At 37.5% G+C, this 103213-nt stretch overlaps 1 protein-coding gene across 1 annotated transcript; it reads right to left on the reverse strand.

The window, feature by feature from the left end:
• Positions 1-8722: 8722 nt before the first annotated feature.
• Positions 8723-83390, reverse strand: FAM117B (family with sequence similarity 117 member B). The gene is made up of 8 exons (XM_040641890.1): positions 82584-83390; positions 44415-44566; positions 36823-36915; positions 35710-35823; positions 24252-24395; positions 22536-22761; positions 20295-20415; positions 8723-12662 (listed from the first exon to the last, which is right to left on the reverse strand). The coding sequence occupies exons 1-8, from the start codon at positions 83191-83193 to the stop codon at positions 12344-12346; spliced, it is 1779 nt and encodes a 592-aa protein (XP_040497824.1). The 5' UTR covers positions 83194-83390; the 3' UTR covers positions 8723-12343.
• Positions 83391-103213: the final 19823 nt, after the last annotated feature.

Consider the following 103213-nt stretch of genomic DNA (forward strand, 5'->3'; position numbering starts at 1 on the left):
AACTAAGGATGCACTATATGTTGGCTAATTGAATTTAAATTAAAAAAAAAATTCTAGAAACAGATACTTACCCAAACTAAAGCAGGAAGAAATAGAAAATTTGAACAGACCAATTACCAGCAATGAAATTGAATCAGTAATCTGAAGTCTCCCAAAAAACAAAGGTCCAGGACCAGACACCTTCACTGGCAAATTCTATCAAACATTTAAAGAAGAGTTAATACTTATTCTTCTCAAACTATCCCAAAACTACAAGAGGAAGGAAAACTTTCAAATTCATTCTATGAGGACACAATCACCCTAATACCAAAACTAGATAAAGACACTACAAAAAAGAGAACTATGGGCTAACATCTCTCATGAACTATAGATGCAAAAATCTTCAACAAAATAGCAGCAAATCAAATCCAACAATACATTAAAAAATCATTCACCACAATCAAGTGGGATTTTATTCCTGGGTTGTAAGGGTGGTTCAATATTTGCAAATCACTCAACGTGTTACATCACATAAACGACAAAGGATAAACATGATATAATCATTTCAACAGATGCAGGAAAAGCATTCGACAAAGTACAACATCCATTCATGACAAAACCCTGAACAAAGTAAGTGTAGAGGGAACATACTTCAATATAACAAAGACCATATATGAAAAACCCAGTTAAAATCATACTCACTGGTGAAAAACTGAGAGCTTTTCCCCTAAGGTCAGGAACAAGACAAAGATGTCCATTGTCACCACCTTTACTCAACATAGTACTGGAAGTCCTAGCCACAGCAATCAGACAACAAAAAGAAAAGGCATCCAAATTGGTAAGAAAGAAGTAAAACTTTCACTATTTGCAGATAACATGACTCCACCGAAGACGCCACCAAAAAACTACTAAAACTGATAAATGAATTTGGTAAAGTCACAGGATACAAAATAAATGAAAAAATCGGTTGCATTTCTACATACTAATAATGAAGCAGCAAAAAGTGAAATTAAGAAAACAATCCCATTTACTGAAAACAATAAAATATCTAGGAATAAACTTAACCAAAGAGGTGAACAGCCTGTACTCTGAAAATTATGAAATAGTGTTGAAAGAAATTCCATGTTCATGGGTTGGAAGAACAAATATTGTTAAAATGTCTATACTACCCAAAGCATTCTACAGATTTAATGTAATCCCTATCAGAATACCAACAGCATTTTTCAAAGAACTAAAAATTCTATAATTTGTATGGAACCACAAAAGACCTTGAATAGCCAAAGCAATCCCAAAAAAGAAAAAACTGGAAGTATCACAATTCCAAATTTCAAGTTACATTACAAAGTGGTAGTAATTAAAACAGTATGGTATTGGCATTTAAAAAAAATAGATCAATGGAATAGAACAAAAAAGCCAGAAATAAACCCACAATAATCTGGTCAGTTAATCTTAGACAAAGGAGGAATGAATTACAATGGGAAAAAGTCTCTTCAACAAGTGGTTTTGGGAAAACTTGCAACAACATGCAAAAAAAAGGGGGGGGGGAGACTGCTTTCTTACACCATACACAAAAATAAACTCAAAATGGATTTAAGACCTAAATGTGAAACCTGAAACTGTAAAAATACCTGAAAAGAATACAGGCAGTAATCTCAATGACATTAGTCACTGCAACATTTTTCTAGATAGGTCTCCTGAGGCAACAGAAATAGGAGCAAAAATAAACTACTGGGACTATATCAAAATAGAAAGTTTCTACACAGCATAAGATACAGTCAACAAAATTAAAAGGCAGCCTACTGAATGGGAAGAGGTATTTGCAAATGTCATATCTGATAAAGGGTTAGTATCCAAAGTATATAAAGAACTTATATCACTCAATACCCACAAATCAATAATCCAATTTAAAAATGGGCAGAAGACATAACAGACATTTCTTTTTTCCTTTTCTTAGAGATTTTATTTATTTATTAGAGAGAGAATAGGAGCAGGGAAAGGGGGAGAGGGGGAGAGGGAGAAGCAGACTCCCCACTGGGCAGACCCTGGGATCATGACCTGAGTGGAAGACAGATGCTTAACTGACTGAGCCACCCAGGAGCCCCATAACAGACATTTCTCCAAAAAAGACATCCAGACAGCCAAAAGAAATATGAAAAAAAAAAAGCTCAACATCACTCATTAGGGAAATGCAAATCCAAACCACAATCAGATATCACCTCACACCTGTTAGAATGGCTAAAATAAAAAACACAAGAAACAACAAGTGTTGGTAAGGATGTATACTTACCCTAAAAATACAAAAACACTAATTGAAAGGGATATATACACCCCCATGTTTATAGCAGCATTACTAACAATAGCCAAACTATGGAAGCAGCCCAAGTATCCATCAATAGATGAGTGGATAAAGAAGATGTGGTATGTATGTGTGTACACAATGGTACATTATACAGCCATAAAAAAGAATGACCTCGCCATTTGCAACAACATGGGTGTAGCTACAGAGTATAATTCTAAGTGAAATAAGAGAAAGACAAATACCGTATGATCTTCCCTTATGTGTGGAATTAAAGAAACAAAAGAAATGATCAAAAGGGAAAAAAGACAAACCCAGAAACAGTCTTTTAACTATAGAGATGGTTACCAGAAGGAGGGGGGTAGGGAAAATGGGGGAAATAGAGCATGGGGATTAAGGAGTGCACATATCATGATTACGTAAATAAAATAAATAAATCTCTTCCTCAAAAGCTCAGGTTTAAAAAAAATCTACCAAAAATGTGATTGAAGTCAGCTTCTGCCTCTCTAAAAGTTGTGCTCCCCAAGTTAAAATATTTTTCTGGAATTTCTACAGTAGTGAAATATAAAACTAAGAGCTTGAGGATTTGTGTCAGTAACTTCTTTGGTAAGGAATTGGTGTCTAACCAGCATAGTTTCTCTTCGCTCTCTGCCAAGCTGCCAACAGCTGAAGTAACGAAGAGGATGACAAAGGAAAACAAGGCAATGGCTCAATGGCACATAATCTGCAATGATACTGAACACTTAATTTAATGTCACTTTATGGAGGAAGTAGCAGTAAGGCTTTGTGTTTGAGTCCTACAGTCAGACTTGGTTCAAAGCCAGACTCTGATATTTCCCGGATGACCACGTAAGAGTTCATCTAATTCCAATTTGGTCATCTATAAGATACTAAAAATAGCACTGTTTGACTTTATAGGGTTATTATAAAGATTAGGGTAAACAGTTATCATAAGGTGCCTGGGACTTGGTAAACTATCAATAGTGTTACCTATTTTTATTATGATTTCAGCTCAATATCCTTGACTATACAGTTGTCCCTCAAACAGTGCAGGATAGTTAGCCATCCCCCCCCCACCCCCGCCCAGTGCACAGTTGAAAGTCCGTGTGTAACTTCTGACTCTCCCAAAACTGAATTACTAATAGCCTACTATTGACCAGAAGGTGTAAGAATAACACATTTTGTATATTATATACTGCATTCTTACAATGAAGCTAGAGAAATGAAAATATTAAGAGATATGAGACATTTGTAGTACTATAATTTATTGATATGTCATGTGTTTACAAGTTTAATCAACTGTCAAGTACCTACATCAAGTCTTACACAAGACACTGTAGATGCTATGGATTACTAACACCAGACATCAAAAATGAAGATAATGTGAAAATAATTCCTACTTATAGACATAACAACTCCCGCACTGAGAATGAAGCAGCATCAGTAGGACTGCTTTACAGTAGCCTAGTATAATCCATACGACTGCGTCACTAGTAGCCTGGCCTATGCACTAAGAACGGGTCATTCTATTTCTATGGCACACATATTAAGTAGTCACGTCATGCATAATATGGTACTGGAAACAGTACTTTCTAAAAAATGCCACTTACTTGCGACGATGGGCTGATACAGCCGCTCCAATTATGAGAAGCATACTGTAATGTAATTCTTGAAAACAATGTTATAAAACAAAACACATTAATTTCATATTAAATACCACTCACCTTACGCCTACGTAAAGACAGGCTATCCACTTGAAGTCTCGCACGTGATGTTCTACACAATGAATACGTAGGCAATGACGATGACACAAAAATGTCTCATGCAGTCCCTGCCATACAATTATTAGATTTTCACATGAAGATACAACATACACAATAGTTAAGCTTATTAAGAGCATGGCACAATGATTAGTTACTATTCACGAAGTGGAAGCATCATAAAGGTCTTCATCCTCATCGTCACGCTGGCAGGGCAGCAGAGGGGCTGATCTCCTGGCCTCTAGGTGGCGCAACAAGGCAGGAGAGGCAGGCGCACTCGGTGTTAACTGTATGGAAATACCATTGTAATTTCCGACGTCATTGCTTTTTCATTTCTCTAAAAAATATTTCTATTTGGTATCAATCCTCCTTCCACCATTTGCTTTAGTTTCCGTGTATCATAGAAGGGTCCATGGAATGAACAGGTGAAAAGCAGTCTTGAATAAGCGGAACCCTTCTGCCAGACTATCAAATGTCGATCTGTTTCCTGGCACTTTTTCTCCATGTTCTTCCTCGTGGTCTGGCACTGGTTCGGAAGCACTCCTCTCCATCAGATCTTTTGTTAATTCCTCTGGTGTGGTGTCTGCTGGCTCTTGAATTTCTCCAAGATCCGTATATTTAAACTCTTCACACACTCACACATACACCCCCCTTTTTTTTTTTTGTTGGCCACATCCATAATCTCTCATTATTTCCTTGACTGACTGGCATAAGTCCTGTGAAGTCATACAGAACATCTGGACACAATTTTCTCCAGTAGGAATTTATTCTTTTGGGTTTCATGGCTTTCACCGTTTTTTCTGTTACAGTGATGCCATCCATCTTTAGTGGTGCAATCCTTCAAGCTTTTCATGATGTTCTATCAGGGTTCTCTTCCATAGTATTGACAATGTTTTCCATTCAGTACAGTGTGTACTGAGCCTTAAGAGTCCCTTGGCACGCCTGGGTGGCTCAGTTAAGCGTCTGCCTTCAGCTCAGGTCATAATCCCAGGGTCTTGGGATCGAGTTCTGCATCGGGCTCCTTGCTCAGTGGGAGCCTGCTTCTCCCTCTCTCTCCACTGCTCCCCCTGCTTGTGTTCTCTGACAAATAAATAAAATCTTAAAAAAAAAAAAAAGTCCCTATGACCCCTGACTTATAGGCTGAATTAGACTGTGTTTGGGGGCAAGTAGACCACTTTGATGTCTTTGGTGCTGAACTCATGGGGTCTTAGGGTGGTCAGGGTATTGTCCAATATCGAAAGAACTTTAAAAGGCAGTCCCTCATTAGCAAGGTACTTCCTGACTTCAGGGACAAAGCATCAGTGGAACCAATCCAGAAAAAGAGTTCTCATTGTCCAGACCTTCTTGTTGTACAACCGGAAAACTGGTTGCTGACATTTATCTTTTCCCTTGACTTGGGGATTAGCAGCTTTATAGAGCAGGGCAGTCCTGATCATAAACCCAACTACATTTGCACAAAAAAGTGGAATTAGCTTATCTCTTCCTGCCTTCAATCCTGGTGCTCACTTTTCTTCCTATTAAATGTCCTTTAATGGCATTTCCCCCCCAAGAATAGGGCACTTTCATCTGCATTAAAAACCTGTTCAGGCAGATATCCTTTCTCGTCAATTATTTTCTTAATGATGATTTTCTTAACGATGTCTGGGAACTCATCTGCTGCCTCTTGGTCACCAGAAGGTGTTCTGTTATCTTGACTTTTTAAGCCAAACCACCTTTCCTGGCATTAAATTCTCAAACCATCCTTTCCTGGCATTAAATTCTCCAGCTTTGGATCCTTCATTTTCGTTTCACTTTGTCATATAATAACTTCAGGTTTTCTAGTATATTAGTCTATAGATATGCCTTTCTTACAGCAATTCTGCACCCACATAAAAGCTGCATTTTCGATACAAGATAAAAAGGTGTTTTGCAAGGTTTTCATGCCTGCTGATGTAGCTACGGTTTTTGGGGGGGTTTTTTTGCTTTTTTTTTTTTTTTTTACAATGGTCCATATACTGGATTAATTTATCTTGAAATGGTTGCTACTGCAGCTTCAGATCTCAATCTATGGTACATTATCAAGCAATTCTTTTTTTCTCTGCTTCTTGAGAGAATTTCCAGCATATGTAGTGGCACTTTATATGAGTCCCATGGTGTTATCAAGGTTTATGGTATTGCACTTAACAAGAAAAAATACATGAGAACGGCAAGATCACTTTTTACTGCCATAAGCAACTTACGGAAAGATGAACTTCTCATGATGACTAGTGTCACACAGCATTTTAAGAGGATACTTGCAACACTTGAGCTTACTGCAATAGCAACAGGTATAAATGAAATTACTACAGTAACACAGTATGTACTACAGTAAATTTTACGCAGCTGTGACTTTATGCTGCATCTTCACATTTGTTTACATTTCTCTTGACTATAAACGGCACCATGTCCGGTTGTGTGTGCAACTTAATTTTAATAAATTTTAACTTATGATAGATTTGTGTATATTTTATGGTAGTAAATGATAAAACAGACTACTATCTACGTATATTTTATGCATTCATGAGATACCTTTAATTTTTTTTATAATTCTAAGCTGTGCAGTTCATCTGTGAGTTTTTTCAAACTGTCAAAAAATCTTAAAAATTTTTTCCAATATTTATTGAAAAAAACCTGTGCTGTTCAAGGGTTAACTGTATTTTAACTTTATAAGCTAAAACGAATTACATGGGACCATTTCCTAAGACTGAAAACTTCTGGCTTTCTTAAGGAATGAATAAACTGACCTAACAAAATATAAAGGAGATAACAAGTGTTTGCTTCCAGTTTTATCAGTTAAGCTATTTTCACACATTCAATAGCCACTTAACGGACAGCAGTATTCCCTTCATCTCATCAGTAAGAAAACTGAAACTTAAAAAGGTGACTTCTTTGCTCAAGATCCCATGACCATTAAGCTTCTGAGCCAGAACTGGTACCCAAATTGTGGCCCTAAATTCAGGGCTTTTTCTGCACTCCCTCTGAATTATCCCAATGATCTCAAAAATAATTTTGGAGAAAAATAACATGGAGAAGACTCCATGATAGTAGTCTACAAAACATCGTGATTTAGCAAGACTAATCCATATTAGCATACAAAATCAAACAAGGAGTATATGGAGGTGAATTCTCAGTTTGAGGAAGATGCAAACTGCAGAAAAGACTAGTATTTTTACAAAACCAGCAATCTGGAGATACTTACTAAAGGGAATTAGAAACAATGTCTTAGAGACTCTAGTCTCATCTCTGTGTTAAGTACCAGACCAACCCAAAGGCATGCACACAAATTCTGACTCACAGTACGAAACTGATTTTACATTACAACCTAATGTCTAGCAAAAGTTTTATACACAAATAATACTCTCATGTATGAATACTTATTTTTTCTATTCTGCTTCATTAAAAAACAAAACATTGGCTAGATCCATTACATTCAAGACCCAGTTTGAAAAACACTAAGCCAAAGAGATACACAGGCTATTTGTATAATTGCACCATGTTCTAGTAGAATTTTAAAATAAAGGGACTTTAAAAGCACACCTTATCTTAGCAAAGAAAAAAACTGATATTGATGTATATTGACAGGGAACTGCTATGAAGAGGATACTATATCTCACACCCAACCACTTAAAAGCAATTGAAGTTGGGAAGATTATAGACCTAAAAAGTTTTGTTTAAGGGTGTGGTAAAAATTCAATGAATCAAAGAAAAAAAATCAAATAAATGCGAGAAGAGAGGAACACCCAACTTAAGGTCTAAATTTTCTCCTCTCAGAGAGCCTGGGTGGCGCAAGCTGGTTAAGCAACCGACTCTTGGTTTCAGATCATGATCTCAGGGTCATGAGATCTCTCACTCTCCTCTCCCTCTGCTCCCCCCCCCACCCCCGCCAACGCTTGCTTGCTCTCTCGCTCTAAAATAATCTTAAAAAAAAAAAATTCTTCCTCTCAACCTCTTTAAAGATGGAGGGGAAAGACTGAGAGGAAAAAAAACAGAAAATGTGGAACCAATTTGAGATTTTCTTTGCATTTGATGCTACGTTACATTGTAATGTAAATATATATTCATTAGGTATCCCCAAATTCTAGTTAACTTTTCCCCCCACAAATAATTTTTAGAATTTTTTACAATGTAATTTGATGACCACTCTTTATGACTGACTGCTGTGGTGACTTTTTTACTTTCTACGTGTTATATATACACCATATGCAGCCTTCACTGGGGCATACCTAACTAGTTCTGTTCTGTACATACTGACTAAACCCGAGCCTGAACAACTACCTTGCGTATATAAACCACTGTATATATGGAAGAACATAGCTGATTTAGAAAAAGTGAATTACCAAACAAAAGGAAAAAATCCTCTATGTGTACTTAGGATAAAATGAAGTGACTGTACCAGGCTAACAGTCGATGAAGGAATGAATTACTTGCGAACACGTATTCTCTTTCAGCGTGTTTACCACTTACCACAAAGATCAGGTACTTTAAGTCCTACAGCGAGTAAAGAGAGAGCAAGGAAGTAACAACTGACAATTATATATCCTGCTACCTACACACACTCATTTTTCTATACATTTGTGAAAAAGAATATAAGTTATTTCAGGCTAGAACTGTCTCAAAAGAAAATCTGAATTGAGACAACATTCGTAAAAGTACACAGAAAAAAAAACTCTCAAGAAGAACAGACTTTATTTTTAACATAAAAGTTCTATTTTCTTGTGAGGCAGCAGTAAGTGTCAGATACAGGGAATACATAAGTACATAATAACAATATTTATCACCGTTGGAAATGCTGCGGGTTTTTTTGGGAGAGTTTTGTTAGAAAAACAAAATTTTTAAAAATTGCATTTTAAAAAGATTTACACAGCTTAAACAGATGGAAGATACAGACTTCAAAAAAAACATAAATTATATTCTTCAACAGGATTGTATAAACAAAATATTGTTCAGGACTGCTCTGCTTATCATTAATTTAAGCAGAGTAAACTTAAACCTTAAAGTGCGAAGTATTCTTAGCTTTTTTAATGCAAATTCAGCACTTCCATTGGTCTGGTTTTGAGACATCAAAATTCCAAGCGTTAAGGAATGAATCTTTAGAACAGTAAACTGAATTCAATAATGGCAATTTTTCTTTTATTTCCTTTAACAGAAGAAAATCTTGACAACCCAGCCCTAATCTTGGACATAGAGAAGGCTATAAATTCTGCCATTTTAAAAAATATTTCTTTTCCAGTAAAAGCCAACCATTAAAAAGAAAAAAAGGAGGGGAAAAAAAAGCCTTTCTTGTTGCCAGTTACTCCACAGTTAGCAATAGCACCTTCTAAAAGGCTGATTTGGCTTGTCAGAAGTAGTAAGAAATATTTTAAACAAAATGAAAACTCTAGTTCAAAAATAATTTTGGCATCCATGCTCATCATATTAACCAAAGAGGCAGAATAGGTATTTTAAAAATATAACTGCTAACAAAAGCCGTGACAAGTAATAGACTTAGTCATGATCAGAAACAATAAATTTTTATGTTTTCATCACCATGAGGAAGAAATCAAGAGTAAAAAATAACTTAAGAAACTTAAGACAAAGTAAATAAACAGAGAATAGCTCCTTTTGCCAAAATATACATGCCACCTATTTCTTTTACTGCAATGGAAATAAATTTATTTAAAACTTTAAATTATATTCCCATTGAAGCTATTCTAATTTATCTTCTGTACACTTTTCTATGGAATAACAAGATAATTATGGAATGTAATTTTAGAAAATATTCTTTTGAAAGTAGATCCATTTTTTAAAAAATCAGCCATCTGTGAACTAAGGGTTAAGCAAAAGAGCTGAATGGACCTATGGTTAATATTTTTTCAAGACTACAATAAAGCTCATATGCTTAAAAATTAGCCCTTTGGCACTGGCAGTTAGAGTTCTTTGTACCTTGTACCTTTTTGTCTTTCTTTCAAATCTCAGGCTCTATTTCTCCCAAACCCAAGGGATATGTTTGGTTGCCATACAATTAATTTACCTGAAAATTCACATTCTCCTTACAACCAAACATTAAAAGTTCCACTTATAAGACTATGTAAATAATAACTCTTAAACTTATTCTCCCATTCCGGTTTTAAATTACTTTAGATTAAGGATATATGAAACTCTACAGAAAGATGCGATTACACGAATATGCACAACAGAGTAAAGGGGAAAACTGTTTATAAAGTGGCATTTTAGTTATAAAATACCCTTGTGATTTTTACAGGAATGGACAGAAGAAAATAAGTGTAAAGAAAAGAACAGATTTAATGGAATTCAAGTAATCCAAAAACTGAGTGTTTTTGTTAAAACTTGTTTTTAACTTCCTCCTCCTACTATTCATACCAACTCACCTGATGAGTTTTACCTTTTCTTCTGTACTTTTGATAGAGCAGTTCTCAGTGGTGAAATGGTAAAGTCAAGACACATAACAAATAAGGCAAAGAATCAAGGTTCCCAAGAAACCAACCAACCAGAAAATTTAGATACTGAATAACTGAGATTTACTGATTGAGAAGCCACAACGTACTAATTCCAAGTAAATTAGTTTTGGATGGAGAAGGTACCAAAATTCATCAGTGCTACAAACTGAAACCTCACAGACTTATTCAAATGTTTGAATTTATCTAATTTGCCTAAATACATCTCCATTTTAAACTTTACAGGGCATAATTTAAATTACTTAGATGTTTTAAAGGTGCATGAGTATAAGAAGTCCTTTCAAAAGATTTATTGCTACCACTAGGTTTCCTCTGATGGTATATGTCCAAACAAACTGACATATTAAAACCTTCTCAACTACATCCCTTTTACAAGTATTTAAAATTTTTCTCCCTATAATATGTATAGGAACATTAAATTATTGCATCATAGGTAGTATATGAAGATCTTAGAAGGATGCTTTTTATCAATACTGTTTGCTGAAACTCATTTTTAAAAAGAGCTGCTCCTTAATTTCACAACCACGTACACAAACATGAAATACCGTTGTCATGTGATACTGGCAGTGATTGTATTAAGATGAGCCTAAATCCAAAACTGTATGGATTTTTCAAAGATCCCTGTTGTTTATATGCTCCAAAGCTCTCCTGGCCTGTCTTTCCCACTGTGTGGAATGCTGGAGGGAAAACTAACAAAATCTGTAAGCAACATATCTCAGTGCCAACCACCGTAAAGAAAATGTCAGTCGCAAGATTCTGTGACTACAGATTGCTATTCAATGGATTACACTCCTGGCAAACTACTAACCCTGACCAATTCCACAAGACAACAACATCACAAAAGCAAAGGAGGAAATCCATGCACAGTCATTTTAGGACCTCTTGGAACTATGATACAGTGATGATAAAGGGAGATCATGTGGTAAGTATTTTGTAGAGAACCAAAGGGCCTCCTTACTCCTAGCTAGCAATCAACACTGGGTAGTTTCCTTTTGGCTCACTGACTTTTCAACCAAGTTCCAACGATGGGTGAGAACATATTAAAGCACTTGTCTCCAGACTATAATTTTTCTGACCACATGGTGAAATGTGTACAGGTGTAGTGAAGAAAACAGCAGTTTTACAAGTATTTCACCCAAAGCACAAACTTCTGACATCAAAAAACATAAATCACATAATGTACTAAAAATTAATATTGCTTTTTATCTCTTGTTATATATTTGTTCAATGCATTTACCTATCAATTCTTGTTTGGGAGAAGAACATAGTCATGAGATTAAGATTGCTGGGAAAATGTCAACAATCCCTTTGGTCCCAAAGCTGAAAACAGCTGAGAAAAGCACACATCTAGAAAGGGAAACAAAAAACAAGAGGCCACCAAAGAATCTTTGAACATCCTGTTTGCTACGTTTCAGAAAATGTAACATTGGTATTATAAAATAGTCATTTTCATATAAAAGATGGTTCTTGCAGCATCATTCATGTCTCCCTTCAGGAATTATGTTTGCAGGGATCAGTTTTGTGTTTTTTTTTTTAAAGAAGTTTAATTCGAAAACAAAAAATGATGTGATATCAGCCCTCCAAAAGTAAAGAATGAGACCTCTCTTGTTTTAACCAGTGCTTTAAGAAAAAGCAGGCTAAGCAAGGAGGGCTGGCCTTCATGAGTGAGCAAAGCCATCAGAGGGCGCTGCCTTCTTCCAGAAGCCATACTGTGACTCGTCACAACCGAACGCTGGAGTACCTCACAGCCAACCGGGAGCTCGCGATGCTATCACAATGAAATGATCTGAGGAGGTTCTCAGTTGCCCAGAAAAATGGCCACACAGCCCTGTGGCCTATCCTTCAGCTTCTTCAATTGGTTCTGGTGGTGGAAGTAGAGAGGCTGACGGCAGGACTGTACTGGTTCCTCGAGAGACTCGGTCTTGCTCTGTGTTTGTCGACAGGGAGGCCACAGCAATCGGCTGCAGCAGAGTGGTTGTCATGCCAGTGGTAACTGTCAGACTGTGACCAGAGCCCTTGAGGGTAAGATCTGGTGTGGGAAGGAGTGGCTTGAGGATGCTGACCAGGCAGAAGGCAGAGCCGCTTTTAGGAATGAAATTCACCTTGTTTTTGTCAGGACAGTAAAAGGCGGGGATTTCATGGAGTTGTTTTGGCCTAGGCACAGAACAGACAACCCAGTAGTTTTAAGTCACAGATCACTGGAAGTAAGTTCTTTTATTATTTTTTTTCTAAACAGATAACCTACAGATACATGAATACAACACTGAAATTATATCAAAAAGTTCAAATGCTATGGGCCAAAGTGGATTTAGACACATAATTCAAAATATGTATCTCAGAATGCCAAAAGGACATCATTCATCTCTGCTGCTTGCAGTTCCCTGGAGAGCCCAGTGCACCATACAGGTGGCTCAGGCTGACGATCACTTCATTGCAATGATGTCCTAAGACAGCCATTAGGAATAAAGAATTTCCTAAAGCAAAAGAAATTCTAGATGTTTAAAGACAAAAATATGTTCCACTACTACAATTTTTCCAAAGCCTATACTATTTTGAAGGGAGAAGGCAAGTAAATTAATGACATGCAATATCCATCTTTTGCTAAATTCCACCACTGCATGACTAAACTTTGGTAGGCATGAGTTTTCTCTTCGAGTGTGCTTAAAAATCTCTTTGACTGAGACAATTTTTTTTTAACCATGATGGTTTCTGAGAAACATAACAAATGTAAAATCAAAATAAAACTAATCGCTGTCCCCTCCTGTCTCCAGGTGCTCCTGAAAACTAACCCAAGTGGTTGGAAAAGGAGGTACTAGTATTAACAGTATTCTGTGAAAATAAAGATATTAAAAATTCAATTGTTAAAGTAACATGGAAGTGCCACAAAATTAAAAAGAAATTAAGGTGGGAGAACTTAAGTAAATCAAGATTCAGGTGGGAAAAGGTAATATGATCATGTGATAAAAGTATGGTTCTCATCTCTCCTAAGAAATTTAAAAAATTAAAATTAAAGTGTGCCAAGTCTGCACTAGATTCTGGGGACCCAAAAATGAAACAATCTACAAGGAGACAGATTAAGTATGTAGTTCTTGGGGGAAGGGAGGTACTGGGAACAGAACCATATTTCAACATAATTAATCCCGTTTGTAATCTTACATGTTTTCTGCATTTAAACGTTATTCAGAGAAGTTATAAATTACTTCAAGCATCCCTAATCTTTGCCACACTGCCAAAGGTGTCCATAGCACAAAAAAAGGTCAAGAACTCCTGAAAAGGGTCTGATATATGTGATAAAAATGGCTTGTAAAAGGTTTAAAGTAGCACAGGGGAATGGATAACCTGTGACACAGAGGAAGAGGGAGAATTAGGTAGAAAGAAGGCTTACAAGGGAAGTAACATCTGAGCTGAGTTGCAAGAAATTAATAAACAGGGACACCTGGGTGGCTCAATCGGTTAGGCATCTGCCTTCAGCTCATGTCATGATCCCGGGGTCCTGGTCAAGTCCCACATCCAGCTCCTTGCTCAGTGGGGAGCCTTCTTCTTCCTCTGCCTGCCGCTCCCCCTGCCTGTGCTAACAACTGAATAAATAAAAGCTTAAAAAAAATTAATAAACAGACCTGGGGAATGGTGCCCCCTCCCAAAAAGCTCCAAGTAGACAATGCTTTTTGTGGGCAGATTTTATTAATAGCGAATACTACCCAAGGACAGCTTTGACAAATATAATAATTTAAGAACAAAGCAATCATTTAACTGATGTTTTACTGGTGCACTGTTCCAATGTACAATGGAAACGTCAAGTACTTTTAGGGCCACAAGTGTATTTGGACAGATTAGTGATAAGAAGGGCACACACTTCCCAATTTTTACTATATGACAGTTTGATTTTCAATTCCTTAAAGAAGACAGGCGGTTGAGGCTAGGTTTCTATAATTAAAAAATGCTTGAATTTTCTTCTGAAGGTGGAATTATTAGAAATACCTTTCATTCTTAGGGGAAAAAAGCCAATTTTTACACTCTCCTACAAATGAGGCCTAGGTTTTTAGTTAATTTTTTTTGAGGTTATCTTGTTAAAAATCACTTAACTTCCTTACTGCTTTCATTAAAATAGATCTCACACAAAATAATATAAACAGTAATAACTTATCAAACTAACACCAAGATCAAACAAAACATTAACCGTAAAAAGCACCAATCTCCCCTACCAAAAAAAAAAAAAAAACAACCCACAAAAAAACACAAAAAAACCTTCCTTTGTCCCCTTTTCCAGTTGCCACCCCAACCTAACAAGAGGAATCATTCCTGACCTCTAACATTTTTCTAGAAGCATACTACCCAAGAAACAAATTATCCACCACTGGGGTAGAAGACCAGTATATACCTATGCTAATAGAAGCCACAAGTACTAATACTACGTACGCTTCAAAGCTTTCTTCAACTTAATAACCATAAATAGAAAAAAAAATCTCAGAATTTTAAATTTTTATTTTTCCTTAAGAAATTATTCCAAAAGGATTGTGTCTCAAAACAGATATAACTGTTTAAGAACTAACTTTCTGAAAAACCGATGGATGGGCTGCATAGTAATTCTAGGTATTCTTACACTGATGCAAGGATTTCTTTCCTGTTTTTTTTTAAAAGCTTGTGTTATTTTTTTTTAATGCAGCCATAAGTTATCAGCAAAGAAAATGGTGGGTCCATGTTACTTATAATCGAAAGGAGGGAGAGTGGGAGGGTCATGTTATATTTTTAATAATACCTCTATACTGCAAAGAGGCCATAATATCTAGGAATCTAAGGTAACTAAGACCAAAGAATTCATTAGTTTGATGAAAGAAATAGCATATTTGACTTTCTTTAGAAAGGACTAAGTGTAGACGACATGGCTATGGTATGTACGGTATCACAAAGAATATAGAGACTGAGAGTACAAAATGTGGTTTAAATTCTGGGTCTAAATTCAACCACCTATTTTCTTTCAGGTAAATAAACATACATTTCTAGAAACCAGAGATCAGCCCTCACCCCAGTCCAATTCCCAGTTCAGGTTCCCTTTAAATCAGAAGTTAAGACTTAAAGAGAAAAATATTCTTCAAAGAATGTTTAAATCAGGCTAAAATTTCGAATTAGGACCAATTATCTACGTTTGTTTGTTGCTAGTGTGCCCAATGGGGTTTGCTCTCATTTTGACAGAGGTAGGGCAAAAGAGACTAATTTTTTTAGACTTTGAGTGACTTGTTTTATTGATAGAAAGTTAAAATTACCTCTAAGGAGTCCACTCTTAGGTTACTGCTGTTCGTTTGTTTTTGAAACGTAAGGAAAATGCTTAAAAAATAAGTTTTTGTATGCTACACGTCCTTTGTATCAGTATAATGTATAACAAACTATGTACATTTTCAAGAGTAAGTTTACCTTCTAATAACAGATGGATATGCCATAAAACATGTAAGATATTAGAATTTACCTTCTATTTCTTTGATCTAGCTATCCATCCATATACACGCACCCCTATCCATTTTTCCCTCCCTTTAGATACAAATAATGTATCAGTATATACATAGCTCAGATATTAAGTCCTGAGAAATTTTCCAAATCCAAGAGTTTAAGGCAGATACCACAGGACACCAACCTACACAACAAATATTCACTCAAAGTCATTTATAAAAAGAATTCAAACTGCTTTTGAGCCAATCAACGATTTCTCTGCATTTGGGTGTTTTTTTGTTTTTTTTTTTTAAGATTTTACTTATTCAGGGGCGCCTGGGTGGCACAGCGGTTAAGCGTCTGCCTTCGGCTCAGGGCGTGATCCCGGCGTTGTGGGATCAAGCCCCACATCAGGCTCTTCTGCTATGAGCCTGCTTCTTTCTCTCCCACTCCCCCTGCTTGTGTTCCCTCTCTCGCTGGCTGTCTCTATCTCTGTCGAATAAATAAATAAAATCTTAAAAAAAAAAAAAAAAGATTTTACTTATTCAGAGAGAGAGAGAAAGCACATGCGAGCATGTGAGCACAAGCCGGGGGGGGAGGGCAGAGGGAGAGAGAATCCAAGCAGACTCCATGCTGAGTGTGAACCCCACACAGGGCTCGACCCCAAGACCCGGAGTTCATGACTTGAGCTGAAGTCAAGAGTCAGGTGCTTAACTGACTGAGCCACCCAGGCACCCCAGCATTTGGACAATTTGAACTACCAATGAGTAAATCAATGAGCTCAACTCCAAAAAGGTCTACTTGGACCACTTCATTTTTACTTAGAAAATGATTCCATGTCTTAAGAACTCTCATGGAAAAGTCTAAGCCAGCATCTGCAAACTGGACATAAAAAATATGAGGTATTGGCAAAGAAGAAGTCAAAATGTCTCTCTTCGCAGATGATATGATACTCTATATGGAAAACCCAAAAGAATCCACTCCCAAACTATTAGAAGTTATAGAGCAATTCAGTAATGTGGCGGGATACAAAATCAATGCTCAGAAATCAGTTGCATTTCTATACATGAACAATGAGACTGAAGAAAGAGAAATTAGGGAATCCATCCCATTTACAATAGCACCAAAAACCATACGTTACCTTGGAATTAACTTAACCAGAGACGTAAAGGACCTATATTCTAGAAACTATAAATCACTCTTGAAAGACATTGAGGAAGACATAAAAAGATGGAAAAATATTCCATACTCATGGGTCGGAAGAATTAACATAGTTAAAATGTCCATGCTACCCAGAGCAATCTACACTTTCAATGCTATCCCGATCAAAATACCGAGGACATTTTTCAAAGAACTGGAACAAATAGTCCTTAAATTTGTATGGAAACAGAAAAGGCCCCGAATCTCCAAGGAACTGTTGAAAAGGAAAAACAAAGCTGGGGGCATCACAATGCCGGATTTCGAGCTGTACTACAAAGCTGTGATCACAAAGACAGCATGGTACTGGCACAAAAACAGACACAGAGACCTATGGAACAGAATAGAGAGCCCAGAAATGGACCCTCGGCTCTTTGGGCAACTAATATGTGATAAAGCAGGAAAAAAACATCCGGTGGGAAACAGACAGTCTCTTCAATAAATGGTGCTGGGAAAATTGGACAGCTACATGCAAAAGAATGAAACTTGACCACTCTCTCACACCATACACAAAAATAAACTCCAAATGGATGAAAGACCTCGATGTGAGACAGGAATCCATCAAAATTCTAGAGGAGAACATAGGCAGCAACCTCTACGACATCGGCCAAAGCAACCTTTTTCATGATACATCCCCAAAGGCAAGAGAAACAAAAGATAAAATGAATTTATGGGACTTCATCAAGATTAAAAGTTTCTGCACAGCCAAGGAAACAGTCAGAAAAACTAAGAGGCAGCCCACGGAATGGGAGAATATATTTGCAAATGACACTACAGATAAAGGACTGGTATCCAAGATCTACAAAGAACTTCTCAAACTCAATACACGAGAAACAAATAAACAAATCAAAAAATGGGCAGAAGATATGAACAGACACTTTTCCAATGAAGACATACAAATGGCTAACAGACACATGAAAAAATGTTCAAAATCATTAGCCATCAAGGAAATTCAAATCAAAACCACACTGAGATACCACCTTACGCCAGTTAGAATGGCAAAAATAGACAAGGCAAGAAACAACAATTGTTGGAGAGGATGTGGAGAAAGGGGATCCCTCCTACATTGTTGGTGGGAATGCAAGTTGGTACAGCCACTCTGGAAAACAGTGTGGAGGTCCCTTAAAAAGTTAAAAATTGAGCTACCCTATGATCCAGCCATTGCACTACTGGGTATTTACCCCAAAGATACAGACGTAGTGAAGAGAAGGGCCATATGCACCCCAATGTTCATAGCAGCAATGTCCACAATAGCTAAATCGTGGAAGGAGCCGAGATGCCCTTCAACAGATGACTGGATTAAGAAGTTGTGGTCCATATATACAATGGAATATTACTCAGCTATCAAAAAGAACGAGTTCTCAACATTTGCTGCAACATGGACGGCACTGGAGGAGATAATGCTAAGTGAAATAAGTCAAGCAGAGAAAGACAACTATCATATGATTTCTCTCATCTATGGAACATAAGAACTAGGATGATCGGTAGGGGAAGAAAGGGATAAAGAAAGGGGGGTAATCAGAAGGGGGAATGAAACATGAGAGACTATGGACTATGAGAAACAAACTGAGGGCCTCAGAGGGGAGGGGGGTGGGGGAATGGGATAGACCGGTGATGGGTAGTAAGGAGGGCACGTATTGCATGGTGCACTGGGTGTTATACACAACTAATGAATCATCAAACTTTACATTGGAAACCGGGGATGTACTATATATGGTGACTAACATAATATAAAAAATCATTAAAAAAAAATATGAGGTATTTGTTAGGGATGCATAGTCCAGTCCTACCCTCCATATTTATGCATTAGGCCTGGGATGGGGCCTGGGAATCTGTAGTTGCAATTCATACCCCAAATGATTATGACTCAGGGAGTCTGTGAAACAGATCTGGAGAAATTTCGCTTAAATTTTCAGCTTGCACCAGTAAAAAGCTTTTAGACTAACATAGTAGGCAATGGAAAGGGGGGGGGGAGCAGTTGCTAAAACGGAATTTTCAATTACTGTCACAAAAGCAGATAGGAGACTGACAGCTGGGATTTCCTAGTATAGAAATTGAGGGAATTCAAAAACAATGCTCTTTGTGTGGTAAAATTATTCAGAATTTAGGTTAAAGGAAGCACTGACAGGAGGAGCACACAGAGGAACAAAAGGATGCCATATTTCAACATCATTCCAAGATGTTCATAAAGGAGGAAAAAGACCAATGACGTTGAGTCAGAGAAGACTGAACAATTTTCACATTGTGTTTCAGGTTTCACAAGCGAGAAAAAGCCAGAAGGGTGACTCTTAGACGTGCAGCCATACTGAGATTGGAAGGTGAGGGCTTGGTACTACCATCACACCCCCAAATAATGTTCATTACCTCATCTGCTGTCTCACACATACCTACAGTCCTGTAGCCATCACTTACAAAGCAAGGAGCCACCACTACTGAAAATACTAAGGCTAATTCTGAGCAAATTTTGAGTCTAAAATTATGGTACTTCCCTAGAGTACCAGTCAGCAGAGATATGAGCATAGGAGATCACATACCAACACTACTAGACACTATTTAAAGTCCTGCTTCCTACATTATCTTCATCACAGTAACATGATTCTACAAAGTAATAGAATTCTATTTCCTATGCAGACAGACCAAATATTTCTAATACTGTTTAAAGAACTAGAGATCAAAAGTACATAAAATCTGAAGGGAATTCAACCCTTGAAAGAAGGAAACCACAAGAGGTGAGACGATGGTCTACCTTGAATAAAAATATTGCTAAATTCAATGTGTGAGGTTGACTATATACAGATTCAAAAATAATAGCCACAAAGGACACACTGGGGATAAGTGAGGAAATGTGAAAAACAACTGGGTAGTAGTTGATATTAAGCACTGCTGTTAATTTTGTTTGGTGTGATAACGATATTGTGGTTATGTAGGAGTATTACAGTTACTTTGAGGAAACAAATATTAAATTATAGTTATGGTTAAGTGTCATAATGTCTGCAACTTATTTCTATACACTTTAGCAAAAACTACCACCACCATGCACAGACAAAGCACGTATTAACAAAATGATACTACAGAATCCAAGTTGTGGGTATATGGATGATTATCTACTTACTATTCTTCAACTTACTGGAAAATTCTCATAATAAAAGTTATTTGGGGGATACTTACGAACATTCCTCAAAGACTTTGACCCTTTCACAGCCCTCAGGAGGTTCCCTTTTGAACATATAACTGTTGTTAGGTTTTGGTGAGGTTGCATATTTGGGCAAAGGAGAGTTGTTCCCATTCTCTGCAAAAAATGGCATGCTGGATTACTAAGAATTACTACCACGTAAGTACAGTCATACTATAGTTAATTGCACATGGCCTCCCCCCACACCATGAATTATTGAGGGCAAGAACAGCGTTTTATTCATCAACACCACCCCCCAAGACATGACATAATACCTGCTAAAGAGGAGATAATTAATGTTTGCTAAATGCATAAACAAAAAATTTTTTTTTCCACTTATAATTCCTACAGCTCAGGCCTATATCACTTAATCCACAGCACTTAACACTGATATCTTGCTCCATTATTTGTGTTATATACCCAGCAATCAGACTCAAATGCCAGTTCCTTTCTTCCCAGGACATGTAACTGAGATGCCTCGTCACTGCTTGCTTATCAAATTCCCTCCTGGCCTGCCCTTCAGAATTTCTCAATTTGATTTCTCTGCTCCTCCAGTGAAAATCTCTGCCCCAGGCAGTCAGGAGCCATCTTGCATTGTACGCCAAAGGCTTCCTTTTGCCTAAGAACTTCTCCATACTTAAGAGGTCCATCTCTATTCAGTTGCCAAAACTTCCTTCAAAGTCTAAGGAAGTTCTGAAATCTTTCCAAATTAACCTTATCAAAGCAAATACTTCTTTAACTGTGGCATTCCTGTTCAGTGTTGATATCCTCAGCTTCTACATTAACTTAAAATTCCTGATATGTTACCCAAGTGTTCTAAATTTTCAGTCTGACTGGGTCAGCTAAGCTATAAAATTTTTGCAGGCAGTAGCACTGTGGCCCTTTTCTTATAAAAGAAATTCAGAGAAGCTAACTAGTCACCAGTCTCCTAAAGTCAAATAAAGCATTACACAAAAAACAGGGAGTTCCAACCTGTTACTGAAGTTAAAGTAGAAAGTCTGAGAAACAAGGGGCAGATTTTAATAGCCATGTTTTTTAAGGGGGGCGGGCAGTGTTACATTTGACTGAGCACTAAGTACCAGGAGCTGTGCTAAATAGTTTGCATTTACCATTCCTTTTAATCCTAACAATAAGTATAAAAGTAGTTAATTATGCAGATTCCTTGTAAGAAACACACAGCCCAACCAAAGGATTTAATTCTCTAAGTGTCAGACCTTGGTGCACACCGGAATCACCTGGGAGCATTAAGAACTATTGGTACCTTTATCCAACCCCCCAGGGGTTGTGATTTAATTGGTGAAGAGTGTTGGCCTGGAATAGCCATATTTTACTTAAGCTAGAAGCTGGTAAAAAAAGGTCCAAATAATAACATTTACAACTGCCCAAAGCTTTAACTGACTTCTTCAGTAAATCTTATGTTCTTTGCATTTGTTACAGTCTCAATAATTTAGGTGATGGATGGTACTGGCCAATTATAACTTTTTAGGACATTCAACACACTTGTGAGTAGGAGGTTCTAAATAAATTACTAAACTGAGTGGCAGAATTTACAAATATATTATTTCTCTCAAGTACACAGAGTAACTTGGGTTAGGCTAACAAAATATTGCCCTGATATAGACAGATGACAGGTCATGTTTGTTTTAAAAGGCAAGAACATTAGTAATTAATATTCAAACAGCTTAAGTCTCCAAGTTACCTTTTAAGTTGCATAGGTAGTACTGTAAGTAAGCCTTCCAAACTTTTACTACAGAATTGCCTTCAACACTCATTTTGCATTGACATAAATCAGCTTAATTCTTGTTAGAAATTTCACAAAAAGAGATTCTAAAAAACATTAATTTGAAGGTTTCAAGTTCAATTAAAAATACTAAGGTAGTAAAAACAAGACAACTAAGGTGAAAGAGAACAAAGTGCTTTTCAAGACAAATGTTCATTTATACCAAAAAGAATGTTTCTCACTAATAAGGAACTTGCATTAACAAGTGAAGAAAAAGGAAAAAAAAGAAAAAGGTACAAACAAAAGTCCATAAACCCACCCAACTAGACCATCACTTGAGCACCACAGTAAAACTTACGGTTTTATACTTCAATTTTTTTAAATCTATGTTAAGACCATAAGTCAAAGTAATTACCTTCGTAGCCTTAAGTGTGTGTGTGCTACTACAAGTGAAGAGAATGAATGATACAACAGGTGGTGCTCGTTTATCTGGTAACAAATTCCTCCTGCATTGTACCTTTATCCCTGGGATCAACAAGCAGGTCATCAGCCGAACAAGGGCTTTCTTCGCTACCTTCGTTTGAGATGGTGAGGAATGATGTGGGGGACACAGACTGAGAGCGGCTGCTGTTGTTGCTTCCCCTGTCTGCCCCACCGGGGGTCTGCGTGTCAATGCTGCGTGTGCTGCTACTTCTCTGTACGAGGGGGGGAGGTGCACGATGGCCATCTGGAATATCTTGCGGCTGTTATAAAATTTTAAAAACATATGTATATTTGTCATCGATTTCAAAATTCACCACGAATGCACCCAAAATCAACGTTCCCCTATTGTTCCAGATGACTCACAGATCAGAAATGCCTCATTAGGCCTAAAGAGAAAAAAGCCTCTGTGCTGTTCCATAAGTGACATCCCTGTCTAATATGACCATCCTACTAAACACTGAGCAGCATATGCAAAGACTGGGGGTTAGGCACATGACAGGTGGTCAATGCTTGCTGAATGATAAATCACAATGAATTAGTTATCATGTGCTAAATATTTTTAAACTTGTGAAGAACTGCCATGGTAAAGGAGAAAAGAGGAGAAATCTAGGTATAACCCTAGGTTCTGTATCAGAAGAAAAGGTTATCCACTGTGTAAACTAATGATACTTGATGACAGGTCCTGTTACCTTCTCCCTCTGCCCACATACATCCCCCTGAAAGAGTTTTTCCAAAGAAACCTTTGTAAATAAGGGAAAGGTTAATGGTAGCAAAGGTAATTACAGGGGGAAATCGAGAAGAACATTCAAAGGAAATCTTGAGTGGCTCACTTGGCAGGAAAACCAGCTCCCTGTACACCTTTGGTTCATTTACCTTTATTACATCAGGGGGTTACTCCCATCACACGGTATGGACAAGAGGGTGTGGGGAGCTGTGTTTTTCTAAGCTAAACCAATCTTCAATCTTCATGGAGAGGCTATCTTAAGCATCAATAAAATACTACTTCAAACTCCCCAATTCCTCATTTCACTGAAGAATGAAAGCTTAAATATACTCTGTGACATGCTTTTAAATATAAACAGGAATTTTCTCATTGTGTCTTACGTAGGAATCATTCTTATGTCTTATAGATATTTTTTTTAGAAGATTTTATTTATTTGGGGGGGGCAGAGGGAGAGAGAGAAGCAGACTCCCCATTGAGCAGGGAGCCTGATGCGAGGCTCGATCCCAGAACCTTGAGATCATGACCTGAGCCAAAGGCAGACGCTTAACCAACTGAGCCACCCAGGTGCCCCATGTCTTATGTGTATTACAGGCATGCAGAACTACACTTCATGATCATAAAGTCAAACAAATAGTAATTCACAATCAAACAATAAGGAACAGGCAGATTCATGCTTCGAAAGTATTTGAAGTCATATCCCTCCCTCCTCAAAAAATCTGTAATCTAAACTTTTGTTACATGGAGTTATAGCAAATCCAGTCTAGTGATTTTTAAATACGGATAAACAAAAAGCAGTTTCTGTTCAAGGACCTAAATTTAAGTCGCATCAGTTGTTTCTCGGAGATGCAAAGAAATGAAAACTTTTCACTCGCTAAGGTTGAAGTTTTTCAAGAGAGACAAATTTTCATTCTCTCTCAATGAAAAAGAAGAAACATTAAGTAAATACGGAAACTGAAATTGTAACTTTTTAAAGAATTAGAGAATAGTTAATGCGGAAGGACAATTTTAAGATATAAAATTACTTACTATAAGTTGTTCTTCCTTTTCCCCAGTCTCTTTAATTATTATTTCAATCTCCTGATTCAATCCTTCCACACTATTCCGGAACCGAGAGCTTGTTGATTTGGTGATAGGAATTACTGGAATAAGTGCACTCTTTGGAACAGGAGCCTGAAGAAAAAGCAGTGGAGGAGGAAGAAGAGAGCTTTACTATGTTACCTTTAAATTCTCTAGTTTGAAGCATACTTCCCGTTGACATTCATAACTCTAAAATAAATCAAAATTAAGTTTACAGGCCTCACAAAAAGCGTGAGTAACCAAACATGCTCCTTGGTAGACACAAAATATTATTTAAAGCCCAAACTCCAGACAACCAAAGTAGAATTACAAAAGTGTATTCACATCTATGAGGACTGTAAAGAAAGCAGGAATAAAGGAAAATACTGAAAGAATGTCAATCTCAGAAATTCTTTTATGATTGTAACAGAGTTCAGATTTTAGAACTTAAAAGTCCTCTAGTGCCACAATTATCTATACTCCAGGGAAAATTTTTTTTTTTTTTTTAAAGATTTTATTTATTTATGTGACAGAGAGACAGCCAGCGAGAGAGGGAACACAGCAGGGGAGAGGGAGAGGAAGAAGCAGGCTCCCAGCCGAGGAGCCCGATGTGGGACTTGATCCCGGAATGCCAGGATCACGCCCTGAGCCGAAGGCAGACGCTTAACGACTGCGCTACCCAGGCGCCCCAGGGAAAAATTTTTTAAAAGGTGATTTAGCAGAAAAAAATATTTTGGTTGGAAAAAACAAAATCAGTCCCAAAGTCCACATATAGCAGCAAGACTGTAGAAATGAGGATAACTTTCCTGTGAAATTTAATTATTTATACTTCCACTGTGATGATTTTAATATGTTTTGTTAAGGAAAGAAAATTATTTAACTCATTTTCCTCTTCTTCCACTGGCACAGCATTACTTTTGAAAAGAAATAACTGATTACATAATTAAAGGATATTACATGGTTTCCTGACAAGATACTTAAAGTAAAATATGAAATGAGAATTAGAGAGATATCCGCTGAAGTTAATAGCAATAGCGTGCCAGAAGATCATCCTGCCTATTGTCCTGCTATTGAGTAAAGAAATATGATTAACCCATCCTTCCTTTAGGGGGGTTTCTTTGAAAAACCTTTCTTTCAGGAGAAGGTGGGCAAGGGGACAAAGGTGGCCTCTAATCATCACTAGTTTCCATTCAATGGATATAACCCTGTTGTCTGATATAGAACTTCATGTTAAACCTATATTTCTCCACTGCTTGACTTATTTCACTCTTTTGTTCCTGCTCACCTTTAAAAATAAATTTTTTTAAAAATAAGCATAATACAACAACAATCCTTAGAAAAAGCAAATTTCCCTCCTTGGAAAATTTGGGAGAAAAAAGCCAAGAGGAAGTTTCAATCTGGAGTGGACAGAAAGAAGAGATGGAAGTGAAAAGAGAATAGATAATATGAAAAGTTTGAGGGTACGGAGAGAAGACTGGGGAACAGAGGGACTAAAAATGGGGGAAATGAGAAGAGATTAGAAGAAAATGATACTTGAGAAAGACTGTGAAAAGAAAAGAAATTATTATTTTAAGAATAAAATGCATAATAGGGAAAACACAAAATAAAAGTTGTAGCTACTGTGTACAGAGCACCCATCTGCCGTGGGCCAGACGCCACATGTCCTTTCATCTCAATTTCAAGACTGCTCTCTGAGGTGGTTGCAGTGCTTCCCATGTCACATGCAGAGGAAGTGAGACTCGGGGCCCAAGAGTAAGCAATGCTGCCTCTTAGGCATCTGTGTATTGCCACTGCCTAAAAGAGTCTAGATCAGACATGATGCTTACTCAGCAAGGCTGGTGCTATGAGCTGAATGTCTGAGTCCCCTTTAAAATGCGTATATTGAAGCTCTAACCCCAAAGTGGCTATTATTTAAAGATGGAGGCTGTAAGGGAATAATTAAGGTTATGTAAGCATGGGGACCTGATCCAATATAAGAAAGGAAATAGTGAGGTGACAGGAAACGGACTCAGACTAAAGCAGTCAGAGATTAAAAGAAATCTACAGCTCACTAGTCTGAGTGGAGAGCATATTATAACATTTCTGTCAAGCACTCATCCTACCTATGCCTGGACTCTTCCTGTGTCAGGAAACAATAGCAGAGCACGGGTACAGACCAAGAAAGGTTTTAGGAGTTGGTACATATTTAACAGTTTTTTTTTTTTTTAACTGAAAGATACTCAACTCTAAGCTTAATTTTCTTTTCTCAACACCATAAAACAAATAACAGCTTGCACTGGATGCCATTTCCAGATATGCATTTGGTTTATAATTGATAGGTTACAGATATGAAGGGGGAGACTAAAAGGGAAGGATGCTTTGACAAGGTTTTTGCAAAAATGTTGACCTTCTTGGATGTTAGAACCATAAATATCACAAGAACAAAAAGCTTAAGTTTTCTGGCTGTTATGTTGGAAAATGCACATACACAGAAACCTGCCAGTATCATAACCAACTGTATGTCTGATTACTGCTTGTCAAGGTAGCTAAGAAGTCATGCCTACACAGTTGGTAAGAAGTTTTTCTCAAATATAATCTAAATAGCAGCAAGTATTTATCAATAATTTAGTCTATTTCAAGCAAAGGAAAGAAAAGAAGGGAAAGAAAGAAAACTGCCATTTCCCTAAGGTCAACACAGCATTTTAGGTAAATGAGGCAAAGGTTCAATTATAATTGATTTAACTAGTTATATGATTAGAAGAAAAGTAATCCACTCAAACTGCCTGGGCAAGATTTTCTTTGTTAAACATACTATTATTGTTCCAGAAGTGGAAGGTAATAGGCCTCTGATTGCATTCCTCACATAACCAACCATACTCTAAAATATCTAAAAATTTAAAAAAATGATTATACTTAAACTTCCATGCTTCATTCCAAGGATTCTTAGGGAATTTTATGTGTATGTGTGTATAATTTATTTTTCCCGTATCTATAGAAGTTTCTGTAATAAAATTTGTAAGTCTAAATATAAATCAGTATGTGCAAATATAACAGTTATATTAACTGAGAGATCATCTTTAGACAGTGTTGAAAGATTAAAAGTTCTTCACGGTACTAAGGTAAAATCTCTCCTCTCCCTGTCCCTTGGAAACATCAAGAACAAGGATCTGTTTTCTCAACTTTTTGTTTCTTTCTCTTCAAATCAGAGTATTTTTCCAATCAATTAAGGATTTTAATGAGAAGAATCACCATTCTGAAGTTTTATTTTTCCATTTACATTCTCCATGTCTTTACATACATTACAGTTTAAAGATCAAATTCTGCCTGGGGCACCTGGGTGGCTCAGTGGGTTAAGCATCTGCCTTTGGCTCAGGTCATGATCTCAGGGTCCCAGGATTGAGCCCTGAATCGGGCTCCCTGCTCAGCACGGAGTCTGCTTCTCCCTCTCCCTCCCTCCACCCGTTCTCTCTCTCTCTCAAATAAATAAATAAAATCTTAAAAAACAGAACAAGATCAAATTCTGTCTAAAAACTGTGAGTTAGGGGCGCCTGGGTGGTGCAGTCATTAAGCATCTGCCTTCAGCTCAGGGTGTGATCCCGGCGTTCTGGGATCGAGCCCTGCATCAGGCTCTTCTGCTAGGAGCCTGCTTCTTCCTGTCCCACTCCCCCTGCTTGTGTTCCCTCTCTCGCTGGCTGTCTCTGTCAAATAAATAAATAAAATCTTTTTTAAAAATTAAATAAATAAATAAAATAAAAACTGAGAGTTAGCCAACAAAGAAAGAAAAGTCTACCAAAAGGTATGGCCAGTACTGAATCTTCTAAGATCAATCTACGTTACAACTTAAATACCTGTTATCAAACTGTAAGGATAAGACTGTACAACAGGGAGTTAGGAAAGATGGGAAGAATACCCACTGAAGCAGTAGCTGAATAGAGATAAGAAATACAGAGTTAAATGAGGCAAGTAGGATAGAAAAAGATCTGTTCAGCAATTCAGCAGAGATCTAGGAGAGAAATATGTGCCAGAATATAACAAATATGAACCCAACATAACAAAAGGGAGGAGAAAACTGATGTTTGGAATGGTAAAAGAAGAAAAAAAAAATGGAACACATCAGGAAAAAAAAAGCCTTCCTATTCTACGGGCTTTTGAATAGGGGCTTCCGCGTGGCCCTGATCCCTCCTGCCCTGTCACGTAAAATTACTTTCATTTTGGCCTCCAGCAATCACTGTTCTCACCTGGTGTTCATCTCTTAGTTCTAAGCTGCAGCTACACTCTTTAATAAAGGACGTAGCATGGGGCACCTGGGTGGCTCAGTCGTTGAGCCTCTGCCTTTGGCTCAGGGCGTGACCCCAGAGTCCTGGGATCAAGCCCTACACGGGCTCCCTGCTCTGCTGGGAGCCTGCTTCTTCCTCTCCCACTTTCCTTGCTTGTGTTCCCTCTCTCGATGGCTGTCTCTCTCTCTGTCAAATAAATAAAATCTTTAAAAAAAAAAAAAAAGACATAGCAGAAATACCTACTCTTTTGATTTCTAAGTGGTAAAATCTTTAAATATTTAAGAATAGCAATCACATCCCAGACTGGCATATGAAGATTCCAGTGCAGAGCAGCAAATTTCATTTTTAAATTGCAATGCCCCTCATTCCTCAGATGAAAGTTTTTTCCTTTTCTACCTCACTATCCCTTTGCTCTCAAACCCACCTAGGCCACTACAAAACTATAGGGTCCCCAGCCCATATGAAGTAAGAAAATCCTATGGGAGAGCTTTCTTGCCTGAGGCTGTAACAGCCAGCCAGAAAACACCTGCATGATATTTTAATTCTCACCTCTAAATTAATTTATGTGGCTGTGAAGATGCCAGCATCTCCCACTCTTCTGTTACTAACATCTGATTCTAATCCCTAAACAATTCTGAAATGTGTTGGCTATATTTTCTAATGAGAGTATTTCTTGAAATACTCCTTAAAAATATGACATTTTAAGCATCTGAGGGCTTTGTCAATTTTGGAAACCAATGAATGTGAAAGATTCTAAGAAACTTGGCAGCATTTGTTCCTCATCAGAAATAATCCCCTCCTTAATTTCCAGGGAAAGAACCACTCAAAAGAGTATGTGAGAATTATTTTCTAACTGTAATAAATCCATCGTAAGCCCAAGAAAAAGACCTCTTCTTAACTAGTGGTTGTAGACTATACTACTATCAGAAGAGCAATACTGTCGCTTGATTGTTAAGGAATACTAAAGGAATTTCTCCAGTAAAGTAGTCTACATAAAATAAAATACAAACAAAAAATTTTAATAACTTGGAAACCCATCAAGAGAAAAATCAAAGATCCCTCCCCCAAAATACTCAAACTTCTTAACCAAATAATGGAAAATCTGGGGCGCCTGGGTGGCACAGCGGTTAAGCGTCTGCCTTCGGTTCAGGGCGTGATCCTGGCGTTCCGGGATCGAGCCCCACATCAGGCTCCTCCGCTATGAGCCTGCTTCTTCCTCTCCCACTCCCCCTGCCTGTGTTCCCTCTCTCGCTGGCTGTCTCTATCTCTGTCAAATAAATAAATAAAATCTTTAAAAAAAAAAATAATGGAAAATCTATACCTAGAAAAGTAAAAATATAGAAAAAGGTTTAAGCAAGATAGTGGACCCAACTAAATGGCTGAAATTTGGGAAATGCTCTACAGAATGTGAAATGTTAAAAATGTTCCTGAAGCATCTGTAATAACATTTTTCCATGTCAAATACCAAAAAATATATATAAAGAATAAAATATGGTATGATCTCAACAAGAAATGCAAAGAAAAAAAAAAAAACCCAGAAGAAAATGTCTTTAGAGGATGAGACTCTGGATGATTTTTTTCTATTTGATTTAAAAAAAAAAAAACCCTTTATTAAGATATAATTTTTTGGGGCGCCTGGGTGGCACAGCGGTTAAGCGTCTGCCTTCGGCTCAGGGCGTGATCCCAGCGTTATGGGATCGAGCCCCACATCAGGCTCTTCCGCTATGAGCCTGCTTCTTCCTCTCCCACTCCCCCTGCTTGTGTTCCCTCTCTCACTGGCTGTCTCTATCTCTGTCAAATAAATAAATAAAATCTTTAAAAAAAAAAGATATAATTTTTCTATTTGGTATTTTTTGTTTCTAAAATTTCTGTGATAAGCATATAGATATTTTTAATAATAAAAGCTTAGGGCACCCAGCTGGCTCCGTCAGTAAAGCATGCAACACTTGATCTTGCAGTTATGAGTTAGAGCCCCATGCTGGGTGCAGAGATTACTTTAAAAAAAAAAAAAGAATAAAAATAAATAAAAACAAGATAAAATATAGCCCAAAATTTTAAAAAATAAAAGCTTTTAAAAATAAGTTCAATATGAAATTGGCAGAAATGCCTGGCGAAAAACCCAACTGGTTGATTACTTCTTTTATATTAGATCCTACCTCAAACAGCCTAAGACTTACTGAGCAATTATTATGCACCAAGAATTGCATTAAGTGTTTTATAATATTCTATACCATTTAATCCTTAGGACGACACAACAAACAGATATTATAATGCAAAGAAACTGAGGAACTTCAAACAGCAAGTGGCAAGACCCAGATCTAAGCTAAACAGTCTGACCTCAGAGTATCTGTACTCACTCTCTATACTGTTATATGACCCCCCAGTTTACTTTTTGGTTTCTACCATCTATTATTTCCAGACAAATATATTTGTATTTTATGTATTTGTTTTTAATGTTGGTTGGTAGATACTTTTTATAAGAGTTTATTGAAATATAATTCGCAGTATCATACCATTAACCCATTTAAAGTATAAAACTTTTGCTTTTTTAATGATTATTGAACAGAGTTATACAATCATTACAATTAATTTTAGAAGCACACTAAAAAAAAAAAATCCCTCACCCATTAGCAGTCACTCCATTTCCACCCAAGCCTCCCGGCAATAGGTAACTACAAATCTATAATGTGTCTCTTCAGGTTTGCCTATTCTGGACATTTAAGGGGAATCATATGTGTTCGTTTGTGTCTGGCTTCTTTCATTTAGCATAATGTTCTCAAGGTTCCCCCATGCTGCGGCATGCATCAGGACTCCCTTTTCACGACTGGATAATATTCCATTGTATGGATACACTACATTTATCCATTCACCGGTTGATAAACATCTGGGTTGTTTCCAAATTTTATGAACCGTGCTGTTATGAACATTTGTGTATAAGTTTTGGGTTTTTTTAAAGATTTATTTATTTTAAAGATTTTATTTATTTGATAGACAGTGAGACAGAGCACAAGCAGGGGGGAGGGGAAGAGGGAGAAGCAGGCTCCCCACTGAGCAGGGAGCCCCTCGTGGAGCTCAATCCCAGGACCTTGAGACTATGACCTGAGCTGAAGGCAGACGCTTAACTGACTCAGCCAACCAGGCACACCTAAATTTATTTATTTTAGAGAAAGAGAGACAGCATGCATGAACACGGGGTAGGGAAGAGGGAGAGGGAGAGAGAGAGGAATAGGGAGAGAATCTCAAGTGCTGAGCATGGAGCCCAACACTGGGCTCAATCCCATGACCTATGAGATCATGACCTGAGCTGAAACCAAGAGTCAGATGCTCAACCAACTGAGCCACCCAGGCGCTCGTGTGTACAAGGTTTTATGTGAACACGTGTTTTCAATTCTCTTGGGTACATACTTTAGAGAGGAAGTGCTGACTCATATGGTAACCCTATGTTTAGCCTGAGAAACTGCCACACTATTTTCCAAAGTGGCTGCACCACTTTACATTCCTATCAGCAATATATTAAGGGTTCCAATGTCTCCACATCCTAACACTTAGCAGTCTTTTTAATTTTAGCCGTCCTAGTACATATAAAGTAGTATCTCATTGGAATTCTTAACCGCATTTCCCTACTGAACAGGGAATGATGGGGGGCATCTTTTTCACATACTTAGTGGCTAGTTGTACATCTTCTTCAGAGAACTCTCTATTTAGATCCTTTGCTCATTTTTAAATTGGGTTATCTTTTTATTACTGAGCCACAAGAATTCTGTATATATTCTATATACAGGCAAGTGCTTTATCAAATAACATGATTTGTAAATATCTTCTCCTATTTTGTCGGTTATATTTTCACTTTTTTGGTAATGTCCTTTGAAGCATAAAAGTTTTTAATTTGGATAAAATCCAATTTATCTACTTTTCCTTTGTACTTTTGGTGTCATGTCTAACAAACCATTGCCTAATCCAACCCCACATTTATGCCTACGTTTTCATCTAAGAGCATTTAGTATTAGCTCCTACATTTAGATCTTTGATCCATTTTAAGTTACTTTTGTACATGGTGTGAGGCAGGTGGATGTATTTTTTAACTCACGTTTTAAAGGCTAGAATTGGCTACTCTTTCACTCCTATCTCTCCATCATTCCCCTCTCATCAATCATCAGCTAACATAGATTTTAAAAACTCAAACTCTGAAGTCAAAATGCCTGGGTTAATACTAGCTCTGTCTCTTATGACCTAGAACAAGATTCCTAAATTCTCCGGGCCTTAATTTTCTTGTCTGTAAAACAAAGACAGTAACAAGCCCCACCTCAAAAATGAGGATTAAGTGCTAACAATACATCCAAAAGCTGAGTAGAGTGTTTGCCATATTGTAAGCACCTAATAGACTTCAACTATTAATTACTGGTTTTTTTTCCTTTATTTATTTGACAGAGAGAGAGAGCACAAGCAGGGGGAGCAGCAAAGGGAGAGGGAGAAGCAGAGTCCCCGCTGAGCAGGGAGCTCCATGCAGAGCTCAATCCCAGGGCCCTGGGATCATGACCTGAGCTGAAGGCAGATGCTTAACCGACTGAGCCACCCAGGCACCCCTAATTACTGCTTTCTAAATATCATTCAGGTTTGTTCATTCTCTCCAGCACTATAGCTTCTACCTTATTTTAGGCTACGGTCATTTCTTACTTGGATTATAAACCCTATTCTTAAATGGTTTTCCTGCCTCTAATCTTGTCCTCTTCCAAATTCATTTTCTACTCTGAACTCATAATACCACTACTAAAATCAATCCCCTCCATTTAAAAAAATAGTTCTCGGATGCCTCTAGGACAAAGTCCAAACTTCTTAACAAATCAGACATGAAGACTTTTAGGTTTGGCTCTATTTAACTCTCTAGCCTAATCTCTTACTATTATTATCTACCTGGAGCCATGATTTTTTTCGGGGATCCGCTTAGACGCCACTTCTCCGACAAGCCTTTATTGATGGCTCCAGAGCCAGTCCAAGGATAATACCCCTTCTGTATCAGTGTGAACTCTCCCAAACACTACCAACACATTCATTACACTGTGTAATAATATCTTACTTCTATCTGAAACTTGGTGGGGGGCAAGCCCCAATATTTATCACTACATCCCCTAATGAGTACTACAATACGAGCTATATGGTAGATATTTAATAAATGTTGCACGGATGGAGGAATGACCTCAAAAGTATACAATCTCAAAGTGGTACTTTTCTCCACTAGAGAAAGAACAAACTAAAAGAAAACCATACCCGTAACTTCATAATATTTTCATGTTCCACGGTCTGAAAGTTTCAATTAAACATGAATACCAGTGTCACAGCTATCATGATGCACATGTGTTTCATCTCTGGTTGGCTATGAGCACTCAAAAAACTCAAGATGTTTGCCGTATCAAGTGTACAAAACTCAAGTTATATAAATTTATCTTTCAAGTTACTCTATTTTCTAGTCCTTACCTTCTCTGAGAAGAGATGCGTTAGAGTTAAAAATGAACTTTGTGCAAACGCCAATAATGTTATTAAGCAAATTCAACTTATTAGAGGGGGAAAATGGAAATTTTGGTTAATTTTACTACATTCATTGCTAATTTTAATGCAACTTTAAAAAAAATCACTTCAGAAACTTACTAACTCCTAAAACGTATCACTTAATTCAATGAAGTTCAATCTTAACTCCTACTCTACTTGATGATAAAAATATGAGTTTGGAGGGGCGCCTGGGTGGCCAGTTGTTAAGCATCTGCCTTCGGCTCAGGGCGTGATCCTGGCGTTGTGGGATCGAGCCCCGCATCAGGCTCTTCCGCTATGAGCCTGCTTCTTCCTCTCCCACTCCCCCTGCTTGTGTTCCCTCTCTCGCTGGCTGTCTCTCTCTCTGTCAAATAAATAAATAAAATCTTCTAAAAAAAAAATGAGTTTGGAGATAAAAAGTGGCCTTATCTCTTAGAAATACATACAAATTATTAACGGATAAATTAGAGGGAGTAGAAGGTTGGCAAATTCACCTATAAAGCTATCTGAGTGTATAGCTTTTTGAAAGTGAAGGAGTTTGGTTTTTATTTGGTATTCCAATTTTGACAGTTATTAGTCTATTCAAATTGTTTATTTCTTATTTCATCAATTTTACATTTTCTATTTCTCCAAACCTAAATCCAGTTTGTTTAGGTTTTTATTTATTTTTATTTATTTTTTTTTTTTAAAGATTTTATTTATTTATTCGACAGAGACAGAGACAGCCAGTGAGAGAGGGAACACAAGCAGGGGGAGTGGGAGAGGAAGAAACAGGCTCATAGCTGAGGAGCCTGATGTGGGGCTCGATCCCAGAACGCCGGGATCACGCCCTGAGCCGAAGGCAGATGCTCAACCACTGTGCCACCCAGGCGCCCCTTGTTTAGGTTTTTAAATGTATTAGTGTGTACTCACATTTCATAATTAAAATATCTTATAAATGGAAAAAAGCTGTTAAAAACTACAACCAAACTATAAATTTATGAAATCAAATTTGACCCATGTATCAACACTTAAGGGCAAAATTAATTTGAAAAATATATATACCTCTAGTTATACTTTCTCTTGAAAAAAAATCCAAATATACTTGGCTATCAGAAGCTATCAACCTATAAAAGGGATTGGCAAGCTTTTTCTTGCTCTTTTTGCCAAGGATGCCATGCGATTTCAATTCAGTTAAGGAGAAATGCTCCCATGGTGAGCCATCAAGAGCAGTTCATAGGGTTCTATAAAGGAATCAAAGCAGTTAAAAGTTTTCCCCTACTAAAAGATTTTATAAGAGGTATTATGATCCTCAATCTTCAGATGAGGAAATTGAGACTTAGAACAGGTTGTTCATCCAGGATCTGATTCTATAGCCAATGCTTATCTCTCTCTCTATTATTCTGCCTCAATATACTGAATTGATAAAGACAAAAATATGGTAAATCAAAATATGTGATTAGCTATGCCTTCTAAAAGTCAAATCATAGATCATTAAAGGAAAGTATCATTTATCAACTTAGTATTCTGGGACTTTTTTAAATTAAGGTTGATTCAGTATTTAAATATGCTTTTGGACATTTTTATCCTGAAGAGTTACCTATAAAATAACATACCACCAGGAAAACAACAAATCCCTTGTTTGGATTTTGTAGTATTTGTACTCCTACCTGACACTGGTTAATAGCTGCATGGTTGCCATGGAATGGAGACTGCCTTTCTTTATCTCGATGATGTCGACTGCTGTGTTTACTTCTCTGCAATTGCTGGCGTAATTTGGCAATCTGAAAAGGGGAAAAATAAAAAGTGCACCAGTTTTCCAAGCTACATGAAACATAGCCTTGCTTAATAAGAACCAGTAAAATTCACCCTTAATAAATCTTTTGACTTTTAAAACCCTGTCACAAAATCTGATTTACTGTACAAAATTTATATATACACACACACACACACACACACACACACACGTTATATGTGCTCATATGTGTATACTTCTTTTGGAGAGAAACAAAAATTATGTTCCAACACTGTTCAGAGCCTTCAAGCTTCCCAAGTACTTAACCAACGAAGTTTTCAGCACTTAGAATAAAGTACATTATAGCTTTCTCAAAGAATTAAAAAATAATGAAAATTATTCTCATTGTCCTAAAAATGAGTCATTTTATTTGGTTTTTTTAAACACCTAACCTTCAATAGCTCCAAAATTAAACAGTATTTAAAAATCTATTCAAGCCATGAATGCACTCACAGACACAATCTTTACATAACAAATACAATTTCAATCAATATCCTATATTATTTCTTGAATAAATCTTTGTTTTATTTCTGTATTAATGTAAAGTGCAAATATGATAAGCACAGAAAATGGTAATCAGCATAGGACCATAATCAACTTGGTTCTATTGGGTTACTGAATTTCAGAAACACTACCATTATATACAGAAATAATAAATGTGAATTTGTTGTATCATTACACTTTTATACATCTGACACTTAGGTTATGTTAACAGGTATGGACTCTTGTTTAATAAAACAAAAAGACAAAGAAAAACACATAATCTGGTAAGTAATGTGTACATTTCCCCCATTCAAATCTTTATCCAATCAATGTACTATTTTTATGTTATTTTTCTAGTAAACAAAACAACCAAAAAAATAAAAATAAAAACAACACAAAATAAAACAATGGAAACTGACAAATCCTTGTTGCCTATAACTTCAAGGAACTAGCCAAGGAAGGGATCAAACTTCCACACCTAGTTCCTTGGAACCACTTTCCTGACCTCCTTAAGTTGATCTGTACTTCCCCACGACGCTGAACGCTTGTGAGACCCTTTCTTCTTTTCCGAGTATTCTTCGGCCCATGCACTCTCTGTCTATAATGGGAGAAAGAAGGAACGGGTAGGTTTACCATTTAACAATAAATGTATACCACATTTGCAACAAGACGGATGGACGTTTACGGCATTCTGCTCAATCAAGTAAGTCAGGCAGAGAAAGACATGTACCATATGATCTCACACGTGGAATCTAAAAAAACAAACTCAGAGAAACAGAAACCAGATTTGTGGTTATCAGAGGTACTAGAGGGGGAATCGGATGAAGGTGGTCTAAAGGTACAAACCTCCAGTTATAAGATAAATAAGTATCGGGTATGGAATGTATAATACGATGACTATACTTAATAGTGCCGTATGGTACATTTGAAAACTGCTAAGAGAGTAGATCCTAAAAGTTCTCATCACAAGAAAAAAAAATTTTTTTAACAATATGAGGTAAAGGATGTTAACTAAACTCATTGTGGTAAGCATTTCATAATATGTATTCTAAGTCATGCTGTACAAAAGCTTATACAGTGCTGCATATGTCCATTTTATCTCAATAAACCTGAAAAACAGTTCCATTTCTTAAAAAATTATACACTTTTCTATTATACAATACATTCCCATTAAAGAAAATTAAGTACTAGAATATTTAAAATAACACAATGACCCAAAATTCCTCTCACACCAGTTACTTTAATTATAATATTTTAGCCTATTTCCTTCATTTCTATTATTAGTAAATGCTTAGTTATTATTTTTACATAATTGTTAAGTATAGCATTTATTGAGCAAATGCATACAAATAATAGCTAACATTCCTGTGATCTTATTATGTGCCTTATCATGTGCTAGGCACTTTGCTTTATGGAAGTACATTTAAAGATCTTCACTGTATTATCTGATTGAATATATACGAGAAGCTCTACAAGTTCTGCAGATAAGGAAGCTTGATAGTTGCCTAATGTTTCACAGCTAATAAGTGGCAAAGCCAAGATAAAAACCTAAGACTCTGGAGTTCATAATCTTTTTTTTTTTTTTTTAAAGATTTTATTTATTTGACAGAGATAGAGACAGCCAGCGAGAGAGGGAACACAAGCAGGGGGAGTGGGAGAGGAAGAAGCAGGCTCATAGCAGAGGAGCCTGATGTGGGGCTCGGGATCACGCCCTGAACCGAAGGCAGACGCTTAACCGCTGTGCCACCCAGGCGCCCCTGGAGTTCATAATCTTAACGTCTATACTATGTCTAGCCTTGATTTCGATATCTGCAAAATATAGCCTCAAAAATGGTAAATCCTTAGTGGTTCTACAAAATCCAGATTTTAAAGACACTATAGTAGGAGAAAAAAAATTCAAATGAGTTCTTAGTACGTGAAAATATGCTCAATCTCACCCATAAAATAAATCTAAGTTAAAACTTCACCAAGACTGGGCAATTTGATATCATACTCTTTCCTGTGTTGCTGGTGAAGTGTAAATTAGTACAGCCTTTCATGGAAGGGGACTAAGCAATCGCTGTCAAAGTTACAAATGCACATACTGTTTCATTCACCTTCTTTTGTAATTTATCATGCAGATGTACAAAATATGTATCTTTATGCACAAAATGATACAGCATATTACTCCCAGTAACACTATTTTTACAAGTTAAATAAATAATGGTGTGTCTTTACAACAGAATACTTATTAGGCTATAAAAAATAAGGAAATTCACAATAATCTGTGAGATATTAAGTGAAAAAATCAAGGCTCACTATAGTATGTATAGCAACTTCCTATGTAAAGTATCTCTGGAAGAATATACATGGCAAGGAAAGAAACAACAGTGGCTGCCTCATGGGAGGAAGATCCTTCCTTCACTGCATATATTTCTGTACCTCTTAAATTCTGTAGTGTAAGAATGAATGTATAGCCTGTTCAAAACAATACCTCTTTATATACAGATGGGGGGTCGGGGGGAGGACTTTTAAGGGAGAATCTTTCTATATGAATAGGGTAATGTCCTTAAGTAAAAAACAAGGTCTCAGAAGAACATATACACATCACATATAAAATATTCCTTCCAAAAATATAATAACTTGAATTTAATTGTGAAAAAACAGACTCAAGTTGACAATATTCAATAAAAATACTGGTTTATACTCTTAAAAAGTATCAGGGTCAGGAAAGACAAAGAAAAGCTAAGGAACTGTTTCAGATTAAAGGATACTAAAAAAACATAGCATCTAAATGCCATGTCTGCTTCTTGACAGGATCCTGGCTTATAGGAGAAATTACTACAGAGAACATTATTGAAGAAACTTAAAAGCACCGTATCCATGTTAAATCTCCTGGATTTGGTAATTACTTTGGTAATTTTTATTTAAGTCCTTGTTCATATACATGTTTAAATATTTGAAAAGAGTCAGAATGTCTGCAACTTACTAATGATTGGCAAATAGTAACAACAGCAAATATAGTTACACCAAAAAATAAAGAAAAATATAAAAATGTCTACTGGTGAATATAGGTGAAGAGTCTACTGGTGTTTAATCTACTATTCTTGCAATTTTTCTATAAATGAGACTTTTTCAAAATAAAGATTTTTAAAGTTAGGGAAATCTAAATATATTAAGTATAAAATTTAACTCAAGGAAAAGCAAAGAAATATAAAAGTTTCCTGCAGATTTGTTAAGAATGAATTAAAGATAATGAAAACAAGAGTATTAATTAAGCAAGAAAAATAAAATTAAGCATGAAGGGCAATAGACAGCTTTGCTATTTTCGGTTATAAGATGTTCAAACAGGAAAAGATGCTTACCAAAAGTCACTAATTTTACTTAAACTCCTAAATCAAAAGACATTGCTTTCCCCCGAAGAGGGGAAAATAGTCTCTGAAACAGAGGAGTTCCAAGAGAAAATAACAACATAAGATTTTTAAAAGCAAAAGATGACTGGTTTTTGTAATAAAGAAAACAAAAGAAATTATAAGAAAACCAGACACCAATCACATGAGTCACAAATTCACATATTCATACATGCCATGTGTAAAGAGGCCTAGGTGGTTAGGAAAGTTGGGAGGAGAATACCTTTTGAGCCAAAAGAATGTCAAATAATCCAGCCACACATACACATTCCATTTTATTCCTACAAACTGGTGTAGTCAGAAAATGCAAAAGGCATCCCTCAGAAATTAGGTGAATTAAATTAAAGTAATGGAACTGCAACACAGATACCACTGGGAATATAAATTAGTCTAAATCTGGAGGGCAAGCTGATGAATGGTCAGTTTTTAAAGGAATCTTTAAAAGAACACGGGAGGGGGGCAGCTGGGTGGCTCTGACGGTTGAGCATCTGCCTTCAGCTCAGGTCATGATCCCAGGGTCCTGGGATCAGGCCCTGCATCGGGCTCCCTGCTCAGCAGGGAGCCTGCTTCTGCCTCTCCCTCTGCTCCCCTGCTCCTGCTCTCTTGCTCACTCTCCCTATCGCAAAAAAAAAAAAAAAAAAAAAAACAACAACAACACTGGAGGTGGGGGGGTGACAGGAGGCAGAGGCTGGGGACAAAGTAGTACTAGGTAGTGTACCACACTCTAAAGCAGAAATGGCAGACCAGCCCCGCTCTGCTGGCACTGGCAAGCTCAAGCATTGCACTAGAAACTCTCAGGCTATTTGAGTTCACAAGGGAATGAGCAATGTCTGCCAAAGATACAGGAAAAAAAAGAAATGATGCCATATTTCTGCTATCTTTGTGTCAAGCAATTAGGATGACAAATAATCATGTACAATAAAATTTTAATCACCCACTCATCCTCATGACCAAAGCAGATAATGGGATAAGGGAAGGGCAGGAGGGGAAAGGAACATCTTTAAAAACTTGCTGTCATATTCCTAACCTTTTTTGATGCTGCCTTTCTCTGTACTTTCCAGAACCTCCTCTTTTCCCACTCATCCCTGAGGTACTTAGACAGACCTTAAGAGTCATACATAATTTTTTTTAAATGAAGAACCAGGGCTCAGAGTGGTGACATGATATGTTTTGTCAAAAGTCTAGGGGGAAGTTCCCGGAAGCACCCATCTATAATATAAAATAAATTCCTTCCATCATACTTACTGCTCTAGCACCATATGGACCAGGGCTCATAAAAGAGCCCAGGGCCTCTCAACAAGGGTAAAAATTGCCAATCAGGTGCAATAATTGTTAGCCCAACTCTTTTTCAACATAATGCTCTAGGGAAGCTAATAGCAATTGACAAACTGCTTAAGACAGGAAACCAACATGCCATCCTTGTCCTGATAATAATCAAAGGTAGTCATTTTAATGGGAAGCATTTATTAAATGGTTACTATGTGCCAGACACTGTTCTAAGTGTTTTACATGTATTTCCTTGTTTAATCCTCATAATATCTTAAAAGATAGGTACTATTTTCTTCTCATTTTACAGAGGAAACAAAGGCACAGAAGCGCCTGAACTCCAAAGAAGATACACAAAAAGCACATGAAAAGATGCTCAACATCATTAGTCATTAGGAAAATATAAATAAAACTCGTAAGATACAATTTCATACCTATTAGGATAGCTATACTGAAGAAAAAACAGGAAAATAATAAGTTTTGGCGAGGATATGGAGAAACTGGAGCCCTTATACATTGCTAGAGGGAATATAAACTGGTACAGCTGCTGTGGAAAACAGTTTGGCAGTTCCTCTAAAAGCTAAATATATGACTCAGCAATTTCACTCCTACATATGTATCAAAAGGAATTGAAAGCAGAGATTCAAACAGATACCTATAAAGCAATGTTCATTTCAGCATTGTTCACAATAGCCAAAACTTGTAAAAAACCCAAATGTCTACAAATAGATAAATGGATAAATATGTTTACCTGTACAATGAAATATTACTCAGCCATGAAAAAGAAATGGTTCAACACGGATGAACCATGAAAACATAATGCTAAGCAAAATGAGCCAGATATAGAATTCTAAATATTGTATGCTTCCACTTATATGAAATACCTAAAACAGGCAAATTCACAGAAACAGAAAGTTGAATAATGGTTTCAGGGGCTGGAGAAAGAAAGAGGAGTTATAAAGTTCTTGTTTGTGGTGATGAAAAGTTTTGGAAACAGATAATGGCAACGGTTGCACAACACTGTGAATATAATTAATGCTACTTAACTGTATACTGAAAAACTGCAAATTTTATGTTACATATATTTTACCAAATTTTAAAAAGCTGATTTAAGGGGCACCTGGGTGGCTCAACAGGTTAAGTGTCCAGCTCTTGGTTTCAGCTCAGATCATGATCTCCAGGTCATGAAATTGAGCCCTGAATCGGGCTCCATGCTCAGCACAGAATCTGCTTGGGATTCTCTCTCTCTCTCTCTCTCCTTCTGCCCCTTCCCCTGTCATGCTCTTGCTCTCTCTTAAAAAAAAAAAAAAAAGAAAAAGAAAAAAAAAAAAAACTTTAAAAAGCGGACTTAATTAACTAGCATACATACATTAGGGAATCCAACATCTACCAATAGGGAATTTGAGAATTCGTGATTAAACATGTTAGTGCTACATTCACTTGCCAAAGATGGGGACCCACAATGTAAATGAAAGATTAAGAGTGCCCAGCTATTGCTACATTATACCTTAGGAGATTCTAATGTGAGCTTTACAAGCAAGATTAACAATCTGATAATTATAAGTTTTCTTTATATTTGTACCCTTAACATTCCCAATCTGGGGGACATTTAGAAGAAGGTGAAGAGAGTATGGGGTTTATACTGTAATTCAATGTAGTCAGAGCTAGGTGGGCTCCCAGTGGCTTATAATATCGTTTATTCTTACTGATAAGACAAAATACCTGAACCCACTGAACCTGAAACTGCAGAGAAGATAACAAGGGTTGCAGAAATGTTCAAGGAAATACACCCAGAGTAATTTAACATGGCATGTGGATTAAGCAGAAAGCAAGTAGGGACTACTCATTTTCCATACTATATGCCCTAATCTCAGCAATCTTACAGGGTTTGAATAAATGGAAAATTTTCTATAACTTTTTGGTTAAAGTCACTTTCTCAAAATATTCATTAATTTTGAGGAGTACAGACTCTGTTTTCATTTCTGTATTTGCCACTGGAATATAAACCTCAAGGTAATCTCAAATCCCAAGCATATACCCTAACAGTGAAGAATAACAGAGCGGAAAACAAACTAAGCCCAACAAGAACACGTGGAATTTTGGAAACCAAAATGCAAATCCAAAAACCACTGCAAAGTGCATTTACTTGGTTCTATAAAAGGACATTCTCTTCATAAAGTGCTGGGATCAAGCTACCATCAGTGATGTAAATCTGAAGTCTAAATCAAGATATACCTTAGCTGATTTTCAACAGTCAGTATAAAGAATCTTTTAACTCTTTAACTGATTTTCATTCTTCACCAGCAATAAAGCTTTAACTGTTCTGCTCATTCATTTCTTTGCAAATAATCCTTGAGTGTTTATTCTCTCAGGTACAGTACTAAATCCTGGAGATGAAAATACAGAAATGGATGAGCTAGACAATGGGCTCAACATCTAGTGAGCATGAGAAACACTAAATAAATGATTAGACAAATATTTAATTAACTTTAATTATAGTAAGTGCTATGAAAGAAACTACATCAAACTAAGATGCAGTTATCACTTGGCTTTATGATCTTGGACCTCAGCTTCCTCATTTGTAAAATCAGGAAGTAGATCTACGTGATCTCCTAAGAACCCTTTCTTCATTTATTTTTAGTAATCTCTATACCCACAGCCCCAAAGATCAAGAGTTGCATGCTCTTTCAACTAAGCCAGCCAGCTGCCCCTCTTGAGATACTTTTAATTGAAACATTTCATAAATCTAAAAGTATAAAACTTTGCTTCCAGGGTCTCTTTGTCAGGATATTTACATTTACAGAATCTATCTGCAGCATAATATAATTCCCATCTCCCAACATGTGACGTTTTTGGCACAAAAATATAAGGTTAGATGGAAAGTAAAGTAATCCTTACTGTTACAAATTCAATATATTAAATATATTCTGATGTTCTAAACTAACAATAAAGAGGAAATGGAGAGGGAAGTGTGTCCATAAATTATCCTTATGTATTGGAATTACTTTGGGAACTGTTTAAAACGCACATTCCCAAGCCTCAACCAAAGCCTACTACAGAGTATCTGGAGGTCAGGCCTTGGAATCTGCACTTTTGATAAGCTTCTCAGGTAATTCTTTTTTTTTTTTTTTTTTTAAAGAAGATTTCATTTATTTATTTGACAGAGAGAGATAGCCAGCGAGAGAGGGAACACAAGCAGGGGGAGTGGGAGAGGAAGAAGCAGGCTCCTAGCAGAGAAGCCTGATGTGGGGGCTCAATCCCAGAACGCTGAGATCACGCCTTGAGCCGAAGGCAGATGCTTAACGACTGCACCACCCAGGCGCCCCTTCTCAGGTAATTCTAATACATACTAATGTCTTAAGAATTTGAGCACAGCGTAAAACAAATATTGTTATGAGAAATGGTTTCAGAGTAAAACACTTGAGGATAAGAATAAACCTACCTGAGTAGACTTGTCCCTCATGCAAGGAGCAGCTTGCCCATGACTATCACGAGGCCAGTGTCCTGCAAGGTATGGAGCAGCAAGTGTATCCAGAGAGGAAGTCCGGCGGATAATACTAGAGGGGCTCGAGGATGGTGGTCGTGTTTTGTCACCTAGATTTAAAACAAATATTTGTATCTTTAAAACAGATTAGGAAGGAAACAAAGTAAAAACTAAGTTTTAAACGATGTGGAAATTTTCCAACTTAAATATTAGAAAACAAGTGAATAAACTACTGATTCACACAAACCTGGATGAATCTCCAAGGAATTATACTGAGTGAAAATGGTTAATCTCAAATGGTTACATACTGTATGATTTCATTTATAGAACATTACTGAAATGAAAAAATTTTAGAAATGGAGGAAAGATTAGCAGCCGCCAGAAGTCAGAGATAGGAGAGGGTAAATGAAGTGGCAGAAGAGAAGCAGGCAACAAGAGAGACCCTTGTGATAAGGAGCTATTCAGCTTGACTGCCGTGATAGATACACAAACATACAAAGGAGATTAAACAGTAGAGAATTATATACATGCACAAATGAGTTCAAGTAAAACTGGAAAAATCTGAATTAAGAGCAACAGATCGTACAACATCCATATCCTGGTTGTAATACTGTACTACAATACTACAAAATGTTATCATTGAGGGAGATGGGGCAAAGTATACAAAACTTGTATTATTTGTTACAACTGTAATCATCTCTAACAGAAAAATAGAAAATAAGACAAATGTATATCTACCCATTTTTTAAATGTTCATCTTTGTTCTAAGATTAAATAGGTATAATACACAAAATACTTATCATTGCACCACCTATACTCAAAATGATATAAGGCAGTTAAGATAAAGTTACAGGAAAATTCCATTTTAATCAGCTCTAAATGACAACACATATCTCAGGGAGATTTTGTTACAATAAAACTATATTAACCAGGCTACAGAAGCTATCATTGAAGCCACATATACAAAAGTCTTTTCCATTTCCAGCTACAGGGTATGTATTTAGAAGTAAAAAACTGTAAATATAAAGATGTAAAATAAAAAGTAAAAAATTAGAGGTAATGGGAAATGAGAGGTGATATAGAAAAAACACCTTTATATCTCCTTTTTTTTTTTAATGGGGGAAGGCAATAGGCTTAGCTAATTTCTGCTGTAAAAGGAAAGAGAGAGAGAAAGGAAGGAAGGAAGAAAGAAGAAAGAGAAAGCAAGCAGGCAAGGAAGGAAAAGAAAAGCTTTAAAAATATTAAATATATATGTATAAGTAGGACTGTATTATAATGCTATCGTTCTAGTTCCATATAACAAATACCTTGCTCTTCTTAAGCCCATATATGAAAACACTTTTAGACCCTCCCCTCTATTTGTATTACATTATGTCTTAATAAGAGTCTTGCATAGTTACAAGTATAAAAGTTCAGTTGCTGGTTATGTGACCCATATAACAAAAGATTCAATTCCTCTAACATAATAGTTACAGCAGCTGTGTTGCTGATAATCATAAAGCTGCTTCATAGATATGCCTCAGATACATAATTTGCTTTCAAAATGGCACAATTATTTCACTAAAACAATGCCTAATTGTTGTAAATGCTAACCATCTCTGTGTAGTCTTCCTTTTATAATAAACAGAAAATAGAGTACATATCCATAAGTTCAAGAAAGCATGTTCTCACATTATGACAAGTGAAAAACAATAAATGTACATGTTCACAATTTTCCTTTAACTAAAAAATTAATCTCTATTGGGACAGTCACAAGAAGACTATTCTCAGCTAGGAAAAAAAAAGACACATATATGTTGTAAATTGGGGTATATTCATCAAAATGAAATTGTCAGAAGCTGTCTGGTACTTTTTTCCCCACTAGGATACTGCTTCAGTCACCCACCAGTACCCTAATCAAATAGACCTTACTAATGGGTCTGATCCCATTTTGAAGATTTTTAATTATCCAAGAGTTGACTTTTCAACTAGGCCTCCTAAGATTATTAAATTTTCTATACTGAAATGGGAGAATACAAAAATTATACATGGTTACATGTAAAAATACTAAACATTTTCTCTTTAGAACTCCCTTCCTGTAACCCATTCACATTTGAACATTTACTAAAGGTCTGTGAGCCAGTGCAAAGCCCTAGAAATTCAAAAGACAAAGTTACCATCTCCTGTAAAGAGCACAGTCTACATTTAGCTTGTCATTATTCCACTTCAATCCAAGTTCCCAAAATCGACAGGATTTGGTGCCTAATTATGAGGAAGTTTAAGGGATGGGAGGGAGCCTCAAGAGTCAAAGATGACTCAAAGATTCCCATCCTACCTGAACAAAAGCTGTATTTATAAGGAAGTCCAGGAGAAAGAATCTTTTCGACAGCTGACAAGACCCTTCTTGATCGGGCCTCTCCAGACTCACTCCATTGCCTGTACCACTTCAACCCCTACCTGTTGAATGACCTGCAGTTCCCAACAAGTGCCATGCCCTTGCATGCCTCCATGCCTTTGTCTCCACTTAGATTTCCCTAGATATCCCTTTCTTTTGTTTGGCTAATTCACGTTTAACCTTTCAAACTTCAGTTCAGCTGTCTAAACTGAAATTCAAAATTCAGTTCAGATATTTCCTCTGGAAAATCTTCCTTGAACAGCTACCCAAGCTCAAGAAACACATCAACTTCTAAGTCAAAAGTCCTACTGTATGCTGCCATAGCATGGTTCACAGAAATAGTCCCTTGAATGCTCCACTAGAGAATGAGATTTTGGAGGCCAGGAATTCTACTTTCCTTCCATCCCAATGATTAAGACAGTACTTGATACATATGCAAAAAGAGAATGACTTCTAATGTTACTATTCTTCATCACAACAAGGGCAAATGTGCACAATAAATTGCAATACTCTTATTAATCCACAGTAAAGCAACAAAGTCAAATATTGCCTAGTATTAATTACCTGTGGAATTTAAAAAAAAAGTGAAACTCATAAAAAACCGATTGCTGGATCACGGGAAAATAGAGGTTGATGAAAGGGTACAAACGTTGAGCTATACAATAAATAAATAAGGTCTGAAGATCTAACATGTAACATGGTGGCAGGGCTGATTAACACTGCATTGCAAAATTAAAATTTGCTGAGTGCAGAACTTAAATATGTGAAGTGATGGATGTGTGAATTAAACAATTGGAGGAATCCTTTCACAATTTCACAATGTATATGTTTATCAAATCATCATGATGTGCACTTTAAGTATCTTACCTCTTTGTCAGTTATATGTCAATAAAGCTGAAAAAATAAAGTAAATCAAAACAACAAAACAAAGGTTCATATTTGACTGTTTTTTAACAATCATGTCTTTAAAGAAGTTAACCACAGCAAGGGTGTGGCACTAAAAACAGAAGTCAGCGCCTTGGGCTCTGGAGTTCAGAATTCCCCAACTATCTGTGACCAGTTCTAGGTTTCTGGGTAACTTCTATGACAAAGATAGAGCATCCCAAACCACAGCCCGTGGGTACTACATTCTACAGACCTTGTTAGATTTAGGTATTTGTAGAACTTAATCAGGTATTGTCTTAAAAGGCTGTATTCTATTTGCTCAGAAAGGGGGGGGAAATCTCTTCTTTTTCAAGTATAAAAATGATAAATACTCCTCATAAACCTACAGTACAAATAAAAGCAATGTCAAAAGGCCACCACTCAAGAGATAACCATTTTAATGAGTATTTATTTCAGAAATTTGTCTACCACTCACACACACACTTTTATATAAATGAGGTCCCATTAGGCAGCTATTACTTATTGTTGAGAACTAAAATGGGCTTACTGAGAACCTATTTCCATTGCAATAAAAATAAATCTACAATACATTACCATTTTTAACAGCTGTATATGATCCTATTGAATGGATATACCTTGACTTAACCCCATAAACGATGGACATTTCCAGAGGCAGATATATCTTTTTACATTCAATTATCTCTTAGTGAAAAAATTTCCAGACATCAAATTGTATATCCAAGGACATACACAGGATAAAATTTTAAGTACTGCCACATTGCTTTCCACCAGAAAATATTTTGCCCTCACAAGAATACTCATTTGCCCACATTCTGCAATGTACTTTATCAATTTCTGCCAATCTAAAAAAAGATTAAAAATAACATCTTATTTGCATTTCAATTATGAGTTATAAAATATTTATATATTACTGGCAATTTATATTTTTTATATATTACCAGTATTTTGAAAATATTACTCCTGATCTCTCTTTTCTTAATTTTATAGAGAACTTTTCTTCTGCTGAAGAAAAATTTAAATGAAAGGTGTTCCTTCAGTCTCATTTTAGCTTCCTTTTCTCATTAGTTTCAAGTAAAATGTAGTCAATTTTGTATTAAATAGTATGCAGTCTGGTTAAATTCCTATAAAAGTATATGCCTATTCATCCACTGTCTAAACTTCCTCCTGCAACACACACACAAGCGCACCCACACTCCCCCTCCCTCAAAATGTCCATGGAAAGAAATACCGGCATACCTAATTTTATTGTACTTTGCTTTACTGCACTTGACAGATACTGCGTTTTTTACAAATTGAGGGTTTGTGGCAACCCTGAGTTGAATAAGTCTATCTGTGCCATTTTTTGAACAGCATTTGCTCACTTCATGTCTGTGTCACATTTTGATAATTCTTGCAGTATTTCAAATTTTTTCATGATTATATTTGTTATGATATCTGTGATCAGTGATCCTTGGTATTATTATAATCATTTTGGGGTACCACAAACCACACCTATATAAGATGGTGAACTTAGTCAATAAACGTTGTGTGTTCTGATCACTCCACTGACCAGCAAGTCCCCCCTTTTCTCTCCCTGTCCTCAAGCATCCCTATTCCCTGAGACACAACGATACTGAACTTAGACCAGTTAATAACCCTACAATGGCTTCTATGTGACCAAGTGAAAAGAAGAATCACACATCTCTCACTTTCAATCAAAAGCTAGAAATGATTAAGCTTAGTGAGGAAGGTGTGTCCAAAGCCAAGAGAGGCCAAAAGCCAGGCCTCTTGGTACCAAACAGTTAGCCAAGTTGTGAATGCAAAAGAAAAGTTCTTTAAGAAAATTAAAAGTTCACTCTAATTAAAAAGAGCCTGGGTGCCTCAGTCAGTTAAGCGTCTGCCTTCGTCTTGGGTCATGATCCCTGGGTCCTGGGATCAAGCCCCACATCGGGCTCTCTGCTCAGCAGGGAACCTGCTTCTCCCTCTTCCTCTGCCTGCCGCTCCCCCTGCTTGTGCGGAGCATGTGTGCGCACTCTCTCTCTCTCTCTCCTTTCTCTAGGTCAAATAAATAAAATCTTAAAAAAAAAAAAAAGTTCACTCCAGTGAACATACGACTAAGAAAGCCAAACAGCCTTATTGCTGATGGACAAAGTTTTAGTGGTCTGGATAGAAGATAAACCAGTCACAACATTCCCTTAGGTCAAAGCCTAATCCAGGGGCGCCTGGGTGGCACAGCGGGGATCGAGCCCCACGTCAGGCTCCTCTGCTATGAGCCTGCTTCTCCCTCTCCCACTCCCCCTGCTTGTGTTCCCTCTCTCGCTGGCTGTCTCTATCTCTGTCAAATAAATAAATAAAATCTTTAAAAAAAAAAAAAAAGCCTAATCCAGAGCAAAAGTCCTAACTCTTTTCAATTCTATGAAGACTGAGAGAGGTGAGGAAGCTGCAAAAGAAAAGTTGGAAGTTAGCAGAGGTTGGTTCATGAGGTTTATGAAAAGAAGCCACCTTGGTGCCCCTGGTTGGCTCAGTCGATAGAGCATGGGACTCTTGAACTCAAGGTTGTGAGTTCAAGCCCCATGTTAGGCATGGAGCCTACTTAAAAAAATAAATAAAAATAATGTTTAGAAAAAAAAAAGAAAAAACCATCTCTATAACATAAAAGTGCAAGATAAAGCTGCAAGTCCTGATGTAGAAGCTGTACCACGTTATCCAGAAGATCTAGCTAAGATAATTAACAAGGTTGCCATACTAAACAACAGATTTTTAATGTAGATGAAACAGCCTTATATAGAAAAAAGATGCCATCTAGGGCTTTGGCTAGAGAGAAGTCAATGCCTGGCTTCAAAATCTCCAAATGAGAGGCTAACTCTCCTGTTAGGGATTAATATAACTGGTAACTAGGGTGAAGCCAATGCTGATTGACTGTTATGAAAATCCTTGGGCCCTTAAGAACTGTACTAAATCTACTCTGCCTGTGCTTTATAAATGGAACAACAGAGCCTGGATGACAGCATATCTATTTACAACATGGTTTACTGAATATTTTAAGCCCACTGTTGAAACCTACTACTCGAGATTTCTTTCCAAATATTACTGCTCACTGACAATGCACCTTGTCACCCAAGAGTTCTGATGGAGATGTAAAACAAGTTTTCATGTCTGCTAACACAAGATCCATTCCACAGCCCATGGATCAAGGAGTCGTTTTGACTTTTCAAGTCTTATTTAAGAAATATATGTCATAAGGCTGTAACTGCCTAGACGGTGATTCCTTTCATGGATGTGGATGAAGTAAAACTGAAAACCTCTGGTAAGGATTCACCATTCTAGATACCATTAAGAACATTTGTGATTCGGGGAAAGAGGTCAAAATATCAACATGAATGGGAGTTTGGAAGACATGGATTCCAACCCTATGGATGATTTTGAGGGATTCAAGACTTCAGTGGAGGAGGTAACTATAGATAAGGTAGAAACAGCAAAACTAGAGTTAGAAGTGGAGGCTGAAGATGTAACTTGAACAGATGAGGAGTTGATTCTTATAGATGAGCAAAGAAAGTAGTTTCTTGAAATGAAATGAAATCTACTTCTGATGAAGATGCTATGAATGAAGACTGTTGAAATGATGACAAAAGATTTAGAATATTACATTAACTTGGTTGATAAAGCAGCAGCAGTGTTTGACTCAAATTCTGGAAAAAAGTTCTACCATGGGTAAAACTGCTCACAAAAAACATCACATGCTACAGAGAATTCATTCATGAAAGGAAAAATCAATCAATGTGGCAAACTTCACTGTTGTCCTATTTTAAGAAATTTCCATAGCCACCCCAACCTTCAGCAACCACCACCCCGATCAGTCAGCAGCCATTACCATCAGGGCAAGACCATCCACCAGCAAAAGATGACTTCCTGAAAGTTCACGTGATGTTTAGCATTTTTCAATTAAGGTATACACCTTGTTTGTTTGGGTTTTTTTTTTTTAGACATAATGCTATTGCATACTTAATAGACTACAGTGTAAACATAACTTTTATATGCCCCGGAAAATTAAAAAACTAACTTGACTCATTTTATTGTAACATTCACTTTATGGTGGCGGTCTGGAACCAAACCCACAATATCTCCGAGGTATGCCTGTATTCCGGACACAAGTCCTTTGTCAAATACACGTAGGTGAAAATTTTTGCCTAGTCTGAGGTGTGTCTTTTCATTTTCTTAATGATGTTTTGTGAAAAGCAATTTTTAATTTCAATATAATAAATTTATCAACTACTTCTGTTTATTTCCTAAGAACTCTCTGCCTACTCTAACATTAAGATTTGCTCCTAAGTTGTATTCTAGACATTTTTCAATTTTAGCTTTGACATTTAGATCTTTGATCCATTTAGATTTCATTTTTGTGTATAGTCTGAGGAATGGATCAAGGATTATCCCCCCACACATACACACATGTTTCAGAACCATTTTTTGGTTAGGAACATTTATTGAAACATATGGGCTATTTCTGGATATTGTATTCTATTCCACTGATCTATATCTCCATCCACAGGCAGCATAGTGTAAGTTCTTCAACTTTAAATTGTTATTTTTCAACTTTGTTGCCAACTTGCATTTCAATATAAATTTCAGATCTTTATAATTTCATATAATTTTTAAATGTAATAGTAAAAAAATCAAATTTTATGTATTGTTTAACGTAAATTTTAAGATGAGAATAAGAGTCATGGGAGCTAAAATCCTTGATTTATTCCTGATCTTATGAGGAAAGAAAGATGTTAGCTGCAGGCTTTATGTGTGTATGTGTGTGTGTGTGTGTGTGTATAAAATAAAGCAGTCTTTCATTAATAAAGTTCTCCTCTACTCCTAGTTTTCTGAGTTTTTAACATGAAGCAATGTTTAATTTTGTCAAGTACATTTTCTGCATAAGCTGAGATAATCATGATTTTCCTTCTTCGCTCTTAGATAACAGGGTGAAATCCAGTCGATTCTCATTATTTGTAGTATTTACATTCTGTACAGTATCCAATGAACACTGAAATCATGAACACTGAGCCACTGTTCCCAGAGGAATCCAAGGTTAGACCCCTATGAGCCTCTGATCACAACATTTTCATCAACCAATTAATAAACAGCTTTGTTTTATGTGTTTCTCTTTAAAGACACTTTCTTTAATACATAGCATTCATAAACACTGAAATCATGGCCAACATCACTATAAATTCATGCCTTAACAAAGTTTACCTAACGCACATATTTTCTCGATAAAGCGCATAACAACCTTCTTGTGTTCAGAAACACTAGACAGACCATCAGCACTATACTTGGATCAGCACTATACTTGGAGACTATTTTAAAGAAAAAAACTTAAAAATAAAAAGCAAAAATGAGAAAAATGTAAAACTAAATAGACTGAAAAAAATACTTGTCTACAATATGAGAACTGAAAGAAGGCAGAGTGCTTTGTTTGACTTTAGCTGGGAATATGTGCATCAGGTGACTCAAATTTTTCACTTAATGTCCAGAGTGTCACGAGTACTGATTTTGGAATTATAAATAAAATTTAACTAGCAGGCAAATTTTCAAATATGGAATCTTTGAATAGTAAGGATTCACTGTATATTGGGATTTTTTTTAACTACTGAACCAAACTTGCATACTTGGCATAAATTCCACTTAGTCCCAATATATCATCATCATATTTGTATTATTGGATTTGACTTGATAATGATTTGTTAAGGAGTTTTATGTTTGTATTTATTAAGGATACTGTTATGTAGTTTTCTTAAAATAGTTTTGTATGGCTTTGACATTGGAGTTACACTATCTCATAAACTGAGATAGTGAAATACTTTTTATTTTCTGAAAGTACTTAGGGACAATTCATAGCATTTATTTCTTAAAAGTTCTATAGAATTCATCTTTGAAGCTATCTGGACAGTTTTCTTTATGAGGTTTAATTATGAATTCAATTTCTTTAATGATGTAGGGATAAAGGGATATTCAGATTTTCTATTTCTTCTTGTGTCAGTTTTGGTAGTTTGTCTCTTGTAAGGAATTTGTCTAAATTGTTGAATTTACTGTCATAAAGTCCACAAGGATCTTTTGTTATACTTTTATGTAGGATGTGCAGTAATACCCTCTCTTTCTTTCCCGGCATTGGTAATTTTTTATCTTTTTTCCCTTCATCAATCTAACTAAAGGTTTATCATTTTTATTTATCTTTTCAAAGAACCAGCCTTTTATTTCACTGATTTTTCTCTATTTTATCAATGTTCTAAGTCATCAATTTCTATTTTATTTACTTCCTTCTACTTTCTTTGGGTTTAATTTGCTCTTCTTTTTCTAATTTAAGATAGACGCTTAGAAAATTATTGATTTTGGATTTTTCTTCCTAATGTAAGCATCTTTCAAAACTACATATTTCCCTCTAGGCATGTCTTAGCTGTATCCCAAATAATGTATGTTGCTTCATTACCATTCAGTTCAAAATATTTTCTAATTTCCCTTGTGGTTTCTTCTTTGACCCACGGATTATTTAGAAAGTTTTTTAAATTTCCAAATATTTTCCATACAGCTTTCTGTTACTGATTTCTAATTTAACTCTGTTGTGCTCAGAGAACATTTCTATATGATTTCACTCTTTTTAAAGTAAATGAGACTTATTCATTCAGCATATGGTTTATCTTGCTGAAGGTTCCATGTGCAGTTGAAAACAATGTGTTGCTGCTGAATGCTCTATAAATGCAAATTAGATTATGTTTGTTGATAATGTTGCTTAAATCTTCTAACTGCTTACTGATTTTGTCTACTTTTATTATCAATTATTAGGAAAGGAATGTTGATCTCGGCTTCATGAATTTTGAAGCTTTACTAATGGAAACAATTAAAAACACATTCTTAAATTGATCCCCTTGTCATTATGAAATATCTCTCTTTTCCTTATTTCTAAGTCTACTTTAAATAGTAAATTAATATTCTAACTTATGCTCAGTCCTATACAGTGCATATTTTCACACTCTCTTTTAACCTACCCATTTCTTTAAAGTCTTTAGGTTGCATATAATTGAATCTTGCTCTGTTAGTCCAGTCTGATAATCTCTGTGTTTTAATTAAAATGCTTAGACCATTTAATAGTGATATGGTTAGTCAATTTATTTTCTATTTGCCTCATCTGTTCTTTTTCCCTCTTTTCCTAAATAATTTTGGCTTCAGTATTTTTAGTAGTTCATATACTCCACTGATATATTAGTTATACCTCTTTTACTTTTTGCTTGGTTGCTCTAGGGTTTTATAACATGCATCCTAACTTATCACATTCTACCTTCAAATTATATCACTTTACAAATAAAAGACTTTAAGGACTGTATGTTTCCATTGCTGCCTACTGTCCTTGTGCCACTACTGTCCTATATTTTATGTATACATTTTACACCCACATATGACATTACTACTTAGCTTAAACAATTATTCTCTAAAGAAATCAAATGATGGCAAAAAAAAGTCTTTTTCTCACTATTTCCAGTGCTCTTTATTCCTTCAGATAGATCCAATTTTTTTTCTTTTAAAAAATATTTTTATTTATTTATTTGACAGAGAGAGCACAAGCAGGGGGAGTGACAGCAGAGGGAGAGGGAGAAGCATGCTTCCCACTGAGCAGGGAGCCCAATGTAGGGCTCGATCCCAGTACCCTCAGAACATGACCTGAGCCAAGGGCCAACACTTAAGCAACTGAGCCACCCAGGTACCAGATCCAATTTTCTATCTAATATCATTTTCCTTTCACCTGAAGAACTGCCTTTAATCTTTCAGTGCAAATTTGCTGGCAAAGAATTCTGTCAGATTTTGTACATATGAAAAATTATTTAGCCTTCATTCTGAAAGATACTTTAGCTGGTTATAAAAATTCTATCTGGGTTTACAGTTTTATCTTTCACCACTCTAAGGAGGTCATTCCATGGGATTAAGAGGTATAAACTTCCTATTATAAAATAATTAAGTCACAGGGATGAAAAGTACAACACAGGGAATAAAGTCACTAGTATTGTAATAACATTATTTGATGACAGATGGTAAGTATACACTTATTGTGGTGAGCACTTGTAATGTACAGAATTCTTGAATCACTATGTTGTAGACCTGAAACTAACACAACATGGTATGTCAAAGTTCAAGTTAAAAAAAAAATGTCATTACATTATGTTGTTGTGTATTATCTCTAGGAATAAATTTATCATCATTTTTTGTCCCTCTGTACACAAAACGTCATTTTTCTCTAGGTGCTTTAACCTTTTTTTCCCTCTATCACTGGTTTTCAGCCATTTGATTAACATGTGCCTCAGTATGGTCTTTGTGTTTATTATGCTTGGGATGCTGAACCCCCTCTATCAGTAGGTTTACAATGTCTATAAAGTAGGGAAATTTTCAGTCACTATTTCTTTAAACTATTTCCCCCCTCCTTACTTCTGGAGTAAAATTACACCCACATTATATCACAGATCACAAAAACTCTGTTCATTTATGTCTTTTTTTTCTCTGTGTTTAATTTTTGGATAGTTTCTACAGCTGTCTTCAAGTTTACTAATCTTTCCTTCATCAGATAAAAAACTGCTATTGTTCCCAGTGATTTTTTTTCATTTCACTTAGTATTTCTCATCTGTACAAATTCCATTCAGTTCTTTTTTAAATTTACTTTTCCTTCTCATTACACTGTTTTCCTTTAAATCTTTATAAGGCCCGCTTTAAGTTTTTGTCTGCTCACTCTATCATCTTTGTTATCTTAGCCTTCGTTACCTTAGTCTTAGTTTTCTCCTGTAGCTCATATTTTCCTGATTCTAGTAATTTTTTTATTGTATGCTATACACAGTGAAATACTTTTAAATGTCTGAAATTTTGTTATTTTCCCTTAAAGACTGTTAAGTTTTGTTCTGGAAGTCAGTTAAGTAACCTGTGGATCAGATTCATCTTTTAAATTTGTTTTTAAGTTTTAGGACAGACTGGGGGTAGATCTTATTCTCTGCCAGGTTACCCTTACTATTAAGGAATGGCCCTTTTGGGATCTCTACTGAATATCCTGGGTGATTAAAACAAAAAACAAAAAAACAAGTGCCACCATTCTGTCTGCTCAGTGTGTGAGCAATTCCTCAGCTCTGGGAATTATTCAACTTACAGCTCCCCAGTCGATCCTTGTCCAGATTCATGGAGTTTTACTGTACGTACACACATTCTACATACTCCTTTAACAACAGCTAAAGGAAACCCTATGCAGATCTCTAGAACTCTTTTTTTACCTGGCTCCCTCTTCTCTGAAATTGTGTCTAGCAATTTTCAGCCACTTCAAACTCTCTGAAATACAATCTTTATCTCATCAATTCAACCAGACATAATGGACTGACAAGATTCCCCCTGCCTGCACCATACTCTGAAATGTCTTCTAGCAGAAATCCAGGGCAATTATAGCACTCATCTTACTAGTTCCCCTTTTCTCAGGAATCACATTCCCACACTGCTTGTCATCCAATATCTAAAAACAGCTGTATGATGTCTTTTGTCCAATTTTCTCACTGTTTACCATAGGAAGTTAAGTTCAGAGACAATTCTCCTCATGGCCAGAAGCAGAAGTCTCTTCATGCGCAAATAATCATACTTTCAACTCAAGTTATTCCTGAGCTATTATCCAGAACTATAAACAAATCTTTTGCTTAGTGAGTTGTTTTATTCATGGAGTAGTTTCAATGCACATATAACTATATAAGTAATGAGGATAAAGATGAAAATAAAAATGAGAAAAAAATACCTAAATACAACATTGACTGAACAATTAATATATATCAGGTATTATACTAATTGCTTTCCATGCATTACCTCATTTTAACACTTTGAGGCAGAGATTACTCAATTCATTAATTCAATAAATCTTTATTAAACTCCTACTACTAGACACTTCTAGGTACTGGTGACAAAGTGGTGAGTGTGAAAGTCAAAATGCATAATCTTTAGGAGTTGATCATCATTAGTCCCATCCTCATGAGGAAACTGAGGTTCAGAAAAGTTAAATAACTTGTCATTGTTACAAAGTAAGAAGTAGAGCCAAGGTTTGAGTGTAAATCTCTTTAAAACTGGACTCTGAGCAAGATCTAAACTACTATATTAGAAGGCCTGTAATAGAACTCACATAGAACTTACAGCCTACTAAGAAATACAGATAATTAAGTACATACAACATAGTATGACAAATACGAGAAGAGTAATTATATCCACAGAGGAGAACTCACAGGCATTTCACATTTTACTAGAAACAGCAACAAGAAATCTGTTCCACACTTTGCTTAGAAATCCTTCAACACTTTGCTTAGAAATCTCCACAGCTAGATCACCCAGTTCATTAGGCAGGTTTCCTACTTTCCATGCCACTGAAGGCAAAAGTGTTGCTAAGATTTCTGCCTCAGTATAACAAGAAACCCCCTTCCTTCAGTTTTCAGCAATACATTTCTCATTTCCTTTGAGCCCTCACTTGCAGCTTCCTCAAAGCCAATATTTATAGTCTGTTCAAAGAAACTTCTCTAGCATGATCAACAAAATTCTTACAACCTCCACTCACCACCTGGTTCCAAAGTCACTCCCATGTTTATATATATTTGTTATAGCAGTCCCCACTTGTAGCTATGAAAATCTGTATTAGTTAACTATTGCTGCAAAACAAATTACTCTTAAAATTTTGGCTTAACACATCAAACATTATCTCATGGATTCTATGGGTCAGAAATCTAGGTGTGATTTATCTGAGAGTCTCTGACTTGGTCTCTCACACAGATGCAATCAAGGTGTCAGCTCAGGCTGCCATTATCAAGGCTCAAGTGGAGAAGGATCTGCTTCCAAGCTCATTCATAGGGCTAATGGAAGACTTCAGGTCCTTGCTGACTTTTGCTGGCCAGAGACATCAGTTTCTTCCCACTTGGGCCTCTCCCTAGGACTACTTAAATATAACAAGTTGCTACTCCAACAGAATGAGGACTCACAGAGAACAAATGAGTGAGAAAAGGCAAGATGCAAATGACAATCTTTTAGGAACCTAATCTCAGTAATGGCATTCCATCATTTTTGCTGTATTCTTTTGTCAGAATTGAGTCACTAGGTCCAGCTCACAATCAAGGGGAGGGTATTTTACAAGGGCATGAATACCAGAAAGTGGGACCAATTGAGAGCCATCTCAGAGGTATGACCAAGGTAGTAGTAATCACAAATGAGGGACACCCAAGAGAAGAGTAAATGCCTAGAAGAGCAGAGGTTTTGTGACAGAGGTGGCACTTGAATCAACTCTTAAAAATGGGATTTTGATGGTGAGGGAACAGGAATGGACATGCAAAAGAGGGGGAAAATGGTGAAATATAGCTCTAGGAACTACATGTACCTTGTAACGGCTAAAACAAAAGGACAATGGAATATGACCATGAATTGGCTAGAGAAGGATCTTGAATGCTCTGCCAAAGATTTTGGATTTCTTTTCTTTTTTTTTAAGAGAGAGGGCACCTGCACATGGGGGAGTGGGGAGGGTGCAAAGGGAGAGGGAGAGAAAGAATCTTTTTTTTTTTTTTTTTTTTTTTTAAATGATTTTTTATTATATTATGTTAGTCACCATACAGTACATCCCCGGTTTCCGATGTAAGGCTCGATGATTCATTAGTTGTGTATAACACCCAGTGCACCATGCAATACGTGCCCTCCTTACTACCCATCACCGGTCTATCCCATTCCCCCACCCCCCTCCCCTCTGAAGTCCTCAGTTTGTTTCTCATAGTCCATAGTCTGGGAGAGAAAGAATCTTAAACAGACTCCACACCCAGTGCAGAGTCCAATGCAAGGCCTGGGCTCACAACCCTGAGATCACCACCTGAGCCAAAATCAAGAGTCGGAAAATTAACTGACAGAGCCATCCAGGTACCCCAGATTTTGGATTTCTTAAGGGAAATGACATAATCAGATTTGCATTTTAGAAGAAATTTTTAGGCAGCAGTATGGATGGAGAATAAACTAAGTCAGGAAAATATATCGAGTGGCTATTGCAATAAACCAAGTGAGCAAGGCAACTTGAATCAAGACATGAAATATTTCTGAGCAATTCAAGAGATCGACAGTACTGAGTCCTCTTAGGGGTGACTATGTACACTGTGTTCATGATGAAAGGAGTGGGACAGAAGTGCAGCGGATTGGAAAAAATATGGAATTTGAAACTATCGAGACCTTGTTCAAATCCAACTCCATCAGCTATATTGCCACCTAGTTAAGTTACTTAACTGTTCTGAATCTCTCTCAATGCATCTGTAAAATAAATAGGGTTGTTGTAAGGACTAAATGACAATGCTTATGCGCAAAGCCAGCACACAGTGAACAGCATCTAGCATTACTGTGACTTCCAAAAGTTTCAGGCTTGGGAAACTAGAATATAATTAGTTCAGTTTCACAACCATTAAGTTTCATATAGGTATAGAAAGTTTCACACATTAGTTTGTCTACAGAGTGTTTCTGGGGTTCTATGCCAGAAGGACAAATTTGGAAGTAATCTATGTAAAAAACTATCGGTATACAAACAGTTAATGACGCATAAGAAAAGTGAGTACTGACTGAAACCCTAGGAACAAGAATATTCCAAGGACCTGCAAAGAAAGAAGTTTGATAAAGACACTACCTCTGCATCCCTGTGAGGATTAAAAAGAAAAAAAATACATAAAACTCCTAGCATGTAGAGGATACCGTACTCCCTTCAAAAGTCAAAAGCCATTTCAAAAAAGCCAACAGGCAGAAGTCATACTAGATAGTCTGAGGCATGAATAGGAAGCAAAAAGTGAGACATGATCCTTTAATAAAAGTTCCTTATGAAGGGAAAGAAATAAAGTAAAAACTTTACAAAGGAATGATTGGCCTTTAATTCACCACTCTAAAGCCAGCACTAGCAACTTTATTTTATACTAAAATCAAGTCCAAAACAAGCAGTAAGAGGAAATGCTTTGTGATGAAACAAGAACTTAGCCCTCTAGCATATATCACATCAGCCAGCGGTAAATAAAATGTACGCTACTTCAGTTCATAAATATGCCATAGCTCTTTTCTGGGCTCCCACTGTAATCTTTCACTTCTCTTGAAAACAAACAAACAAAAAAAACCCCAACCCAAACTAAAATAAACAGATCCATCTGCAACTAATAAATACTTGCTAATAGCAGTCTTCAAAGAGTGACAATAAAGGAACAAAATACAAAAAGTAAAAAGAACTTAAGTTTCACATTTCAAAAGGTACTTTAGAATTTTAATATCAATCAGTACACACATGTTGTACTTATTAACATCCATACCATTAGCTCTCTCTCTCCTTTGCATGAGACATAAATTTAGAACTGCCTACCATGTATGTTTAGAGAGGTAAACCACCAGCAATTCTGAAGGCAATCATTTCTATTGCCTTCTCTATTCATGCTATGTTGCCTACCTTCAACAGGATTCATTCAATAAACATTTACTAAGTATCTATTATAGGTACAGGAATGAAGAAAAGAGAAAGGTCCCTGCTATTGGAAAACATATTCCAATAGGGAAAGTGGACCGTGAAACCAACAAATACATTAGATACTAACAATTGAGAAAAATAAAATGGGGTGAAAGAGTTAGGCAGCATGCTGTAGGGGGTTGCCTTTTTTTTTTTTTTAAAGACTTATTATTTTAGAGAGAGAAAGAGCACAGTGTGGAGGGGCAGAGGGAGAGGGAGAGTCTTAAGCAGACTCCAGGCGAAGCCTGATGTGGGGCTGGATCTCATGATCCTGAGATCATGACCTTGAAATCAGGGCCCTGAGATCACGACCTGAGCTGAAACCAAGAGTCAGATGTGTAACAGACTGCACCACCCAGGCACCCCCTGAGGGGTTGACATTTTATACAGAAGTAAGGGAAAGCCTTTCTGGTAAGGTGACATATGAATAGAGAGACCTTAGAACAGACACAGGAGAGAGACAAGGGCATCTGAAGAGTGATCCTGCTGGAGAGAACAAGTTGAAAAAGCCCTGAGGTAGAAGCACTCTTGGCCTCCCAAAATCACTTAACCCTCTCCTCTTAACCATCCCAATCAAAACTGTAAGATTCACCAAGACAATACCTTCCTAGTCATTCCTTCCTTTCCATACCCATTACTACGGTCCTAAAGTCAGCTTTCCGTACTTCTTGAACTATTGCACCAAACTAGTCTGGCTTCAGCTTCTCCCTCCCTCCATCCTACACTCTGCTACCATTTGTTTATGTTACTAATTCCCTTAAAAGTTTTCAATGATTCCACAATACACACTGAATAAAATCTATAATCTTAACCCGGCATTTAAACACTCCTCCAAATCTGTCCCAGCCTGTATTTCCTATTTTTCCTATTGCTCCTAGAAAAAGTCAGTAGAATATAGTGGTTAAAACAGAGGCTCTGCCAACCAGACTGTGTGGATTAAAAAACTTGATCTATCATTTACCAGATGTATGATTTTGCATATTATTTACATCTCTGTATTTTCAGATAATTATGATACTCCATGTAAGATTTGTTGTGAAGACTTAAAAAAAAAAAATCTATGCACAGAATTTAGAACCATCCCTGGTACATCATACATATCTTATAAATAAATATTAATCTAGATATACCTCTCCAATGACCTCCTAGTTTATGTATTCAATAAAATTTATTAATCACGATACAGCTGCATATAAAATACAATTTCAATAAAATGAGTGAGGTCTATAAGTCATTTATACCTAAAAAAAAAAAAGTTAAAAATATATACAGTCTTTCCAAAGGAGAAATAGCTCTATGTATAGAAAACACTCCAAGTTTAACAACAAAAATGTGTAAGTTTGTACAGAGTATGATACCATTCTACTAAATTTGCCAAAAATTTATAAAATATATGTATGAAGGAATGCCTGGGTGGCTCAGTCAGTTAAGGTTCTGCCTTTGGCTCAGGTCATAATTCCGGGGTCCTGGGATAGAGTCCTGCATCGGGCTCCTTGCTCCACAGGGAGTCTGCTTCTGCCTCTGCCTGCAGCTCCCCCTGCTTGTGCACGCGCACTCTCTCTCTCCCTCCTCTCTGACAAATGAATAAACAAAATCTTAAAAATAAATGAATAAAAAATAAAATAAAATATATGTATGCATGTGGGGTATGTGTGCAGGAGTGTATCACTATATAAAAATTCTGCAAGAATATCCAAAAAACTGTTATTAAGGGGCCATGGAGAAGAGTATTTACTGTCCATTTTAAATCCTTCCATGAAGCATGAGCTTCTTTTAATCATGTACACATATTATTATTATTTTGAAAAATTAAAAATATTTGAAACCAACATATTACCAGATGCTATGCTCATTTACAGTCCGTTGGGATCAGCAGGTTCTAAAAAGCAATCAGAAACCTAATGAGTCTTAAGAAGGGAGAAGAACAGATTGCTCTGAAAGCTTGTGAAACAGGAAGTGTCATCAAGCTAAGACCTGAAGAATTAGCACGAGTTAGCTAGGTAGGAAGAGTTCTTCAAGCAAAGAAGAAAGGATGTGCAAGGGACATGAAAAGAGTAATGTTTGATCAAGAAGTCAAAACATAGTCAATATGGCAAGGACACAGAGATAGAGTATGGCTAACTTCCTTTCTTCTTATCCTGATGAAAGCCCACCCACTCTTAAGACCCAGTTCAAGCATCATATCCAAGAAACTTTCCCCAACTTTCCGGGCCAAATATATTTCTTCTGTTTCTATTAGCACTCAGTATACGCCTGAGCATTTGTCACACAGTCTACTGAACTCAACTGTCTTTCACACTATCCTATAAGATCCCTGAAGGGATTTCATGTCTCCTTTGTCAATTATAGAATACAGCAGGGGTCAGCAAACTATGACCACGGGCCACCTAGCTAAGAATGAGTACTTCCATTTCTAGAAGGTTGGAAAAAAACACCAAGAGTATTTTGTGACATGTGAAAATTATATGAAATTCAAGTATTAGTGTCTGTAAATAAAATGTTATTATAACATAGCCACATTCATTTATTTACGTGTCACCTATGGCTGCTTTTTTGCTACAATGTCAAGAGATGATCGTGACAGAAACTATATGGCATACAAGTTCAAAATATTTACTGTCTGGCCCTTTCCAGAAAAGGTTTACCCACTCCTGGTAAGCCTAATATCTGACATAATGTCCCTGAGCTTTCTTTACAGTCTTCCTATTTGAAAGCTGAGTAGGCTAGGGAACATCAGAAATTCCAGGGCAGTAATGTACACTTAATATTGTAATTTCTTCTTTGGAATATAAAGTAAACACCTATTGTTTTCTTAACTATAGTCTCCTATAGAAACCAAAGTTCTACTAAAATCTCGACAATTTCTTTTTTTTTTTTTTTTTTTAAGTAGTCTCTATACCCAGCATGGAGCCCAAAGCTGAGCCTACACTCACAACCCTGAGATCAACACCTGACTTGAAATCAAGAGTCGGAGCTTAACCAACTGAGCCACCGAGGCACCCCAACAGTTTATACTTTCTAAACATAATTACAAATATTTTCCATTTTGAAGAGAACATGTTTCACATCAAAATAAGATTTAATGTTAAAGTCATCTAAAAGAAACACAAAAATGTATCCTGAGCTGAGGCCTCATGTTCAACATGCTCTCCTCTACTGGCTGTTTTCCTGTAATCATTTTTCAACTTAAACTGAGGAGGATTTTCCCGTATATTGGGCAAAGGTGAGGTGTTCACTTCCTCATCATTGTGTGTTTGAAATGTTAAGCACAGAGGCCTTTTATCTAAGCCCCCTATAATAAAACTAATACAAACCTTATTTAAAAAATTTTTAGACTGGATTAGAGAACATACTGGAATCCATGAAAATTACTAAAGTTTTATATGAAACTGTACTTTTTAATCATGTAGAATAAATTAGCCACTGGAAAAGCCTTTTTTTTTTTTTTTAAGATTTTACTTATTTATTTAGAGAGAGGGAGAGGGAGAGTGAGCACAAGCAGGAGGAGGGGCCGAGGGAGAGAAGTAGGCTCCCTCGGCTGAGGCAGGGAGCCCTACATGGGGCTGGAGCTCATGACCCTGAGATCATTACCTGCACCAAAATAAAGAGTCGGAGGCTTAACAGACTGAGCCACCCAGGTGCTCCTGGAAAAACCTTTTTGAAAACGTTTACAACACTAGGTAGTGCCAAAACTTTATTTAAAGAGAAAATTAAGAAATTCCACTGCATTTCTTTGCTAGAAGATAAATTAATGACATAGGTAAGAATCTTCAATTTTTAACTGCCCTTATTTTTACTGTCTGTGATGTATCCATCAATAAAGGAAACACTAATTAGTTATACATTCTCAATATACAACTAAGAGGAAAAAATGCAATTTACAGGTCTTAGAGCCCATCATTAAAATTAATGAAATCTTGGGGTACCTGGGAACCCAAACTAGAACACCATGTAACATTAACTTCTAAAACTATGTCTTTATACTCTACAAGACTATAACTTTCCTGTCAATAAGGCAAATAATGTGGGAAACAATACACTGAATCATTAAATTATTTATCTGGCTCTTTGGGCATCAAACTGAAGACAGCAATTACGCTTGATTTAGAAACTAGGAGAAAGACCAACACTTTCAAGCTTTCAAAGCTAAACTGTTGGCATATTTGGTAAGTTTATTTGAAACACTGAATACAAGGACTCAAACTTCAAAATGTAAACATCAGGGAAGAGCTACCATCTGCCTGTATAGTATATACTCTCCCCGCACCTCTCCTTCTTTTGGTAAGACTCTGGTCTCTGAACAGCATGTATAAATGACCCAGACTTGGTTAAAAATAGTACCTCATCCTTTTGGGTGCAGTAACTGGTTCTGGAATGGGCACAAAACCGAAGTCCTTCCCTGGCATAAGTTTAAGCTGGAGTGGGTAGGGAAGAAGCCCATTTGCCTCATGGGTCTTGCAGATGAAAATACAAGTCTGGAATGGTCTGCGGCCTTGTTGCCAGCTATGGAGAGAAAGTTCCTACACTAGAAAGTATGATCCTTGAGGACACAAACTTACTCTGTTTTATTTGCTTCAATTGTTTCTCCAGCAACTAAAATTGTGTCTAGCCCATAGTAGATACTCAATAAATAACTGTTAATTTGAGACAGTAGAACAGAGTGAAGCTAACAGACACAGATGAAAGATTAAGGGATTATTACAAAGTATCCTGAAAACATTTCATCCTTGTGGACAGATCTATCCAAGTTCTTGGTTATTCAGAATTTTATCAATTCTACTGCCATTCTTCTTAGAAGTTGGGCTATTATTTGCAACCAAGAGTCTAAAAAAATACTACCTCAAGCAAACAAAGGAAAAAATTAACAAATGGATAAAGCAAATTGGTGATTTTAACATTTCTTCATCTTTGACCTAATAAAACACTGAAAGATAAGGATTCCAAAGGAAAAAAAGCAACAGTCATCTACTGTCTTTTCTGAAGGATGATTTAAGGAAATACTTTCACAATGACATGCCTGAAAATTCCATCTGAAACAATGTGAGGAACATTTCTCTTAGTTATGTTCCCTTTTGGCCAAAATATCTCCATGAATAGTTTTTATAATTTAAGCTTAATTCAGTTAACAGACTAACTTTCAAAAAGCAATCTGAATAATTTTGGCAGAAAATATCTTCTGGTTCATCTCCCTTCCCTCTGCTTTCCAAAATAAGCAAACTTTATCCTCTCTTGATTACTTATTTTGCAAAGCTGGTATTTTTTATTGCCCTTCTGGCAATAAAAACAAAGATTTCCAAAAGTAAAAAAACTCACTGATTTCCGCACTCACTGACTGACAAACCTGTTGGCAAATAAACACACTGATGTTACATCAGAACTATTAAAACATACTTTTTTTTTTCAATTACAATTTTTCCTCCTTGAATCACCACTGCTTTATTTTTGAAATCATGTCTGTTTTGAAATTTCTAACAGCATTACAATATAATATTTGTGTTTACCATATATTGGTGTGATTTTAAAACACTGAAAAATATTTCTACTTGAAATGCCCTGTTTTCCAACCTGTTCGACTAATTTTTCCAGAGCGCTCTATTCACTGATTTATCAGTGTATTTATTCTCTCTGTTTCCAAGACTACTCCTATACCAGACAATCTTAGAGGCACTCACTACTAGATACTACTCCAACTAGAAGCAAGAAGGAAGGAACTTCTGGTATACCATATGCCTTATTTTTGTGTTCTTTCAAACCATCCAGCTTAGTATGATAGCTATTTGTAATAATTATCCAATGTTGGCTAAATTACATTAAATAATACTGTGATAAAATTTAAAAACACAGGCCTTGGGGCGCCTGAGTGGCTCAATCAGTTAAGTATCTGCCTTCAACTCAGGTCTTGATCCCAGGAACCTGGGATCAAGCCCTACTTCTCCCTTTCCCTCTGTCTTCCGCCCCTTCCCTACTGTCTCTCAAATAAATGAATAAAATCCTTGAAAAAAACAAAAAACAGGTCCCGAAATGAAATAGAAGTCGAAATCCCACATTTAGTAATTCTCTGAAATACTAAATGACTTAACTCTCTGGGCCTAAGAATTCTCATTTATGAAATGTGAATAAATACAGCCTAATCTGGAGGCGTGCATCCAATGCAAGAGGCATAAATTCAAACACACTTTCCTCTTTCTTTGATCATACAGAAAATAAGAAAACTTCACCCCAAATCCAATGCTCTGTATTACACTCCAAATAATGCCTCTTTTAAATAAATCCTCATGTCGGATGAGAATCACTACTAATCTCTCTTAAAAATATAAAACAGAATATTTTAAAAACTGTATTTCCTAAATGTTTAGATATTCTAGATAAACTAAGTTTATGCATGTAGGGTAGTTCTGCCCATTGATGTGACAGGTGCCTCTCAATAAAATCTTTACAACCTAATTATTTTGACAAGCCATACATACGCTGATTTGATGGTCTACCACTAGCGTCTGTATTATTCCATAACCTCATCCACTACTCTTCTGTGGTTCAGCTATGCCAGATGTCCACTTCACTACCTATCCTTACCCACCACTATCCCCAAGGCCTCAAAAGATGGAAACCTAGCAGAAATAAACAGAGCCAGCATACCTCTTCAACTAGAATAATCCAATATAAGTTATTTATTTTAACTTAGACCCTTAAATGTCATAGTGGGGCCCAATGGCTATGGTTCATCTTGAGATTGGTCTAAACATAATACAAAAAGTACCAACCATGGGGCGCCTGGGTGGCTGCATCGTTAAGCGTCTGCCTTCAGCTCAGGGAGTGATCCTGGCGTTATGGGATCGAGCCCCACATCAGGCTCCTCTGCTGGGAGCCTGTTTCTTCCTCTCCCACTCCCCCTGCTTGTGTTCCCTCTCTTGCTGGCTGTCTCTCTGTCAAATAAATAAATAAAATCTTTAAAAAAAAAAAAAAAAAAGAAGTACCAAGGGCACCATGACAATGCTGTTCCTCTAGATGTAATTACTTTCTTCAGTGAACTTAAGAACAGAACATCACTTCTACGAAAATAGAGAACACATACATAGAAGAAGCTTTCTCTTAGCCAGCTCAAAGAGAAAAATTTACCAGAACAGTCCAAATAGAGGACTGGAGCAAGTGGAAATAGCTTTAATGCTGTGTTTTTAATCTTTCTTTTTTTAACATTTAACTCCATTGTAAATCACTGCTATAATACAAATAGATTTTTTTTAAAAGGGAGAGAGCATGTCTGTGTGTGGGGTTTGGGGGCAGAGGGAAAGAGAATCTTAAGCAGAGTGCAGAGCCCCACCCAGGGCTCGATCTCATAACCCTGAGATCATGACCTCAGCCGAAATCAAGAGTCAGACACTTAACCAACTGAGCCACCCATGTACCCCTAAATAGATATTTTATTGGCCCTTTTATTACAGAAATGGAACATTCTATTTCAAAGTATTCAAAAAACAGAACTGTTTAAGAAGAAAGTGAAAGTTACCTGTATTGCATTCCCCCATCCAATCAGCAGAAACCCGGCTAGCAGGTAAGAATGCCTAACACTTTTCAGAATATAAATGTACATATGTACACACTCAGATACAATTAAAACAAAACAGATGCGCCAGTTAGAGCTTCTTTAACTCAAGTCTTTTGTCCCTACATTCTCAGCCAAAGCTATGAGTGTATGTATATATGTGAGCTTGTAACAATAGTTTTTTACAAAGTATTTTCCAGCACAAACTCTGTTGAGTCAACTTAGTTTTTGATTAATTTATTGAAGACCATAAATTATTTTTTCCAATCTTCATATTTATTTTACTAAAATAATTTTCTTCCATTTCAACTGCCTTTAATAGAGAGCTTACAATAAAGACCCAATCTGCCTTTGACTATATCAAATTTTAAGCAATTAGAAGCTTTATCATCAAGAGATTTCTTCTGAAACAATCATTACTATTATGTCAAATTTTATAAGGGCAAATTGTGCAGATACATACTATCATATATAATCTATATAGGGTTTTCAACATATAAAGATGCAATGACAACATAAAAGATAACGTAAGAGTCCAAAAGACACAACTGATTAAAGAATTTCTACCTTTTACTTGAAGAATATAAAAAGTTAGTTATCTATACTGTAATCCCCATAGCTACCAACAAAAAATCTATATAAAGAGATAGTCAAAAAGCCAATATATAACTTAAAATGGATTACTAAAAAATAGTCAAGTAATCCAAAGGAAGATAGATAAGAGGATGACACAAAAAACAGAAGAGAAAACAGAGCAAACAGAACAGCAGGCCTATAGCCAAACATAATAATTGCACTAAATGTAAATGATCCAAACACATTAAAAAACAGAGATCATCAGGCTAAATTTAAAAAAAAAAAACATACTCTGTGGCCCCTGGCTGGCTCAGTCAATAAAGCATGCTACCCTTGATCTCAGGGTCTTGAGTTCAAGTCCCACAACTGGGCATAAAACCTACTTTAAAAAACAAAAAACAAAAAAAAAACCAAGACCCAACTATATGCTGTCTATAAGACAACCCACCAAATACAATGCAGATAAGATGGAAATACAGAATAATATAGAAAGGATGGAAAAAACAGACCACACGCAAACATTAATCAAAGTAGATTTCAGAACAATTAGAATTACCAGAGATAAAGAAAAAGGTCAATCCCAAAAGACATAATGATTCTAAATGTTTCTGCAGATTAAAAAATAAGTGTCAAAATACATGAAGCCAAAGCAAACAGAAATGGAAGAAAAGTCCACTATCATATTTGGAGAATTCAACTTCTCTCTCAGGAATTGATAAAACAAGTAGACTGAAAATCTGCAATACAGAAGAGCTGAAAACTGTCAATCAATTTTACCTAATTTAAATTTATAGAACATTCCACTCAACAACAGCACAATACACATGGGCACATTTGTCAAGGTAGATGAAACACTTATCAAGGCAGATCATATCTAGGTACATAAAACAAACCTTAAAATATTTAGAAGTGAAATTATAGAAAGTATGTTCTCTGATACAGAATCAAACTAAAAATCAATAAAAGAAAGCTATCTAGAAAACCCTCCAACAAAATTTTTTAAATAACTCATGAGCCAAAAAAAAGAAGTCTTGGGGAAACTAGAAAATATTCTGAACTGAATTAAATGAAAATACAAAATATCAAACTTTCATGGTATGTTAAAATTTAATTTAAAAAATTAAATAAAATTAAATAAATAAAAAAAATTTTAAAAGATGCTTTCTACACAGTGTTGGTTCACAGAATTAAGAATTTGGCACTTTTCTCATGCTTCCACACATACATTTGAAAAAACACTTCTATCTCCATGAAAGAAGATGTTAGTTGAAAGATGCTTTCTAACAGTGTTGTTTCACAAAGTACTAAATAAAATAAAATTAAAATTAAAAAAAAAAAATTTTTGTGGGATGCAGCTAAACTGCGCAGAGAAAAATGTACAGCATTAAATGCTTCTATTAGAAAAGAAGGTCTCAAATCAGTAATTTAAATTTCCATCAGAGAAGCAGATAGGAAAAGAGCAAATTCAACCCAAAGCAGGTAGAACAAAGAAAATAATAAAGACAGGAGCAGAAATCAATGGAACAGAAAAATAACAATGTAAATGAAACCAAAAACTGGTTCTTTGACAAGATCTACAAAAATGATATACCTAAGACTGACTATAAAAAAAAAGGCACAAATTTCTAATACCAGGAATGAAAACCCTCAAATATCCTTCAACTGGTCAAAGAATAAACAAATTGGGGTACATCTATATAATGGAATACTACTCAGATATAAAAAGGAATGCACTACTGATACATGCAATAACATTAATGAATCTTTTTTTTAAGATTTATTTGAGAGAGGGATAGAGAGAAAGACAGCACAGGGAGGGACAGAGGGAGAGGGAGATAAGCAGACTCTACTAAGTGCAGAGCTCAACATGGGGGCCAACACAGGCCAGATCTCACAACCCTGAATCACGACCTGAGCCGAAATCAAGAGTCAGATGCTCACCCAACTGAGCCACTCAGGCACCCCACATTAATGAATCTCAAATGTACTGTGCTAAGTAAATGAAGCCAGACTCAAGAAACAAAATACTGTGTAACTCATTCTTATGATGTTCTGAAGAAAGTAACACTACAGCAACCAAAAACAAATCAGTGGTTGCTATGGCTTAGAAGTAAAAGAAGAGGCTTTCGGCTTAAAAAGGCATGAGAAACATTTATAGGTAATAGAAACACTCTATACATTGATCATGGTTGCAGTTATCAAAATTTACACAGCGGTATATTTAAAAGGATGAATTTTAGTTTAAAAGGATGAATTTTAGTTTATGTAAATTTTACCTCAAAAACTGGATACCCCACACACCTGCCAATAGTGGGCACCTGTATGGCTCAGTCGGTTAAGCATCTGTCTTCAGCTCAGGTCATGATCCTGGGATCGAGTCCTCCGTTGGACTCCCTGCTCCACAGGAAATCTGCTTCTCCCTCTCCCCCCCCCAACTCACTCTTTCAATCCTCTCTCTCACTCTCTCTCTCAAATAAATAAAATCTTTTAAAAAATTAAAAAAAAATAAAAACAGGAGTAGCTAAAAATGTTAGTTACACCCTCAATGAATAAAGTGGTCAGTCAATAGATACAGAGTTAAAAGACTCCACATAAACAGTGAATGAGCATTTTAAAAGAATACTCAACCCTGTTATTAGTATTATTTTCTTATTAAATGGCATTAAGTAGCTACTATATGAGGATGATTAAAACATTATCTCAAATACTCACTATGACCATAGGAAATATGTAAGGAAATACAAATGAAAACTATGATGTAGTACGCTGTTGTACACACTGAACTGGTAAAGCTAAAGAAAAGGCATGAAGTCTAATTCTGACAAGGCGTCACAGCAACAGGTAGATACACTCCTTTCTGGTGACAGCGTCAAGTGATTCAGTCCTTTTTTGGAAAGCAATACTACAAAGCATCACATTACTTAAAACTTCACTCGATAATCTCAATCCTGGGACTTTTTTCTAAAGAGGATACACATAAATGTATACTCATACTAGCCCCCAAATACATAAATTTACAAAAATTTTTATTAAAGTAATTTATAAGGAGGAAAATAGAAATAAATGTCCACTAAAAAGGAGAACTGTTAAACCAAAATTTATAAACTTGGTAGAGATTTCAACCTAATATACAAATAGCATATCATATTATACTTTCTTACCTTTTATTTGACAGTTCAGACTCATTAAAAAAATTTATGTCACTTCACATATATTTTTTTTAAATGGTACAGGTCTGACATCTATAGAGGGTTTTTTTTAGCTTTATTTTAAAAGCTTAACATTACATGGGTTGCCTGGATGGCTCAGTTAAGTATACAACTCTTAACTTTAGGTCAGGTCATGAACTTAGGGGTTGTGAGACCAAGCCCTGCATCAGGCTCCACGCTGGACAGAGAGCCTGCTTAGGATTCTCTCTTTCCCTCTCCCTCTGCCCCTCACACACCGCCCACTCTCTCCTAAAATTAAAAATAAAAAAATTTTAAAAATAAAAAAATAAACCTTAACATTACATTTTTAAAAGCTTTACAAAGGGGGAAACTATTCCATAATATCTTACTATACTTAGTTTTAAATCCAGTTAGCAATTAAAAGTATACTATTAATTTAAAAAGTATCAGTCAAGAGGGTGTAGATGGACCAGAATATTCTAATGAACTGTTACTAGAAATATACAACTTTCCAGTATTAAAGGACTTTCCAACAGGAGGACCCCAAGGATTTCTGAAGATACTATACTCAATAGTGAGCTAGCAGTATAGTCTTCATACAAAAAGTTCATTTATAAAACAACAAACAGTACTCAAACCAGACAAAATCCAGTGTACTCAAGGCTTCCAACAAATAGGGAAAAAACAGGCAAAAGACAAACAGAGGATGAGGCACGGGTCTTCACAAATATTGTTTAAAAGACAGGAATCCATCCATTCATTCATCTGAACAAAATTTTTACTGGGTCTTATTTAAATCTTGCAAGTTCTCCCTACCCCAATTCCCCCCAATTCAAGGGAGTACAGAGGCACTGGGTGGGCCACATGGTATTTTAAAAAAATTGGTTGGGAGACTGTCCAAAGATACGGGTTCTAAACCTTTCTTATACAAGAAACAACATTTCTGAAGTAGATCAGGTGCATTCCTATGACACTAAATCAATTCCCAGGAGCAGACATTCCAAGAATTCTTAGGGATATCATTAATGGCAACTGCTTTCTAGAGAAGTGAAGAATGTCTACCTACAAATCACTTAGCAATCCCTGTCTATACATAAAACACTCTAATTCTCCTTAGTCCCATATGGCCATTATCAGGTTTTTGCCATTAAATACTACTCTTCTTAGTAATGTCATATATTTTCTTGTTTTTACTATTAACCCTTGAATATTGCAAAATTCTATATTGCCTCTCTCTCTAATTCTTTAGTAAGTCCAGGGATGTCTTCTTTATACCTTATAAGCTGCGCTGCACAGAGTGAGCTTAAGTTCTAAAATAATATGAAGAGACATCACTCACCCTTATCTTTAGAAGTATCAGTACATGCACAATGGGAAAACATAAATAATGTGAAATGGTTTTCCAGAAACTACTAGAGCTCAGTAAATCCCAGTATAACACTAAGTAAAATAACAACTTTTAAGAATGCTAAATTAGAAGGGTATATGTAAAAAAAATTTATCTTCCAAAATGTCCATGTTATTATTAAAAATGTTAGTGCACCATCTCCAAAAGTATATGGTCTATTCTGTATGCATACAGAATATAGTAGCATTTATGAAACCAGTTGTCATTAACAACATTATTAGCTTAATCACCCAACTAGGTCAAAAATCTCAGCCATCATTATGCTCTCTCATTTCCCTCATCCCTCAAATATAATCAGTTAAGAAGTCCTATCAATTATTTTCTTCTCAAATAAGCCCTTTTTCATTCACACTACAAGCACTCTATTTCACACAATTTAAGAGTGCTAAAGACAGTAAAAACGAGTAAATATAAAATACTTTTTATTTTTAATTGCTTATAAAAGATAATCATCTAAAGTAAAAACAGTAACAATGTATTATAGGGTTTATAACAGAGAAGCAAAATATTTGACAATGAGAGCACAAAGGATGGGAGGCAGGATATGGAAGGATATTAATAGAAGATTATAACCTGAAATATTAGACAACAGAGATACAGAACATAGCCATCACAGCAGGAAAGTTCTCTTGGACAGTGCTGCTTGAATGCAACTACTAACAGCATGGTAAAACGAGATATAATAATAGTGGACATAAAATGGAATCATAAAAAAATAATAATCCGGGGCGCCTGGGTGGCATAGCGGTTAAGGGTCTGCCTTCGGCTCAGGGCGTGATCCCAGCGTCATGGGATCGAGCCCCACATCAGGCTCCTCCGATATGAGCCTGCTTCTTCCTCTCCCACTCCCCGTGCTTGTGTTCCCTCTCTCGCTGGCTGTCTCTATCTCTGTCAAATAAATAAATAAAATCTTTTTTAAAAATTTATTAAAAAAATAATAATAATAAATAAAAAAATAATAATCCAAAGGAAGATAAGGGGAAAAAAAACATAGGCTCCTGGAAGTCAAGTATGAACTGATATCAAGTCCTGAAATGTATTTGACAACAGAAAGAAAAATGTATATCTCTGGCCAAGAAATTTCATTTCTAAGAATTCATCCTACAGATAAACTCTTAAGGACACAAAGAAGTATAAACAAGAATATTCAACATAGTATACCACTGAACAGCAAAAATTGGAAATGATCTAAATGTTCAAAAAAAGCCCAATTAAATAATGAGTGGTAAATAAACCTGTAAGCAGTCATATACATACACATTTGAATATGCCATAGAATGACTCTGAAAAAAACCAACCGAATTTCTCTGAGAATAATGAACTTAAAGACAAGTATGGAGAAGACTTCTTATTGTATTTTCTTTTACCATTTATAATTTTTTTTATCACGTGTATATATTATCCGCAGGGAAAGAAAGGAAAGGGGGGGGAATACATGCTAGCAGGTAGACTAGAACATACAACTACAAAATCAGCTCTTTAAGAGCAAGACTTCCAAAAAATATCTAAGTTTACTTCCAAAAGAATTTTACATTAGCTCATAAAGAAGAATGGTCAACTAAAAATTTCATGTAGTTTTTTTGGAATAAACTATAGTTAATTTCACCTCCACTATGCAAGCCTTTAACAGAAAGCTGTTGTATTATATTCCTATAATACTGACGAAATAGAAAGATATAACCCACAAGGACAACAGACAGGAAAAAAGACAACAGCAGGAAAGATGTTTCAGCCAAATTTTGAAAGCAAATATATTAGGTGATAAATTAGCTCCAATTTGATTATGAACGCAACCCGAGATTTCCTGAACTGTCCAACAGAAGCTCTAGATTTTGGTGCAAAGGAAAGTGTCTTGCCATTCACGGGAAAGCAATGAATAATTTGCTGCATTTTCAACTTCTTTTATGAATAAACAAACTTTTTCTTGTGTAACGAGCATCAAGAGCAAGGAAAAAAATGTTTCATTTCATTTGAAAATGAAATGTGGGTGTGCTCATTTCAAGTTCAACCCAGAATTGAGTATTTGTACAGCAAAACCGTACATGTATTGCCTTAAAGAGATAAATTTTGTTTTTATTTTTCAAACATCACTTTTTATGTATAAGTCTATAAAAGAGATCAAGAAACCAACAGATGTGTAGAATTCTGCATAACTTACATTTGAGACAGATCATATTACTCAGAAAGAATTCTTTCAAACTATTATACAAATTGTGTCTCAGGCTAGATCTTTTTCAGATTATCTTGGCTTATGGTTTTCATAGTTTTATCGCACAACTTTGTCAATAAATTTTCATGTTGTAAAAACTAACTTTACTAACTTTATTTAAATTAAATCTACTGAGTCTACCTTTAGAAAAATTAAATCTCATTTGGCTCAAGCCAATTATTTAAGCAAAATGTATTGTGGTTGTCTTAGAATTTTAAAAATCCATGAAAGGGAAAGAGATTGGGATGCCTGGCTGGCTCAGTCAGTGGAGCATGCAACTCTTGATTTTTGGGTCATGAGTTTGAGCCCCATGTTGGGCACGGAGCTTGAAAGAGGGAGGGGAAAAGGCAGGAAAGAGAGGGAAGAATGGAAGGAATGAAGAAAGAGGGAGAGAAAGAGAAAGGAAGGAAGGAAGACTGATTTCAAGAAAGGTAAGCTAAATTATGTTTTTCTCCAAGAAGAGGTAGGGGGGAAAATGATACAAAATGAATAAACTTATAATACATTGGTCAAATAGATCCACAGAGAAATCAGTCTGTACTCAGAAAAGCATTAATTATCATCATACCATTATATCTCAGCTTAGTGATCATGAAAGCAGGGGTTCCTCAAGAAACAAATTATTTCCAAAGCAAAAAGACTGGGAAAAACTGCTTTAGACAGATTAACTAGGCAGGCCCCAGACTTAAAAGATACCAGACATATCCTCAGGCATGATACTGTAGAACTCTTCCCTGGGAAACCTGGCAGAGAAAAAAAACCTACATTAGAAAGCCCTTTTGTCATCATTCTCTTGTAAGATCCTCTTGTCTACCATCCTGACCTAGCCAGACAGAACACCTAATCAGCATTTTCGGGTCTTATTTAAATATTAATAGAAAACTAATGACACTTTTCACATGACAGACAAAGTTCAAGACAGAAAGAGCTCTGCAGATAATGCAGAGGGCAAAACAAACAAAAAAAAAACTTTGAGGGTATTTACACCTTTTATAAACATTTTTATAAGACCCTGACAATCCGACAGCCAGGTAAGTTCTCTTGAAAAACAAAACTATGATGACCAAGATTTAAAAATCAACTGAATGGACAGAAGATAAAATAAAGCTGCTAGAAAGAACAAAAAGATAAACTAGGACAGAAATAAGAAAAGTATTAGTTCAATTCAAGATGTCCCACATAGCAGGGGTTCCAAAAAGACACAACAGACAACAGAAAGGAGAAATGATAAAAAAAATTTCCCCAGAAACAAAGAGTACTAAGAGTTGAAAGGGACTGCCTCTAGGGGCAGGAAGTAGGAGTAGAGAGAGATGTGTCAGGAAAACATTTTATTTGATTATAACTTCAGTGTTGTTTTTTTTTTTTTTTTTAAGATTTTTTAAGTGATCTCTACACCCAACATGGTGCTTGAACTCACAACCCCAAGATCAAAAGTCGCATGCTCTACCGACTGAGCCAGCCAGGAGTCCCAGTGCTATTTGATATTTTTAATTACATAAATGTACTGCGATAAAAACAAAATTTAAATTTAAAAATACAGTACTAGAATATGCCCTCTTTTTTCTTCAAGAGTGTGGACATGGAAGTAGATGACTTTCTCAACTTCCTTCCCTTCTACTGCTTCCTTCCCTTCTCTTGCTAAGTTATCTGTCATTTTAACCCACCCTTACCACCTTCTCATCCTCAGAGAAAGAAGTGTCCTCAGTCGTTTCTGAGATTTCCAGACTCTCCATGTGCCGGATCCCACTGCCACTCACATTTTCCATGACCTTGCTCCATCTATTTTCATTTTCTCTTACACTTGCAGTCTCATTCTCCTCTGAATCCTTTCCCCACACCCAAAAAACATGCTTAAGTTTTCCCCATCCTATAAACAAATGAACCTTAGCTCAACTTTTCATCCTGTTTTGTCACTTTCCTTCCTTTCGGTGACGTAAGAGTAATTTATACTCAAGAGTAATTTCTAATCATTACCCTTACTTAATAACCCTCACCTATCACTTTAATTCAATTTCTGTCCCCCATAAACTACTCTCTCTCAGCGATCATCAACTGACTGAAATGCCAAATTCAAAAGCCTATTCTCCAGGGTCACCCTACTTGTTCTCTTCACAGAATCTGAAAATCTTTATCAGCCCCTCCTTCAAATCCAAGGAGAGAGGAGCTAATACTGAGAGATTACCCTAAATAATACTGAGAGATTAAAAGGATTTTATCCTTCTAATAATCCTCTACTGTAAACACTACTAGTATCCTCCCCCCCCCCTTTTTTTTAGAGAGGGAGGGAGAGAGGAGCAAAAGGAAAGGAGAGAGAATCTTAAGCAGGCTCCACGCCCAGTGCGGAGACCAACATGGCACTCAATCTCACAACCCTGACCTGAGCTGAAACCAAGACTCGGACATTTAACCGATGAGCTACCCAGACACCCCGCCAGTATCCCCTTTTTAAAGGTGAAGTGACTTTGCTTAAATAAGTGGTAATCCCAAGATCTAAACCCTGGAAGTCTGCCTGCAGAGCTATTAACCATGGAATACATTCTAATTCATACATTTTCTTCAAGGGTTTTCTGAAAACTTCCCTTTCTACTTAAGAAAAAAAAAAAAAGAGAGGGAGGGATAGAGCACAAGCAGGCAGAGGGAGAGGGAGAAGCCGGCTCCCTGCCCAGCAGAGAGCCCAACGTGGGGCTCCATCCCAGGACCCTGGGATCATGACCTGAGCTGAAGGCAGACACTTAACCGACTGAGCCACCCAGGCATCCCTACAGAAATGAATTAATGCAAATTCTGCTAGCCAAGATGTTGAACTAATAGTAAGGTTCCACTTCGCCTCATCTTCAACTGTAAAATACAGACATAACAAACCAAAAGGATTCCCCTTGAAGGTATGAAGTTAACATCAATCCTTCAAATGTTAGGGAAACACTGAATTCTTAAAGCTGTGTACTTCACAAAGTACCAGAAAGCAGAAGTCTAGATATGAAGTCCTGATAACCTACCTCCTGATTATTAGTCCAGAGAAGTCCATCTCTTGTTGCTGCTCTTGCCACTCCCCTCCCCAATAAACAACCAAATTCATACACAACATAATGTATACAAAGGGGAAAATTAGCAAAATACATATTGCTATCTACAGATCAGTCACACTGCAAAAATAATTTTTATACATACTATACTAGTGTTCTGTAATGAGTTTTCAAACTATTTTCCTTTGGTGCTTCTAGTGCCCGCTTTTCAAATTTAGAGCATAGCAAAAATCACAGGAGGGTGTGGTGGGGGACTTTCAAAGTCTGCATTTTTAGCAAGGACCCTAAGTAATTCTGATACAGATGAACCACAGACCACACTTGATACAGTTCTGGATGCTCACAGGCAATATTCTCCCCAATCTGAAATTTCAAAGAACCATGAAAACTAGGCCTACACTGGCAATTTATGTTACATCCACTAAAACTAGAAGCAAAACTAATATGATACACAATAGTTAACTTTTATACTGAGGTACTATGCTCAGTATTCTTCAGTTTCCTTTCATTTAATCCTTACCACCATATGAGGCAGATATCATCATCATCTATTTTACAGATAAGAAAGTTAAGGGTTAGAAAGTTACTTACTTACCCATATCACATGGCTTCTAAGTGGTGGAAAACAGATATTAAACCCAGACGGTCTATCCAAAGCCTATGCTAATATGCCACCTCTCCATTTGTAATATGCCTATCTGACATTTTATTAAGACAAAAGGAGGGAAAGCACAAAAACAAACCTCACCTTCTTCCCCATTTTATCTACAGTTAACACTGTTGCCTAGTTACCTCCTCTAAGTATTTCTCAGTTCCTAATGGCAAACCAGTTTGCCATGGAGATGGCAGGCACTGAAGGTGAGAAGTTTAAAATATGTCAGGGATAGGTGCTTGGATTACTTTATAGTAGTCAAAAGAAGAAAGTTCTGGATTAACAAATGACTATCTTTAACCCTGGGAGAATAAAGCAACTGGATAGAGATGCGGCAGAATAAGGACACCCCCCTAAGGATTCTGAAACCTTCAACTCAGAGGCTTTCAGATACCAGATTCCCTAACAAAGGTTGGGGCATCCAGCTCATTTGATAGACACCTTGAAGTTGGCAGCTTTATCTAGATGGTCCCTGGAATTTGAGTCATATGAGGTTTACAGAACTACAGACCCTTCCCCTCTACTAGTAAAGATTTCTACATTTCACTGAGGCTAGAAACTGGTGATAATTTTCCTTTAATCAAAAAGGGAGTCCGAGTGATTAAAAAGATTCTCCTTTTTCCTTCTTCTCTCCTTCCAGATTTAGTCTGAAGAAAACAGCAAATTATCTAGTTTGTGTTATGAAGACTTGAAATCTGAAATCTGAAAGTCCTACTCTGCATGAAAGCTCACTAGAGTGAAACAAGACATTCCTGGGAAAGAATCTATCAGACACTCACTTCAGTATAACTTAATGACAGACACTATTCCTTTCACATCAAGTTGAGAGTGCTGCACTAGAGGAAAAAGTTTTTATTTTTTGGGTTTTGTTTTTTGTTTTTGGTGGAGAGACGGGGAAGCTTTTGAGAGGGTTAATTTTACAGTATGAATGGAATGATAGACCTGAGACAAGGGAGCTTTGGGAAACATGAAGAGTGGGCACACAAGGAGAACGAGATCCCAGAAAACAGAGTCCTGAAGAGCAGAAGAAAAGAACACCTTCCTCCACTCTTTGCCAACACTTAATTTAACCGTGCTCTCCTCAGGTTGCTGCTCGGCTTTAAGGGTCACACAGCTGAGAGGGTAGCCACATTCTGTTATCAGACTGGGGTCACCACCTTCTTCTTCCCTTCCCCTTTCCACACTATGCTGGCTCCAGAAGGCTGAAGGCAAATTAAAGTAATTATGTTCACCAGGTACATCTAAGAGTTGCTTCAAGACCAAAGCACGTCTAATTTTGCTATGTTATATATATATCCAGGTTCTATCTTATACATCATGAAGCTACCTTCTTGATATAAAAGGCATGGTTTTGGAGTACCACCCAGCAGAATTCAAGCATCAACTTTACCACTTGTTACTTAACTTCTCTAAAATCTACTGTGAGAATTAAAATGAGATCTAGTAGGTAAATCACCAAACATACAGTAGGAGCTCAGTAAAGTGATAACTATTATTTAAGGGGGAAGGGGATTCTAGTACTTTCAACAATAGAAGTTACAAAAAAATACTGCATTTTCAAAAGGTTTAAAACAGTATTCTTTTTCTAATTAGAAAACACTACTGGTCATTTTCCAGAGCAATCTCTCTGAAAAACATATCCATTGTCTAAAATCTTTGATAAAATAAACAGTAAGAAAGATTCATCCTGCTCCCTGCATTTCTGAAGGGACTCTTGAAACCACTAAAAAAAATCTTTTATTTGGTTGAGAGGTACTGTACTAAGTTTCCTGAAATTTCCAGTAATTCTGCCTGAAAGATTCTAAAGAAATTCTCTAGACAAGGGAAAAACAAAGGTATATGTCTCTAATATTACTCCATAAGCTAAAAAACACCCATTTCTTTTTCTTCAGTAGATTCTAAAACGAAGGCAATCAGATGACAAATCTTATCTCTCCACTTTCACAATCTGAATTTCTTTTTGAGTTACTCTTTATGAATGACTCCAGTGGAACCCAACAGCTCCATTCAGAACCTTTTCCAAGAAAGCTCCCAAGTACACAGAAAAATAACAGGGCTTTTTTGGTCCCTAAAATAACAAGCAGACAAAGGGTGGATATGTTTTTTTTTAATAAAACAAATAAATGGTTTTACACTAAACAATATCTGTATTTCAGAGATACACCCAGACTCTAAGACAAAGCCCATAAACTTTCCAAAGGAATCTTCCTTCTTTCTCGCTACCCACTTATCAAGTCTAAGGAAATGCTAACACGCTCCCAGCCTCAGGTCTCTTCAGGGATCCAAATCTGCTATGCTAACGAATTCGATCTTTACAATCTGAAACTGTTTTGCGAAAGAGAAATACTTAGCAGCAGACATGTGCTATATTAACATTAACCATGTCACTTAAAGAAAGTGACAAACCACTCCTAGCCTCACACCCAAGGGAGGGTGAGCAGTAACCAGTCGGCGGCCAGAATCCCAGGTTTATCATTAACACGTCCCAGCCCAATCACAAGGTTAGCGGCTGCACCTGCACTATCCCGCACCAGCGCAAGGTCGGCAGAGCAATGAATGAGACAAACAAGGAGCGGTGGAGAGGGCGCAGGGCTCGCCCCGGGACTGAGGCACCGCACCACCCGGGCCCCGCCCTCAGCCCCGCCCCCGGCCGACCAGCTCCGCGGTAGCGCCGCAGTCCCCGCGCGAAAGCAGTGCGCGCCCAGGACCCCTTCCCGCCGCTTTCCCCTCGACGCGCGGTCCCCAGCACGTACCTGCTTTGCAAACGGGGGCGCTTGGGCTCCTCCTCTCCGGGGAACTACGGTTCTGCTCCGGAGACCTTCTCCGGTGCCGGACGCGGGCTGGGGGTGGGGCAGCGCTCACCTCGCCGGTCCACAGGTGGGTGGGCGACGAGGAAGGCGACGACACTGTGCCCAGCAGCGGCGGCGGCGGCTGTGGCCGTGGGGGGCTCCCGCGAGCCCCGGGTGCGGCGCCGCGCGTGGGGCTGGTGCCTCGCGTGGACGTCGCGGACGCGCCCGTCTGCGTGGCCACTGTGGGGCTGGTGCGCGCGGCCGCACTCCCGCCGCCGCGCGTGGGGCTCGTGCTGCGCGAGGCGGTGCGCGGGCCCCCGCCGCCGCCGCTGCTGCCGCCGCCGCCGCCGCCTGAGGGGCCTGAGGCGCCACCACAGCAGCCGCCGTTGTTGCCGCCGCCGCCGCCGTTGCTCCGCGTGGGGCTGCCATGTTGCTGCTGCTGCTTCAGCTGGAACGGAACCGTCGCCCTCATGGGTTGCAGGCGGCTCCCAGCTCCCCCGGCCGTGGCGACCGCACCGCCCCCGAGGGAGCCAGCCGGCGTGGGGGACCCATTGCGCCTCACCCGCTGGGACATGATCCCCCCCTCCCCGGTGACTGGGCGAGACGGGGGGGGTTTGTTGTTGTTGGGTTGCAGGGGTTGGATTCTCGAGGCCCGAGGGAAGGTCCCCGCAACGGGGTGACGAAGCCGGAATCCGGAGAGCAGGGGGCGCCCGGGCCGCGGCCGGCAGCAACGAGGTGGTGCAGCCGCCGCCGCCGCCGCTCCTCCTCATCAACAATAGTGTCTCCTCCGCTGCCCCCGCCCCCCGCGAACGCCCATTGGTGCAGCGTCAGCCGCGCTCGAGCCGCTCCGCCGCGCCCATTGGCTGGTAGCAGCTCGGGTCCCGGGCCCCCGGGGCCTTAGAGAGCCTGGGTTTGCGCGGAGACCGTCTGCTCTTTAAAGAGAAAGAGACCCCGCCCCCCCGGGAAGGGGGAGCGGAGGAAACAGGCCGTGTGTATGTGTAATGTGTGCGCGCGCGTGTGTATGTGTGTGTACACGTGAATGTACGCGTACGCGCGCCTGGCCACGCGCGTCTTTCCCTTCCCACTTGAGGGCGCCCTGGGGACTCAGACTCTGGAATATTTCCAAAGGGACTGTCCCGAACCACAACGGTCCCCAAGGATGTCTGAAGTCTTTTCCCCATAACTTATTACCTTACCTCAGTTTTAACGCTCAGAGGATGTGTAGTGCATCTCTTTTTGTTCTGTCCTAATTCCGTCAACGTTTGGACAGAGCTCAAAGGAAAAATTTAATTAATCTTATTGGCATATTACACCTCGTCTCATTTTTTGTTTAAATCTCTACAAAGAGCCAAATCTCAGAAAGATTAAAATTGCTGGTTAGAGTATGGTTTTGGATTGTATCTATGAAGTCCAGTTACCAAGTGCTATCGCTACCGTCCTGTATCTCAAGTCATCAAGAATATATTTTAATCAGCTACTGCACAGTTCCTTGATACCTTGGAAAGACGTGCTACCTTACAAGTTTGTAAAGTGCCATAGTTTGCAAGCGGTTTTATTTGATACATTGTTATTTGAGACAGAACTGGACCAGCCATTCATATTTTTGTCTAATGAAGGAAACAGATCTTTGTAGTATGGGCAACAACTCAGGAAGACAGGCAGTAACACTAGTCTAAAATAATCTTAGGAGCTCCTTATCAATAAAGACCAAAAACAAAAAACAAAATACAATAAAAAAAAAAAAAGGAAAGGTAGACCCATACACCACATACTGACTTCTCCTGTCCATAACCTCTTTTTACTGGGTTATTAGATGTACATTCTACACAGACTATGTCTTGTAAAAATGGGAGAGTAAAGGGCACAGTGTGATTTGCTCTGGACCTGAAATTCTACTGGGACCCTGTGCACTGCGGAGAAAAGCCTTTGCAGACCCCGGACCCACCACTTACTCTGTAACCTTAGATAGATCACTAGCCAGTTTTCTTTTCTTTTCTTTTCTTTTTAAAGATTTTATTTATTTGACAGAGATAGAGACAACCGCGAGAGAGGGAACACAAGCAGGGGGAGTGGGAGAGGAAGAAGCAGGCTCATAGCGGAAGAGCCCGATGTGGGGCTCGATCCCACAACACCGGGATCACGCCCTGAGCTGAAGGCAGACGTTCAACCGCTGTGCCACCCAGGCGCCCCCACTAGCCAGTTTTCTTATCTGTAAAATGCAGAACCATCTTCATACAATTATGATTATTAACCAAGTGTTAAATGAGAATATGGTGTGTAGAAGATACTCAGTAATTCCAGAGTCTCCATGTGATTCAAAAGCCCACATCTCTCCTTATCACCCATTCCTCCTCTCTCCCCCACCACAAAAAGGACCCCAAGCCCTTGACCCACGAACCTGCCTTAGGGTGGCTGGTGCTCTGTCTATATCCGACATCACTACTCATCCCAACAACCTGTGGTAAGACAAAAACAGCTGCTCATGAGACAGGACACACAGGAAACTGCCAACAAGATCCACACAGATAGTGAAGTCCCATTTTAAAACAACGAGTAGGAGAGAAGGTAAACCTTTAAATAAAGATGTCATGGATGCTGTATCTGACACTTTTGTCCTACACAAAGCAGGAGCTCAATACATACTTACTGAATTAAACTGAGGGAGTTCAGCAGCCCTCGAGTTTGGGGCTTCCCGATCAATTTTCTTTTCCTGATGAGTTCAAGATTATTGTATTTTTGCCTACCCTTTTAATTCATCCCTCCATCCTCAGTGCATTTTTTTCAAATTAAAAATTATTTGAGTATAGGTGATACACAATGTTATATTATTTCAGGTGTGTCTGATCAATTACTTTTGATGTCACCAAGCCAGAGAGCTAGTTGTAGGGGCAAGAGACTTTAAGCTTTTCTGAGCTAATGTGCTGATTTCAGCACATAATTTAATTAGATCAAAGAGTTAAAGTGTCCTTGGCTCAACCATGAGTTCTCCTTCTGCTTCTAGTCATGTTTCTTATAGAAAAAACTCTACAGTTTCAGAAAATGCCTCTTTTTCAGCTTACCTCACTAATCAGTTTAGGGGTTAACGTTAAACAAACGAAAGCACTTTAATTGAAGCACGTATTAACCATTTCAGCCCCTTTGTACTAAAGGATATTTGTGATGGCTTGTAAATAAAACTTTGAAGGTGTGAAATCATCAAAGAAAGCTATATATATATATATACATATATATGTGTGTGTGTCTGTGTCTGTGTGTGTCTGTGTGTAAGGTTCTTGGATACCTTAGAACTCTTTTTTTAAATTTTTTTTTAAAGTAGGATCCACGCCCAATGTGGGGCCTGAACTCACGACCCTGAGATCAAGAGTTGCATACTCTACCTACTGAGCCAGCCAGGTGCCCCTGTTTTTAAGATTTAATGGCAATGCATAAAAGCATCATTTACTCTTGCTTTTGACTTCATGACCTGTTGTTGAAGATTCAGAACAATGTGCATCCAGGTGATATTGATCTTTAGTTTCCCAGTTTATCTATGAAGTGAATCATTGTATTTCAAGGATCAACAGAATAAACACGTCTCCCTCTGGTTTAACCTTGTTATTAGGATGTCATTCAAATTATGTATGAAGTTGGAAAAGAATCATATTGAAATTGGTTCATCTGTATTTAAAGTCCAGAAGACACCATTACTGATAGGCTCATTTGCTTCTGTGTTTTCTTAACTCTTCAAAGTGATCTTATTGGGGTGCCTGTGTGGCACAGTTGGCTTAGTGTCCAACTCCTGATCTCAGGGTCATGAGTTTGAGCCCCACATTGGGCCCCATGGCCTCTTGGGCCCCACGGTGTGTTGGGCTACATACAGGGTGTAGCACCTACTTAAAAAAAATAAAAAATTAATAAAGTGATCTTATTTTTGTAAAGGAGGGTGGATTCTGAGAAAAAGTTTATTCTTCCTGTATTTTTTTTCTTATAGTTTTAGTGGAGTCGGCCATATCCTTTTATAAATCTCTAAAATGGAACATTATACAACCACTAAAATGATAATTATGAAGTCATAAATTCCTTTTACTTTAAAGAGGAAAAAATAAAATGCATCATTATAACTGCAACAATACAAAAATGTTTATGCATTAGAAAAAATACTGAAGGATAAAATACTAATATGAAAATAAAATAGTCATTTTTAAGGTGGGATTTAAGGAGGTGTTTTTTTCCCGCAGAAACGCTGATATGATAGCCCTGCTTATCCATGGTTTTGCTTTCCATGGTTTCAGTTACCAACAGTCAACCTCAGTCTGAAAGTAGGTGATCCCACTTCTGATAAATAGAGGTCAATATTAGCCTAACTCTATGTCACAATGCCTGCAACATTCACGTAACTTCATCTCATCTTGTAGGCATTTCATTTCACATCATCACAAGAAGTGTGAGTACAGTATATTTTGAGAGAGAGAGACCACATTCACATAACTTTTACTGTAGTATATGGTTCTATTTTGTTACAAGTTATTGTTGTTAATCTCTTGCTTTGCCTAATTTATAAATTAAACTTTATCCTAAGTATGTATGTATAGGAAAAAACATAGTGTACGTAAGGTTTGATACTATCTGCAGTTTTTGTCATTCCATGGGGGTCTTGGAATGTATCCCCCTTGGATAAGAGGAGACTACTGTACCCAGTTTCCTAATGAAGGAGGAGAATTATCACAACTTAAATTGCTGAGTGATGTTCTGTGCTCAAAATCTGCTACTTCACTGAGACTTCTGTCTAAGACCATTTCTTTTTTTTTTAAGATCTTATTTATTTATCAGAAAGATTGAGAGAGAGAGAGAGCACAAGCAGGGGTAGCGGCAGGTAGAGGGAGAAGCAGGCTCCCCACTGAGCAAGGAGTCTGATGCAGAACTCGATCCCAAGACTCTGGGATCATGACCTGAGCCAAGGGCAAACACTTAACTGACTGAGCCACCCAGGCGTCCTTATCTAAGACGATTTCATGAAGGCTTTCCATAGCATCACATGTTCTGGTGTTACTCTTACCTCTACTCGTTGGTCACTTCTTGGCTTCTTCTGATGATGAGAGTACCTCAAGATCTATCCCAAGCCTTGGACTCCCTAGACAGATGGCTCCATTTGTATGCAGAATTCCACTGACCATCATACTGCCATTTATTTAACTGCCTGCTTGGCATCTCACCTTGTATACCTCACAGGTGCCTCAAATCTTCTCCGCAGCTGAATTTGTCATCTTCCCTCCACTCACCCACATACAATAACTGGCTCCTCTTCCAGTTTTCTCTCATCTAAATCATCGTGCCACTATCCAATCAGTGGGCTAAATCAAAACCCTGGATGTCATCGTGGCTCTCACACTCCATTATGGCAAGCCCAATGACTCACCATATCTTAACTACCCGAGCTTCTAAATATTTTGTGAATCTACCACTCTTCTCCAAATTCACCACCTCCTCTAGCCATGCCTCTATCTTCTCTGGTCTGTACTCTTACAGTTACCTAGCCAGTCACCCTTGATCATCTTTGCCCCAGCCTACTTCTCCAAGCTCTCCATTCCTCACCTGCAGTCCATTCCCCACACATCTAGAATAGTCTTTTAAAACCATAAATTTAATTACTTTGCTCTACTGTCGGAAGCTTTCCATTTCTCTTAGGATAAAGCTCCCAGTCCTAAGGCTTACCATACATTCCATGGGCCCACCTCTTCCTCTCTAGGATCCAGCCATATTGTCTTCTTTGGTTTCCCCCAAATACTTCATACTCTCATCCTGAGGCCTTCACACTTGTTATTTCCTCTGCCTGGAACACTCCTCACTCTTAACACTAAGCCAATTCCTGATCTGTTCTTAGATCAGGGAGGCCTGGATTGTCTTGCTCTGCACTTAAATTAGCTTCCTTCTTTTTTTAAAAGGTTTTTAAAATTCATTTATTTTTGAGGGAGAGAGAGAGCAGGAGTTGGGGGGAGGGGCAGAGGGAGAAGCAGACTCCCCACTGAGCAGGGAACCTGATGTGGGACTCCATTCCAGGATCCTGGGATCATGACCTGAGCCAAAGGCAGATGCTTAACCAACTAAGCCACGCAGGCGCCCCTTAAATTAGCTTCCTCGGGTTTCCAGTAACACCATACTTCCCTGTGGTAGTCATCATAACACATTATCTTCAGTATCTGTATTTTCTTGTCAATGTTAAGCTCTGTAAGAGCTTGTTTGTTCACTCAACAAATATTCATTGGCAGCCTTCTCTGTGCAGAGCTCTGGAAGGCATTGGCTCTATAGCAATGAACAAACCCACAAGCTCATTGTCTTCTTGGATTTACATCTGCAGGAGACAGACAATGAGCAAAACAGGCATGTGCGCGCACACACATAACCACACATGTGAATAAATTACCACCTGCAGAATTCTATGAAGGAAACCATAGAGTGCCATGAACAACAGCAATGGAGATCTAGCTAAGCTAGGTGGAAAGCACTTTCTGAAAAGACGGCATTTTAGATGAGACCTAGAAGGTAAGAATGGGTCAGCTACAGAAAGAACATTCCAAATGGGGAATAGCAGTGTAGAGACTAAGAAAGGAAAAAGCTCTGTGTGCTTGAGGAACCAAAGGAAGACCAGTGTCAGCAAAAGGGAGAAGAGTTCAAATAGAAGATTGGACAGATAAATAGAGGCTAGATGATTTAGAGATTTTTAGGCTCTGATAAGGAATTTAGATTTTATCCTAAGTGCAATGGTGTATTTTGAATAAAGCTGAGCCCATTCATTGCCCATATCAGCGTAAGATCTCATTCAAAGGAAACAACAAGTACTGAATATAAAAATGAAAAGCAGTCTAATATTTACTGAAGTCTGTGAAATAAGCACAAAATGGAAATTTCTGTGTATGAATCTCAGTAAACATGATAAAAAAAAATCTTGATCTATCTCTCTAAGTTCTACTCAGCACAGCAACACTCTCCAGTCTCTCTTCTCTCTAAATATTACCCCAAAAAAGTAGGCCAGACCTGGACTTGGCTCTTGTTTGGCTTCTTTCTCTCATCTTCAAGATTCCATTCCCTGCCCTTGTTAAGGTAAGTCCATCTGTCCTTTCTGACCTAAATCTGCACCTCAACCAACTTATCCTGATCAGTAGCACAACAGAAGCCCCAGACTTGGGGTGGGGCAGGGATCGGGAGGGTGGAATTCTTCCCAGAAAGATGTGGGAATGAAAGAATTCTTGTATTTTCAGTTTTGTTTAATTTGTTTTGTTTGTGTTTGTTATCACTACCGTTGCTGTTGCTTTCCTGCTGGGAATCTACTCTGGACACTGTGGCCAATGGTTTTCAGGGAGCAGGAAGTAAGTAGCAGGGAAAATGGTGAGGAGTCTATTGCAAAGAAGCAAGGGGGATGGGGCACCTGTGTGGCTCAGGTGGCTAAGCATCTGCCTTCAGCTCAGATCATGATCTCAGGGTCCTGGGATTGAGCCCTGCATGGGGTTCCCTGCTAAGTCAGGAGTCTGCTTCTCCCTCTCCCTCTGCTCCCCCCACTCCCACCCATGCTCTCTCTCCCTCTGTCTCAAATAAATAAATAAAATCTTAAAAAAAAAAAAAAAGAAGAAGAAGCAAGGGGGATTGCAGAGAGAAAAAAAAACAGTGGATGTATTCAAGATCTACCTTCTAGGTAGAACTAATTTGTCTTCCAGGCGGTGGGAGGTAAGAGAGAGGAGCTGGCAGGGATGTCTCCCAGATCTCTGGCTTGAACATCATGGTGGATGGTGGTCTGTTTATAAAGATGGGGAAGAGAGGAGGGAGGGATAGCCTTGGAATGGAAATTAGTCTAGGTTTGGAAGTATTATGTTTGAGTTTCTTATGAATTATTTAAAAGGAGTAATTGAAAAGGCAGTTGTATATGTAAGACTCAAGTTCGGAGAGGTCAGGCCAGGAGATATAAATTTGGGGATTTTCAGCATATAGATGTAATTTGTAGCTGTGTGAGCTAATGAGACGGCCTAAGGACTTACCTTGCCTAAGGACGTCTTGGTTTTAGCACAGTGCCGGCACACACTAAGCGCTCAAAAACAATTTAAGTCCTATCTGTCTTGTTCACCCTTATATCCTCATGCCTAGGACAGTGTCTGCAATATGGCAGATACTCAATAATTTCCTGTGAATGGACTGAATGATTTAAAAACTGTACCATTCACAGCAGCAGAACAGTGATTTCAAACAGTGATTTCAAACTCCAAAGACAATTTGCTTTCACCATAGGATAGTAATTTAGTTCAGCAGATAGTCTCCAAAACCTGGTGAGAAAGACAAGTACGTGGTATCCCCATTACATAAATGAGGAAACTAAAGAGGCCACATGACTTGCCTAAAACTAGAACCCAATTCTTTGGATTCATGGTCTAATATTCTTTCACCCTAGTAGGGATGACTTTCAACAAACTAGCAGCTGCTCTAGATAATGTTGTATCTGCCAGTTGCTGTGAGGAAAGAAACAAAGAAAACCCAAGTAAATTAGGTCTGGAATTGTAAGTGTCACCACTTAAAACCATCTTCTACTTTTCTGCCACGTAGGCGTTTCTATGAAGATTCAACTCAAATATCATATGGCTTTTCTACTTCCCAAAAGCAAGATATTGGCTCCCTCTTCCCTGTGTTCACTGATGTTGTACTGTTAGAGATAGAGGTCCCCTATACCAACAGTTTCTGTGCCTTTTCAGAAACTCTTTATCTCATCTGTGTATTTAGAGACAGAGTAATGAACAAAGGCACGGTAGAAAACAGTGTACACTGTCAGCAGGGTTTTTCTTTTAAGGATTATAGTTATGTACATGCTTGTATGTGCATGCAGAGAGTATTTCTGGAAATTGTCTCAAGAAATTGGTCCCTGAAAAGAGGAACTGGGTGGGGAGGGGAAGGAAGATGTTCTTTTTTTATGCACATTCTTTGTACGATTTTTGAAGGTTTTTTTTAAAGATTTTATTTATTTGTTTATTTATTTATTTAGAGAGCATTAGCAGGGGGAGGGGCAAAGGAAGAGGGAGAAAGTGAGTCTCAAGCAGACTCCACACTGTGTGCAGAGTCTGACACCGGGCTCGATCCCACAACCCTGAGGTCATGACCTGAGCCAAAACCAAGAGTTGGATGCTTAACCAACTGAGTCACCCAGGCGCCCCTGATTTTTGAAGTTTTTAGAGCATTTTTATGTATTATTTTTAGCCAACAAATGTTCAATGTAAAAAAAAAAATCTCAGAAAGCCAGGTTATTTCGGTGAACACTAAAGTTTGAAATTAGGACTTGTCAATGATAATTGCAGATTTTTATAAGCTTCAGTATCCAAAATATTTCTGTGTTTTGTTCAGATTGGATAATATGGAGAAGCAAAGCTGATCAACAAAGCTAAGTGATTGCAAATGGCAACAGTTCTTTTAATTGCTCTTCAACTAGGCAGATTCAGCAATCTGAAATGGGAGTAATAGAAAATGTTTATTGGAAAAAATAATCAAGTGAGGAAACAGACGGAGATTTGGGTGACATGAGTATGATAGAATATTCATAATTGTTGAAGCTGGGTGATAAATATAAAGTTGTTCATTATTTTGTTGTTTACTTTGTGTCTATTTCAAAGTGTCCATTATAAAATCTTTTAAAATTGGTTCACGAAAATAGGCATATCTTTTATTATAAAAGTCAGACAAACACTGGAAACTTATAGAGCTCTAAATTTAAGAATCTGCAAAACTCTACCTATGCTGCCTGACATGTTATCCATCTATCTGTTATTGCACATAAGAATGTACATCAGGGGGCGCCTGGCTGACTCAGTCAGTAGAGCATGCAATTCTTGATCTCAGGGTGTGAGTTCAAACCCCACATTGGATATAGAGTTTACTTAAAAAAAAAGAAAAAGAATGTACATCAGGCAGATGAACTTTGCTGTGTATTTAATTGTACTCAGCACTTATGCTATGGTCGCAGTCACCCGTAGATTTTTCTAGAAGCAGATATATGCACATTGGATTTTTAAAAAATTAATGTAAGGATGCCTGGGTGGTTCAGGTGCTTAAGCGTCTGCCTTTGGCTCACGTCATGATCGCAGGGTCCTAGGATCGAGTCCCACATCAGGCTCCCTGCTCAGTGGAGAGCTTGATCTCTCTCTGCCTGCCACTCGCCCTGCTTGTGCTCTGTCTGTCTCTCTGTCAAATAAATAAAGTCTTAAAAAAAATAAAAATAAAAAGACCAAGATAAAGCTACAACCTTTCTATGTAATAACATGTTTACAATACATTCAAATACATGCTTTAAAATGGCAGGAAAAATTTATGTCTGACAAAAATAAAGTTTACCTGACAGTAGACATTAACAAGAGGTGGTCCCTTGGGGCACCTGGGTGGCTCAGTGGGTTAAGCATCGACTCTTGATTTCAACTCAGGTCATGATCTCAGGGTCGTGGGACTGAGCCCCATGTTGGGCTCCCGATGCTCAGTATGGAGTCTGCTTGAGTTTCTCTCCGTCTTTCCCTCCCCAGCTTGCATGCACAGACCCTCTCTCTAAAAGAAAATAGTAAATAAATCTTTAAGGAAAAAAAACAAAACAAGTGGTTGTCTCAATGTATTAAAATTTATTATATTAAATTAATTTTGTTACAGAAGTTTTAATATTTAAAATATACTTTGAAAATGAAATTCAGATCATTTAGTCTACCCCTGAAGTACAGGGCAGTTTAAAAACCATTCCATCAGACTGTGATAAAATTGAAGGCAGAATATGTATTTTATTTATCTCTGTCTCTATAATACCAAACACAATAGTTTGATAAATGAATATTGTTAAGTGAAGGTATGGAAAAATTGATTTCTAAGCCCCAAAGTAATCTTATTAAAAATTCATCTGTGTTGGGGCGCCTGGGTGGCTCAGTCGTTAAGCGTCTGCCTTTGGCTCAGGGCGTGATCCCGGCGTTTTGGGATCGAGCCCCACGTCAGGCTGTTCTGCTGGGAGCCTGCTTCTTCCTCTCCTGCTCCCTCTGCTTGTGTTCCTTCTCTCACTGGCTGTCTCTCTCTCTCTGTTGAATGAATAAATAAAATCTTTTAAAAAAAATTCATCTGTGTTGATTTTTCTGAGTACACAAAGTCTATCCTCATTAAAACAACAGTTCAATACAAAAAAAATTAATTAGAAAGTAAAAATCCACACTTCCCCAATCTTTCGTTTTTCTATCTAGAAGATAGTATTTACTTATAAGAATTTTTTATTTAAAAAAAAATAGGATCACATTATGGATACAAATTTTGAAACCTGTTTTTTTTCCCCCTTGAACATGTATCTAGGACTCACTCAGTATACATCTAGAGTCTCTCTCCTTTTTTTTTTTTTTAAGATTTTATGTTATTTTAGAGAGAGAGAGAGAGAGAGTGAGAGCATGTGAGCAGGTTGGGGGAGGGAGCAGAGGGAGAGAAGGAATCTCAAGTAGACTCGAGCTAAGTGCAGAGCTAGATGTGGGGCTCGATCTCACAACCCTGAGATCACGCCCTGAGCTGAAACCAAGAGTTGGACGCTCAACCAACTGCACCACCGAGGCACCCCTCTTCTTTTTAAAGGATACATAGCGTTCTATCATTTGGCAATACCATAATTCAATCATTCTGCTGATGAACACTGAAGTTATTTTCAATTTTGTGATACAACATGCAGTGATACAATGATATCTTTGCACTTATACTTTGCATTCTTGTGAGCGTATTTTAAAGTTTCTGTTGTATGAAAGCAATATGTATATAGAAATTAAGAAATCAAATAGATTTAGAAGGCTGATTTTCTTAAGCAGTCGTTTGCTTCACTTTCATTGCCCTTCCCAAAACCCTCCAAAGAATTGTTAAACCTCTCTGAAAATGATTAGTGATTTCTTTTTTCCCTTAAAGACATCTTAATGGAGGCTTCTTTTCTCCTGCTCTGCTTAAACTAGATATGTTCTAGGATTTCTGCACAGCTGCCAGCCCAGGATTTACATTCGCTTCTTGGCTGTGCATATATCATGTTCCCTCAACCCGATCTTCCATTTGTGTTTGTTTGTTTACTCCTTTGTTTTGTAACAGCTTCTTGAGAAATCGTGTATAGAAGGTAAATTTTTGAGACGTTGCATGTTTGCAAATGTTTTTTTTCCACCCTTGCACTTGCTTGATGATTAGGCTTGGAAAGAATGTTTCCTCAGAAATGTGAAGACATTACTCCATTGTCATATAGCATTCAGTGTTGCTGTTCATTTATCCACTGCCATTGTGATTTCTGATCCTCTATATATGACCTGTTTTTTCCTCTCTGAAAGCTTTTAGGAGCTCTTCTTTGTTAATGGTGTTCTGAAATTTCATTGTGCTGTGCCTTATGTAGAGCGTTTTTTTGTTTTGTTTTGTTTTTTAAATATCCTGGGATGGACACCAGATGTTCTTCAGATGGGAAAATGTTGTTGTATTATTCTTTAATAACCCATTTCTCTTCACTCACTAGCCCTGCCCTGGCCCTGAGAGAATGATTCCTGTGGACTCTAATTCTATCACCAGTTTCTGATTAGGTTTGGCCAATGTGAGATCAGATCACAGGAACAGAGAAGTCAGAGTGTTTCTTCTCTGCTGTACCCCTTATATAGAACCACATCTCTCGGGCAGTAGCTCTGTCTCCCCCTGGGAGGCCCGTCCTCCTGGGCTCAGGTTGTTACTGTGCTCCATTTATACTGCCTGCTCTGACCCAGCCCCTTCTGCCCTGGGACTCGAAGTTTCTCATTGAGTCTAGTCTCTGGACATTCTCCCACCCTTGTGTGTTCCCTAATCCTTCCTGCTTACCCTTCTTTAAGTGGTCACTTGGTAAAAATCTCTTTATCTGTACCATATGGGGTGAAATGGGTTTGTTATAGAGACTCTGATATAGTCTGTTCTCTTTCTCTGTATCTCTGTCTCTCCATTTTCCAAGAAGTATTGAGCTTCCTGGACTATCCCTGTTACTTTCTCTTTTATTTTCCATTTTTATGTCATCTCTGAGATCTACCTTCTGGGAAATTTCCTGTCTTTATCTTCCAACACTTGTATGAATTTCTTACTTCAGCAATCATATTTTTCATTTTCAAGAGCTCCCTTTATACTCTGATCACTCCTTTTTAATATAGCATTCCATTGTTCATGTTTCATGGATATAATTTATTTATCTTCCTGCATTGTCTCTGCTTTCCAAAAATTCCTTTGTTTTGGTGTCTGCCTTTCATGATAGAGACATTCCTCAAATGTCAAGTGACTTTCACATAATAGGTGATTGTTAGTTCTGTGTACTCAAATGGGGCTTGTCCTTGGTGGGCTTTACTTTGGGGTCATCAAGCAGGAATCCACCGCTTTATTGTAGGGCCTCCAAAAATTATTTCTCTTGTGCTGTTAAATTTTTTCAGAAGAGAATCTGCCAATCTTTTGTCTGGCATTCTTGAAGCCAAGGGCAGAAATTAGGCTGAGCAGCTTCAAGTTCAGAATGAACTTTCATTTAATGGGAATATTTTTCTGGAAGAAATTCCTTGAAGTGAAATTGTGGTATCCAAGGATATGCATTTTAAAATTTGATAAATTCCAGTGCAATTTTGGAAACATCCAAAGAAAAAAGTTCAATGTGGTTTAAAAGAACCAAGCAAATGCATTTTATAGGCTTTAAATGCCAGCAGAATTTAATAGTGTTTTCCTTATGGAATTAATGTTCCAAATGGTAAAATAGACTGAAATAAATTCTTCTTTTCCATGGGTTCTACTTTGCTTCAGAATTAGTATTAACATAGGCTGTTTGGGAAAAGTAAATTCTTCATCTTTCTTAAAAACAAAATTAGATTCTCAAAAAAAAAAAGCCATTTAATTGGTATAGCTGTAGAGACAAAAATGGAAACCTATCAAGAGGTGCTAGGTCTTACTTATCTATAAGGATGTAGCAGGTAAAAAAAGAAATTGCTTAAACCAGATGATCTTTGGTAACTGATATTGAGTTTATGACTTGAGTGTTTACAGGAGATCTTATCTCAAGGTGGTGATTGGTCTGTAGGTTATGAGAATAATTAGGGCAAGAAACTATTCAACTACACTCTAGAGAGAGGCAGGCCACAGAACATGAAGATAAGTTACTTCTAGAGTACCTAAATTATATTCATTTCATAATTGACCTGTAGGACCTAGCTCTATGCTCATCAAAGTCTCTTTTTTCCTTTTTATAATTGCTAATCATTTTGCCCCACAAGGTTGCTCCATACTTTATGCCAAATCTCTCACTATATAGTAGACAATAAGAAACTCTTCATAAACTCTACTTTAGAGAGACCAAATCTCAGCCAGAAATAGACATTTCTCTTCCAAAATGATTGTAAGGAAATCTTTAAGTTTTCTGTCTCTATGGTGACAGCTTGATGGAGATAGTTGAGGACTAGTACATGAAATATGCCTGGTCCTTTCAAATTCTGTAACAACCACTCAAGAGGAGCTCACAGACACCAATCATTGCTGTGTAATCAGTCTTTACCATGGCTGGACTGGAGCTGGGATTTCTTCACAGAGGGCAACAAAAGTAAGAAAATACATCCAATCTACATTATACCTAATCTTTCTTACCTGTAGATAGAGTTGAATTTTGCTTAAAGAAATGCAGTTAAGAGATACCTGACTGGCTCAGTTGATAGAGCATGCAACTCTTGATCTCAGGGTTGTGAGTTTGAGCCTGAGATTACTTAAAAATAAAATCTTAAAAAAAAAAAAAAGAAATGCAATTAAATGCTGTATATTGGCAAATGTGCAGTCCAAGCACTGGCTCATAGTCAACAACATATAACTTTCTACTATGTACCAGATATTGTATTCTATACAAATACTCATTGTCAACAAATATTTGCAAATGAATGACTTTGAGAGCACTGATGTAACCAATGATCACTCTATCTTTTCTTAATATCACTTAGCCACCCCAAAATACAGAATGAATTAAAAGGGTAGAATGTCAAATCACTACTTCCTATCACACTCAGTGGGCAGTAGCTTAGACCCCAATTGTGCTGTCTCTAGTCAGTTGAGAGAATTAACTGAGCCACGGTACCCTGTGAGGTGACTTAGGCAGCTAACATGTGAATTAGCTTAACCACATACCCCACCCATGTAGTGAAAACACAGGCCTACCCAGACTTGGTATTTAGAAAACTAAAATAAGACTCCTTGTTTGACTCAGCTCCTAAGTAGTCGTTAAGACTTCTTGGAGATTTCTCTGGGAAGAAAAGGACTTCAGAGGGATAGCAGCACTCTGATCTATGAACAATGACAGTCACCTATCATGTTATTGCTTTTTGTATTTTTCTTTAAGCAACGTCCCTTTAAAATCTCCCCTACTAACTACATTTTAAGTACATACAGTTCTGAGGAGGAATTGCAGCATAGATTACTTCTCAGTATATGCATAGTCTATTAACAGTGAGGATGACAAAGAGGAAACCAAAAAGGAAGTTAAATTCATGCTCATCTATAAGCTAATAAAATGGCAATCCCATTCCTCCCTGCCTACAACCCAAGAGGCTCTACACTAACCAAAGTCTTAGCCTCCCTCCATTTCCCTCACTTCTAGCATGATTTTTCTTCATTGATCTGTAAGACTGGCATCTTCTTCTCTTAGAAACATCACCACATTTCTCATCACTTCCCTCAGTGTGATTCTACTGACCCTTAATCTTCTATAACTCAAGAGCAAAAGACTTGTGAGAAGAAAATAACCTGAAACCAAATTTCCCCTTTTTCTTATTCTGGCAAATATAACACTGTTTTGCCAGGATCCGAGACATGGGATGAAACAACAATTTTATTGGTAGTTAACATTTATTGATCACTCTCTCTGTGTCAGGCACTGGGACGAGTAGAGTACATACTACAACACATTTATACTTTATAGCAATCCTATACACAGGAACTATTTATCCCCATTTTTAAACAGATTTTATTTATTTATTTGAGAGAGGGAGTGAGCCAGTGAGCAAGAGAGAGAGAGGGAGGGAGCATGAGCGGGGGAGGGGCAGAGGGAGAGGGAGAAGCAGACTTTCCACTGAGCAGGGAGCCCGACGCAGGGCTCGATCCCAGGACCCTGACATCATCACCCTAGCTGAAGGCAGCTGCTTAACCGACTGAGCCACCCAGGCGCCCCTCCGTATCCCCATTTTTATAGACAAGGAAAAGGAGGGGTAGAGTTTTCAGTGGACTATCCAGGAGTGGACGGCTAGTAAGTGTCATAAGACAGGATGAAATCCCAGGGAGTCTGAATCTGAAAGGCAACCTCTCAACCACTGCACCAGGGTAATTTTCTCCCTTACTGTTTGACTTCAAAGATGCAGTCTGGCATAATAGTTAAGTTGCTTTAGAGTCAGAGTATCTGACTTCAAATTCCAGTTCTTCACTCATGTTATATGATCTGGAGCAAGTAATTTAATTTCTTCTATAGTTCTAAGTCATGTGACAAGCCCTCAGCACTGTGACCAGCACATAGAAAGCAACCAGTGAATGTTGGCCATTATTGTCCAAAGCTAGGTCAACCCCTGCTAATTGGTTCCATCTCATCCCACCAGTTTATCTTCACTGTATTTCCACAGCTACAGCCGTGACCTGGGTCCTGCCACTAACTTTTCTATATTAGTTTATATACTGCAGGAAGATTAATCTTCCTTAGATGATTTCATACACCATTTCTGTTTTCAAGAACCTCCAGTGGCTCCCTGTTGCAAATTTGATCAGATCCAATCCCTCAGCTTGGCATTGAGGTATATTTCTACAAATCACCTGTTTAGCTTCCTCATTCACTCTGTACTCAAGCCCTTCTCACATATTTGCCATGTGATTTTTTTTTCATTTGTGTCTTTGGTGTTCTCTGGAATATGACTTGGTGGGGCTTTCTGTAATCATTTAAATCCTTTGTAAAATTGTCCCTGGGTTCTCTAGGTAAGTATGTTAATATATTCAATTAAATTTGCAGTGACTGTCTTCTAAGAAGCTAGAAGTCTTCTCTGACTAACTTCACCCAAGCTTGATCATGCCAGTTAACTCCTAAACATGTCTGGAAATACTCTCCATTATGTTCGTTTATACTTGTTTAGGTAGTACTTAGTGTTTTCATGCATTCTCAAGTCTTCTCTCAGCAATTTTTCAGTCCTCAAGACCAGAGATCATGGTTTCTCTTCCTTCTCAACCATCCCTCACACTTAAGGCAAGAGCTTCATCAATGTTGTTGCGTGATTGATGGTGTGAAACAGTTGATGCAAAAGAGGAAGGTCTGTTAGAAGCAAACAAAGTAATGCAACACTGGGCCTTATGTTCCTTTAAGAGCAGGTAAGAAACAGTTGTGCATTTTGCAGCTTTGCACATTAGGGTAATTTTCAGGATAAGTCAGGCCACTTGCCTCTGACACACAGGGCATCCTTTCAACTGCAGCCAGAAAGGCTGATCCCTTGATTCTCCATTCCGGGGCGTGGAGGCATGTAAGCAGAAGAAGGCAAGGGATAGGCTGCCATGACATGTCTAGGGGACTTTGCCGAGACAACAGAAAGCCAATAACCCCACAGTGGGGAGAGGAGTCAGGTTGCAACTAACTCCTTGTCACCTGCTACAGCAGTCAGCAACCTGGCAGCTTTCCCTCCCTCTACTTAGTGTTACCCCTTCCGGGCACCTCCCAGGATTCCTGATCCTGAGGAGACACTATGCCCTCTCTCCCAATTTCACAAGAAGTAAAAGAAGACAGAATCCACAGAGACCATGTTAACTCCAGATGAGTGATAGCTAGAAGAGGAGGTTTAGAGATTTTCAAAGTAACGCTTGAAATAAGACTCGAAGGAACTGAGTCATAGATCAACTTTAACCATTGTGCCAATTACTTCTTTGGTAGAATGACAAATGGAAGATAGTAATTGAAGCCATTGAAATTTAAAAATTTAATCATTCCAGTTATACCAAAGAATGCAGAGAAGGCCTGTCAACATTCACATAAAAATCTAAGCATGACCAAATTCCGTGGCTTTTACTTTAAAGGTAGAAAAAAAAATTTTTTTAATGTTTATAAATCAGAAGTGGAAATAGGTAGAATCATAGGATTTTAGAGCTCATTTGGTCCAGGTTCTATGTTTTATAAATGAGGAACTGAAGCCCAGAGAGGACAATTAAGTTTCTCAAGGCCACAGGGATGGTGACAAAGTCAAGATGAGAGGTCAGTCTCCTGATGTTCCAGTGCACGGTACATCCACTGAGCAGTAAAGATATCTGTACTTGGGTAAAGCTCTCACATTCAACCACGGCCCAGAGAACATGAGTAAATATATACCCTTCCAGAAAGATAAAGTTCCACCCCCACCATGCTGGACCACAACATAATATAGCCCAGTTTTTCTAAAAACTTTCAAGTTCTCTGATTTGTGTGCTGATCTCATGTCGAAGTGGGAGGCGGGGAGAAAACATGTGAAGAGAGGTAGAACAAAAGGAAAGAAAAAGACAAAACAAAGCAGTATAACCTAAAGCAGAAGCAGTTTCTTAGTGGCTTAAGACTATTTAGTAGCAAACTGGGAGCCAGGAGGACCTGGATTCTCCTGGCTTTCTCTCTGCCACTAACCAGCTCTGAAAAGTCATTTAACCTCTCTGGACTTCAGTTTCCCATTTGTAAAATAAAGGCATTCTGTAGTAATTATCTCTAAGGTCTCTTTCATCTCTAATGTTTTTAAAAAATATTTATTTATTTGAGGCACCTGGCTGGCTCAGTCAGTAGAGCACATGACTCTTGTACTTGGAGTCACTAGTTCAAGCCCCACACTGGGTACAGAGTCTACTTTAAAAAAAAAAAAGTATGTGTTTGTTTATTTTTTTAAAAGATTTTTTTATTTATTTGACAGAGAGAGACACAGTGAAAGAGGGAACACAAGCAGAGGGAGAGGGAGAAGCAGGCTTCCTGCAGAGCAGGGAGCCTGACGCAGGGCTCGATCCCAGGACCCTGGGATCATGACCTGAGCCAAAGGCAGACGCCTAAGGACTGAGCCATCCAGGAGCCTCCGTTTGTTTATTTTTTTAATTGAAGTACAGTTGACACACAATATTACATTAGTTTCAGGTGTGTCATTCATCTCCAAAATTTCAAGTAGTATTAGAATTATATTCAAGCCTCATGACACTAATAGCATTTTATCATATTCCAGGTAAGTAACAGAAAAATATACATAAAATGAGAGTGATGAGGAAGTAGGTGGTTGATTGTGAATTAAATCGAAAGGATATATATTATGTGACTGTTCTATGCCCAGCCTAGAATTCTCAAGACAAAGACATGGCCCATGCTCTTGAGGTGCTCAATGCAAGATACCCTCTTTATTATAAGACTAAATTTTCAAGTTCTACTCTTGTTGTGTACCACCTACTTATACAGGTATAGTGATGCTAAATCCATCACTACTCCATGTAACAACCTGGGGAGTAGCTACATCTCAGTTCACAAAAATTTTGATGGCCATGTAGGTATATAATGCAAAGTGAAAGCTCAACATGTGGAATCCTGTATACAGGTAAGCTCAAATTACTTCATAATGTCTTAACTTAAGTGTTGTCTTTTTATTCAATCATTACTTATTTTGTGCATAAATTACCCAAGCTACAGAAGAGGGGCAGGGGTGGGAGAATGAGGAGGGGCCTAGAAGAGAGTAATTTCTCAGCCTCTCAAGAAATAACAGACCCTAGAAGAAAAATGACTACAGTTTACTCTCCCATGAACGAGGTGTGAATAGGCATCCTCTCCTAAGCTAGAAATCACAGAGATTAGGACTCTGAACATATTCACCCTCCTCTCTTTTTGGGAACCCACTCTATTTTTTTTTTAATTTTCTCTATAAATTTGAAAACAGAGTTCAGAGCTTATCTGATCATAAGCCCTAAACCAAGATGAATCATCTTGTCATAATGTCACTGGCTTCAACAGTGCCTTGTGATTAAGCAAAAACCTTCCCAAATAATCTACAAAAAAGAATAAAGTACACTGAGCACTTCACTGCACATTAAATGAGCAGGCTATTACTATATAGGGGCAAATAGAAACAGTGAACTTTCATATTCCACTAAAACTCAGCTTAGGAGTAGGAAAGCAGAAATGGCTAAAGGAAAACGACATAGCAGAGATTGTTATCAAAAAATACTTAGGCATAGGGTACATTTCCCGCTCTTTTTGGGGGGGGAGGTGTTTGTGTCATGAGAGGTTTCTTTCAAAATAGTGCACAAACTTATTGTGGAAAAAAATGTAAACATACAGTTAAACAACAAATAAGTAAACAAAAATAAAACAAATTAAAATCATCCATATCTTCCCCTAAATGTAATTGTTATGAAACGTATTCAGCTATTTTTCTGTGCATTTGTGTATTTATTTCACACACAGAAAGAACAAGAATCAGGGGCACCTGGGTGACTCAGTTGGTTGAGACTCTTGGTCTCTGCTTAGGTCGTGATCTCAGGGTTGCGAGTTCAAGCCCTGCATTGAGCTCTACGCTGGGTGTGGAGCCTACTCAAGAAAGAAAGAAAGAAAGAAAGAAAGAAAGAAAGAAAGA

Source organism: Ursus maritimus, unplaced genomic scaffold (assembly GCF_017311325.1).
Source record: "Ursus maritimus isolate PB19 unplaced genomic scaffold, ASM1731132v1 scaffold_1, whole genome shotgun sequence".
NCBI lineage: Eukaryota > Metazoa > Chordata > Mammalia > Carnivora > Ursidae > Ursus > Ursus maritimus.

What these genes read in the sequence shown, in the direction of transcription:
- FAM117B (XM_040641890.1), bottom strand. Translation starts at nt 83,193, where the DNA reads ATGTCCCAGCGGGTGAGGCGCAATGGGTCCCCCACGCCGGCTGGCTCC. An exon ending in TGAGGGACAAGTCTACTCAG is followed by an intron (nt 36,916 to 44,414) that starts GTAGGTTTATTC and finishes CTCCCATTATAG; the next exon opens with ACAGAGAGTGCATGGGCCGA. An exon ending in AAAAGGAAGAACAACTTATA is followed by an intron (nt 22,762 to 24,251) that starts GTAAGTAATTTT and finishes ATTTTATAACAG; the next exon opens with CCGCAAGATATTCCAGATGG.